This window comes from Pelobates fuscus, chromosome 1 (assembly GCF_036172605.1).
Source record: "Pelobates fuscus isolate aPelFus1 chromosome 1, aPelFus1.pri, whole genome shotgun sequence".
Taxonomy (NCBI): Eukaryota; Metazoa; Chordata; class Amphibia; order Anura; family Pelobatidae; genus Pelobates; species Pelobates fuscus.
Window position 1 is genome coordinate 216925730 of NC_086317.1, and position 144179 is coordinate 217069908.

The 144179-nt window shown below is 41.8% G+C and overlaps 1 protein-coding gene and 1 long non-coding RNA gene across 2 annotated transcripts; both read right to left on the reverse strand.

Annotated features, from left to right (window-relative positions):
* Nucleotides 1–5301: 5301 nt before the first annotated feature.
* On the reverse strand, nt 5302–8630 carry LOC134591746 (uncharacterized). Its single transcript, XR_010088480.1, has 2 exons — nt 6380–8630; nt 5302–6345 (listed from the first exon to the last, which is right to left on the reverse strand). It is a non-coding gene; the product is annotated as an uncharacterized LOC134591746 (long non-coding RNA).
* Nucleotides 8631–9288: 658 nt separating this feature from the next.
* COL8A2 (collagen type VIII alpha 2 chain) lies at nt 9289–103465 on the reverse strand. Its single transcript, XM_063454698.1, has 3 exons — nt 103404–103465; nt 28960–29134; nt 9289–12689 (listed from the first exon to the last, which is right to left on the reverse strand). The coding sequence occupies exons 2-3, from the start codon at nt 29120–29122 to the stop codon at nt 10765–10767; spliced, it is 2088 nt and encodes a 695-aa protein (XP_063310768.1). The 5' UTR covers nt 29123–29134; nt 103404–103465; the 3' UTR covers nt 9289–10764.
* Nucleotides 103466–144179: the final 40714 nt, after the last annotated feature.

Sequence of the window (144179 nt, forward strand, 5' to 3'; positions counted from 1 at the left end):
GTCTTCGGGTCTCCCCACACCCTCAGAGTCCCCCTCCCGCCAGGCTCTAGGGGGAGGAAGGGGTTAAACGCTTACCTTTCTCTGGGGACTCTCCTCCCTCTTTTCCAACGTCATCCGCCAAAGGCGCATGAGCGGCAAGAGCCGCACGCGCATTCAATCAGTCCATAGTAAAGTATTTCTCAATGCTTTCCTATGGACGTCAGTGTCTTCTCACTGTGATTTTCACAGTGAGAATGGCGGAAGCGCCTCTAGCGGCTGTCATTGAGACAGCCACTAGAGGCTGTATTAATCCTATTGTAAACACAGCAGTTTCTCTGAAACTGCTATGTTTACAGCTGCAGGGTTAACCCTAGATGGACCTGGCACCCAGGCCACTTCATTGAGCTGAAGTGGTCTGGGTGCCTATAGTGGTCCTTTAAGGGGCAAACCGTCATTACTGTCCATTCTGTTTTATATTATGCCTCATATTAATATAAAAAGAAATTCAATAAATCATTATTTAAAAAAAAGTCACATTACTAAAAAACCATAACCAAAAAAAGTCACATTACTAAAAAAACATAAGGGAAAATGTATGTGATGTATGTATATTACTTACCGTAATTTTCTTTTCCTGGTCATAGGCAATGGCAGCACAACAATGGGTAGCTCCTCCCTATCCCAAATTAGACAGGAACTAATTAAAAGAAATGTAAAAGAACCACCTCCTATCCCCTCCTCCCTCAGTCTTGTTACTAGCAATATCCTAGGATGGGACCTTTGTGCTGCCATGGCCTATGACCAAGAAAAAAGAATTATGGTAAGTATGGATACATTTTCCCTTTTCCAGGCCATATCCAAAGCAGCACAACAATGGGTAATACCCAAGCAATAACCAAGGGAAGGAAGAAGAAATAAAGAAACTCAAGCAGGCACAGACTCCGGAATATGGAATGCAAAGTGTATTGGTACCACAAACCAAGTGATAAACATCCAAACTTCCGGAATCAAGGAGTTCATACAGAAAGGACACTCTTAGCAAATTGGTCCAAATGACAGGCTCTGACATCTATTTGGTAATGTCTGATGAAAGTATTAGCTGAGGACCAAGTGGCAGCTTTACAAATCAAATCAGGAGATACATTGTCAGAGAAGCTCAAGAGGAGGAAAGGGATCTTGTGGAATGGGCTTTGGGTCTGTCAGGGACTGGAGCCTTCGAGGCCTGATACGCTTGGATGATCGCTGCTACAATCCATCTGCTAATGTAGATTTGGGAGCCTGACTGCCCTTTCTACATCCATTATGAAGAACAAAGAGACCTGGAGATGAACGCCAAGAAGCGGTCCTATCAACATAGATCCTGAGGCATCTCACCATATCCAATAAGGAAAGATCTCAGTCTTCTCCATTTACTTGTGAATCCGGATGCAGAGCTGGGAAAATAATTTCCTCATTAATATGAAATGCCGCGGTGACCTTCGGCCTAAATTCTGGGATACTATGAAGAACGACCCACGAAGAGTTCCAAGAGATTGGAAGGCAAGTTGTCTGTTGGAAACTTCCATTCCTCTTGCGTGAAGTTGTGTTGACAATGGGCTCACTATCCATGAAATTTCACCCAGAGGGAAGCCCTTGGCTAAGGAGACTCCGTTCAGCCACCAAAGCAGTGAATTGTGAACTGATAACGGAGTCTTGATGGGTTGGAGCAGACTCTTCGAAGAGAATTGTAGGAGGATATTTGCTTGAAAGCTCCTCATTCTCCACAAAATTAGAAAAATATTTCAGGGTTTCGAGAACTGCAAAGAGTTCCAAGAGATTGGAAGACAAGTTGTCCATTGGAAACTTCCATTCCTCTTGCATGAAGTTGTGGTGACAAAAGGGCTCACTATCCATGAAATGTCACCCAGAGGGAAGCCCTTGGTTAAGGAGACTCCGTTCAGCCACCAAATCAGTAAATTTTGAACTGATAACGGAGTCTTGATGGGTTGGAGCAGACTCTTCAAAGAGAATTGGAGGAGGATATTTGCTTGAAAGCTCCTCATTCTCCACTGCGCCCACCTTGTTAGTCCTATCGTGGAGAACATGGAACCCAGTAAACTCATAACCTTCTTTGCCGAAGTCACCTTGGATGGCAACATCTCCAAAACCTGTTTCCGTATTCTCAGGATCCTCTCTTGGGAGTTGAACCGTTCCTGAGGATGTGTTGAACAGAGCACCCAGGTATGTCATGGACTGACTCGGGCAAAGATGGCTCTTTTTGACATTGATCCTCCATCTGTGATGTTGCAGGAACTGAAGGCAGATTATAGCGTGGGAGGACAAAGTGTCCTTGTCGTCTGCCAAACTCAGGATGTCGTCCAGATAATGGAAGATGGATATGCCCTGTTTTCGCAGCTGTATAAATGAGAACAAGTATTTTCGTGAAGGTCCTTGGAGCCGTGCTGAGACCAAAGGACAGGGCTCTGAATTGGAAATTACCCTCTCCCACTCAAACTTTCTGATGCGTCAGGGCAATAGGGATGTGGAAATAGACATCCAATAAGTCTATTGACAACATCCACTGATTGAGAAAGACAGCCTTCATGATAGATTGTAGGGACTCCATTTTGAACCTGCGGATGTGTAGGTGTCGATTCAGTCTGTGTAAATCTAGAATGGGTCTCCATCCTCCTGAGGATTTCTTGGTTAGAAACAGGTGAGAATAGAAGTTGTAAGTCCTTTCTGACGCCGGGACCTTCACTATGACCCCTTCTTTTTGTAGTGATGAAATGAAGACCTGGAGGGCAAGTCTTTTCACCTCGTCTCCCGGCCACTTTGTGATTTGGAAGGATCTGAAAGGTGGTTTTCTGCAAAATTCTAGAAAATATCCTCTCTGGATGATATCTAGAACCCAATTGTCATTTATGGATTCCTCCCAAGCCATACGGAATTGGAGCATGCAGGCTCCAACACCACCAAACCGGGAGATGAACCCGTCACAAATTCCTGGAGTTCTTGGAGGATGCGGACCCTCGGAACTTGCCTCCCCTAGTGCCAGGCTGACCACTCCTCTAGGACTGATTTCTTCCATATTCCCTACCTGGTCTGTAGGATCTGCTATCTCGAAATGGATAATAGTCCCTTTTGCCACAAAAGGGTCCTTTGGGCCTGTGGTCTTGAGGCAGAAATGCCCTTTTACATCGGCGGCTCCTTTAACACAGTCATCCAGATTCTTGCCGAATAACATGTCGCCATGAAATTGAAGGGAGCACAAGCTGTCTTTGGAGGAAGCATCAGCAGACCACGATCTAAGCCATAGTGCTCTCCTAGCAGAAACTGAGAGAGACATATTTCTGGCTAAGGACCTCACCATGTCCACTACAGCCTCAGACGAGAAGTCAACAGCCAATTTCATATGTTTCAAGCTGCCCAGTATGGAGGGACGGCTCCTGCCATCTTAACGTCCTCCTCCAAATTCTCCATCTATACCTTTAGCGCCCTGGATACTGACATAATGGCCACTGCTGGGTGCAGGCCAGTACCTGAAGCCACATATGCTTTTCAAAGACTGAAATCCATCTTTCTATCCATTGAGTTTTGGAAGGACCCTGTATCATCAAAAGGTAAAGTGGTACGTTTGGCAAATCTAACCATGGCCGCATCAACCTTCGGGATGGAGTCCCATATTTTGGCATCTGTGCTTTCAAACGGATAGAGTCGGGAAAATTTTCCTTTTGCAGAGGATTTCCTGTCCGCTCTGGGCCATTCCTCTTCAATTAGGTCTTTTATAGTATCATGGACTGGGAAAGTAGCCTTCTTTCTCCTGAGGTCAGAGAAGTAGCGACTGGAGGTGGAAGGTTCCTTCTTAGAATATCCCTTCAAACTGAGAGTCTGGGGACTCTAGATATCAAGTGATCAACCTCTGCAGGTTCCAGAAAGTCTGAAACTGGGAGCACATCATCCTCTGAAGAAGAACCTAGGTCTCTCGGGGGTTCCATATCCATACATTCCACATCAGAGACATCTGAAGAACACTCTGAAGGTTCCGAACACCTCGGCCTTTTGCGGGGCTTTACAACTTCCTTAATACCCAGAGCGACTGCTTGTGTAGTATATTGCATTATGTCAGGTGCAGGTTGGATGGAAGACTGCCTTTGAGATAGGCCTGCTGCCACTGATAGGCAAGATGAACAGAGGTGTCTCCCCTCCAGGGGTCTGTCATTACAGGATTCACATTGTGTCCTTCTAGGCAACTTCCCTTTGGACAAACCTGAAGTTCTAGTACCTCTAGAACTGTAGAAATACAGAAATGTAACAGTGTATTAATGATTCGCACTCTTTTAAGTACCAGCACCTAAATAAAGGGGAAAAGAACATGGCTTATCTAGATGCCTTAGGATGTGACCTTTTGTGTCGTGAGGAAGAATCAAAGTTCAAGGAATTAGAATCTTCCCTATCCATCTGCAGAACAGAAAGCCAAGGAAAGAATCACAAAGTGAAACTTTAAGAAGGGAAAAAAGTAATTTACCTTAAATAAAGTGAAGACAAAGTGAAGGGGATAGGAGGTGGTACTTATACATTTCTTTTAATTAGTTCCTGTCTAATTAGTTCCTGTCCAATTGTTGTGCTGCCATGGATATGGCCAGGAAATATATTTTCTATTTAATATGCATTTTTGTGGGTTGATCATTTTTTGAGTGTTTAGCTTTTCAATATAGGAAAGAAAGGTTGTTTTTTTTCACTTAGAAAGGTTAATATATTTAAGCAAAGTCACTACTTCAGGCATATTATTAAACCAGCATCCTTTAACCTTATCTGAACATTTTCTGGTGGCTGACCAATAGCTGTATTGTGATTGGCTACATGCTATTTTTAGCCTATGAAAACCAAATTTTGATTTACATTTCAGAAATCTGAAATCTGGTAGGGTTTTGTTTTCCTAATGTGCAGCTTTTCTACCAGAAGCAAAAGCTATAGCAAATAAGTCTAATAACTTACACATGCATGTCTGCATTCGATACGATTATGTATAAAGATTTCCTTTTTCATATATACGAACTATCCATTATTTAAAATCCTATACTGCATAGTGGGTGATATCACATCAAGCATTAAAATGGCCCATAATCGGAGGACGCACCAGGATTTATTTCATGTTGTACTCCAAAAAGATATTTTAGGTAATGAATGGTAAGTGAAATGCTTAAGTATATACACTGTTGTAATTAATAGATGCATAGAACAGCAAGCCTCAGCAGCCTGACATTTCATACTGAGCTAAGGAACAGCTGCATCCTTCTCTCATGCACACCTTCATTCACACAAATGAAACCGCAGACCGGACAGAGTTCAGATATTTTATTAGGAAACTGTCTCTGTGTTATGCAGTCAGCAAAAACATAGGCAGTCAGCTCTGGCTGAACAGGATAAAAACACTTAATCGTGTATCAGCCACCCACAAACTGGGGCCCAAATAGTGTGCAGAACAGGGTTAAATCTTGTTTCATTGTGACACAAAATAAACTCTGGAACTCCTCAAAGTGTCTCCTAGACTCAATGATGTCATTAGTTTGCGTAGGGAGGGAGGGAGGAATCACACATGTCTTGAAAAACCCCCACATATTGTTGATTTTTTTTTTTTAAACAGATTCAAGTAATATATTACCTGTTTGATTAATGATTTCCTCATAGTTGCTTTGCAAGTGAAAGGCAAAATTAACAAAATGGCTGTAACAAGTCTTTTAGAAGACATGTTATATATAAAGAAAATGTGCAAAATCTCAAAACCATGTGCAAATATATAATGTATACAAGAACTACGCTATCAGGGTTATTCACTAAAGTGAAAATTGCCAGGGATTTGAAGTGTATTCAAAATTAATTTTCAAATTTGAAGCCAAAGTAGCCAAACTGGAAACAAACTGGAAGTCAGCTATGTTGACCATAAATGTGAAATTTACTTTGAATTCCTGACAATTTTCACTTTAGAGATAGTGCATATCCCTTGATTATTCTAGCATGTATGATCTTTTTCCCTGTAATGCAGATAAGGAGTCAGATTCACATTAATACGTATGCAAATTTAGCCCTGAAATTTGAAAACTATAATTTATAACTAGCCCAATTTGAACACCATTATTTATAGATATGGGGGAGTGCTTTCCATAATTTCAGCAAAAGTGGAAACAAATATTCATCCTTTGAATATTGTCTGCTTAAAGCCCTTGATTTCTGTATCTTCTTTAAATGAGATAGGTCTAATAATGTAATAGGAAACTCCTCATAAAACTATTAGAAGAACCTGCAAGCAAATAAGAATTAAATACAAAAAATTATCCAAGCACTCCAGTCCATGTCTTGAAGTGAAGTGGATGTAATGAGCCCATTCTAGTTATATAGGTTTCGATGAACCCTAAATTACTTTTTTTCAATGCTGCAGACAATATGGGTATTAATAGTTTTTCTAGCTGCTATTGGGTTATTTTAATGTAAGTTAAAGGGTTGTATCATGTATGATAGCATAGTTTGACTAATGGAAATGTCATTGCTAGGTAGAAACATAGAATGTGACGGCAGATAAGAATCGTTTGGCCCATCTAGTCTGCCCAATTTTCTAAATACTTTCATTACTCACAGGCCTTATCTTAAGTCTAGGATAGCCATATGCCTATCCCACGCATGCTTAAACTCCCTCACTGTGTTAACCTCTACCTCTTCAGCTGGAAAACCATTTCATGCATCCACTACCCTCTCTGTAAAGTAATACTTCCTGAAATTATTTTTATAGCTTTGCGCCTCTAATTTAAGACTATGTCATCTTGTGGTGGTAGTTTTTCTTCTTTTAAATATAGTCTCCTCCTTTAGATTTATTGTTTTTTTTTACCCAGCTTGTCACAGTTTAATATCTAGAAGAAACGTTCTCGATACCGCACTCATCTAGCAGCTCAGATGCTCCGTAACCAGGGCTGGCTAAGTCCCCATTCCAGACATGTAAAAAAAATTAATGGTCCATAGCAAAAAATAGCAGCTTTTTTGGGTCAAAAGCTGCTATTTGTTTTGCTATTTAGGAGTGCCCCTTCTCAGAGTCCTCATGTTCTTTGTTCATGAAATACGTTTTTGTTAAAGCTGATCTTTTTATTCCAAAACTGATCACTAATTTACTAATCAAAACTGTCAATATTAAGTGGATGTTTGAATGAAACTGTACATCACACCAGTTCAAAGAAAATTATAGGTTTAAAACATGTGTCAACTTTTGTGTGACAGCACCCGCTGTGGACACAAGGCAAATACTGAATTAATTCATCTAAGATGACTTTTTGAAATGAGTGTACTAGTAATTATAACATAATTTTATCTGCAATACATTTTAATATAAAAAAATAAAAAATAAAATGTATGTTGGTGTCTTGAAATAAGTACTCTATATTATTTTTAATTATTTATTTTAAAATGACTTAAAGGGACAATATATCAGGTCCTTTAACCCTACAAAGGCAATTATTGCAGTTTTAAAGAAATTGCAATAATTACCTTTGAGGGTTTACTGCAACAAAACAAGTTTGTTTTCCCGGCACTATAGTTTCCATTTAACTAAAAAATACTTTTGGTAAAATCCCCCCCCCCCCAAAATGTCTTTATTTATTTCAAGTTTGACTTATTCATTGAGTGTTTTGGAATGTAATGTCAGATTTAGGACACTGTTTCTGCACACTATCTAGTAAATACTGTAAGCACCAGCCACAAATAGGGCATTTAATATCCATTGCTGCTTGGAAAAAAAAAAACACAAATCCAAAATAAAACAGTAACAAAGTTCTTCTCCTGCTCCGTGGAACTCAATAACAATAATTCAAGCATTATCAATACAAAAAAAAAAATATCTGTTAATATTAGCAGGACCAAACAGGAAGGATATCTTAACAAACATAAAATGCTGTTTGAGATTAATATTGCACTATATGTATACATTAAATTGGTAAGTAGGCATAGCACCATTGCAAACAATTTCAATAAAAGATTACACCAAACTGTGATACAGAAACAATTAAAGATCCCCTTGTCATATATCCCACCCCAGTACATATTACAAATAAAAATGTCATATTTATTAAAAACATAAGCATTGTATAATAGCAGTATCTAAGATGAGTCAAGTCATAAAATGTCAAAACCCCTAATATAATCAGTGTTTTGAGGACACCCTTGTATCACATTTTTGGTTTCTATATGGTGGATGATATACCATGGGTGTTTAGAAAGTCTGTTTCTTCTCATGTAAATCTACATTGCTGTTGTTAGTGCATGGGACACAATGGCTTGTTCACCTTAAAACACACCGCTTACCATTAGTGTAAAATTTATACAAAAATACTCTCAAGCATTTGTCTCGATTTTACCATGTTTGTAGATAAAAAGAAGGAAAATTAAAGCAAACTTTCAGATACCATAGAAAAAAAGAAAGAGATTCGGGTCAGTGCATTTGGATAAGGCAGTCATTTAGGGTAAACAAAATATAGGGTAATTTACTTAGCTGTTGTATGTTTTATTTGGTTTCTGTTGTATGAACGATTGTTTTCACTTTTTTGTTTGAATCAGTTTCAGAAAATTTTATTAAATTGAAGCCGGCATAAAAAAACAAAACATAGAAAACAAACAAACCAAAAAAACTATTAAATAATAACAATAATAATAATAATAATAATAATAAAAAAAAACTATACTAATGGGAATAGACTAAATCTTTTATGATACAAAAAAAAGTATATTAATAATTGTAAAAATGAATTTGGAGTAAAATCATTGCTGTTCCATCTACCTATTAAATGTAATTACTATGTAGTTCTTTAATAAGAAATTGAACCAGTATATAAAGAGAAACTGGGTTCAAATACACAAAGTGCAATAAAAATAAAATCATAACTACTTTTAGGAGCTGGGTGAAACACATTTCCCTTGCACTGGATCTCTTGAAAAGTTCCTGTGCAGGTATGTGTTGAGATATTACTTGAAGTGAAGACAGCAATTGTATAAACGTGTCAGAATTTAGTTCGAATTTCAAATGTTTTATTTACTGTGCTAATAGGGACATCCATACAGATATAACTCTATATGCTAAAAACTGGTTTGTAGGAAATATGTATTTAGCAATGGTTTCCTATTCATAATAATTGAGTATTCTCTTTACTTAAAGAGACACTGCAGGCAGGGGTAACCTATCCTAGTTAGTTTAGCACATTAAGTGACAAAGGAATATAGCATGCAAATATAAAATGTAATTTTTAAAAAAAGCTAAAATTTCCAAATGACCATTATTTGGAGCAAATTCTCACGAACTGCTCCTTCTGCAATGGCATTAGCCAAAGCCAATAAATGGTTTCAGGATATTCATATACTCTAAATTCCTGCTGGTCAGTTATCTGTTGAAACCGTTGCAGACATCGATGGACCTGGTTACCTGGCTGAAGGTAATTCCATTTATGAAAAAAAAACTATTTTGATTACAGATTGCACCATTTTGCTCTTTCCATTATTAATTAATGGACCTGATGCTGCTGTATATCTCTCAATACAACGCCAGCGTTATAAGTTTTCAATAACTGCCAGCACAGAATATGTTTCCTGGTAATGTACAGCTGTATTTGTTTAATGTTTTACAAATGCCATATATTTAACATACTTGCCAACTTTGGGTCTTTTTGGCCTGGGTCTAGTAGTGGGCAGGCCAGAAAGTGGATGACAATGAGGTCTTGACCTGCCCATGAAAATGTTGGATTCTATAATAAAGGGACGACAGCTTAACTGGGTGGCTAAATCAAAGCAGTGACACCTTTCTATCTAAGGTCCAATTTAATAGTAGAAGTGTTGGGCCGATGCCACAAGGTGGGACTCGATTCAATACCTCTCTATTGGGACAGTTAGCAACTATGTATATATGAAAGATGGCAAAAAAATCTCGATACTCAGGTGCCTGAAGTGTCCCTTTGATATATTTTTTTCTAAAAACCACAACACCCCAAAAAAAGGAAGACTTGACTGGCTTCAGGTTCCTTTTCAAGCTGTATAATTTTTTTTCTGTATTATCCAAATTAACACGCTTTACCGAATATTATTTCCTTGAACTTACTAGGGAGACTAAAAGGTTTATAGAAAAACAGTGGGTTGTCATGAGATAAGGAGTTAAAATATAATTTTGACCTTCATTTTGTAAATCAGTTTTTAACTCAACATAACTCGCACTGTAAATTGAATAAACTCTTAAATGAAGAAAAAGAAGTCACAAAAAAGTAAAATAAAATCCTATGCCTTTTTTCTGATAAGCATATGTCAAATTAGAAACCATTTTAAACTTACAACATCCTCGTTACACATAGTGTAGGTGCAGTGTTTTTAAACTAAAATACTAAAAGTAGCAACATGGCAGATACAGATAAATTACTAAAAAAAAAAAAAAAAAAAAAAAACACAAAAAACAAACCGAGGAACACTTGAAGAATCAGGTTAGGAACAAACTGAAACATTTTAAGTTTAATGACACAGTCATTTTGCCACCAGCTTGCACTGTTGTTTCATTTGCCACTAGGTAATAATGTGACATTCTGCAAAACCGTGTTGAGAAAAAAAGTTCCTGGGAATGTATTTTTCCTTCTTCACAACATTTTCTCAACAGGAAAAAATATATTCCTGTTTTCTCTGTGCTTTTCTTCCCCAGTAGATATAGAAGCATATATAGATTTTTTTAAATTTGTTTTGCATGTTATTTTTAAGAGAGTTTATGACTAAAGGTGGATAATGTATTTTGTGTCATTATGTAGGACAAAGGAGGAAGCCAGAGAAAGAAGAGTGAATATATTCTGTTGAATATAATCCATTTGCTTGGTCTGATGGCATCTGAACCCAAACTTGGTCATTTTCTTTAAGTTCTAGTACTGCACTTCCAGAAGCTTGGTCCATGTATCCTTTTTTGTACTCATCGTAAGTATAGGTAGCAGGTACATTGTTCTTGTATAAGGCAACCCAGATGTTGGTGCCTTTGATGTGGACATGATAAGCAAAGTAGTAGACACCTGGTACCGAACAAGTGAATATCCCAGTTAATGGATTATAGCCATTGTGGCCATTATATAAAGTCCTGTCAAATTTAATAGGCATACCAGAAGGTGGGAATGGTGTGGTGAGGATGGCAGTAAATGCTGGAGCAATTTTGGCAGATAGTTCTCCAGTTCCATACTGTGGTTTTCCAGGTTTCTCATTTCCCAAGACTGTGGCACCTTCCACTCCCCCATCTGGCAAATGGAGACCAGCAATGCCACCCTCACTGTAGAGACCTGGTGGTCCTGGTGGGCCAGGTGGACCTGGTGGACCTTGTTGACCATTTAAACCAGGGAGGCCTGGAACACCTGGAGGTCCAATAGGCCCTGTAAGTCCAGGTTCTCCAATTATACCATTGCCAGGAGCTCCTGGAACACCAGGCTCCCCTTTCAATCCTGGTAGACCCTGGGGTCCAATAGGACCAGATGACCCTTGTAATCCTGGAATTCCTGCTGGACCACGTGGGCCTGGTTGCCCTGGCATCCCACCTTCCCCTTTTGACCCAATGATCCCTGCTTGCCCAGGCAACCCTGGGAGTCCTATTAACCCTGGCTCACCTTTGGGTCCAGTTGGTCCTTGCAAACCATAAGGACCTGGAAGTCCCCTCTCACCTGGAAACCCTGGCTTTCCTGCAAACCCATTTGGACCCTGTTTCCCTGGAATTCCTGGTAAACCAGGAGGCCCACTTAGTCCTATATCTCCTTTTAAGCCTGGCAGACCTGTTTTCCCTGGTAATCCCATTGACCCAGGAAGTCCTGGAGGTCCAATAACACCCTGTGGCCCCTGATCACCAGGTTTCCCATCTAAACCTGGCTCTCCTATGTCTCCTATTCCACCTTGAATTCCAGGGAGACCACGATCACCTTTTAAACCTGGAAGACCTGGTTTTCCATACCCCGGTGGCCCAGGAACCCCTGGTAAGCCTCTTACACCTGGCTCCCCTTTTGAACCTAGTGGGCCCTGTGGACCTGGTAATCCATCTAAACCTGGTTTACCAATCCCATCTAAACCTGGTTTTCCTGGGGGGCCCTGCGGGCCTGGGAGACCTACAACTCCTGGTACCCCTGGTGGACCTACATCTCCTTTATCTCCTGGTCCTCCAGGTAGTCCATTAAGGCCTGCCTTCCCAATACCATTAGGCCCAGGTGGTCCCATTGGGCCAGGTGGCCCTCCTTGTCCTCGGGTTCCAGGAAGCCCTGGTTTTCCAATACCAGCATCTCCTTTCACACCTTTTTCTCCTCTGAATCCTGGTTCACCCTTAGGTCCAGGCTCACCCCTTAGACCTGGTTGTCCTGGTGCACCTTGCACACCTGGTTTTCCATTGGATGAAAGGCCTGAGGGTCCAGGAATACCTGGAGGACCAGGCATTCCACGAGCCCCTTGGTCACCCCTCATTCCAGGTTCCCCTTTGGCCCCAGGAAATCCCTTGGGTCCTCCTTTGCCAGGCATTCCTGGTAAGCCTGGTTTGCCTATACCATTAAATCCAGGTGGACCAATAGGGCCTGGCTGCCCTTGTAATCCAGGTTTTCCTATGCCTGGTTTTCCAGGTTGTCCAGGTGGTCCTGGTGGCCCTCTGGGACCAGGATTGCCAGCAGGTCCAGGTTCTCCTTTAAGATGCATTGGCACAACTGGAGGCATGTCTGTAAGTACAAGATAGAATAATGGTTATCATGAGGATGGATCATACACACTATAAGGTTTATGCATTTACATGAAATTCCTTTTTTCTTTTTCATACAACGTAAAATAAATGTGTACTCATTGTGGAATAGGTCTTGATTTAATAGGATTTTTACATTATTCAATAGTGCTAGACTTTAATGGTGACTTCTGTAGGTAAATACTTTATAAAAATTTTCTAACAGTATTAAATAATTTGGAAAGATTATACAATTGAGGCCTAAGATGCAAGGGTTATTTTAAAAACTACTGTAACAGAATCTCTATCTGTATCTATTACTGTCTTTGAAGTCCTCCTCTACTTCCATTGGTGTATTCTAAAATTTAAAATGTAACCTACATAATTTGCATGTTTGTATACAAATACAGTCAGTATGCTAAATGTTTGATAAATGTATTCGATTAATTAAACTCCTCCCAATCCATTAGAGTAATAATATTGTTTTGTGTATTATGTTATCCTATGTTGTTATATTTGATATATTATTTGATTGTGACTAGAGTTGAGCGAACCCGAACTGAAAAGTTTGGGTTCGTACCGAACATTACGTTTTTTGGACCCCGGACCCGAACACGGACATACGACTGAATGTTCGGGTTGGAGTTTGGTGTTCGGCCTTTTAATGACGCATTTTGAAAGGCTGCAGGGCAGCCAATCAACAAGCGTTTGACTTGTGTGCCCTTAGAAGCCATCACAGCCATGCCTACTAATGGCCTACTAATGGCATGGTTCTGATTGGCCAGTGCCGCTCAGGGGTGGGGGCCAGGGGAGAGGACAGTAGGCCCCCCCCTTATTGTTATTTAGGGCCCTCACCCGCTGCGCAGGGGTGGGGGCCGGGGGGAGGACATTAGGTCCCCCCCCCATTTTTATTTATGGCCCCCACCCACCGCTCAGGGGTGGGGGCCGGGGAGAGGACATTAGGTCCCCCCACCCCCCCAATGTTTATTTATGGCAAGAAAGCATTGTGTGGTAGTTCCATTAGGAACTGTGTTTCCTCTCAGGTTCTCGTAGGTTTTCCAGAAGAAGAGCATTAGGACCTGCTTTCTGGTTGCACTATTTCCTGGTACAGGGGACCTGTAAGCAAAGAGTAATGCCAGAGTTACTGTGTCTTTGTAAAGGCAGTATTTGGAGAAATTCAAGTAGAGGGTTCCAACCCTTCCAGGAAGACGGAGAGGGCAGAGGGACCGAGTGCTGCCTGGAAGATGGCGAGGGCTGAGGGAATGACTCCTGCCTGAAAGACGTGGTGGTTCCTGGGGCCCCTTAAGAAGGGATAGACGATTTAGTAAGACAGGTCTGGATTCCAAACTAGGGTTCAGTCTGCCTTGTTCCTGTTACACCTGTATATGCATACGGATTATTATTAAGCAATAGATTTGCTTGAGTAGACTTGTGATGTTATATATGTATTCAGGTTTCAAAACTTTTCTGCCAAACAAAGGTTCTACTTTAGACAGGGCAATTGAGAGACAGCTTCAATTAATTAATTAATTTGGGATAGTAAACACACCACTAATTTGTGGGCATTGATTTTTCATTGGAATTGTACTAGTAAGATATCCAGGGCCGGACTGGCCTACCGGGATACCGGGAAAATTTCCCGGTAGGCCGCCAGCCCTGGGGCCGCTTTGACATGTGGCTGCCTTTAAGACCTGTAAAAAAAAAAATTCTGCTATCCTATGCGGCTGCGCACCCGCGGCCGCAGCCACAACTGAGCCGGCGGCCGCTGCTGCTTACTGTGAGATACTTCCTGTTAGCCGCCGGATGTGAGCGTCAAATTACGACATGACGTCACATCCGGCGGCTGCGCGGCGGCGGCTCTACAGAAACTGTCCTGCCTCGCGGTCTTTCTTCCCTGAGCTGTTTGAAGTGGAACTTGTAAAGGTAAGAATAAAGGGGCTTGGGGGACCTATTGTTTGTATTATGTATTGAGGAGGGGGGTCATTAATGTATTGGAGAGAGGGGGGGAGGGGAGGGCGGTAATTAATGTATTGGAGAGGGGGGGAGGGGGGTCATTAATGTCTTGGAGAGGGGAGGGGGGGTCATTAATGTATTGGAGAGGGGAGGGGGGTCATTAATGTATTGGAGAGGGGAGGGGGGTCATTAATGTATTGGAGAGGGGAGGGGGGGTCATTAATGTATTGGAGAGGGGAGGGGGGTCATTAATGTATTGGAGAGGAGAGGGGGGTCATTAATGTATTGGGGAGGGGGGGTCATTAATGTATTGGGGAGGGGGGGTCATTCATGTATGGGGAGGGGAGGGGGGTCATTCATGTATGGGGAGGGGAGGGGGGTCATTCATGTATGGGGGAGGGGAGGGGGGGGTCATTCATGTATGGGGGAGGGGAGGGGGGGTCATTCATGTATGGGGGAGGGGAGGGGGGGGGTCATTCATGTATGGGGGAGGGGAGGGGGGGTCATTCATGTATGGGGAGGGGAGGGGGGTCATTAATGTATTGGGAGGGGAGGGGGGGTCATTAATGTATTGGGGAGGGGGGGTCATTCATGTATGGGGGAGGGGGGTCATTCATGTATGGGGGAGGGTAGGGGGGGTCATTCATGTATGGGGGAGGGGAGGGGGGTCATTCATGTATGGGGGAGGGGGGTCATTAATGTATTGGGAGGGGAGTCATTCATGTATGGGGAGGGGAGGGGGGTCATTCATGTATGGGGGAGGGGAGGGGGGTCATTAATGTATTGGGGAGGGGAGGGGGGTCATTAATGTATTGGGGAGGGGAGGGGGGGTCATTAATGTATTGGAGAGGGGAGGGGAGGGTCATTAATGTATGGGAGAGGGGAGGGGGGGTCATTAATGTATGGGAGAGGGGGGGTCATTAATGTATGGGAGAGGGGAGGGGGGTCATTAATGTATGGGAGAGGGGAGGGGGGTCATTAATGTATGGGAGAGGGGAGGGGGGTCATTAATGTATGGGAGAGGGGGGGTCATTAATGTATGGGAGAGGGGTGGGGGGTCATTAATGTATGGGAGAGGGGAGGGGGGTCATTAATGTATGGGAGAGGGGAGGGGGGTCATTAATGTATGGGAGAGGGGAGGGGGTCATTAATGTATGGGAGAGGGGAGGGGGGGTCATTAATGTATGGGAGAGGGGAGGGGGGGTCATTAATGTATGGAGAGGGGAGGGGGGTCATTAATGTATGGGGGGGGGTCAGCTGTGTATTAGATAGGGGGGACGGGAAAGATCTAACTAGGGAATGTGAGATGAGGCAATGATTATATTTGTGACATTTATATTTGTGGCCCAATGAATATTATATATATGTGTGTGTGTAGAAGGAAATGTAAATAGCTACAGGGGTGAGGGAATTATATTTGTGATATATTTATTAGGAACTGTGGAGGGGAGGGGGCTGGATGAGAGCATTAAATATTATAGCATTAAATATTATATTTATGGGGTAGGAACTGTATTATATATTTTTGGTTTAGTGCAGCGGTAGGTAACCTTCGACACTCCCTTTGTTTTTTTACTACATCTCCATTTAGGCTTGCAAAGCATCATGGGAGGTGTAGTCCACAACATCTGGAGTGGCAAAGGATGTCTACTCCTGGTTTAGAGCATAGGTGTATAACCATTTGGCTTCCCCAGGCCAAAATAACCCCTTAAACTCTTAAAGGATCACTAGTGTCAGGAAAACAAAGCGGTTTTCCTGACACTTTAGTGCCCTGAGGGTGCCCACACCCTATAGGTCCCCCTCCCGTGGCGCTGAAGGGCTTAACATCCCTTCAGTTACTTACCTTAATCCAGCGCCAGGCTCCCTCTGCGCTGGTGACCTCTCCTCCCTGTCTGACGTCAGCTCCCCCGTCCGACGTCACTGGAGCTGAATGCGCATGGCCGCGCGCGCATTCAAAGTGTCCATAGGAAAGCATTTCTCAATGCTTTCCTATGGACACTCTGCGCGATGGAGGCGAAATGTGCCTCCAGCGTCGCAGATGCGCCTCTAGTGTCTGTCCGGAAGACAGCCACTAGAGGCTGGATTAACCGCAAATGTAAACGTAGCAGTTTCTCTGAAACTGCTATGTTTACATGTGAAGGGTTAAAACCTGAGGGACATTGCACCCAGGCCACTTCATTGAGCTAAAGTGGTCTGGGTGACTATAGTGTCCCTTTAACGCTGTTACGGCGTTATATGCCGTCGCATTTTAATGGGCTGTTAAGCTGAATTCTGATGACTCCGCAATGCTATGGGGCTGGTATGTAATTTTTTCCAGGGCTGGTTTTCATACCCAGTCCGGCCCTGAAGATATCCTCACTAAAGTGAGTGGGGACACAACTCAGAAAAGCTCTAATGCAAATAAGAAGAAAGTTAAACCATCTGATCAAAAAGGAAACTCTCAGAATCTTTTCATCCAGTGTTATTAAAGGCTTACTAGACTCTGCGCAACATTTTGCTTACTAAGCCAGAGAATATACATGTCTGTATTATGTTTTTCGGGTACTGTATATCTAGTTAGTTTGTATGATACTTAGAAGATATATGCAAGTTCTTAGTATGTTGCAGTAACTCTGCGAACAAACAATACTGGAAAATATACTGGATGGGTAAATGCAAAAATGCACGAGTGCAGCTATATTTTAGACAGTGGTATTTCTCCCTGATACAATGGGGCCCCTAAATACCATAACCAGAGTGTATTGGGCTTGGAACACTTCTTGACAACTGTGATATGTTGCCAAATGTTAGGGTGTTGCAGAGTTAATCGTCTTGTGGTTTCATGTGAGCATAATTTGTAGAAATTGATAGCGGCTGATATATGATATCCTTGTATTTCACTGTTTCTCAAAGTTATCCAAAGTATTGGATAATGTGCAAAACATTTGATCATTAATCACTGCTTAACAGTTTCCATAATGCATTTGGGCTAATCAAAGAAGTCTTTTATTTTAATTCTGAGCAAGATGAATATTTAAGGTTAGCTCTGTTAGATGTGTTTTCCGAGATTTAACCCTCAATATATGAGGGATTATATGTGTTGATCTATGTAAATTATTTCTTTGAAAAACATATCCGTTTTTTTTTTTCATAACACGTTTACACCTGCAGAATTTCATACACAGTTTTGAAACATTAGAATTTAAATATTTTATCTTTTTGCGAGAAATTGCTATTCAGTGACCTATGGTAAAGTCTAGCCTTGGATCTGATGATTAAAGGGACACTCTTCCTCTGTAAACTCACATGTAACAAATTACTCATTACCCTTTTTCCTAACTGAGGTCCCTTTTATATATGAATAATACTTTGAATTTTGTACAGTCCTGTTATTAACATGTCACAAAAGAGGCCTACTATTATTTTAAATATGCGAGTTACTCACTAAAACGCTGTGTCCAACAAATATTTGAACAGCAGATAAATTTAAGTTAGCTATTTGTCTCATAGATTAATTAATTAAATAATGCATTGTGATATCTTTGAAAATAACTACCTATTTTCAGTGAGTATTACACTCTTTAATACACAATATGTAAAACAATAATTTATGTATTGGGTTTTTAATTAATTAATTTATTGTTTATATACATCCAAGAGTGATTTATTTGTGTGTAGTATCAGCTCAAATGTTTACAAGTTTAATTCACAAGATATATGAAGGGTAAATATTAGGATTTACTGGAAGCTAAAATATAATTAAAATTACTAAAATCAGCTACAAACTTAAAATATTTCATATGGAAAACGAATTCACAAATATTTAAAAGCGATAACCTGCTGCATAAGATTTGTGCGTGTACGCAGAACTCTGTGTGTCACAGCAATCTTTATAGTTTTATATATTCGGTATTGGCCGAATTGAGATTAAGCAGAATTTTGACTAATAGCCTGTTCAGCCGAAGTCTGCATCTTCAAAGCGTCATGCAGATGTAAGGCAAAAGAGTAGCACAATGCCTGAGTATGTTCAGATACTTTGGTATTTGGTCTTCTGCCAATAAAGGAATTGGGAGGAAGTTTTTTTTTCTTTTTTTTTAAGCAAGGGAAATAAGCGGCCTACCAAATCTCCTGTTCAATCAATAGGTGAAAACGATAATTGATGGCAAAGGGACAGCCAAGAGACAGATGGAAGAAAAAAAGGAGGAGCAATTAAAAAAAATATATATATATATATATATATATACTTCCAAGAAGAAGTCCAGATAGTTTTGATTTCAGTTATTGCCTGATTTTACCCTTGCCTGCCTGTGAGTGTCATTGATACAAGTGTTACTGTCCTAGCAAGGTAGGTACAGAGTAACCTAAACCTAATCAGTAAAACTTCAAGGTAAAACCTACCTTGCAATGACAGTTTTACTTTGAGTAGGAGATAAATAGCCAAGGTCATTGAACCTAGTCTGAGACTGGTTATGTCACTTCTGTGCCTAGTCAGTCACTTTGATTTGGAGATAGATATATCCTGTTTAATGCATTGATACTAGTGTGATACTGATGGTTAGGTTACTGCTGTGCAGTGGCAGTGCAACTTATACTAAGCTTTATTCACTGATTTTGAGTTTGACAAGTCTTTTTTGTTAACTGTAGATGTAGAAAGAAAATACATTTCTTGTGTATTCAGTTAAAAACAAAAGTGTTATTTATGACTTTATTTTTATATATACTGATTGTTGTAAACATAATTTGATATCAAAACCACCTTCAGGTAGTGACAAGGCATTTAATGCAAATTAACTTTTGTTACTACAGTAGTAAAATCAGATTGTGTCAGTATGTGTGCTTTTGGAAGTTGGCTTGCACAGTTCTCTACTTTCAAAGATTTGGGCTCCTAAAAAGACAGATCAATGCTGAAAATCGGATTCTAAGTTTTAAAATATGGCACCAAACAGCCCCAAACTGGTGGTGGATATTTATTCATAGTTTGATAACTGTTTTGCAATTTGTTTAGGCAGAATCATTGAAAAACTAGGTTTTATATGGCTGTGTTAAAAAATCTCCAGGTTGATTATGTTGCTCTTCTTCTTTAAAGTTGTCAACTCACTATAAGTTATTGTTTAGAAAATGGTCTAGCATGGGCAGCAAGCCCTTCTCCAGGAATGTATATACATATCGATTCACTTGGTGGTTTTGACTTCTTAAAAAGTGTTTAAATAAAAGTAAGCTATAAAAAGTTGCTTGAACTTTTTCTCAAGTCAGGTGCATGACACCTTCCTATGGTCTTACAAGGGCTCAATTTTATTAGTACCGTTGTCTACTAGTATCATGGAAAATGAACTTGAAATGCTATTTACTAGCTTGCGTGCATGTGCCATGATGCTTGGACAGCCTACAGGAGCAAAAATAGGATACAACCGAAATTGCAAAAACAGTAGGTATTTAGCAGAGCGAGTTGCCCATTTAAAAAAATAAAATTAAAAAAAATTGTGAGGAAATACTATAATAAGTGGGAAAAGGCATAACATCTCATTAATCATACAACTCCCACAATTAGGCTATCTCTGTGATATGCTCAGCTCTCCATACTACATGAGTTAAATTCTGGGGGAATCTTAAAACTTCACCAGCCAACACTGATATATAAATAAAATGTAAAAATAAATATATGTTTAATGCATATGAGGCAATGGAATAGAAAAATCAAGTAAAAAAAAATGTCACATTTTAACATTAAATATGGGTTTACAATTAATTTTGAACCTAATTACACATTCAAAATTAGATCTGATATGTGATGCTTTGCTAAGATTTATATGGAATTGAATTTTTCAGCACAGGCTAAAGTAAATATTGCAAAATATTTTGCATTTCTGTACACATTAGCAGTGTGTATATAAATTGGTAATTAAGAAGTTAAGCCAGTCATTACAATTAATGTTCTGTTAAAAATGTATACATACTATACACACTCATGCTTAGAGTCGGCTTTCATTATCCTACTACCAGTAATTTGGATAAAAAATGGACTGTAAGCTCTGGGTCTAATATCAGACACATGCTCTGCTACTCATCAGACTTCTGCTCCAAGGCAATGTCTGATAGACATGTTTGCATTTTAGATCCCCATAAAAGGGTAACTGCCTTTCGCCACTTTAAATTCTCATTTATTTTCCAAATAAACATCACTCCACGCATTCACATATGTGAAGGATTTACATTTAATTGCAAAATGTAATTTGATTTAGGACGGGCTGGGCTGCAGTTTTTCATTCCCATACTGTATTTAAAAAAAATACAAAAACAGCCATATTTCACCCTGGAAGTATTTGTACAGACAGATATGATGGGAAAGAAACATGATATAAATTCAGTTATATGAGCTGCTATTCTCTAATTTTTCAGATTCCACTCCCCTCCATTATTTGCAGATTATGAGCATTTACCAGATGCTCGAAAAAGTGGAATTTCCTCTTTGTTTTTCTTTCTTACAAAAAGGAAATTCAGGAAATATATATATTTAGCATAAAAAAACACAGCCACCTACTCTTTCTAAGAATGTTTTATGTCTCTCTTCACATGAAAGGGTTAATTATGTTGCCAAAACTTTCAGCTCCCCATGACAATAAAAAATAATTTAAGCCTGTGTGTATGGGTATTGCTATTGGTGCAGATATTTATTTTCATATCTCACATTGCAAAAATATATGTCTTCTCTTGGGACATAGAAATGAAATTTCTACTTCAACTCCATGTACTGATTTATTACACCTACAAACATTTAGCAATACTGAGTTTTGTAAAGGTAGCCTCTTAAATAACCCTCTATGACCATTACGTTGCACGCACGTTTTGGGGTCAACGGCCACATACAGCCAATTACAGCTTCAAGAGGGTTTGCCTTTTGATCAGTGCTCTGTCCTGGGTTCCCTGTGATGGTTATCGGAGAGTGCGTTCCTGATCATGTTTTTTGTTTTTTGACTTTGGCTCTGTTTTTACTTCCCTGATTTCTGGTATCCTTGACTTTTGGCTTTTCATAATCGTTGTGTCTCATTCTGTGCCATGACCTCGGCAAGTATTTTGACTATTCTCAGATACGTTAAGTCCGACCATTCTAAGGTCTGGTTAGATGTTATCCTAAGTCATAGGTGTGATACTATTTATGCTTGCTGGATCAACAGTAATCCTGACATTACAACATCACCACGTGCATTCAGTTATACGAAATGGTGGCCACCCAGGGGAAGCATTCATGAATTACTTCCCTTGCGGTTTCGCACTTAAGTTGCTGATGTAAATGTTCTAATCGGGTACAGAGGTGGTCCTCGTTGGGGAGACGAATGAAGGAGGTTCGTATGCAATAACTCCCAAACGGAAAAAAGGAAAAGCATGCGAAATAGGGCAAAACCTATGAAATTGGTGGTAGGTTCCACCACAAGCTTTATGTGTGTGATAAAAGTTAAATTAAAAGAGCAGGAGATTAACACTTCTAAACTGTGCGCCCTATGATGTCAGATCAGCCAGATGAGGTGTGGCTAGTGTTGCCTAAACTCAAACAAAAGTGATGTAATTCCTAAATGCAGATGCAGTGACACTGCAGTGACATGAACTACTTTGGTAAGCTACAGATTTTCTGGTACTTAGAGTGTCCTATAATGTTATTTCAAGAGGTTATCCAGCAGTTGACAGGAGACATAAATGTAAATTGAGGACACATGCAGAATGTAGTATAGCAAAGAACCATTACACAACTATCCATGTCCTAGCTTGACAGGGATTTCATAGAGTATTATACTCTGTTCTGTGTGTATGGGTCAGTCAATGTGCGGTGGATCAATCTGTGTGTGTATGGGTGTGTGGGGGGGTCAGTCTGTGTGTGTGTGAGGATCAAGCTGTGTGTGCGGGAGATGGGGTTCAGTCTGTATGTGGGGGTGGGAGGTTCAGTCTGTGTGTGTGGGGGTCAGTTTGTGTGTATACGTCATTCTGTGTGGGCTGGGTCAGTCTGTGTGTGTGTATGGGTCAGTCTGTGCATTGGTCAGTCTGTGTGGGGTGGGTCAGTCTGTGTATGGTGGCGGTCAGTCTGTGTATGTATGGGTCAGTCTGTGTGGGGGAGCAGTTTGTGTGTGTGTGTATGGGTCAGTCTGTGTGTGAGGGTATGGGTCTGTCTGAGTATGTGTATGGGTCAGTCTGTGGGTTTGTATGGGTCAGTCTGTGTAAGTGCTTGAGCTCCAAGAGAGATACCTCTAATCTCGTGACCTCCCCTGTACCCGATGGATAGGCAGTCTTCTCAACCACCCCCTCCGTGCAAGGTAAGATGAGGGAAAGGGGAATATTCTTTTTTTTGTAAACAATTATAAAAGTAAAAATTGTAAAGCTCTTCCCTATTCCACTCTCTACACCCCATTAACACAGTACACCCTCAAAGACAGTGGACCCCCCACATACAAGTACACTAACACAGAGTACACCTTTGCATACACACACAGTGCACCCCTCACACACACATCATCTCTTCACTCACATACACACTTCTTCCCCACATACCTTCACCACCACACACACATACATACATATATGTATGTATTTTACACACAAAATCTCATATATATATACACTCACAATGCAGCCCCTAGATGCACACGCACACACTTTACAGGCCCTTTCAGCACACACACACACACACACACATATATATTTTCTCACACACTGACAAATTGCTATTTTTATTTTAATGTAAATGCACCTAGCCTTTTCCCTAGTGTCCAGTGTGTCTCATCTCAGTCTTCCTGCAGTTTCTCTCTGCTTCTCTGCATGCTCCGTGTAGTGATGCTGGGGCCAGAGTGACATCATGTCACTAAACAGCGTACATGGGAGCAGAGAGGAACTGCAGGAAGGTTATTTCTCCCTCATGCGCCGCCTCCATGCTACCCACGGCGTTGGGAATTTGTTAAAGGACCACTATAGTGCCCTGAGGGTGCCCCCACCCTCAGGGCCCCCCTCCCGCCGGGCTCAAGGGGGTGGAAGGGGTTACATTTACCTCTTTTTCCAGCGCCGGGCGGGGGACTCTCCTCCTCCTCTCCTCCTCGTCATCGGCTGAATGCACATGCGCAGCACGAGCCTCGCGCGCATTCAGCCTAATAATGCTTTCCTATGGACACTGGCGTCTTCTCACTGTGAAAATAACAGTGAGAAGCGCGGAAGCGCCTCTAGCGGCTGTCAATGAGACAGTCACTAGAGGCTGGCTTAACCCTGAAACTGCTATGTTTATAGAAGAAAGGGTTAATCCTAACTGGACCTGGCACCCAGACCACTTCATTAAGCTGAAGTGGTCTGGGTGCCTATAGTGGTCCTTTAAGCCCTGTGGATGTATGTATGTGTGTGTATACATATATATATATATATATATATGTATACACACATAGTTAATACAGCTAAACACAAATACACACACCAGTCAAGCCATAAGACTTACTTTTCCCACAAAAATCTCACTTTAACAGTGCTCTCACTACTGCAAGGGATTCTGGGTAGTCGTATGCAAATTAGCTAAACAAAGAACCACATTTTTGCCTCATAATTCCACTTGATACATGGATTACTTGGAGTATGTGTCCGCTGTATATAACAGCTTTGAAACACAACTCACTTTTTTCCCCACCACAACTCTTTAGTATGTACTTTACAAGTAACGCCAAGTCTCCATAGCAAGCCAGTTTCAGGGGACTGAAACATTGATTTCCTGATCACCCTGGAAATTCAATAAAGACTGAGTTGTGTCTGAGGACTGTGAGTGCAGCCCCACCTTTTGTTTATTTTATATATCTACTAGTGCTTCAGGGACTGGCACCCGGCTAATTTAACTACTGTTGAGCTAGAGTGCAAGGAATTTTCGTTTACATATATATATACATACATACATAGAGACAGAGAGAGATTTAAACTATTTTATAGATATAAATCATTATCACTACAAGCTATAGCTGAGAGGAATACCAAAAATCTAATTTATGAGGATACCATAAGGATAGGGAACTGTAAGAATACTATGAGGAACTGATGGTTTGCATCTTTCTCAAAAGGGAACAAATGTTCTCAGTGAGCAGTTCAGAGGTTTTGCTAGGATGTATTTAAGCTAGGAGGGGGTGGGGGGCAAAAGGGTGATAAAACAAAGCAATTCTATTGCCCCCCAAAACAAGTACTGAAGTTGCCTATAGCAAGTGTGTTTAAAAACGATAAGCTTAGAGTCATGTCTAAAAAATCTCGCAGTTAAGGGAATAAGATCCATGAACTCGTGGCAATAATGGCAACTGAGAATGTAGAATTAGTCGCTGTTACTGAGACATGGTATAATGAGAAAAATGACTGGGACATAGCAATACCAGAGTACTCTTTACATAGAAAAGACAGGGAAAGCAAGACATGGGAGGGGTGGCCCTGTATGTGAAGGATAGCATAAAATATAGTCTAATAAAAGTTAGTGAGGCGAACATAGAGTCCGTTTGGGTTACATTAGAATTTGGTAATCACACAGTAACTCGTGTAGGTGTGATTTATAGGCCCCCAGGACAAATAGAAGAGTTAGATAATCTACAAGTTGAGGAAATAGCTAAAATGACAATGACGGGGGAAGTTATCATCATGGGTGACTTTAATCTTCCCAATGTGAACTTGAAAACCAAAATAGCTGCTAGTGCCAGGAGCACACATATTTTAAACTGGGATCCCCTACTGGGATTGTCTCTAAAACAAGTCTAAAACAAGTCATTGAGGAGCCAACTCGCAAAGAGGCCATACTAGATTTAGTGTTAACAAATGGAGATTTGGTATCAGGTATTACTGTAGGTGAAAGTTTAGGACAAGCAGTCTAGCCTATCAGACAGCATTACTGTTTAGCAGCACACTCAGTATGTTTTGGGGGGCTACCTAAAGCAAATACAACCTGTTATGCAGCATCACAGCCTGGTGACACTCCCAGTAAGGTTACAGTACTGACTAAAGTAGATTTACCATGTTCAGCAACACTATCCCTCACTACTAATCTACCTACCAGTCGTTTATATGACAACTGTGACAGGTCAATGTAGCCTGAAATATTCAGTCTGTTTATTCAATGTCAAATTAGTGTAGTGCTAAATGTAGGGGACTTGCTAAATAATATATGTACATCTTTGCGACCTCGCAACTACGCTTCCCTACTGATGTATCTTGAGTTTACCTCTATACCCAAGCCTGTTAACGCTTTCCTGTTTCTCTTCTTTTTTTTTTTTTTTGCTTATCATAATTCTAGATTGTTAAACTCTATGTGAGAATATGTCATACTGCCAACTAGACTTGTAACTGTAGCCTGTGATATGCACTAAAACAAAAAAAGAGATGTTTTTCTTGCACAGAGCATTATCTGACCAATCTTGATACCAAACCGAAATGCTTTGACATATTGTTATGCCTTCTCTGTACAACGCTATCATCTCAATAAACGAAAGATTGACAATAATTGCAGTCAAAAGATCAAAATGTTTTTTTTAAATAATGGCATTTATTACTTAACCCCTTAAGGACCAAACTTCTGGAATAAAAGGGAATCATGACGTGTCACACACGTCATGTGTACTTAAGGGGTTAAATATGCAATTTAAAATTTGACCTAAAAAAAAAACACCAATTATTTTTGAAGGGGCTAAAAATCTGGGACAACAATTAGAAAAAAGGTTAAGACAGGTATCAAAGGCGCAGAGAGGAACTGCAGGAAGGTTAATTCTCCCTCATGCGCCGACTCCATGCTCCCCGCGGCAGCTATCTTTAATGTTTCCTGCATGGCTTAGCAGAGGGCTTACAAATGCAAGGAGCCAGGACAAAATGTCTAGTCGCCATGGCGACCTGTCACCTGTAATTTGTTAAAGGACCACTATAGTGCCCTGAGGGTGCCCCCACCCTCAGGGCCCCCCTCCCGCCGGGCTCTAGGAGGTGGAAGGGGTTACATTTACCTCTTTTTCCAGCGTCGAGCGGGGGACTTTCCTCCTCCTCCTCGTCATCGGCAGAATGCGCATGCGCGGCATGCGCGTGCATTCAGCCAGTCCATAGGAAAGCATTCTCAATGCTTTCCTATGGACTCTGGCGTCTTCTCACTGGGGTTAGGTCAAGCATGGGTTAAGTCAGGAATCCAAGGCAGGACCAGACAGGCAAGGGTTAGGTCAGGAATCCAAGGTGGCATCAGACAGGGTTAAGTCCTTGGAAATTACGGGCAGGGGAGGTTTGTAACGTCTAGGGAGCTCACAAGACATCTGAGCAAATAACCTAGGGTGACCTGGGCTTAACTATGGGAGAAAAAGGGGAAGACCAACCATGAGGAGGGGCTAGGGCAGGCAAAGGCAGCCTTCGGCACTTCAGATGTTTTGGACTACACCTCCCATTAAGCTTTGTCAGCATTATGGGTGATGTAGTCCACAACATCTGGAGTGCCAAATGGTGTCTATCCCTGGTCTAGGGGCTTATTTAAGTAGATGGCTCCCCTCAGAGAGTAGGCGCCTACGTCCCCTTTATGGGTGGACGCTGAGACAGATTGCCAGCTCATCTTGCTGTTCCACATGCTGCTCCCATATATACGAAGTTGGATCCCCCAGGGTTCTGACATCCTAAGGGGATCCTGGAGTAGTCTGGGGAACATCAAACATGGAACTATTCAAAATGCTCGCCGGAGGGGAGGCGGGCTGGAGGACAGACAAGTCACCAGACAAGAGGAAGAGACATCTTGTGGCTCCTGCATCTTCTCTACCTATATATCTGTGCCTTTATATATATATCACATACAAATAAGCCCTGTATATTATTTCCTCATTACTGGTGTAATGCCATTTCAGTACGTATTATGGCCGGGTTACTGGCAAACACAAATACGTTTACTATGTACTATTTCCGCGTAGCATTTACGTGCCACAGAAAAATGACCCAGTAGAAATGTGCAGCACATAACTCTCTATCTTTAAGTGAGAGATTAGTGTATTTTGTCAGATTACATTAGATAAAGTGATGGCACCGACATATAAAGGGTGTGTGTTTTTTTTTATACAGGAAATAATTCTAGCAGCATGAGGTGAAAAGCCAGCAAAAACAATCTTATCTTTGAGATTAAAAATGTTCAGCTTAAAAGCTATTATATGCCAACTATAAAATATTGTTTATATAGGACTAAACAAGTGGAATCACTAGCTCCCTTTGCAGATGCTGCCTACTAAATTCAGCTTACGGTGTTTCTGACATCATATTTTGCAAAGAATATATTTGGTTTTTAAAGAGAATAGCTCTGTGTGTCTCATTGAGATTCATTCCTAAAGCATAAAATACAGAACTTCTCTAATATTACAAATGACTCTTCAAAATATTTTGTAACCCATTAAACAGGCAACATCGTTTTTTTTTGTTTTTTTTTTACTTTTCGTCACTTTGTTGCCCTCTAGTGGCATTTCTAGAACATGACATTTATGTAGTGGTTAAGCAGTTTGCTGAGCAATAGATTATGTCTTCATTATACTGTTGAGTTGAAAACAGAATTACGAAATTTATAATAACTTAATTTAAGTTTTTGATGCACATTTCAATAAATATGCCTTTGGTATATTTCTGCAAAATTAATCTACAAAAAATGTGAAAAATATTTTAATAAAGAATGTTTTTTTGCTTCTTTAAAATTATTGCAAACATAAATGATTCAAACGTTACATTCGCTACTACAAATGTAAAACTAGGCAAACATTTAATATGAAATGCACTCCGACTGATTTATTTTCTTAAAAGCAGTAAATTGAACAAAAATAAATAAATAATACATTTGACGTGTATGTGTTTCCTGCAAATACTTACACTTTGGAGCTTCTGCAGTGAGCTCTCACTAAACACTAAAATAGACTATATGATATTCAATTAACTTTGTATAGCGCTCATATTAGAAGTGCTTTAATGGTACATCAATGGTTCCTGGGTAAGGTAGTTTAAAAACTCACTTTATACTGTAGAACTTCAATAGCTGAACTGCAACTCTCAGAAAAGTCATGAATTGTGTATAACGACATATAACATTGTATATATACCTTTGTAACAGAAATAGAAACACTGCATGTTGGAAGGGAGGAGTAGAGTGAGTGGGCTTATTGGGCAAAGGAACTGTTAGAAACAATTAAATAATATTAACTAATTGTATCTTCACTTATAGTGTTTGAAGTACACTTTCAATGAACAAGGCAATCACATTTCACTAATTTACTGAACACAGCACTATATTTACAATTTTCAATGATCACAGTCAGTATCTTAATTGTAATAATATTGGTCTAGCTTACAAAAATTTATCTTACCTAAATATTGACCTTTCCCCTCTCTAAAAGGTGGGCCTAACGGTCCTTTAACCATTGGATTCATGTACTTCATTTGAGGATATGCTGCTCCTGCAGGTCCACCACCAGATACAGATCCTACTGCAACCACCAAAAGTAATAAAGTGCCTCTGCTGAGGAGCATGTTGACTTCACTCTGTAAAAAGAATGTAAACACTTGGCCTTAGAAAATACAACTGGTAAGCTATAAAACACAGTGTAGAGGCTCTATAATATATAGGCATTGTTTACATGAAAATGCCTGCAGGGACATGCTATAGTCACCAGAACACCTACAATAAGCTGTACTTGTTGTGGCGACGATAGTGCCCCTTTTAAGATGACCTTCTAAATAGAAATGGTTTTTAACAACAGATAAAAGGGACACAAAAGCACAAACAATATTCTTGATTGTATTACCTGTGTGGGACTGTAATGTGGATATATCAAGCTTGAACAGTCCAGAACCTTAGTAACTACCACCTTGCCTGGAAGCACATACAATAGTGTATAAAAAAGTTCTAGTTCTAGGAACTACCTATGCCTCGTTTCCACTGAGCGGATCGGTTCGGGTTGGTACAGTTTGGAAGGTTTAGAATGGACCAGCCCATTCTGGTGAGCGTTTCCACTGCAAGTCAGACCTTCAGGGCCATACGAGGTTTAGAAAAAATGCTCTTCCTGTCCACCAATCAACGGATGGTATAGTAGCTCCGCCCTAACCGAACCGTTCCATTTTCTATGGCCCTACATCTGAAGCAGGACCCTGAATGGATTGGTACGGTTCGCTTGTATGGACAACTTTCATAATGGAAACACCCAAAATAGCAAACCGTACCGTACCGAACCGAACCGATCCGCTCAGTGGAAACGAGGCAATAGTAACACATTTTTTTACATGTACAGTTGAGGATGTTTGTATTATGCCACCCCTCTTTGATGCTATTCATATTTAGGTTTTTCTTATAGTATTATGCAGGGTTATTTACTAAGGTAAAATTTGACATTTGAAAAGTGAATTTCAAATTTAAGGAGTAGCTGAGCTCAAAGCATAGCTAGCTATGCTTGTTCCAGTTTGGCTGTCCCTTCCTAATAAATTCTCGATACAAAACCATTCAAAAATACCAATGTGTATACATATTCCACTACTTGTCAGCATACTTCAATGAGCATGTCTATAATCTAATTCTCCATAATAAAGATGTCTATGGATATAACTTAAATAACATACATTTTGTGTCACTCACAAAGTAAAACCAGACCTAAACATACCTAAATATTTTGTTATTTCTTTTAAAATACAACATTTCCTTAATAATAGTATTCCTTATAATATCAATGTAATAGTTTTAGTGCATAGATCCTGTCCCTGCTGTCTGGCAAACGTAAAATTGTCGTTAATGAGAAAAGGCAGTGTTTAAAGGACCACTATGAATGAAGTGGTCTGAGTGCCAGGTCCCTCTAAGTTTAACCCTGCAGCTGAAAACATAGCAGTTTCAGAGAAATTGCTATGTTTCACTGAGGGTTAATCCAGCCTCTAGTGGCTATCTCACTGACAGCTGCTAGAGGCGCTTCCGTGATTCTCACTGTGAAAATCACAGTGAGAAGACGCTGGACATCCATAGGAAAGCATTGAGTAATGGAGTAAGGGAGGAGAGGTCACCAGCGCCGAGGGAGGCCGGCGCTGGATAAAGGTAAGTGGCTGAAGGGTTTTAACCCTTCAACTCAGCGGGAGGGGGCCCTGAGGGTGGGGTGGACCTAATGAGTTTGTTTTCCTGGCACTATAGTGCTTCTTTAAGGTTTGCAGTTAGAATTCCTGACGTGTCTGTCAAACAGACAGCCACTATATGCACTTTCTCATCAAGATTTTCAATAGGTAAAAGTCTTCCTGTTCAGTGTTGCTTTTCATAGAGTAACATATTAGTCAAGAGGAGGAGAAGCTGTAGAGTCAAGTTTAACTTTTTAACAGCTTGGCTCAATAATCTAACAAAAAAAAACAGAGCAACACTCAGTCTAACATTATAATATGTGTATTTATGTACATTAGAGTGATCCATTAAGTTATTATAGATTTGATTAATACACCTGTGAGCATCGATTATAACATCCGATCAAGTACAATGTAATAAACAAAGGCCCTCAATTTACAGATTATATGAAAAAGAGAGCGAGAGAGAGAGAGAGAGAGAACAAAGGAAAGATTCCCCACTGAACAATAAAATACATCTCCAAAGGCTGAAAAAAGTCAAGGTAGATTAAAACAAAGACGTAACCAAATAATAAGCATCCACATATTGCATCTAAAGAGGCTCAGTTTTATGTAACATCAAATACATTTGATTATCCATAGTAGTAAGTTGGTCCATCTGAAGGAAGTTTTTTTTTTTTTTTTTTCAATCTTTCTTTTATTGAGACAATGCGTAATACATTACAGAATGCAAAAAAAAAAAAAAGTAAAGGAGTTAATGCAGATGGCATGATGTGAAACATACAGCTAACTTATATACTCCTGGATAGTCTGTCTCATTTTCTTTTTATGTAAATTAAACATGCAAGTCTAATTAGGAACAACAAGCTATACCATATAGCAATGTTCAACAATTAACAGGTAATTCAGCGCAGTTTAGAATGTAAAATAAAAGATTGAAACTGACACAGTACCAGGTAAATTAAAAAGTAGGCTATGCGACATGCATGCTCCATGTACTGTGAATGGTTATTATAATGCACTTTGTGGATTGATACATGCATGGTATGCATTATATAATGGTAGGGTATTATAGAAATGCTATGCATTATAGAAAAAGAATAGTTAAATAAGGTTAATAACCATGTTAAGGAAACCACCAGCCCCCGGGGCAAGTCAGAATAAGAATATTTTTTCCAAAAAAAGGTGCGTGTCAGCAAAGTGAGAGCATAGTAGGGGATACTAATTCGGACAGTTCAGGTAGGGTCAAGTTCAAGTATACGTAAGCTCTTGGCTGGGAACGTTTTCTGGTAAGTACGGTGGACCGGAGAATCAATAGTCAGCCGATACCCATGCTAGATTGGAAGACACCTAGAGCCAGGAATATCCACAAGAGGACAGTGAGTTGCGGGTGTATGGAGGCTGCCCTCCAGCCCCAGGCCGGTATGAAGGCCAGCACCTGCTGTCTACAGACTTGGTAACTCGTTAAGGCCAGGTCTCCCCTCTGTTGCCTGAAGGCTGAAGTTTGCTGCGTGTTGTGGCCGTGGGAGAGCAGCCGTCTCACCCACGGCGTCCATGCTTGTCACGCTTCAGACTAGGCCGCACAGCCGGGCTGCGGTTTCTTTGGGTGGAATTTCAATATTCGGGTACCACTTTGTGCCCCCTCGGATGCAGGTCAGCCCTCTGGTCTGGAAAAGTTGTACCCGTCAAGGTGCATCTCATTTAGTGTGTGCCCATTGCTACCAGAGCTATTAGCAAGTGCGTCTAGCCATCTTGGCTATCAGCCCACCCCCCCAGGTTTAAATTTTCGTATTACTTGGGGAAAGAGATTCAAACGGCCAAACATCTCTTCCCGGCTAGATTAATATTAACAAACAACTAATTTACCAATTTAGTTAGGGTATCGAGTGGTTTGGAGTTGGACAATAAACAGAAACTGAATTCTGGTTTTAGAAACCTCTAGAATGCTGAACTGCTAACTGCTAACTTCCAATAAGGGTCAAGTTTCAGAAAAAATACCACATGTGGATGTGCAATCCCAGATGACCTCAATTGTGCCAGCATAAATCAGTGGTGCTAGAACCCACATGATATAGATGAGTGTATTAAGGTTTTAACTGTTTAACTGTAATGCAAGTTGTAACTCGGGAACTTTTCACCTAAAAAGGTTTCTTTACTGATATATACATGAGGTTCTCCCCAATCATAGTTTGAAGTAATGACATTGTGAAAAGCTGAAATGTAACATTTGGTTCCAAACTGTTTAAACCAGATTAATGGGGGCCGGGCTTGACTGCCATGCAGAGTGGAAGCATGGTGCCACAACTTTCCTGAGGCATTTAAGCTTTTTTCAAAGTTAGACTGCGTAGACTGACTCCCTTGTCAACCCAGAGTCCCTATCTTGTAAGGGATAAGCTGGTGATCACGGAGACACCACTCAAGTAACCTGCAGTATGGACCAAGGGTGCCAACTTCTGCATCCCACCCAAACCATTATCTTAAAGCGGCACGGTCACTCCCTCTTGAAAAATGTGTATTATGTATTGAGTGAAGAAAGAAAGTAATTCCTCCTTACGACATACCCAGTTTTCATGATAGAGTTTCAGCTAATGCTGGCAAACAATCACTGCCCAGTCTCCCTACTAGCAAAAGCGGGTAGTGATTGGTTGAGAGCATCGACTGACATTCTTAGTCTAGCAACGATTGGTATGATGTAAGCTTACCATATAGTCACTGGAAGCTGTAAACTGGTTATGGTCCCTACAGAGTCAATATAATGAAATATATCAGAAGTGTAAATATTGTTGTTACATGTAAAGGTAATGGTTGGTGCACTAACCATATGTGATACAACAGCTGCTTTTCAGAACACAACGCTTGACTTCAAATATTTTTGAACAGACTACAGGTTTAAAATAACAATGTGAATCCTTAAAAAAAACATTGATGCTAAATTTATTCCTCTTCAAAACATTTGGCAGATTCTAAAGTGTATTTCTCCTTGCCTCATATCACCCACTTGGTTTAACTTCTAAAGTGAGTGGGCCTGTATTCAAGCAAGACTCACCCTACACGTGTCTTGGCACCTGACTTACCCTGCATAGCTCGGTCACAGTTTTACCCTTTTCGTCAGTCAATGTGACAATTATTATATTAAAGATGTTTTCTCTAGTTTTAAAATCCTAAGGCTTTCAGGCTAAAATCCCTAAATCCATCTTGCTTAAATTTGAGAATAAATGGCAACTAGAAACTGTAGATGTGGTTAAACAGCCTTTGCAGTACAGCTGGGAGGAGGTGTAAAAATGCAAGTGTGCTTTTAATGCTTATTATTGTATGTTTTTTTTAAATGCATGTTCTGATTGAAATATTACTTTTGGAAAATGTCTGTGTTAAGTGTGGGGAGCCAAGGTTGGCAATTGTTTAAATACCAGTAGTAGGAGGAGGTTGAATATGTACTTTTAAAACTATTTAACTGAAAAAATACAGAGAACTATAAATAAAAATATAGGAAGTCAAATAAACACCTTTCTCTAGATAGATCTTTACTATTTAGGTATGGAAGACCTGACCTTTTGAAATGACTAAAGGAACACTATAGCTAATACAAATCTGTAAAATATGTATTCCTAACGTTATAGTTGTCCTGTCCTTACTGGTATTAGCCTCACCCCATTTGGTACAGAAAGAGTTAAAAGACCCTTTTTTACTTATCTTGATCCAGTGCCGAGGCTCCCTGTTGAGCTCTCCTCCCCCCAGTGATGCCATGGAGGAGGAATGGCCTCCTACAGGATGGTCTAATCTAATGTTCCTGATAAAGGAGCACTGGGCACCTAATGCGCATGCACGACGAGTGCCGCAAGCATATTCAAACATTCCCATAGGAAAGTATTGAATAAATTCTTTCCTATGAGGCTTCTGTGTCATGTGACCGAGTTTTACCTGGTCAGTGTAGCAGAATCATCTTTAGTGGATGTCACATCGAAAGCCACTAGAGGTGGACTTATAGGAACACCATATTGCCAGGAATACAAAGTGCCTGTGTGGCTGTTTAGGTCCCCAACCCTCCACAGATTGCTTTGAAAAGTTAATTTAACTTTTTTCCGCGTCAGTCTCACCACTGCTGGCCCAGCCTCCTTATAAATTTTGATGATCTCAGCCAATCCAATGTTTTCCCATAGGAAAGCAAATCGCATAGTATTAAGTAGTGAAACTGCAGGGGCATGATCTATACGACAAACTGCTTCATTAAGCTAAATTTGTTTTGATGACTATTATATCCCTTTAGGCAGTATTACCATATCCACCATGTTTTCAGGGACACATATAATTTTGTCATATATATGAAAACTCATGAAAAGGGTTGTCCTGCAGTATGTACAATGCCTATTCTGCAGGATTCTCCATCGCCTAATTACTTAATGTTTTTCACCTTCTTCTGAATTCTACATATTACAGGGAAAGCCAATCATGTGCTGCTCATCAATATGTATTTGTCATTTAAGAATACCTGGACTTCTTATTTTTCCTATTTCTGTTTTAAATTTGATTTCTATCTATCTCCATCCCCCACAGTATTACTGCTTAAGTGATGACTACTGCACCCTCCATCCTTAACTCTTGTTTAGTTAAATGTTTGTTTTGCTAGTGTTAGTTCTCGCACTCTAAGCCTTGTTAATTTATGATGTTCCATATTTATGACTTTTACCTATCTGATCTCTGACATTCCCTCATATCCTTAAATTTAAATCCCTTTCATCTGATTTGTCCTTGATTTGTTTTAACACCTCAATGCTTCCTCCCCCCATAATCTGTCTTATCTAACCCTAGATTCTCTTATAGCCTGGGTCCCATACAGCATTGAAACAGCTACACTCTGTACTCACAGTACCTAACCCTGCAGTATTTGCCCTACACAGAGGTAGCATTTCTGGATGATAATTTCCGACCCATCCTACCCAGGGTACTCATTACATTTATAGATAGCTCAAATTACCTGGATTTCCTGACAAACCAATCATGTCCACCAAGCCATCCACACCTAAATAGCTTAATTCACACAAGGAATACCTTTTTAAACCTTAACCCTCCTAACCTCACCTACAATTTTCACAGCACAATTCTCCATGTCCTAACACAGCACCTATTTTCCTAATAATGTTCTCCCTTCTATTTTTCACTTTCTCTCTCACTTCCCTCATTATTAAAATCTTTTACTTACCTGTTGACATCATCTTCATTGTTCCCTCTCTACTTCCCTCATCTTCATGCACTTTACTCATATTTATCCAGCCTTTCTCCACAAACCCCTCCTAAATCCCCTAAATACAAGCTCTCATCCCAAACATTAAAATCTTACTCCCAGTATTTAGAAAATTGGGCAGACTAGATGGGCCGAATGGTTCTTATCTGCCGTCACATTCTATGTTTCTATGCTTCACCTTCTCTTCCTTTCCATCCTACTGCTCCTAGCAGCTGGTGATGTCTCTCCAAAACCTGGTCCCTCCTCTGCTAAGCCACCTGGTGCTAACACCAGAAACCACAACAATCTCATATCCATTCCATGTAACTCTCACTATAATTCCTCCTTTAAACTGCCCTCTGGAATGCACGCTCTGTGTGCACCACCGTTAAATCAACTTCCATCCATGACCTATTTATCTCACACTCCCTAAACCTATTTGCATTAACGGAAACATGTCTCTCTCCCTCTGATACTGCTACCCCTGCCTCACTATCCTTTGGTGGTCTTCACTTTACCCACAACCCAAGACAAGCTAAAAGTTAAGGTGGCGTGTAGGATTTCTGCTTTCACCCCACTGCTCCTTTAAAACTCTGACCACCCCCCCTTCCCTCTTTCCCATTTTTAAAATTCATTCGATTTGCCTTTTCAAACCCTTCTCTGATAACATGCCGTTATTTATCGTCACCCTGGTTACCTTCTCCTCTTCCTTAACCACTTTGCTGCCTGGCTACCCTACTTCTCTCTTCTCTGGGACTTCAATATTCCCATTACACCTTTGACCTCAGCAGCCTCTAAACTACTCGGGCTATCACAGTGGGCTAATTCTCCCATGTAGCTGGCAATACCATCAACCTAATTTTCTCTTATGCATGTATAGTATCTAAATATCTGCAACACTCCATTTCCTCTCTTTGATCACCACCTCTTATTGTTTGCTCTTGAGTACCCACTCAACCAACAACCTCAGCCTAAACCCCCTCAACTCAGGAGGAACCTAATTCTATTGACCTCCAGCAGCTGTCAGCTGATATTGATTCACAACTGCTATCTATCCCTTCTCTCTCCTGTCTCTCATTGGCCATCTCCACATATAGCACTACCCTCACCTCTGCCTTGAATGCTGCAGCCCCGCTCCAAACATGCACCTTGAGGAGGACACGAACCCCAACCGTGGCATACTAAATCAACACCCGACCTGCAAAGTTGCTCCAGTTCTGCTCTCTCTCTTCTGGCATTGTCCCTGCTGACCTTAAACATGCTACTGTAGTGCTGTAGTGACTCGTCCTCGTCCTCTAACTATCGTCCCATATCCCTGCTTCCTTTTTCCTCAAAGCTTCTGGAAAGGCTTATATTTGCCCGTGTATCTCACTTCCTTTATTCCAACTCTCTCCCTGACCCTCTTAAATCGCCCTCTCCACTCTACTGAGACTGCTCTTATCAAAGTTACTAACAACCTAATCACAGCTAAATCCAAAGGCCACTACTCCATACTAATTCTTCTTGACCTCTCTGCTGCCTTTGACACCATTAATCATGCTCTCCTTCAAACTCTTCAATCACTCTGCCTCTGTGACTTTGTCTTTTCGTGGTTTTCCTCTTACCTCTCCCAATGCTCATTCATTGTCTCCTTTTCTAATGATACCTCCTCCCCTCGTCCTGTCTCGGTTGGAGTCTCCCAAGACTCTGTCCTCGGTCCCCTTCTATTTTCTCTTTATACTGCCTCTCTTGGCAAACGTATTACCTCATTTGGATTCCACTACCACCTGTACGCTGATGACACGCAGATATATCTCTCCTCCCCGGACCTCTCCCCTGCCATCCTTCAATGTGTCACTGCTTGCCTTTCTTCCAGATTTACTGGATGTCCTCCCGCTTTCTGAAACGCAATCTCTCTAAAACTGAGCTCCTTGTCTTTCCTCCTCCTAATACTGATCCTCCTCTTTCTCTCTCCCTTCAAGTTAGTGGTATCCACATACGTCCATCCTTGCAAGCGCAGTGTCTTGGTGTCATAATTGATTCTGGCCTCACCTTTGAGCCTCAATTCCAGTATGTCGCCAAATCCTAGAGATACCATCTTAAAAACATAGCCCGCTTTCGCCCCTTACTTACACAAGATGCTACCAAGGAGCTCTAGTAATTTCTCGCATGGCTTTTTTTTTTTGTAAATCTGTTTTATTAAGGTTTCGTGAGGTTAGGAGCAGTATTCAACAATACAAACATTGTCAGTAGTAAGGACTCGCAGGTCCTAATTGCTCATAACAGAATAAGGTCACTTACATAGTCAGTGTAGCGGTCATTGTACAGGGCTATACCGGACCTGAAGAGACCGGGTATTTCAAACAAATGCACAACAGCAAACAGCACATTGCATGATACAGTACTACCCTTCTCCACATGTGTATAGCTATAGGCCATCCCTTAGAGCATTATGTGTCGTGAGTGTATCCTGCAAACCACGGCGCTTCGTGTGGGGTATTTTAAGAGGTGTTACTCGCATGGATTATTGTAACCCTCCACTGATTGGTCTTCCCAAAAGCCATATTGTCTGTAATGAATCCAGACTGATTTTTCACTCTAGTCGGCCCTCTTACACCTCATCCATCTGTCAATCCTTACATTGGCTTCCTGTATCCTATAGGAGTAAATTCAAAGTGCTAACCCATACCTATAAAGCACTGACAAATTCTAGCCCCTCTTATATCCCTTCACAGATCCATAGGTATGCCCCTTCTCTGTCTCTCCACTTTGCCCGTGACCTTCTCCTGTCAGCCGCTCGCACCCGTACGACCAACTCACGCTTGCAGGACTTCTTGCAGGCGGCCCCCTTCCTATGGAATAGCCTGCCTACTGCCATCAGACTCTCCCCTAGTCTTCAATCGTTTAAGAAGTGCCTTAAAACCCATCTCTTTAGGAAAGCTTATGGCCTCCCAGAGTAACCTCTACCTTACACATCTGTCTCTTGATCTCTACTATAGGGCAGCACTTTACTCTCTCCTCCAGCTCTGCTTCACTCCCACCTTATTTGATTGATATTTCCTGTCCTAATGTGTTTTATACCCCACCTCCTATAGACTGTACGCTCATTTGAGCAGGGCCCTCTTCAACCTATTGTTCCTGTAAGTTTTCTTGTAATTGTCCTATAGTTACATCCCCCCTCTCGTAAAGCACTACGGAATCTGTTGGCGCTATATAAATGGCGATAATAATAATAATAAGTGTCCCTAAAAACATGGAGGATATGGTAATCCTACCTTCAAGGATGTTTTAAAATAAATTAACTCGGCAAAGAATTGGGCTAAATACTAAAATCAATGCTTACTATATGAATTCCAAATTGGTTAAGGACGTGACCTTGTCTTTTGATATGAAGAACATATGGTTCTTAATTAAATATACAGCTCTAACACTAAAATGATAGTGCTAAACACTAGAGACGGAACCCAAACACTGACCAGTTAACTGCCTGCTCTAAAAGTAAAGCATGTCAGCCAAGTTTATTGGGTTCTTCTGTTCTTTCCAGCTAACAAGACTGGACACCCTCCAGTTTCTACTAACTCAAATATTTATGTACCCACTGTTGGGGTTTATACAGCTGCCAAATCTCCAACACCTCAATGCCTGAAATGAAAAAATAAAGCCAACAAGCACAAGAAACAAATGTGTTTAGTAGAAATGTACAGGTATAACTTCCCACCCATACTCAAAATTGCTTCAATCACATCACTGCCGTCAAGTACAATTGCTTTAACACCTTTTCGATCCACTGTTTGCCCTCCTTTGTCCCCCTCCTCAGCAGCAAAGTAGTTCATGTTTTTCTTTTCAGGGTAGAGGACCCCAGCAATTAAATGATTCTGCGTCAATATTTCCCTGAAATTGGAATCCACTAGAGATATATTGATGGGGTGGGGTGGGGTGGGATGGGGTGGGGTGGGGGTTGTGGGAGAAGTTCTCAATATCTGAAAATGAAAAATATTATTTTACTGTCAAAGAGAGTCTGGGGGTTTAAATGTTAGCAAGTTGTTTAACAAAGGGGTGACAGCAGACAAGTTGAAGTTAAACATTTGTCAAACATAATCACGTATATAAATAAGCACATATGCACATGAAGGAAAGTTTGTCTCCACTGAAAACAGCTAATTACTGTGTTGAAAATAGTATTTTAGATCGCTTTCACCCACCGAGAGCCACAAACTCTCTAGCTGGTCCTTTCATAGTAATATTGTTAAAGTGAATGTAAACACTGCTTTCTATAATCATGTATTTCAGATGTGTAAAAATACACATACAAAACCAAGATGTGGTACAAAAATTGCAAAGTTAAAGTGATTCATACACAAACTGTCAATACTACAGGGCATAGACGGTTCTCTAATTAAGCCCCTCCACCCCACATACCCCTGTCACAGCCCCTCTACACCCTGTCACAGCCCCTCCACCCCCCCACCCTGCCACAGCCCCTCCACCCCACTTACCCCTGTCACAGCCCCACCACCCCCTCTACACCCTGTCACAGCCATTTAACCGCCCTCTACACCCTGTCACAGCCATTTAACCGCCCTCTACACCCTATCCTGTCACAGACCCTCAAGCCCCTCTACCCCCGGTCACAGCCCCTCCTATCCTATTACAGTCCCCCCCCCTACCATGTCACAGCCCCTCCACTCCACCCCCCTATCCTGTCACAGACCCTCAAGCCCCCCTACCCCCGGTCACAGCCCCTCCTATCCTGTTACAGTCCCCCCCCTACCATGTCACAGCCCCTCTCACCACATCACAGTACCCTCCACCCTCTTACAGCCACCCCATCCTCTCACCCCCACCCTGTCACTGCCCCCTAACCTATTAGAGTCACCCCCTAGCCTCTCAAGCCCCCCTAACCTGTCACAGCCCCCCTAACCTGTCATAGCCCGCCGCCCTGTTACAGCCCCTTCACCCTCTCACAGCCCCCTCACCCTCTCATAGCCCCCCACTATCCCTCATCCTGCTACAGCACCCCTACCATGTAACAGCCACCCATATCCTGTCATAGCCCTTCTACCTTGTCACAGCCCCCACACCCTGCCATCCCACACCCACCTTGTCACAGCCCCTGACAAAGCACGGTCCTGGTGTCCAGTTCCATCTTGCATTTTGAAATCTGCATGACAAAATGCATGACTGTCCAAGCATATTTGTGATTGTTGTCACCTATTGTTGTGGCCAAAAGCAGTGCTGTTCCAATAAATTGTAGGTGAATTACTGATTGTAATTTATGCAACTGAAATGTATTCTAGAACAAGATCAACATATTTTACATTTGTACACTGATTTTTAAACACATTTATTGTACTTTTAAGACTTATTATGATGAGTATTATTACTTTGGAGCTGTGTTATACAAAGAGGGACTAAGAAATTTGAGCTCAAAGAAGGGGCTGTCCCTCCTAAATAATGACACATGGGGTACCTCCCACTACTTCCAGCACTGCTCATCCACGACTATCTGAGTTTGGCCAACTTTCTAGGCCCATTTATTTCACACTGATAAAAAGCTTATTTTGTGGAGTGCAATAAGTACAATAGCAGGTGGGAATAACAGGTGCCTCTAACTTAGAGTGGAGGTAAAATATGGATGGACTAGCATAAAGGCTGGACTGGGAAAAATCATCAAAGGTAAGTAGGACTGAAAAAAAAAGAGGTGCACAAGCATTGCAAAGAAGTAAGCATGAAAAGGAACTAGTTTGGGGAGGGCGAAAAAAAGGGAAGGATGTGCTAAAGGGATATTGGCAAAAGGAAGGGCATAGATAGAAGAAAAATAACGTATGAGCTTGCTTAACATGAAAGTGTGTTTTCATAAACAAATCTGTGTATAAATGTTTAAAAATACCTGTGAATGCACTCTATCTCAATGTTATATACAGTCATGGGTAAAAAAAAATATAGTCTCTAAATTCAGTGATTTTACATATCAGTAATATAAGGCAGACTACTGCTCCCTGCCTCCTTACTGCCTCCTTGCTGAAGCAGCAAGCAGGCGGGGAGCAGTAATCTGCCTGCAGCTCCTCTCTGCTCCCTTGCGCGCTGCTAAATTATGCCGGTAGCCGAAATATAACATCACTTCAGGCCATGGCATCACTACAGAGAGCGTGAGGGAGGAGAAAGGAGCTGGAGGAGGATTACGGCACCCTCGGACAAAGGAAGATTAGAGAGCAGCCACATTGAAGCCCAGGGAAATATCCACTCAGCTCTCCCAAAGGTAGGGAGACTGGGTGAATTTCAATTACAATAAAAATGTCAGTTTGTGAGAAAATGTGTGTGTCTCTGTCAGTGTGCGCGCGTGCCAGTGTGTGTGAGTCTGTCAGAGAGTGTGCGTGTCTGTTTAGGTACCTGCCCCCTCCAATCGCACAAGATGCGATTGTGCCACTGGCACAGTTTACTCCTTTACTTTACTATCCTCCCACTGGTGTCCAGATTCTGGGATGGCAGATGTTGGGCAGAATGGAACTACAAGCCCAAAAAGCCCTTCTCTGAGAAGAACGGAGGGTGTGCACAGAGTGTTACACACTGTGCAATTTTGAATTTACATATTTATAATTAAAGGGACACTATAGTCACCAGAACAACTACAGCTTAATGTAGTTGTTCTGATGAGTATAATAGCTCCCTTCAGGCATTTTCATGTAAACACTGCCTTTTCAGAGAAAAGGCAGTGTTTACATTGCCCCTAGGGACAGTGGCTTCCTGGCTCAGGACTGCACAGTAAGCAGCCCTGCCATTCAACGTCCCCACGCTCTGCATGGAGACGCTGAATTTTGATTTAAAACATTGGTTAGATGCATCTCTATGAGGAGGTCCTGATGGGCCAAAATGGCATTTGGCCCCACCCTGTGCCGATTTTAGCCAACCAATCTTTTCGTTTTGGGAAAGCATTGGATTGGCTAAAATATGCCCATTTCGATGATGTCACAAAGGGGGTGGAGCCAGTGTCGGCAGACCCGCGTGGCGCTGGAAATAAGGCGAGTTTTAAACTTTTTTAGGGTGGCTAAGGGGGGGCAAGCCACCTAAATGGTGGGTTTAGCACTATAGGGTCAAGTATACATGTTTGTGTTCCTGACCCTATAGTGATTCTTTAATACAAATAATACACAACTTTTCTGTTTAAGTTAGTGACTGTCACATTTCTAATTTCTTCAAAGAGCACTAAACAACGACTGTGTGTTTTTTACTGTAACTCCTGCAGTGCTTGGTTAAATATGTACAGTTCAGCCTCCAGAATAAGGTCACCAACTGTCCAAGTTATTTTCTATAGTGAGAAAGCCTAAAAGGCTGATGATGTGGTGTGTGGGGATTTACACTGAATGCGTATTTTTTTCTTCTTTGCATTTTTTTTGCAGAATTATCTATATATTACAAAATGGGAATCACTAACACAAGGATTATTATTCACCCCACCCCCTCTTCCAGCAATGTGTTTCTCCATTCCAGTGTTCTGTTTGGTAGTTTTAGCAAAGGAAGCGTCTGGCAGCTCTTATCATCATCTATCCTTTTACTAATTTGGCACACATATTTTTACCCTGTAGAATGGTTCAACAAAATGAATAGGGTTAAAAGGATGAGTCTACTCAGCCTGTTCCTTTGAGCTTTCCTTAATGCCAGTCAAGTGTGCAATTTGCTGAGCAGGCCATATTGTGTCAAGTCTCAGGTGTTTTGTAATCAGTTTGATGTAATGAAAGAAAATTCTTCTGACTCATTCATGCCCACTGGAGGAAGCAGCAATCAACTCAATTCAAATAAAATAACAACAGAGATAGACATTAAAGCTATTAAACCCCAGGATTACAGAACATCAAAATTAAGACTCAAAATCAAAGTTGTCACTTGACAACATCCATTTCTAACTTTGGTTGTCTCTCTTAATTACAATGTATCTGATCTGTTTATGCTCACAAAGGAAATAGCATATCTATATATATTTTCAGCATTCTGCCAAGCATGCAGAGAGCTGTAATTACAAAATCATTGCAATTATTATTACCTTACACAGACCACCCCCTTGAAGAGCCACTTACTGGCAAAACGCATGTTAGGGCTCAGTTACATACCCTGCTTTTGAATTAGCCCCTTATTTTAACCGTGCTCTGATATCTTTGTATTTTGTTCCGATATTACTTTTATTTGAGGAGACTAGCAGGTTTGGGTATCGTGGTTCACTAAATAGCTCTGGCTGCAAGCTACTGACACGATCGTGTGCCCGGCCCAACACTGCTGTATGGCTTCATATTCTTTTCAGTCCAGGCTTTACTCTTATTGACAGGCAACTAGACTAGATGTGAATTTACCATATTTAGGTGCCTTCGAAGGCACAGATTTTCTTATGACTTCAGGGACTTCTGTCTAGTTTAGCCTATGGGATTGTATAAGTGTCGGCTCACAAAGACTGTATTCGATGGTGTTTATGACCAGATTATTTAAAGGGACATTGTAGGCACCCAGACCACTTCAGCTCATTGAAGTGGTCTGGGTGCTGTGACCCATTTGCACTTAGTGCTGCAATGTAACATATTGCAGTTCCAGAGAAGCCAGACAGTTACTGGGGGCGCTTCTTGAACCCAAATGGATTTTTGGTCCATTATCTGACGCTGGACGTCCCCATAGGAAAGCATTAAATCATGATTTCCTATGGGGAGGTCTAATGCGTGCATGCCCATTGCTGCGCATGGTTATTAGGGCTCCCCTGCCAGCTGCTCAGCTGGCGGGGAGGAGCGTGGGCGGAGCCTGACCCAGTGCCAAGGGACATTGGGGCTGGATTCAGGTAAGTGGCTGAAGGGGTTTTAATCCCTTCAACTCTGCAGGTAGGGGGTGAAAGGGGGGGGGGGGGAGAACCTATAAACCCTATAGTGGCAGGAAAACGGCTTTATTTTCCTGGCACTTTAGGATCCCCTTAAGACATAATCTGTATGATTTTTTAGCAAACGATGCGAGTGACCGTTTAGGCAATATTCCCCATTGCCCTCGCTTTCACCCTATATGACTTGGTTTGGTTGAGTGATTGTTGCAACAACACCTCCATCACTGCTTAACTTGTACATACTCTCCATTGGGGCTTATGTGGACACTGATACATTGTTGCAACCTCGCACAACTCTCTAGAAACATCTATTGATGATTATATCTAGTGGTTTTCCCTTTTTTTAATACTATTATAGTATGCTTACCACTACTTGTATATTTAACACCACCATATACTAAATCCAATTGACTGAGCAACTTTTTCATACTACATATAAATATTTTTTTCAATCCCTTTTTTGTTTTTTTGTTTTTTTATACTATTATTCATGTACCTAATAAATCTTACGTTTTAAAAATGACCTTCATCCTCTAACAAGTTCATGTTCTCTCTCTCTATTACATTTATTATCATGGTTACCCCCTTGTTTCTGTGCTGGATCTCTTCTCACAAACAAGCGTCCAACTTCTTTTTTGTGATTGTTGTTTTTGAGCACTTGTCAGAATGTGAACCGGTTACATTATTTACATTGGGGCCACCATGGCAGTCATGGCTACAACACTGCACTGCAGTGAATCCTGGAGTGTTCTTTTAAAGGCACATTATTGCGTTAGGAACACAAACTGTAGAACTTCCTGGTTCTATAGTCTCAATGTCCCTAGTATGATTTAGACCCCCCTGAGTGTACTGTAAAATATCAAATAAACTATTTTACTTACCTTTCTCCAGCACCAAGTCTCCCTAGGCACTAACGCCAGCTCCTCCTAGTGCAACTGCACTCTAGAGAGATTGCCTCCATGGTGATGGTCCCACAAAATGGCCTTGTCGAGGAACAGTGAGGACCACAGGTGCATGCACAACTCTCGCCGCGATCCGCCAGTCACAGCTTGTCACACAGCTTGTGTGTGACAAGCTGTGAAAGGCACTGCACAGGGGCATGTGACATCACGGTATACCTCGGTCCAAGCTCTTTCATCCAGAGGGCTTGAGGGCATAATTTCTAAGTCTTCAAACTGTTAAAATATTAAATACTAGATGCTAAGACATAGGGGGGATATACTTAAGGCACTACAACAACTTCAAAAACATTGCTATTATAGTGCCTACAGCGTTACTTTAACTCTGTAGATCTGACTGTCACTCAGTGCTTGTCTAATTCATAAAGAGAAAACAGAGTTACATTCAACCAACATATGCAATTCATGAGACCTAAATAATTTACTACCCAAAAAAAGCATTGGTTAACACGACACTCCAACACAATCTATGCAATGAACACATCTTAAGTTCCCTGTATAGATTGAATTGCAAGTAGCTACCTATCTTCCGTAATACGTGAGTGATGATTAACATTGGTATTGCAGTTGTCTGTGAACAATATTTGGCATTTTGGTGAAACATACTTTAAATGGGAACTATATGTTGTGTTGGCCTTTTTTACGAGATGATTTGTTTCCTTTTAAATTTATATGAAACATTTAGCAAATTACACCATAGTACAAAAATGAAAACAAGAAATAGAAAACTTACTTTCTCCACATGTCTGCACCTTGCATTCAGCATAGAGAAAACACAGAAAGGAAAAAGCTGATAACAATCACTTATAGTGAGTCAAGCCTGCCCAGTTGCAGGATACAGAGGTCTGGATTTCTGCATTTTATCTTCTGTACTTCACAAATACATGTGCATAGGTAGAGGGTAACTGAGTATAGAAACATAGAAACATAGAATGTGACGGCAGATAAGAACCATTCGGCCCATCTAGTCTGCCCAGTTTTCTAAATACTTTCATTAGTCCCTGGCCTTATCTTATAGTTAGGATAGCCTTATGCCTATCCCACGCATGCTTAAACTCCTTTACTGTGTTAACCTCTACCACTTCAGCTGGAAGGCTATTCCATGCATCCACTACCCTCTCAGTAAAGTAATACTTCCTGATATTATTTTTAAACCTTTGTCCCTCTAATTTTAGACTATGTCCTCTGGTTGTGGTAGTTTTTCTTCTTTTAAATATAGTCTCCTCCTTTACTGTGTTGATTCCCTTTATGTATTTAAATGTTTCTATCATATCCCCCCATCTCGTCTTTCCTCCAAGCTATACATGTTAAGATCCTTTAACCTTTCCTGGTAAGTTTTATCCTGCAATCCATGAACCAGTTTAGTAGCCCTTCTTTGAACTCTCTCTAAGGTATCAATATCCTTCTGAAGATATGGTCTCCAGTACTGTGTACAGTACTCCAAGTGAGGTCTCACCAGTGTTCTGTACAATGGCATGAGCACTTCCCTCTTTCTACTGCTAATACCTCTCCCTATACAACCAAGCATTCTGCTAGCATTTCCTGCTGCTCTATTACATTGTCTGCCTACCTTTAAGTCATCAGAAATAATCACCCCTAAATCCCTTTCCTCAGATGTTGAGGTTAGGACTCTATCAAATATTCTGTACTCTGCCCTTGGGTTTTTACGTCCAAGATGCATTATCTTGCACTTATCCACATTAAATGTCAGTTGCCACAACTCTGACCATTTTTCTAGTTTACCTAAATCATTTTCCATTTGGCTTATCCCTCCTGGAACATCAACCCTGTTACATATCTTAGTATCATCCGCAAAAAGACACACCTTACCATCAAGACCTTCTGCAATATCACTAATAAAAAAGAGAATGGGTCCAAGTACATGTCACGTTCTGTTCCTGGTTGCGGATCATTCTGGTAATGGCTTCTGGTATCCAGTACTCCTTTTGCTATTCTTGTTTAATATTTCTTGGTTTTTGGTTTTCTATTCTGTGTCTGGTTTTCTTTATGCTGGGATTTCTGGGTTCATTCCTATAGTTCGTCCCTGGATTTCCCAGTCTCCAGGTTTCCTTTAAATGTTTGTTTTATGTGCCACACCCTTATGTTTCCAGCTTTCATTATGTGTTGGAGTTCCTGCAGGCAGCGGCTCAAAGCTTCTGTCTTTTCTTGCAGGTAAGTGCTATATATGTGTTCTTAATCTGTGGTTGTTTTAGCATACATTAGGCAGTGTAGGACCTGCCAGATATGGGGTACATTGGCGTTGTTGGCAGGCTTATGCAATGTATGATCATATAGTGTGACTAAACCCCCATGATTTCCATATGTAGTACTTAGTTATTTCTCCTCTTGTTTTGCCTATGTTTTCTTGTCGTGTCTTAGTTTGTATATACCTGTCCATGTTTAGTCATGTCCAGTCATGCCCATGTTTAGTTAATGTTCCCTTATGTATTGTGTCATGTTCTGGGTTTAGCTTCCTATCCTTCTCTGGTTCTGGGTTCTACTAGTTATGTCTTGTTTTCATGTTTGGTGCCTGTTCTAGCTTTGTCTTGTTTCTAGTACTGGATACACCCTTGCTGCAGAGCCTCCCTATACAGCTCCTGGGAGGTCTGCTTATTTCCTAGCTCCTAGTTCCTTGGATCCGCAAAAGCTGAATCAGGGTTCTGGTTGTGGCTGCACAAACGCTGGTGCTCAACACCAGGGGGCGTGCGGTTACCCTGCACCAGACCCTGCTAATCCACCTCCACGCTGAAGACTCCCACTTCATCAGGCATTATGGGTCCCGGTCCATGCCCCGCCACCTGGACACTGTGTCTGGGTTCCGGGCACCGGACTACCACCCTGACATATGGCCGTAAGTACAATGGAGTTCGTGGAGTGGACCCTGCAGCTTTCCTGATCTGTTCTATCTGTGTCATGTCTTGCCTGGATTTCGCAGCATCAAGAGTACCTGTATCCGCAGTGGTTGTCTTGCCCTGCTTGCCTGGCCTGACTGTATCGTGTTCAGTCTGGATTATGCAGCATTCAAGGGTACCTGTATCTGCAGGTTTCATCTTGTTCTGCTTTTGTTCCTGTTTTTCCGGCATGCAAGAGATTCTGTATCTGGACCAGTCTGCTGGAGATGACTTCCTCATTCCTGTTTTCTGTTTTGGAGGGGGTCGATCTGCTAAGCTGTTCGTTGGTCGATTCTGGTGTTCTCTTGTGATGCCTCGTTCCTGTTTGCTGACATACTCCTTTTCTGGTGGTGATCTTCATTCATTGCTGGAGGCTCTTTTGCAGGAGGCCTTTCCGGTGGGGGATGCTTGCCTCCGTGGAAGTCAAGAGGACTTCGTTGCAGTATCCGCTCACCATTCCTGGTCTCTGCCTGAGAGCTGTTGGGAGCATCCGGACATTCCTTTCTGGTGGTTCCTATGCAGGAGACCTTTTGGTTGGGGGATCCTTGCCTTCGTGGAAGTCAAGAGGACTTCGTTGCAGGATCCGCTTTTGTTCTTGGTCTCTGCCTGGGAGCTGTTTGGAGCGTCCGGAGTTCGCTCCTTAAGAGGGGAGTTATGTCACGTTCTGTTCCTGGTTGCGGATCATTCTGGTAATGGCTTCTGGTATCCAGTACTCCTTTTGCTATTCTTGTTTAATATTTCTTGGTTTTTGGTTTTCTATTCTGTGTCTGGTTTTCTTTATGCTGGGATTTCTGGGTTCATTCCTATAGTTCGTCCCTGGATTTCCCAGTCTCCAGGTTTCCTTTAAATGTTTGTTTTATGTGCCACACCCTTATGTTTCCAGCTTTCATTATGTGTTGGAGTTCCTGCAGGCAGCGGCTCAAAGCTTCTGTCTTTTCTTGCAGGTAAGTGCTATATATGTGTTCTTAATCTGTGGTTGTTTTAGCATACATTAGGCAGTGTAGGACCTGCCAGATATGGGGTACATTGGCGTTGTTGGCAGGCTTATGCAATGTATGATCATATAGTGTGACTAAACCCCCATGATTTCCATATGTAGTACTTAGTTATTTCTCCTCTTGTTTTGCCTATGTTTTCTTGTCGTGTCTTAGTTTGTATATACCTGTCCATGTTTAGTCATGTCCAGTCATGCCCATGTTTAGTTAATGTTCCCTTATGTATTGTGTCATGTTCTGGGTTTAGCTTCCTATCCTTCTCTGGTTCTGGGTTCTACTAGTTATGTCTTGTTTTCATGTTTGGTGCCTGTTCTAGCTTTGTCTTGTTTCTAGTACTGGATACACCCTTGCTGCAGAGCCTCCCTATACAGCTCCTGGGAGGTCTGCTTATTTCCTAGCTCCTAGTTCCTTGGATCCGCAAAAGCTGAATCAGGGTTCTGGTTGTGGCTGCACAAACGCTGGTGCTCAACACCAGGGGGCGTGCGGTTACCCTGCACCAGACCCTGCTAATCCACCTCCACGCTGAAGACTCCCACTTCATCAGGCATTATGGGTCCCGGTCCATGCCCCGCCACCTGGACACTGTGTCTGGGTTCCGGGCACCGGACTACCACCCTGACAGTACAGATCCCTGAGGTACCCCACTGGTGACAAGCCCAAGCTTCGAATATACTCCATTGACTACAACCCTCTGTTGCCTGTTGCTCAGCCACTGCCTTACCCATTCAACAATATTGGAATCCAAACTCAAAGATTGTAGTTTATTGATAAGCCTTCTATGTGCAACAGTGTCAAAAGCCTTACTGAAATCTAGGTAAGCAATGTCTACTGCACCACCCTGATCTATAATTTTAGTTACCCAATCAAAAAAATCAATAAGATTAGTTTGGCATGATCTCCCTGAAGTAAACCCATGTTTTTAGATGTTCAACAATCCTATCCTTTAACATGGTTTCCATCACTTTCCCCACTACTGAAGTAAGGCTTACTGGCCTATAGTTGCCTGACTCCTCCCTATTACCTTTCTTGTGAATGGGCACAACATTCGCTAACTTCCAATCTTCTGGGACTACTCCTGTTATCAAGGATTGGGTAAATAAATCTGTTAATGGTTTTGCTAGTACACCACTAAGCTCTTTTAATAGCTTTGGGTGTATTCCATCAGGTCCCATTGACTTATTTGTCTTTACTTTTGACAGTTGAAATAGAACCTCTTCCTCTGTAAACTCACGTGTAATAAATGACTCATTTATCCTTTTTCTTAACTGAGGTCCCTTTCCTTCATTTTCATCTGTGTATGGGTATAAACCTTCACCATTAATAAACCACCCCACCTCTTATTTCCCAAATTAACCACAACAAACTTGCTTTGGATTAAAAAAAGGGGACACAGCTTTATTAAAATATAAATACCGTATATACTCGAGTATAAGTCGACCCGAATATAAGTCGAGACCCCTAATTTTACCCCCAAAAACTGGGAAACCTGGGAAATGCAGCAGCTACTAGTAAATTTCTAAATAAAATTATATCCCCCCAAAATTATATTAATTGAATATTTATTTACAGTGTGTGTATATAATGCAGTGTGTGTGTCTATATAATGCAGTGTGTGTGTTTGTATGAGTGCAGTGTGCTTGTGTGTATTTCTGATGACTTAAAGGTAGGCAGACAATGTAATAGAGCAGCAGGAAATGCTAGCAGAATGCTGGGTTGTATAGGGAGAGGTATTAGCAGTAGAAAGAGGGAAGTGCTCATGCCATTGTACAGAACACTGGTGAGACCTCACTTGGAGTACTGTACACAGTACTGGAGACCAAACTGGTTCATGGATTGCAGGATAAAACTTACTAGGAAAGGTTAAAGGATCTGAACATGTATAGCTTAGAGGAAAGACGAGACAGGGGGGATATGATAGAAACATTTAAATACATAAAGGGAATCAACACAGTAAAGGAGGAGACTATATTTAAAATAAGAAAAACTACCACAACAAGAGGACATAGTCTTAAATTAGAGGGACAAAGGTTTAATAATAATATCAGGAAGTATTACTTTACTGAGAGGGTAGTGAATGCATGGAATAGCCTTCCAGCTGAAGTGGTAGAGGTTAACACAGTAAAGGAGTTTAAGCATGCGTGGGATAGGCATAAGGCTATCCTAACTATAAGATAAGGCCAGGGACTAATGAAAGTATTTAGAAAACTGGGCAGACTAGATGGGCCGAATGGTTCTTATCTGCCGTCACATTCTATGTTTCTGTGTTAATGCAGAGTGTGTTTGTGTGTGTGATGCAGAGTGTGTTTGTGTGTGTGATGCAGAGCCTTGATGGGGGGTGGGCATTTTTATTATTTTTTTTTAGTTATTATTTTAATATTAAATTATTATTTTTTTAATATATTTTATTTTTATATTATTATTATAATAATTTTTTTAAATATTATTAATATATAATTTTTATTTTATTTAAAATTTTATTTATATTTTTTTCACCCCCCCCCCCCCCCTGCTTGTTAGCTGGCCAGGGAGGGGGGCTCTCATTCCCTGGTGGTCCAGTGGATGGGCTGTGCAGGAGGGGGGCTGGCAGGAAGCTGTTACTTACCTTCACAGCAGCTCCTGTCAGCTCCCTTCTCTCTCCTCCGGTCGGCTCCTACTGTAACTCTTGCGGCCGCGCGGAGCGTTGCCACGGTAACACGTGGCAACGCTCTGACCCCGCCGCTCTCGCGAGACTTGTAGAGGGAGCTGACCGGAGGAGAGAGAAGGGAGCTGACAGGAGCTGCTGTGAAGGCAAGTAACAGCTCGCTGCCAGCCCCCAACAGGACCGCCGTGCTTGTAATGAGCCCGGTGGTCCTTGTCTATATTATTGCAATGTAAGTTGCCAAATACAGACATTAACTCGAGTATAAGACGAGTGGGTGTTTTTCAGCACAAAAAATGTGCTGAAAAACTTGTCTTATACTCAAGTATATATGGTATATAAATCTTTAAACTTCAACTTTATAACGTAAAACACTATATAGATAATTACTCAGTAAATAGATACGTCACTGAGTACCACCTTGCCAACCAAACATAACTTAGGACACCTGCTCCTCCCCCTTTTTAAATGCTACTCTCCTTGCTCCATCCTTATTTCCTCATATTTTCCTCATATTTTCCTTTTGTTTTAAAATTCTTTATTTCAGTATTCCTTATTTGTTCTTCTAGGATAGTAATATAGGGCATCAAATCAATACTTTATGCTTAATGGGGAAATGTCACATCCCATAATGTTTAATATTCTATTTATTTATCCCTATATTTGAAGTTATAAATGTTGCCTTATTGTAACAGATTAACCACACCATAACGCAACTGGTGACCCTCCGGAGTCAGAGCCCAGCCTTCACAACATGGCGTACACCCCGGCTCCACTTCGGATCCTATCTCAGAATTGTAGGGGCTTAAACATCCCAGAAAGGCGCTCATATATTTTGCGGGATCTTAAACGACAACATATCTCCATAGCATTACTGCAAGAAACACACTTTAGGGAAGATGCGGCACCGACTCTGAAAGACAAACACTACTCTATAAACTATTTCAGTAACCACCCGGATGCCCGCAGGGCAGGAGTGGCGATTCTGCTGGCAGCGAACATGCAGTTCAAAATGTCGGACACCATGGCAGACCCAGACAGCAGGTACCTGTTTGTGAAAGGGGAAGTGTCACAGCGCATGTACACATTCACATCGATATATGCACTGAATTTCAGGAAAGCCCACTTCCTACACAGGACGCTACACCTCCTATTGGGCTTCACGGAAGGAGCACTGGGGACTTTAATGTACCACTCAACCCCATCTTGGACTCTTCTACTCGCAAAACTAGCGTACCCCAAACGGCCATTCGCAGTATACGAATATCCCTCAGTAACTTGCGATTAGTAGACACCTGGAGAGCATTGCACCCTGAAGGAAGGGACTTCACATACAATTCGGCACTCCATTGCAGATACTCCCGCATAGATTACATTTTTATTCAACAGGAGAAAGCGGACATAACGTCGAGCCCATGGGTCCTCAGAGGTAAAGAGGGACATAGAAAGATACCTTCAATGGTTCAAACCGGAGATGATTTTACCGGCTGAGGTGGAACGTTTAGAAGCCCTCATCTCAGAAGACGAAGTGCAGTCAGAGATAAACTCTTCAAAGAACGGGAAAGCACTGGGTCCGGATGGACTATCGGCAGGATATTATAAAAAATTCAGAAATATCTTAGTTCCCAAACGAACAAAAGCGCTAAATGAGCTGACAACAAGGTCTTCTCTACATCGACAATCACAGTGCTCCCAAAACCGGGAAAAAGCCTGCAGAGCTGCAGGAGTTACTGTCCGATATCTCTGCTTAACGCAGACATAAAGATACTGTCCAAGATCCTGGCACTACGAATGCAGCCGTATACGCCAAAATAAGTACACCCAGACCAAGCTGTATTCATTCCAGGGAGGGAGGCGAGAGACTGCACACTGAGAATGTTCTCTATTCAATACACGGCCAGACAAGAGGGTAGAAGTCTTCTCATGCTCTCCACAAACGCGGAGAGAGCCTTTGACCGGGTAGACTGGAACTTCATGATGGCAACCCTTCGAAAAGTGTGATCTGCCCAGCTGGATCGGAGCGCTCTACCATAATCCAAATGCGAGTGTGAGGGTCAACAGAGCACTCACGGACTGCTTCCAAATACACAATGGCACCAGGCAGGGGTGCCCTCTCTCGCCTCTGCTGTTCGCTCTAACCACTATATGGAAAGCACCATCGGTCAAAGGGTTTCTATATAAGAGCATGGAGCAAAAGATATCTGCATACGCAGATGATATGCTGTTCTACGTGGAATAACCCCAAACCACTCTACCGAATGTGCTTCTGTACTCAATGAAACTACCCATCTCACGATACAAAAATTGATTCTGCAACATCTGATCAACGCAGCCAAATCATTGGTGCCGGCCCTCTGGAAACAGACAAATACACCCAACAACGACTCAGTGGCTGCTGAGGGTGGAGGAAATCCATGTTGCCGAGGCGAAGCAAGCAGAACTGTTAAATCAAAGCGACAAACATACTGAACGATGGCGCCTGTGGTATATGTATCTAGCAAGCACAAGATAGGGCATTGGAGGGGGAGATGCCAACTGAGGCAGGTTGGGGGGACTCGTGCAAGCTGGCTTGCCACCTTTCCTCCTCTGGGGCCCTCTTCTCTCTCTGCATCCGTCCACTCAACCTCCTAACTCCATCATACTACTCTTTCTTGCCTTCCTTGTGTTCCTCCTTGGCTATACTTTCTTTTTCCCTGATCCAGACAGATCCCTTCCCTCCTTCCTAACTAAATTACTAATCATGGCACAGTGGGAAGAAAAAAAAATCCATTATGGGTGCAGGGGTTACCCCCTGAGATGGAGCACATTGGTGTAACAACCCACATAATGACCTACATGCCGGACAACAGCCTCATCACCAACTACCAAATTCGCTCCACACAACCGACTCTGACCATACTAGCACAGTATCAGGTAAAGCTACAACACATACAACATATCCATACTTTTACACCAAGAGAGTGCTCAATCACCCTTTAGTAAGGAAGTAGCTGGCATAGGACATGACCACTTAATGAATGACACAAACGAACGCTGAGCAAACATACTTTTATATGTCGCTATGCACCTGCCGCTATGCATACTGCCTAGAGACTCTGCATGGTCCACTTCAGCATTTATACACTTCAGCATTCATACTCAGGGGACCGGTGAGCCCCCATTTACATTTATTCATAACTGTTTGGCAGTGGAAAAGCGCAATGTTATTGATTGGCATATAGCGCCTGGAAAAATAAAAAAATTAAGGAGCCACACGAAAAATTACTGTTTCCCAATCTGTTTGCAAAATTTATGCCATATCCCCTTCGAGGGAAAATTGTTTTGTTTATTTGATGACCTTAATAAAAACAGATTTACATAAATGTTGCCTTATCTGCCACTGAACATAGAGGAGAAATCAAATGTTTCTATTCTGGTCATTATTTGCATTGTGTGTGCTGGCTGTGCCTGAAGTGAATTAGATTGTGCTATCACATGCCTATTCCTCAATATACATTTTAAAAGGTTGACACTGGTTCTAGCACATGTTCAATGTGATAGTTACACTTCAATATACAAAACATACAAATTATTATGTAGTCAGGTTTTGAAACATTCAAATAGGAATAGGGATGGTGGAGAAAGGAAATCCAACATACATTCAAACTTCTGAAACGTTTCAAGTAAGTATTCTCTATACTACATACACCTTTATTTGGTGTGTGATATTTCCAGTCTGTACAATACAATACATCCTTGGAATATGCTATATTCCAGTTAAACACAATTCTTTCTTTGTATTATATTCTAGAAATTCCTAGACAACATTTTCACTTGTTCTAAATGTAACAGGTTTTGGCTTCAACTCATATTGTAATCTGCTTTCTTAGATTGTAAATGTTTCAGTGGCACATAGTTCTTGAACGTTACCATTTTATACAATGGCAAATGTTACCTGAAATCATGTATAACTGTGCAATAGTTTGCCTTGTAGAAATGAGTTTTTTGGATTTGCATGCCTCTCTTGTCCTTTCCAAAGGTGATTGGAACATGTCGTTTGCATAGTTAGAATTTCTGCATCAAGTAAGCTCAAGTTGGAATCTGCTGTATTCAAGCCTTGGGTCAAGCAAAGCACTAATGAGGAGCACGTGTCCTGAATGACCTTGCATAAAGGTACTTGGCATGATTTCATGCCCCTGGCGATTAAGTCGGGAATTAATGTCATTCTGGCCACTTAAAGACTTGAGCAGTCAATGGCAACAGACAAATGCTGACCTTATAAAAAAAAAAATTCTAATCCTTAGCTACAGATGATAGGCCTGTAGATGTATAGCTTTAGAGGCATAACTAGAAACCACCGGGCTCCAGTGCAACAATTGCCCTGCTCCTACCCCCTCAGCCCCTCCAAGTGTCTCATTCTCCTCCAGCTCCTCTATGTGTCTCATTGCCCCCAGACCCTCCATATGTCTAATTCCCCGTAGATCATCCATGTGTCTCATACCCCCAGCCACTCCACATGTCTCATCCTCCCCCCAGTTCCTTAATGTATCTTATTAACCCCCCATCCACCCAATGTTTCTCCCCCCCCCCCCTTTCTCCTGTACCTGCTCACATCCAAGTAGTGTGACCGAGCGGACCACTATCAGACAGGAAGTGCACGCTGCTCTCAGTGCAATGACTGGCAGGAGGAAGCACTGTTATGCTGGCCCACCGGAAAATTTCCAGGTATCCTGGTGAGCCAGTCCGGCCAAGTGCAACAGCAGGGGTTGACAGGGCTGGATGTCATGGGCCTGGTGGTCCTGGGGGGCCCGGACTGCTCTGGGAGTCCTTGGCCCCACATGCACACATATATACAATGACCCATATATATATATATATATATATATATATATATGTGCATTTTTGGGCCCTGGCTACCTGTACACCGCAGGGGGACCCAGCACAGTCCATCCTCAATGCCCAGCAGCTCTGCTCTAAGTCTTGCGAGCCACGTTGTCATGGTAACCCGTGGCAATGCTCTGACGACCTCGGCCCCCGCAAGACCATGGCAACGCGCTGCGTGGCTCGCAGGACTTAGAGCAGAGCAGCTGGGAAGTGAGGATGGATTTTATTAAAGACACGGAGGCTCCTATTATGCATATCTCTTTCTTTATTTCCTCAGCAGCAAAGATAGAGGAATATAAATATTATCAAAAATGAAAGAAAAACTGTACAGGCATAACAGGTAGCCAATCACATAACAGAGGAAGTAGCTATATAAGTCCTGTGTCTCCCACAATCCCCCTCTTTCTTTGCTGCTTCCTCAGACAGCTAAGTATTTTACTTGAGCTCTCCTACTCATTGCATTTTTGTTTACTTGTGCTTCATGTTTTGATTATGCTTTGTTTCATTATTGTTGTTTTTATTCATTGTTGATAACTATCTGGTACCTACATCGTTGGTGTATTTGGGGGTTCCCCTGGGGGCTTTGCCCGCCGCGGGCTGCTTTTCCCCTCCTACCGTCCCTGTTTGCCGCTTCTCGGCGCTATCTCAGCCGCGTGGCCCTTCTCTGTGACCGCGGCTGAGTGTGCTCGTTTTTTCCACTCTCGCGGGCTGCCCACGCGGGTAGGTGCACGCGCCCCTTCCCCCGCCTGGAGCCGGTCCACGTGCACACTCTGACACGTGCGGCGGCCATTTTGGGCGGTCATTCATATCACCCTGTTCTGCCGTGCGGTCGGTCCCTTTGCTCCGGGTCCCCTTGCTACACCAACGATCAGGTTTAGCTTTTTTTTTCTGTTCTGCTGGGTTAATCAACCCATTTCTAGTATTTTCGTTTTGCTTCTATTGTGCCTCATTATGCAGGATAGCAAGGATACTGACCCCTCTGGGGATCCCCTCTGGGGATTTCCCAATAGATAATCCTGAGGGTGCTATGGCCTCTCAGGAACTCCAGGCCTTATTAGAAGCTACTATGGCTTCCTCCCTTCAAAAGGCTATTGCCTCCGCTATGGGGACTGTCTCATCCTCTTTTGCCCAGGCACTTCAGTCTGTGTTTTTGCCTTCCATGGCTGCCCCTAACTCCCTGGGTGTGGGGTTCCCTTCCCCTGCCCAAACTGTGCCGGGTGCCCGTAAGGCGAAGGCAAAGTCTAGACATATCGGATCCCACTCCTCGATGCAGGCTTTGCCTGCCATGATTGACACGCCTCTGGCGGTCGCAGATAGCGCGCATCCCACGCGCACAAGAGCCCCTGGCCGGGCTAAAAAGGCTAGATTGTGGAAACGGGCTAGAGCCCTGGATGATGGGTCGGATACCGACCGGAGTGTGGACAATGATTCCGATATTATGGAATATGACTCCTATGGGGAGGACGAGTCAGGCGAGGATCAACCCCTTACGGGTGTAACCCCTTCTGGGTCCTCTGCCGTTCCCCGTGGAAAAGTGCCAGACCCCGCTGGGGATAATGATAAAGGGCTTTTAGACCCACAGGGTAACCCCCTGTTTGACCCGGACGACCTGCGTCACCCGCGGTCTGCTGAATGGGTCCCTCCGGACCATATCGCCCAGTATGTGGCTAAGAGAATTCGCACGCCTCTGTCCAAGGAAGGCCGCAATAAATTGCGTGCCGAATGCCCACGACCTTCCCTCCCTGGCGCTGCCTGTAAGACCCCAGACGTTGACCCTCAAATTGCCCAATTTCTAAATAAGTCTGGGTGGAAGCCTAAAAAGGGTCTTGATCACTCCCTGAAAGGGTGCCAGGATAAAATTCTGGATACGCTGGGCCCCCTGTCTAAGCTGTACGAGCTCCTTGAGGCCGCTCGTAATGGTGACTCAGTTCTGGATATGGATGTGGCCATCGGGTGGGTCCAGCGAGCTATATGCCTTGTGGGGAATGCCAACACGGCTATGTCCTCCGAGAGACGCAAGGCTATTCTTTTGAAAATAGACCCTAAGTTGGCTGCTATGACCGTAGCTGAGCCTGACTCAGCCGATGAGGGGATGTTGTTCGGCACATCCTTTGTGAAGGACATGGGGTCCTATGTCAAAACCTTTACGGCTATCGACAAGGCACAGGCAAATATGAAGCGCGTCTTCGCGCCCAAGGTTTTCGGTGGGGCCGGGCGTAGCAGGAACCGTCCACCCGGCCGTGGTTTCCGAGGCTCATTCCGTGCCAACAGAGGTTCCTTTTTCCCCTCTCGAGGGTTCCAGGACCCGAAAACGCCTCCTTTCTTCCCGGCTAGAGGGAGATCGTGGGGCTCTAGATACCCCCGTGGTGGGTCTTCGGGCAGACGCCCTTATGGTGAGTACCCCTTCTTCCCTTCTCGATCAGGTTCGGGTGGCGGGGAGGCTAGCCTTATTCTACCCAAGGTGGGCAGTTATAACCTCAGATGCTTGGGTTCTGCAATGCGTAAAGGGTTACCAACTAGATTTTGTCTCCCTGCCTGTTCAAACGTATACCCCCAGGGAATTGTCCCTCCCACAGGAGCAGGACGCGATGATCTCCGCGGAAGTCGCGGAGATGTTCTCGAAGGGCGCCATCGAAGAATTGCCGTTCGCCACTCCAGGCTTTACGAGCAATCTCTTCCTTGTACCCAAGAAAGGGGGCGGTGTCCGCCCAGTGATAAACCTTCGCCCTCTCAACGCCTTCCTACGCTACCAGCATTTCCAGATGGAAGGCATTCATTGTCTCAGAGACCTTCTGAGACAGTCGGATTGGATGGCCAAATTGGACCTGAAGGATGCGTACTTCACGGTTCCAATAGCGATGGAGTCCAGGGACTACTTGCACTTCACCTGGCACGGACGGCGTTGGCGTTTTACATGCCTTCCGTTCGGTCTCTCCTCGGCCCCTTGGTGTTTCACCAAGGTTATGAAGCCGGTGGTGTCGTTCCTCCGTACCCGAGGGGTTCGACTGATTATTTACCTGGACGACATCCTAATCATGTCCCAGTCGTTGGAATGCCTGAAGTTGCATTTAGACTGGACGATCAACCTCTTACAGAACCTAGGTTTTCTGGTCAACTGGGACAAGTCGGTCCTGAAACCCGCCCAGTCTATGGAGTTTTTGGGGTTCCAGGTGGATTCCGTACGGCAGTTCCTGTACTTGCCAGAATCCAAGATAAAAGCCATCCAGAAGGAGCTCCGTCGAGCTCTTCGTGCTTCGGACTTGTCAGTCCGGCAGTTGGCGAGGATCATCGGCCTGCTGGCCTCCTCCATTCAGGCGATATTCCCAGGCCCCTTGCATTACCGGGCTCTCCAGCGGCTCAAGGGGTCACACCTACGTTCGGGTCGATCGTACGAATCCCGAATTTGTCTGGACGAGGAATCCAGAGACGAGCTGGTATGGTGGTTGGCACACATGGAAGCCTGGAACGGAAAAGCAATTTTCGGTTCCGTTCCGGACGTGATCATAGAATCAGATGCCAGCTTGCACGGCTGGGGGGCTCGTTGTGGCGACATTTCCACGGGGGGCAGATGGTCCGACGCAGAGAAGTCGTTACACATCAACTGCCTAGAACTTCTGGCGGGGGCCTTTGCGATTCGCAGCCTTACCCCTGGAAGGGCGAACTGTTGTGTTCTCCTCAAGTTGGACAACGTATCGGCGGTCCGATACATAAATCACCTGGGCGGCACCAAGTCCAAGATGTTGGCTCTACTGGCGAAGGACTTTTGGCAATTCTGCCTTCTAAACAACGTTTCGGTGACGGCGGAACATATTCCGGGTCTGGACAATTCAGGTGCGGATTGGAACTCCAGACATTTGAGAGACTCGGGAGACTGGCGTTTGCACGCCTCGGTCTTCCAAGGCTTAACCAGGCTGTGGGGTCGGTTCGAGATGGACCTGTTCGCATCTCGACTGAACACTCAGTTGCCGAAGTTCTACAGTTGGAGACCGGACCCGGCGGCAGTGGCGACGGATGCCTTTCTTCAAGAATGGCCTCCAGGCCACCTGTATGCTTTTCCCCCATTCAACATGATCGCTCGTACGATCTCGAAGCTGGTTCGTCACGACTGTTGTCTGGCTCTGATCACCCCTCTGTGGAGATCCCGTCCGTGGTTCCCTCGTTTGATGGAGTTGTCCATAGACTTCCCTCGTCTGTTGCCGAACTTTCAGAACCTCCTTCTGGATCCGGATGGGAACTCGCACGAATTGGTGCTCCAGCACCAGTTGCCCCTAGTAGCATGGTTCCTTTCAGGGGACGCTGGCTTGTCCCTGACGTTCCGCAGTCAACTCTCTTGCTCCTCGATAACGCCTGGGCTCCGGGCACGCGATCAGCTTACCGAGCTGCATGGAAGTCTTGGTCTGATTGGTGCGTGGAACGGGCAGTGGATCCCGTATCTGCCCCTCTCCATTTGATCCTGGGGTTTCTCACAGCCCTGTTCGACTCAGGCAAGGCGTACAGGACTATCAATGTTTTTCGATCGGCCATATCGGCCGGTCATGGTGGTTTGGAAGGTTTACCCGTCGGCAAACATCCTTTTGTATGCCGTCTTCTCAAGGGTATTCGCTTCGTCCGTCCGCCTAGGTCGCGGTTTTCGACATTTTGGGACGTCAACATTATGTTGCGGTTCCTGTCGGAGTGGTACCCTAACCAGGACTTGACTCTTAAACAACTATCCTCCAAGATGGTTATGCTGTTTTGCCTGGTCTCTTGTAAGAGAGTCTCCGATGTTAGGGCTCTTGATTGGGGTGCCTTTGTGTTTACGCCGGATTGCGTTACTTTCACCATATCTAGGAGAACTAAGTCGGCGTCTAAATCCTTCGTATATCCTAGATTCCCGTTATGTCCGGCACTCTGTCCGGTGGATTGTTTGAAGACCTATCTAGAGGCTACACGTACGTTGCGTTCACCTGAACGCCATCCCCTATTTATTTCGTTTAAGGCTCCTCATCGCCCAGTATCGACTCCGACGCTAGCGCGTTGGATTCGTTGGCTTTTATCCCTAGCGGGTATAGACACGTCTGTCTTTACGCCTCATTCTGTACGGGGTGCTATGGCTTCGAAGGCATCCACAGTTGGTTGCCGCCTGGAGGACATCATGCGCGCAGCGGACTGGTCCCGAGAGTCGACCTTCAGAGACTTCTATTTCAGACCAATTGAACACGTCGCATCTCAAGTGATAGCACAGCTTTGAACTTGCATAATAGGAGCCTCCGTGTCTTTAATAAAATTCCCAGATTTTACTAGTAACATGACGTAAAGTCATGATTTTATTAAAGACACGGAGGCGAGTATTATTCCCTCCCACCCTCCCGGTGTGGATTTGGGATTAGAGATGCTTCGATGCTATACAAGTATGTTGTCAATTAGGTCTGTATTGAGTTCATGTTTTGTATCGTGTAGTTTTTATCATGCTTAGATGATTTGACAGTTTTATATTGATTTCTAATCTTATATATTTTTCTATTTCAGAATCCTGTTTCATGTAGATCCCTCACGTTTATGTTTGGTAAGTCTACAGTTTTGAGTTTGGAAATTACCATATTTCTCTATCTTTTTTAGCTTGAAGTTATCGTTTTGTTTCCCGTTTCCTGTTTGGATCGAGTGGGACATCGTTTATCTTACCTGGTCTTCGGTTTCGCAAGAAAGAGGGGGATTGTGGGAGACACAGGACTTATATAGCTACTTCCTCTGTTATGTGATTGGCTACCTGTTATGCCTGTACAGTTTTTCTTTCATTTTTGATAATATTTATATTCCTCTATCTTTGCTGCTGAGGAAATAAAGAAAGAGATATGCATAATACTCGCCTCCGTGTCTTTAATAAAATCATGACTTTACGTCATGTTACTAGTAAAATCTGGGAATTGTGCTGGGCCCCCCTGCAATGTACAGGTAGCTAGCCAGGGGCCTGCAGCATGCCATTGCAGCATGCCAATGTGATCTCACCCCTCCCTGGCCACAGGTAAGATGCAGGGAGGGGAGGAATGAAATAAAATGTATTACAATTAATGGGAAAAAAATCTCCTCCTCCACAGTATTGAGCCCTCACTACATTTTAAACACACACTCTGCATTAACTAAACACACACACTACATCCTTACACACACACTCTGCATTAACTAAACACACGCTATATCCTTACACACACACTCTGCATTAACTAAACACATGCTACATCCTTACACACACACACTCTGCATTAACTAAACACATGCTACATCCTTGCACACACACACACACACACACGCACACACTCTTCATTAACTAAACACCCACTCTATCCTTACACACAAACACACACACACACTTTGCATTAACTAAACACACGCTACATCCTTACACACACGCACACACACACTGAATTAATTAAACACACGCTACATGCTTACACACACACATTCTGCAGTCAGTAAACCACACAACATCCTTACACAAACACACATTTTGTGTAAGGATGTAGTTTGTGTAGTGACTGCCGAGTGTGTGTTTGTGTCAGGATGTAGTGTGTGTAGTGACTGCAAACACACACACTCTGCTTTCACTACGCAAACTACATCCTTATACAAATGCACACTCAGCATTCATTACACACACTTCATCCTTACACAAACATACACTCTGCATTCACTACACGCACTACATCCACTACACAAACACACTCTCTGCAATCACTATACACACACTACATGCACTACTCAAACACACAATCTGCAATCACTATACACACACTACATCCTTACACAAACACACACTCTGCAGTCACTATACACACACACTACATCCTTGCACAAACATACACTTTGCATTCACTAAACACACACTACATCCTTACACCAACTCTGCATTCACTATACACACTACATCCTTGCACAAACACACACTCTGCATTCAGTATATACACACTACATCCACTACACAAATACACACTCTGCATTCAGTATAGACACGCTATATCCTTACACAAACACACACTGCATTCACTATACAAACACTAAATCCACTACACAAAGACACACTCTGCATTCACTATACACACACTACATCCACTACACAAAGATACACTAAGCATTTACTATACACACACTACATTCACTACACACACTGCATCCACTACACAAACACACCATCTGCATTCACTATAGAGACACTACATCCACTACACAATGTGCATCCACTATACACTCTGCATCCATGACACACACACACCTCATCCATTTTACATATTCTACATCCACTATACACACACCACATTCAGTACACACACACTTCGTCCTTCTGGACAGACTTGGGGGCAGGCCTTGTGCGCTGACTCAGGAGTTGGCCCCAGGGGCCAAGAACTTAAGCTGTGTGGCAGCTTCTGATGGCAGCCTTGCAAGCAGACACACACATACCGGCACAAATACATACATGTAGACACACACATACACACACAGTCACAGACACACACATACATATAAACACACATATACATACATACATACAGACACACATACACACACAGTGACCCATACATACAGACATACACACACACACAAAGACACACACATACATACAAACACACACACACACATGCATACAGACATTCAAACACACGCACATACATATAGAGACACATACATACAGACACACACACATACACACAGAGACACACACACAGACACACAGACACACACATATACAGACACACACACACACACAGCGACACATACATACATGCACACACACACATACACACAGCGACACATACATACATACATACACACACACACAGACACACACAGCGACACATACATACATAAACACAAACAAACATACACACATACACATACATACAGCCACACACACATGCAAAATGTCACCCTTTTAGGTGCAGGAGGGTGACTTTCCCTGGGGTCCAGTGGTTCAGGCTGATGGGAGACAGAGTAACCACTCTGACTCCCTCCTCTCTTCCTCCCACGTGACTTTCTCTGCTTACTCGGAGGAAATGACCATCATCAGAAGAGCCTGGTTGTGCTGTTAATGTGCCACAGCGCTGACCGGGTCCCCTGGAAATGAATTCCACCAGGTGGCCCTAACAGCATGGGCCAACCGATGGGCCCCTTAACGCGCGGCCCCCTGGAATGACGGGCCCAGTCGCAGCTGTGACCCCTTCGACCATGTTAGTTCCGCCACTGCTTGCAGAAATTATTGTAAATGTTTCAGTGCCACAGAGTAATAAAGATAATAAAACGTACCTTATTTCCAGCGTCCGCCTGGCTGACATCATCAGAATTTATGAGATTGGCTGAAAAAGGGAAGGAGGCGGGACGGGGCCACACGCGGGCTTGGCCAATCATCACCTCCTCATCCATTTAATCAATGTTTTTCTATGAGGACAATTCAGCCTCTCCATGAAGATGTTGAAAGGTAGACCTCTAGTGGCCATATAAGGAGCTGCCACTGGAGGTGTCCCTAGGGGGAAATGGAAACATTGTCTTCTCTCTGAAATAGCAGTGTTTGGATGAAAAAGCCTGAAGGGAATTATTATACTCACCAGAACAACTACATTAAGCTGTGACTATAGTGTCCCTCTAAATATATTATTGGTGTTTGGTCATATAAGCTGTGCTTCTTATTAAAAAAAGGCTAATGATGACTGCCCTATTAGTCCATGGATGAGCAAATAGATGCACTAAAAGTATGTAATAGCTTATGTATGAATTACAAAATTATATTCACATATTATTTTATACAATACATGTAATCTTAATTTTAAACAATAATAACCAAGTTATGACAGTTATCCTTTAACTGCTGACTGCATCGTTCCAGTCTGTTTTGAACTTTTTATTTTTTACTTAAAAAAAGAGATCAGTCTTTTTCGGGCAATATCTAAATATATCTAAATTCTAAGCAAGTCAAGTTTTATTCTTGCAATATATATTTATAATTATTTAAACTGAGACAGCATATTCAATGGGTGAGCAAGACAAACACAATCAATAATCCAAATTTGACTTATATGAATAATGAATATTGCATTTCAGCTATTTGTTTAGAATTTCATGTTTCAAATCATCCCATGTCACTGTTTAGTAAATAAACCCCTATCTAGTATAGCCAAGCTCAGTAAAATCTTACTCCCCCCTCCTTAATATCAGTTGGTTTAGTAAGTGGGCTATCACTATGACTGAACCTTGGAATCTCTTAAAATTGGGCTAAGGGGAAAACTGAGATGTAGGCAGCATGTAAAAAGGTTTCAGTGCCTTTATTAGAAAAGTGCTCTATATTCTATATTTATATTTTAACCTTAATCCAGGATATACCCTACATATTGCATCACTTTTACATTAAATAAAAAAAGTTGGCATTGTTGGTTTCTTTAACCCCTTAAGGACCAAACTTCTGGAATAAAAGGGAATTATGACGTGTCACACACGTCATGTGTCCTTAAGGGGTTAAAACAGCCAATGCCAAAATATACAAATAAATTACATTTACAATAAGGTTTAGCTATAATAATGTAATAGAGTGCTTCAGTTCTATATCAGTCATTTTACTAAATGCTTGGTTTCAGACCTGACTTTTTAATCTCATGCCCTGGTGCATCCTTGAAATTTTCAGGCTTGGTTGATTAATGCATTGAAAGAGCTCATTTTGGAGGATCAATTGCATATGAGGTGCGTGACAATAGTTAAGAACCTCTGTCTGAGTTTTGTGCTGTTATCCCACAAGGCACTGGGACCAGCCATGTAGTCATTACTTCTGCCCAATGCCGCACAACTGGCCCATACCCAACTTGAGAGGGGTTAATAAAGAGCTAGGAAAAGTAACCGCAGGATGAAAAAAACATCTGCAAAAGCAGAGCCGCAGACAAACCACTCGGAGGTCTGAGCAGCCACAAAAATGCACAGGCCCAGTGCTTGCTTTATATCTGCTCAACCACTATGGATAGGTCAGAAGTGATAGAAGGGCTAAACCACACATGCCAGACTCAGATGCATTGGCTTTTGTGAGACTGATCTGGGGACCAGGGCGATCATTTAGGGAGCTGATGACTCATTTGAATGGAAATGAATTAACAGTAAATTCATAAAAAATACTCAAAATGAATTGACACACTCACAAAATATGCAATTTCTTTCCAGGAAACATACAGCATTTATGTTAATTACAATACACAGGTATTTGATTACACCGTATACTATACTGTGCTATGCCCACCACTATGTCAAAGTACCCCGATATTGGAGGGGCTCAAATGTTAACATTGGAAATGTGTATCTACATATAAGCGATGTCCTACATGCAATTCCTTCCTACAATGATCAGGTAATACATAATAGAGGGTTCACATCTTTGGCAGAACTAAGACATACAGTCAAGAGAAAAAGAAAGTGGATCCTCACTTGAATTCTATGGATTTATATATCTGGACATGATAGCAATCATCTGTTCCTTTGCAGGTCTTAAAATTAGGTAAATACAATATCAGATGACATATTACACCATGTCATGATTTATTTAACAAAAATAAAGCAAACATGGAGTACCCGTGTGTGAAAAACAACTACACCCTTACTGCTTCCGTAGGAATATAGAAACTAAGTAGCAGACATGTGCTGCTAATCAAATTCTCTTGATTAATTGATCATCAGTGATTGTGACCACCTCTATAAAAGCCAATGTTTTTGCAGTTTTCTGGTCTGAAGCATTCGGACCAAAAGGAAAGACATCAGCAATGATCTTAGAGAAACAATTTTTGATGCCTATCAAAGTGGGAAGCTATATAAGACAATTTCCAAACAATTTAAACATAGAAACATAGAATGTGACAACAGATAAGAACCATTCGGCCCATTTAGTCTGCCCAATTTTCTAAATACTTTCATTAGTCCCTGGCCTTATCTTATAGTTAGGATAGCCTTATGCCTATCCCACGCATGCTTAAACTCATTTACTGTGTTAACCTCTACCACTTCAGCTGGAAGGCTATTCCATGCATCCACTACCCTCTCAGTAAAGTAATACTTCCTGATATTATTTTTAAACCTTTGTCCCTCTAATTTAAGACTATGTCCTCTTGTTGTGGTAGTTTTTCTTATTTTAAATATAGTCTCCTCCTTTACTGTGTTGATTCCCTTTATGTATTTAAATGTTTCTATACCCCCCCTGTTTCGTCTTTCCTCCAAGCTATACATGTTAAGATCCTTTAACCTTTCCTGGTAAGTTTTATCCTGCAATCCATGAACCAGTTTAGTAGCCCTTCTCTGAACTCTTTCTAAGGTATCAATATCCTTCTAAAGATACGGTCTCCAGTACTGCGTACAATACTCCAAGTGAGGTCTCACCAGTGTTCTGTACAATGGCATGAGCACTTCCCTCTTTTTACTGCTAATGTCCATCACTTATTTGTTTAAAAGTGAAAACATTCAAGACAGTTGCCAATTTTCCCAGGAGTGGACGTCAGACTGTGCAAGGCTCAGAGTAATTGCAAAACAAGATATTACATCTCAGAATCTACAGGCCTCACATAGCATTTTGAATGTTAACGTTCATGACAATGCAATTAGAAAAAGACTGAACAAGTCCAGTTTGCTTAGTAGGGTTGCCAGAAGAAAGTCTCTTTTCTGTAAAAATAACACGGCACGGTTCAGGTTTGCAAACCGCAACACTTCTGGAACAGGGTCCTTTGGACAAACAAGACTAAAGTGGAGAAGTTTGGCCATAATGTGCAGTGCAGCGTTTGGCGAAAAGCAAACACAGTATATTAACACAAACACCTCATACCAACTGTCAAGCATGGTGGTGGAGGAGTGATGATTTGGACTTATCTTGCAGCCACGGGAGCTGGGAACCTTGCTAGTATTTTAGAGTCAAATGTGAGGCCATCTGTCCGACAGCTAAAGCTTGGCCGAAAATTGGTCATGCAACAGGAGAATAATCCCAAGCACATCAGCAAATCTACAACAGAATGACTGAAAAAGCAAAGTATCAAGGTGTTGCAATTGTCAAAGTCCAGACCTTAACCCAATTGAAATGCTGTGGCAGAGCCTTAAGAGATCTGTGCATAAACAAATGCCAACAAACTTCAATGAACTGAAGCAACGTTGTAGAGAAGAGTGGTCCAAAATTCCTCCACAATGATGTGAGAGACTGATAAAGTCATACAGAAAACAATGACTTCAAGTTATTGCTGCTAAAGCTGGTTCTACAAGCTATTGAATCATGAGGTGTACTTAGTTTTTCACACATGGCGTCTCCATTTTGGTTTTATTTTTGTTAAATAAATCATGACAATCAGTGTAATATGTCATGTGTTTTTGTTCAACTGAGGTTATATATATTTTTTTTTTATATATTTTGAGGTTATATGCTAAGGAACATTTCATTGATATGTCCTGGTATGTAAAATCATAAAAGAGGGAGTACTTTCTTTTTCCCATGACTGTACAGGCCCCAGTAAATAAGGATTAGTGGGAGTTACAAGCCTGAGCAGCAGCTGTAAAATGTTAATCATGGCAACTTATATAGTGGCTGCTCTAGACTGTAACTCCAACAAATCTCAGCCAGCATTGGGGCATCAATCCCCTGTACAATAAAATAATTTACTTAAAGGACCACTCTAGGCACCCAGACCACTTCAGCTTAATGAGGTGGTCTGGGTGCCAGGTCCTTCTAGGGTTAACCCATTTTTTCATAAACATAGCAGTTTCAGAGAAACTGCTATGTTTATGAATGGGTTAAGCCTTCCCCCTATGTCCTCTAGTGGCTGTCTCATTGACAGCCGCTAGAGGCGCTTGCGTGCTTCTCACTGTGATTTTCACAGTGAGAGCACGCCAGCGTCCATAGGAAAGCATTGTGAATGCTTTCCTATGTGACCGGCTGAATGCGCGCGCAGCTCTTGCCGCGCGTGCGCATTCAGCCGACGGGGAGGAGAAGAGGAGGATCGGAGGAGGAGAGCAGGAGGAGATCTCTCCGCCCAGCGCTGGAAAAAGGTACGTTTTTACCCCTTTCCCCTTTCCAGAGCCGGGCGGGAGGGGGTCCCTGAGGGTGGGGGCACCCTCAGGGCACTCTAGTGCCAGGAAAACGAGTATGCTTTCCTGGCACTAGAGTGGTCCTTTAACTGCTACAGTACACTAAACACTAATCCTGCATTTCAAATGGACAGAGAAGGACACTTTAATTTTAGTGGTAGTTTTAGCAGGATGTACATTAGGCCTTTTCCATAGGAAAGCATTGAATCAATGATTTCCTATGATGATTTGCAAGACACTGGACGTCCTTATGCAAAGCTAAACAACATGAAACTGCAGGAAGCACCTCTGGATGTCTGGTAGAGGCAGTCTGGTAGAGTCTGGTAGAGGCAGCCACTAGAGGCAGTCTTAACCCTTTTCATTGCAGTTTCTCTAAAACTAGAATGTTTTACGTTGCAGGGTTAAGGGGATAGGGACACTGCAATCAGACCACATAAACCCTTCTAACTATCGTCCCATGTCCCTGCTCCCTTTTTCCTCAAAGCTTCTGGAAAGACTTGTCTTTACCCGTCTGACTTGCTTCCTCAATTCCAACTCTCTCATTGACCCTCTTCAGTCTGGCTTCTGCCCCCTCCACTCTACCGAGACTACTCTTATTAAACTCACTAACAACCTAATCGCAGCTAAATCCAAAGGGCACTACTCCATACTAATTCTTCTTGACCTCTCTGCTGATTTTGATACTGTTGATCATGCTCTTCTTCTCCAAACTCTTCAATCACTTGATATCTGTGACACTGTCCTCTCGTGGTTTTCCTCCTATCTCTCCCAACACTCATGCAGTGTCTCCTTTTCTAATGATACTTCCTGCCTTAGTCCTGTCTCTGTTGGTCCCCTTCTATTTTCTCTTTATACTGCCTCTCTTGGCAAACTTATTACCTCATTTGGATTCCAATACACTCCTGTATGCTGATGACCCTTAGATATATCTCTCCTCCCCGGACCTCTCCCCTGCCGTCCTGCAACGTGTCACTGCTTGCCTTTCTTCCATCTCTGATTGGATGTCCTCCCACTTTTTGAAACTCAATCTCTCTAAAACTGAACTCCTTGTCTTTCCTCCTAATAATACTGATCCCCCTCTTTCACTCTCCCTTCAAGTGAGTGGTACCCACATCAGTCCATCCTTGCAAGTGCGCTGTCTTGGCGTTATACTTGATTCTGGCCTCACATTTGAGCCTCACATCCAGTCTGTTACCAAATCCTGTAGATTCCACCTTAAAAACATAGTCCGCATCCGCCCCTTTCTTACAGAAGATGCTAACTAAAGAGTTTGTCCATGCTCTAGTAATCTCTTGCATGGATTATTGTAACTCTCTCTTAATGGGTCTTCCCACAAGTCGTATTGCCCCGGTACAGTATGTAATGAATGCTGCAGCTAGACTGATTTTCCTCTCACACCTCTCCCCTCTGTCAGTCCTTACATTGGCTTCCTGTATCCTATAGGAGTCAATTCAAGGTACTAATCCACACCTATAAAGCACTGACCAATTCAAGCCCCTTCACTGATTCGCAGGTATGCCCCTTCTCTGTCTCTCCACTCTGCCCGTGACCTTCTCCTGTCCGCTGCTTGTACCCGTACGACCAACTCACGCTTGCAGGTCTTTTCGCAGGTGGCACCTTTCCTTTGGAATATCCTGCCTACAACCATCAAGCTCTCCCCTAGTCTTCAATCATTTAAGAAGTGCCTCAAAACCCATCTCTTTAGGAAAGCTTATGGCCTCCCAGAGTAACCTCTACCTCATATACCTGTCCCTTGCTCTCTCCTAAAAGGCAGCACTCTATTCTCTTTTCCAGTTCTGCTTAACTTCACCTTGTTTGATTGCTACCTCCTGTCCAGTTGTGTTTTACGCCTCACTTTCTATAGACTGTAAGCTCATTTAAGGAGGGCCCTCTTCAACCTATTGTTCCTGTAAACTTTTGTAATCAGTCAGATTTGTAAAGCGCTGCGGAATATGCTGGCGCTATAAAAATACCAATAATAATAATAATAATAATAATAGTCTGAGTATCTATAGTGTTCCTTTAATGACACATTGCTGTTAGTATTATTACTGTGGTGCTCTATTGTACATTCAGACACACCAATACTATGTAGCTCCTAGAAAATAGGGACATGAGAAAAGAAAAGAGAGACAAAATGGATTTGGGCCTAAAATGTAGAATGTACCTACTAAACAGGGATATTTGGGAGTTATAATTAAACCCTTTACTTCGCTAGCACTAAATATTAACCCCTAACAGTGACTATATATATATATATATATATATATAGTTTTGAGTTTACAATTAGCGTGTGTTAAGAACCTCAGTGGTTATGGTACTGAGTTCTTCTATTCCTTTACCAATAACTGAGCATAAGTTATTGTAGTTGCAGTAAGGTTGTAGAGGAATAGTGTAGATGAATGCAGCTTCCAAGACGAATCTTCCCAGCAAATAAAAGGTTACCCAAGCATGAGCCTACACTTCATGAAGGGTACAACAGGAATAATGTTTTATTGATGCCACACTGGCTTTTATGGAAATCCTCGTGCAAGAGGACCTCCCACAATAAACAAAAGGAACAACCAATCATAAGACAGAATTGCAGTAAAACCCTCCCTTCCTCTGCCTGGGAGATAAGGAGATACTTTAAGGAATAACCCAATTACCTCCAGGTAGAGGACACACAATTTCCCCAAAACTTGGAACACCCCTTTATACACAAGGTATCCACACAAATGACATGTCCCCTGATAAGGGCCAGATTAAGAGTCCAGTGGGCCTGGTGCTGACAATTATGATGAGCGTAATTACAGAATCTTATCGACCAAAAACGCTAAAAACACTACCAAGTGTCATGTATCTGATAGAGATGGTGCTGGAGAGAAAGAAAACAGCAGCTATAAGAAAACACATACCCTATACTAATCTCCCTCTAATTTATGTTTTCATCTTTCAAGTAAATCCATTCCCCCTAACAGCAGTGTCCAGTGAAGCAGGAAGTCAATGGGCACGGTAAAAGGGTGTGCCACTGACACAAATTACGTAACCTGCAAAAAGGGCCAAACATGCCCAAAAAGAGCGCATGTCTGCCCAAATAATTGGAAGGCCAACCTGGCATGAATGCATGTCAGGCTGCCTGTCAATCGAGCAAGCTGGCCAACTAAGGGCGTACTATGCAGACAGCAGCCTGAGCTTGACATAAATGCGTCTAACGATGCGCTCGCTCAACGCTTTCTAAGGACTGTCCCCTAGCACTCGCTAGTCCACTTACCTTCTTACTAGCAGGCAGAAGCTCCTGGTATATAGTCTGGGACAGAGAAAAGCTGTATTTAGTGAGTGTAGAAAAAAGGGAACATGCCACAGTGTTAGAGAGACCAAAGTCAGCATTACCTCAGCTATATTCATTGTCAGCCAGTCCACACTAGTTTTGTTCCCATACATCCCTCTCAAGTTTCCATACTTAAGCAAGAGTATGTGAAAAGTAGTTAGGGTTGCCACCTTTCTTGGAAAAACATACCGGCCTTACTAATTTGCATAATTAATTATGTATGGGTGCCATCACATTATGTAAATCACAAGGAGTGACATAAGAGAAAATGTTGTAAAATAACAAAAAAAACTACCTGGTCTGATTCTGCTGTATGGATTGCTCCCAGTGCCTCAGGTGTCCCACTGTCCCAGTGTCTCCCAGTGCCCTCATGACTCAGTGTCCCCATGTGTCGATTACCCTAGATCTCAGTGTCCCTATGTATCACAGTGTCTTAATGCCCCATGTCTCACAGTGTCTCCAAGTGTCCCCTAGTGTCATGTCCCCAGGTCTCCCAGGGTCTCCCCATGTTCCTAGAACACTAGGAACATGGGGAGACCTGGGGACACGGGGAGACCTGGGGACACGGAGACACCAGGGACACTTGGAGACTAGGGGACACTGGCTGGGACACCTGTGGACACTGCAAAAATAGGGGACACTTGAAGACATGGGGACACAGACACCAGGGGCACAGACACTAGAGACACTGGCTGGGGGACATAGGGACATTTAGACATGGGGGCACTGGGAGACATGGGGACACTGAGACACGAGGGCCATAGACACTAGAGACACTGGATGGGAGACATGGGACATTGAGACACTTGGGGCACTGGGAGACATGTGGGCACTAGGAGACTTTGGGACACTGAGACACTGGGAGACTAGAGGGCACTGGGAGATATGGGGAGACTGAAACACCATGGACACTGGCTGAAAACATGAGGTCACTGGGAGACATAGGGAAAATGTGTCCCCATGTGTCTCAGTGTCTCCAAGTGTCTGTGTCATAATGTCTCCCAATGTCCCTTAGTGTCTCAGTGTCCCCATGTCTCCCAGTGTCTCCAAGTGTCTGTGTCATAATGTCTCCCAATATCCCTTAGTGTCTAAGTGCCCCCAGGTCTCCTTGAAGCCTTCCCACCAGCCCTCACTTCTGTGAGCTGTAGGCTGTCTCTGCAGGGTGGGAGTTGCTGTCTGGACTCTCTGTAGCTGCTCTCCTGTGGATCAGTGAGTAGAGATAGGCAGGGAGGGATATGCTGGAACTTCCTATCCCTAACTCTCTCCGCACACAGTGACCCCTACTGGCCAGTGCGGGTATTGCATCGTAATCTCTGTTTATACTGAGAAAAATACCAGCATTTGTATTGCCAGTATGACTGCAATATTGGCAACGATATTGCAGCCTCAAATACTGGCTGTGCCAATAAAATAAAAGCCAGATGGAACACACTAAGAGTAGTGTGTACATTTTTTTTTAAATCAATGGGCCTATTCCATGGGCCTGGGCCTGCAGCTGCAGCTCCATCAGCCCCTTTGTTAATCCAGCCCTTGCCCCTGATAGCCCCGATCTGGGAGACCAACATATTAAAATCGGTTCAGGGGTTCTCAAAAAGTGTGGAAGTTTTAGTTCAGAGACCGCACACGAGGCTCCTGCCCAAAACAGTTCCACAAATTCAGTGTGTGCGGTCGGTCAATTCAGAAAACAGCATAAAAACGAACAAAAGCACGAATGGAGGCTCCTGGCTCATAGGAGCGATTGTTCCCCGTGTTCGTTTGAATCAAATTACCGAATGGCGCTCTCCTAGCTGTTCGACAACAAAAGGAAGCAGGCGTTTGTATGTTTCAGCGGTGTTCGGTAAGTCGAGTGTACGATTTTTGTTCCAGACACTCGACGACCAAGTCTCGCTGCCTCCTTTTGTGCAAACAAGATGGCCGCCGTTTTCTCTTCCACATGCCATTCGGCTTTACGTACGGCGGCCGCCCAGAGAGCGCTTAATAGACGGTTCCTATGAAGATAATGAGCCAGGAGGGTGGTCGGTGTTCGGTAGACACCAACCAATAAATCCCAAAATAACGAAATACAGCAGAAAGTCACGAGTAAAGAAGAAAATACCGAAAATAAGTCTATTTTCTTCACAGCGTGTATATATATATTCTGAATATTTGTATGATACTAGCCAATTCATTCATTTGGGCCCAAACTTGGTTCTTTAAGCTAAAGGAACACACCACATGCCAAAATAAGTTAGGGTCAATACATAGGTTAAGGTAGTTATAGGTTCCCTGTTTCATAGTGTCTCTATGCAAACAGATGTTTAAACTGCATCAATTTGCAAAATCTCTAAGCCTGCCCACTTTGGTTCCTTTCTCCTCAGCCCATATTACTATTTGTGCATGGATAGTCAGCACCTTTGGAGAACACTGTACACAGCCACAGTCACAAAACTATGAACCATGGGGTGTCAATGTAATGCTTGTCCCACTTATCTGAGCTAATGAGTGGAACTGTACGTAGTGTTTGGCATAAGATCTGATCATTGGTGGAACTTCTTCCTGGTCTAGGCAAAGCTCACACCTGTCACTTTACTTAGTTATTTTGTAAATAATCTTGATAATCTTTAGGGTATAACATGCACACCATTATGATGGAAATATCAAACATAAAAACCAGAGTAAACTTTAAAAAACGAAAGAATTGCAAGATAATAAGGCTGGCGTGCTTTAAACTATATTGCATGTTTTACTGTGAGCATTCATGTTTTACAATCTCCCATTTCCTTATGGATCCATTACAATTTAAATCACCCTAACATTCTATGTTTTTTTTTTCACGGAATAGTTTCAGAGTTATTTGACTTAAAGGTTGTAGATTATTTAACCTCAGAACCTGGTCAAAATGTTTAAAATACAGCTTTGGTTTTAAACATGCCAGTCAACAGTAAAATGCAACTCCCTTTATCTTTACATACATGTTAAAAATATTTTGAATTCATTGCAATCTGTCATCATTCTGCACAGTTAGTAAGTTTTTAAAAATCTGCAGCTATACATTTTCTCCTCTTTGGTTAGCTCAATTTAAATTTAGGGAATTTGAACGTTCTGCCAGATTTATAGAACATTATCAGAGTTTCCTCTATTCCCCTCTTAAAACGAAATCAGCAGTTTTATAAGGATGCTAGGTTGCAACTTCGTGGATATCAGACAGGCAATATGGTTCTCCTCCTGACTGCTTTGTACCCCAGCACAAAATAGCAATCATATGCTCTTTTCCTAACTGTAGTAAATAACCTTGTATATGTTGTGCAGCAAGTTTAGAAACACTAAGATGTTTTTTTCTGGTGGGAGGGGGTAAACAAAAAATATGGGGGAAAAAAGTAGGTTGATATATTCAGCTTGTGTGTGTCAAAATACCTTGTGAACACCTGGTGGACCTGTGTCTTGGTCATGGGCGCATCATGGTTCATTGATGCACATCAGGAGCAAAGGCTAACCTGGTCTGGCCTTGCCTGATCACACGGAGCTGAAATTGCTGAAAAACGTAATGCCAGCCATGATAGAAGGTGTCAAAATAAACAGAGTTCCTATGATGACCCATGTCCACTGCCCAAAACGCCTTCACTGGTGGGCATCAGAACTGGACCATGTAGGAATGGTAAACGGCTGCCTGGTCTCAAATCACGTTTTCTTACCATACTAGCCCCAAAAGGCGAAATTTTAATTCTTAATGTGCTACAGTTCTAGGGATGATGCATGCACAGATGAGTGAAACACGGTGCTACTAAGAACCAGTTGTAATGCATGAGGTAAAAATAATTATTAATTTAAGCATTTACTAACAATTTAGCTTTATACAGCTTAAATTATTAAGAAATTATAATTTAATTATTAAGAAATACATACCTATGTATTAATGTTACATCTCTCCCTAGCAGGTAGCAGTTCCTAATTGTTTATGTACACCATTTCATTTAGGTTAAGAAAAATCATAATGAGGGTAAGCGCTAATATGCCACAGGAAATATAATATGAAGAGAGTGTAGGCACATGTCTCCTTACTTTATTGTATTCTTATGTAATTATGTATCCTTTTAACATGTTTTGTGATGACATCATTTTGGCGGGATTTTTCAAAATTGCATTTTAATTATTGTTTCCTATATAAACCCATGTCTGTCAGGTCTATGCCCTTATTGTACACCAGTTTTTACTTGAAGAAGCCTGCATAGGCGTAACGCATCTAGCAACTTTTTACTCTGTTCAAATAAAGGAATTTTGTGGCTTCACACTATAGCTGCCATATTCCTTTTTTCTTTTATAATTTTATTATAAAACCTGACCTGACATCACCATTTTTTATTGTTCCCAAAAAGCATAAATAATCCTTAGGTGGGGATTATACTACCCATACGCTACACACCGAGCAGTGAGTACTGTAAGTACATTTCATACTTTTATTTCTTCACGTAAAGATACAGTGAGCACTATATTCTATTATCCCTTTTCTTTTGGGTGTACTACTCTGCCATTTTTGGTAACCTGAAGAACTCTGTATTCCTGTAAACCTGAGGAACCCTGCATATCCTGTATATCCTTGAGTGGGGATTATTCCACTTCACGCGTTCCATACCAGAGCTGGATTTAAGCTCTGGATATTGTGAGTAGTTCCATATTATATTTTAGATACCCAGTGTTTTTATATACTATACCATTGGAGACCCTTTTCTTCTCTTTCCTCTCCACATATCCCATTGGAACACAAGCCTCTACTCATGACTACCCATCCCATTTGTTGCCCTTAAAAAGAACTTCTCCTATTGTTGGTGGATTACCTTGTCTGGAACAGTGCTAAATTACCTGGACTATTATATATTATCTTATTTTTATTTTATTTATTTTATATTTTTACATATATACTCTTATAATTAATTTACATATTTAAAACAATCATCTTACAATAATATTATTCTTAACACCATTTCATTTAAATTAATCTTAATGCTTTTTTCTGCTTTGTAAATTCTTAACACTCTAGAAAACAACATTATAAAAAAGCAAGGCAGCACATGCTGTTAATTATGAAGTGGTGAATAGGTATTAAGTATTGCTGTATAAAGCTATTATTTTTCATAGAATATAAAACAAGTAAGATATGAATCAATCTGTGCAGATCCAAGAGATTAAGCATGAAGGCAGAGCAAGATATGGCTGTCCTGCTGTTTTGGTATGCTGAGGTTTGGCACAATACATGTTTGTGGGTAAACCCCTTTGATCCTCTACAACGCAGAAGCAGAAATGCAGAGGGTTTAAAATAGTAAAAGTTTTTTTTTACTAGGATCATCAGAAAAATGTAAATCAGTTGAAACAAAAAATGTAAAATGAATTTTACCAGGAGAAAGAACCACAAGCTAACCATGCACAGAAAGCAATGGTCATATCTCTAAAACGATGTGCCAATAGTACTGCCTTATAAGATACCTATTAGAGAATGTAGGGTGTGATAAAGTTTAGGGCTGATTGACTGCCAACCACCACACCAAAATCTAATTCCTAGTATATCCATATACGCCTGGGTGGAGGAAGTGATATTTTACTTAACAGCAACAAGAAACATTTAAACCCCTCCACCCTCTATTTTTTTAACAGTTAGATTGAGCATAATTTTAGAGAAATCACTTGACACTTTAAATTCATTGATATAGTGAAAGAATTCCTGCATTGCAATTTTATTTCAATTTTACTTAAAAATGGTATGATCAAAATGTTGTGTTTAGGGGGCGTGGCCAAGCAACGGAGCGAGCAAGACGTGTCTGTGTGGAGCTCCTACTCAAAACGCACAAAACTAGCTGAAAAGCCACAAAATTACGGTACAAAGCCCTCCAAATCGAGGAACAAATAGAGCTGAACACCCCACAGAGAGATGGGGCGAAGAAGTAAGAAGCTCGCCTGCACAGAGGGCTCTCACCAACCCGACATCAGGCGATCCTTTGACAGGTCGCAGCACCCTCCGCAGCCAAAGATGGCGCCGGACAGGCCTAGCAGCGCCAGTGAGTCGGATGCGTCCAGCGAAGACGAAGACCCCCAAACCGAGCAGCCTACAACCGCAGTGTACAGACAAGGGGACTCCGACTCCGATGATTCGCCCTCTACGAAAGGCGACATCAAAAGACTACTACTGGACCTGCGGGAGGTTTGGAAATCAGACCTCGCTGGGGTACAAGCAGAGGTGGCAAACATCACCACGCGCCTGGGGGCCGTAGAAACACGAGAAACTAACAGAGACTCGGTACTTACAGAGACCACAACAAGGATGGAGGCCCTGTCACAACAACTCCAGAGCCTATCCCGCACTGTCACAGCGATCGAAACGCGCCATCGGAAGAGAAATGTGCGCATCAGGGGAGCCCCTGAAGAGGTAGGCCCCGAAGCACTACTAGAGTACGCAAATAAAATTGCAGAGTTAATGGGAGCCAGGCGAGTGGGAGAGGCACGGCCGATAACTGCAGCTTTCAGGATCAGAAAGGCCCCAACAGCCCCAGCAGACGCCTCTAGAGACATCATTGCCATCACTAGGGACGTTTCTGTCAAGGCAGCGCTCATGGCCCACTCCCGAAAATCGCCTACCACCGCTGTGGATAACTACAGTATCAGAGTTTTCGACGACCTCCCCTTCACAACCCTGATGGAAAGACGTAAACTTATCCCAATCACAAGCCAGTTAAGAGATAGCGGTATCCGCTACCGTTGGGGAGCAACAGGTACACTGGTCGTACCCTACAAAGACACTGTATTGTCGCTATCACCGGAGGAAGACCCCACAAGATTCCTGAGGGACTTACAACAACTGAAGGCATCACTTCTGACCCAGGGCAATAAAAGGCCCAAGGACGCGTCAGGCGGGGAAGAAGAGCAAGACAACGGCTCCAGAGCAGAGACAAAAAGGGGTAAACCACGCCAGCAACATCCCTCACCGCACTGAGGGGGAGAGACAGAATCAGCTACCTACCCCTCTCCAGGGGTCTGATGGCAGCAGAAAGCTACATGCACTCACACCGACCTCATTGCCATCGGAAAGGTTTTACTCTCACATTGTGCCTTCAAGGTTATATCGCAGGACATGTATAACGGAGAGGCTCTTCTTAAGCCTTTCCCCATTGGTAACCACTGTTTGTCTCGTATGGACTTAATGTTAATAGTTTCTTTACTAATACCGTGATTTTTTTTTTTTTTTTCTTGCTTCATACACTGGCATGTTTTTGTTTAATAGCATGAGTAGCTGGCACCGCATGGCGGGCAACCCTATGTCCTGTGACGCTCAGAGATGCACTCAGAGGGTAGCATAGACATTGGGGCCACAACTTATAGTCTGAAACACAGGGGCTCCCACCGACCTAGCGGCAGGCTAACTGACAGGCCACGACCTGATGCTAGACAGAGGACACAGAGTACACGACTGACAGAAGGTACTCACACACGTAAGACACGGGGACAGATATGAGGGGAAGCCTTGACTAAACGGCCATCCCGTTACCCTCCATGTCAGAGACTCAAGCGCCAAAAGCCAATCACTATAGGACACGGCGTCCCCCAGCAGAAGCAATGTAAGCCCCTTATGTAGTGTATATAACCACAGGACACACGACGCCAACCGACCCCAGGGCGAATACATGAGTCATAAGCGACAGCCATAAATGTATAAAACTGCCACTTCTTCCAGTGCCTCACCGCACGATTGGTCCCCCTACGATAACACCATATACCCCAGCTTATACAAACCGCACACCATAGTTAAGTATCAGGTTAAGCTTGTCTCAATCGTACCCCATTCACAAGCTCGCCTATAGGCCACGACGTAAACACGAGTATGCATCCGGTGAACTTAACCAGCCTGTCTCTGGATTGCTGCTGTTTGGTGGAAGCACAGTGAGTTTAATTACTATACCAAAGGTAGCATTTGAACATGCACAATTAGACCACCTCATTGACGTGATTCAACCATCGACTGATACACTGAAATGCGAACTAACTGCCTGCGCGTTGTGGGATATGATGAGTCAGAGAGGCTTTTAATGTTCGGGATACACACCCCACACTTAAGCACAAGCTAGGCGATGCTATATTAAAGGTCAGAAGCAAAAGCGACAAAGCATATTATGATTTTTAACCTCAGACTACTGTCACCAAGCGACAGAATTCATTATGACCATCCAGCAAATACCTAACCTATTTTATAAATGTTAAACTATGTGCACACCTTATCAATGATTTATAATTGTTATTTTACCTTATGTCAAATACCAGAGCTTACAACACCAAGGTTATAACTCAAATGTTATACTATTATCTATTATCTATGATGAAGCCTGTTTCTTTAAAAAAAAAGTGCAATCGTCACTCATGCCATGACACTGTACATTATTGTTTGACCTTGTTAAGCTCGTAGATGCTGTTGTGGCACTACCAGCCTGTATGTTATCTCTTTATTGCACACCAAAATAAAGAATTTAAAAAAAAAAAAAAAAAAAAATGTTGTGTTTATAGTGCCAAAGTTCAGTCATTTGAAAGCTATTCACTAAACATTTTTTTTTCAATTTGAATTTTATTGAAAGTTTTATCGTGAAACATCTGTACTATAATCTGCGTAGTAAAATTATACACTGACGTATTAACACTGTTGATGACTGTATAGGATATAAATAACAGTTGTCTATACAATCATTGTTATTTTGAGTATGAAACGTTATTACACAAGGAAACAATATGTATGGGCGATGCAGAACAAGGGATATCATAAATGCAGTAGAACTCGTTAGTACACGGCCAAGGACAGATTTGCGTCTGCGTTTCCTGCTATCACCATTACTGAGCTTTACATGTTGGGGCAACTGTGGTTTAAGGAGGTTTAACAGGCTTTCATAGCTCGCGGTGTAGTGGCGGCTTGGTTCGACTCGAGTCCCGTTATGTGAGTCTCTGAATTTTGAGGTGCCCGACCGAGTGCCAGGGTTTGTTTGTACTGGTGTCCTTGTCTCTCTGTGGGGGCGGTGCCTTTTTGTTTGGAGATTTGACCTTCTGTTGGGACCCAACGGTGTTGCTGGTTGCGGGCTCTCGTCATTCTTGGGTGTCTCTAAGGGTGTCTCTGTGGTGGCTGCTCTTGTGCGGGTCATGAGCCCGAGTTTCTGCAGCAGTGGCTCTGGATCCTCTGTTGATGTCAGCATTGCTGGCATGTCTCCACTGGTCACCACCAGGGATCCCCCTAGTCCCCAGCGGTACCGTATGGAGTGATCTCTGAGCTTTCTGGCAGTGGGAGCTAGCTTCCTCCTTTCCGCTAGGGCAGAGAATGGTATGTCCGCATAGATGGAGACCGCCTGGCCCTTGTATTGTATCGTTCCCCGTTCTCTGGAGCACTTCATAACCGCCGCCTTCACTGCAATGTCCCGGGTTATGGCTATTACGTCTCTGGGCGTGTCGCTTGGAGACGCAGCTGATTTCATCACTCTGAATGCGGAGGTGATTGTGTGTTGGGGAGGTGGCTCTATTAGGTCTCTCATAAAGGTGAGTATCGTTTCGTCAGGTACTTGTTCTGAGATTCCCCTGAGATGCAGATTTTTTTGTCTGTGGCTTGTTTCCAGGGTGGTCACTGCTTGGGTCAGTTGTTGGACCTGGGAGGAGAGGCTGTCCAGTCTGGTGTCGGTGGTTTGTCTCTGGAGGCCTCCCTACCTTCCATCTCCTGCACCCTGTGACAGATCTCCCCTATTTCAGCTTGGGCTGATTGGAGGTCTTCATTCCATACCATCCGGAGGGTGGAGGGTGTTTCATCCTCATCAGTGTCCGACCGCTCAGACTCGGCACCTGAGCGGGGAGAGCTCAGCAGTTCTTCCTCCTCCTGGGAGGCCTCTGATGGCTCAGGCGAACCCTGCTCCTCCGGCGCCATTTTGATCTGGTGCTGTGCCATAACCTCTTTGTGCCATTTTAGTGGCTTTTTTTTCACTTCTTTCAAACGGAGCTCAAGGGAGACACATCTGCTTGCAAGCGCTGTAGGCCACTCCCCCCCACAAAACATTATTTTAATGTTATTAGTCTAGGAGTGAGCAGTGCCAGGGTTAACATAAGGACAAGTTACCCCCTAATCCAATGTCACATACAGGATTAGGGGATGTTCGAAATTGTTTATGGCATTGGTTTCCAACCTACACTTAAGGCACAAGTGTATGAAATGTGTCTGTATCCCTATAGGAGCAGAATTGGAAAATTCTCTTGGACCTTTGGTGTGCCTTTAGGAGTCATTTTGGAGCCACTGTCTTACATGGTATACATGTATTCTTAGAGAATAATGGGACATTTTCACAACTGTATTTTAATAGAAATATCAACTGACACAATAATGCTCTTGTCACTGTTCATACCATGATCAAGTTAAGAAGTAGCCTTCTAAACATTGGGTACTAAACCAATCCCATTGGACTGTAGGTAAACCAAATATATGGAATATATTATATGGAAAATCTTTAACTTTAATGGCCTTACTTTTTGGTTATGAGAGTTAAAAAAACAACAAAAACCACATCACATAACAAGAGTGATCCACCTAAAATTGGATGCAGGCAAGGTTGTTGTTACACCTTTAATCTCTGTATAACTTACATCACATTATATATTGGGTGTGGGCAATACATATATATTTTGTAGTCAGCTTACTAAACAGCAGAAACAATCTATGAAGCACATTTATTCAGTTACCCTCTGGAAAAAATGCAAATCTGTACTTTTTATTTGCAGAGTGACTTCCAAACATATCTCACCACTTGCAGTATACCTTCCAGCATGTTAAATGGTCAAATAAATGGTAGTTTTCATTTTAGGGCGTGTGGATGGATTTGTGTCCAGAAGCAGGGCTGTTCCAGGTCATTTTAAAAGACTTCATAACATTTGACCATTTATATAACCGACAATGTAATTGTCAAATGATGGAAATGTACAGACAGATGGACTTGGTTCATGCATGGAGGCTTTGGAGGTAAACTCATTTCCTGGAGTAAAAGCTGCGTTTGCATAGAGAAAAAAAAACACATGCTATGAGCAGAGTCGGATTACTCATGAGGTGACCAAGGCGACCTAAGGTCTGGGTTCTATAAAAAATGCTTCCCTGATGGACCATGGTTCAGCCACAACCCCTTTGCGGTTCTGGCGCTCTGTGAGGGAGTCAGAGCACAGGCGCTGAGTTTTCCTGCCTGCGTTCTGCTGTCATCACAGAGCGCTGGCCCAGAAGGCCTATGGCTGCAGCCCACTGGACCACCAGGGTATTGACCAGCAGCCCACTGGACCACATGGGGAAGTAGTATTGCCACCTTCCAGCACAGGAGGAATGCAGGAGGGAGAGCAAATATTTATATATATACATATATATATATTTTTGTTAAAAAATATATATTTTTGTTAAAAAGTAAGTCATTACTATGTAGGGATTCACAAATTGAAGATACCACACTCACACTTAGGAATCCAGGTGCTTATCAGGCCCAGGGTTAGCAAAACCCAGTTTAGTAGATAAGGCTGTCCATTCTGCAGCAATCCTGAGTGCCTCTACCTAATTTATTTTAATTACAGCCTCCCAACATACTTTCACTCCCTCACACACACCCAATCCCCATACACTGTCACTGCACAACCTCGTCACACTAACCACTCCTCAACCCTGTCACAATCACTCCCCTTCTCTCACACTCACTACCCAAGCTTGTTACACTCACCAGCCTTCCACACTAACCCTGTAACACCCCTTAACCCTGTCACACTCACTACCACTTACTCTGCCACAGTCACCCCTACTCACTCTATCACAGTCATTTCCTGAAGATAACAGTTAACATCATATACAGTGAGTCTCCTCCTATACATGAAACACAGTCTGCTCAGGCCCATACACAGGTAAATAATGCCAGAGACACAGACACACTCAGTAATAAATGCACACTCACAGGCACATGCACAGATAATGCTAGACACACTTAACTCCCCATACAGCTTTCAGCCTCCTCTGCATGCACAACACTCATCCACTACGCACACTTTTACTCTCAAACACACACCATTCACTGTAACTAATTTGGCACCCTGCCTAGAGCACTGGCTAACCTCAAAGGAACACTATAGGCACCCAGACCGCTTCAGCTTAGGGAAGTGTTCTCTGTGCAGTATCCCAGGTCCCTTAACCCTGCAATGGTTATTGTTGCAGTTTCTGATAAACTGCAATAAATACCTGCCATGGTTAACTCCATCTCTAGAGGGACTTCCAGGTGGTTTGGTGACTTTTAGCCGCCTAACTGATGCTGGGCGTCCTCATGCTATGCATGACCAAATCCAGTGTCACCAAAAACCCCATAGAAAAGCATTATGTAATGCTTTCCTATGGGGAAGTCCTAATGTAAGCGCAGCGCTCAACACGCATGCGTATTGCGCATTAGGTCAACCCAGTGCAGACGTCGGCGGGGAGGAGCGGAGATGGAGCCAGAACCAGCGCTGAGGGACATCGGCGCTGGAGTCAGGTAAGTGATAGAAGGCAACTAAACAAATATGTTGCCCATGAGATCCCATTATTAATTTACTCTCTTATTTGCACCTTCTACATGTACAATGTTTGGGAAATTTAAAAATATGTATGTCCACTTGTTCTTAATATTTATCAGCCCCCAATATCAACCATCTCTTATGCATGGGAATAATCCGCCAGGTAGGGCCCAGAAAATTGCATCCTAACTATTCCTCTCCCTTGTGTGTGTGGTGCGGTGTAAAAAACAACCAACTGAAGAGGAGGTTGGTGGCTGGCTTTTACCCTTTCCTTCAATTCCTGTCCTGTGAGTTGTAGGATAATATTATGACAGGACCAGAGACCTTAAAACACCTAGCCCTATCCATAATCCATGGGGGATGCTTAGCCCCTAATCCTAATACCCAGAAGGTGCCCTATCCCTCTGGTTCTAGTAAAGACCCTATTTCACTACCACGAAACAGGACCAAGGAAAGACTAATGCTAAAGATTCCAAAGTCCGTAGTCACCAACCTTGATCTAAACCCCCCCCCCCCAATTAATCCTTCTTATCTCTCATAAATATTAAGGAGGTGGTAAATTATGTTGAATAGTTAAATACATTTAAAAAAAATAAATTGCTAATCTATAGATATCTTTATCAATTTTAAAATTTTGCCCAATATATTAATCGGCCTTAAAATTTTAATATCTCAATACAGCCATTGAAATAATAAATAAACAAAAGAAAAAACACTGGAAAAATATACCAAGAACCCCCCCACCCCCTCCACCAGAGAAATACAGACACTCTAGTAGTGAGGTAGGCAAATATAAATTAACCAATCTTTTGGAACTGTACTTGCCATGGTGATTTGGTGATCTGCTCCCATAAGGCCTGCCTAGTCATGTGTGTTATAAGTGCAAGAGTTTTCTATGTTTCTATCTGTATTTAAAAGAAGAAAAACTACCTCAACAAGAGGACATAGTCTTAAATTAGAGGGGCAAAGGTTTAGAAAATTGGGCAGACTACATGGGCCAAATAGTTATATGAGTTGTTTTTTTTCGAATGCCCAGTTAACATGACTAGAGAACCTACACTATTTTAATTAAATGGTCTGGGTGCCATGGCCCTCTAATTCTAACCCTGCAACTGAAAACATTGTCGTTTTACAGGAATACAATCCATTGCAGAGTCTAAATGCCTCTAGCTGGCGAATAGTTCCCGGCGAACATAGCGTGTTTGCGTTCGCCACGGACGGCGAACATATGCGATGTTCGGTCCGCCCCCTATTCGTCATCATTGAGTAAACTTTGACCCTGTACCTAACAGTCAGCAGACACATTCCAGCAAATCAGCAGCAGACCCTCCCTCCCAGACCCTCCCACCTCCTAGACAGCATACAATTTAGATTAATTCTGAAGCTGCATTCATTTTATTTTTATTTGTTTTGTATTATTTTTTGTTTGTGTTTATTATACATTATCCTCCATAGCCAGTAACCTGTGTTTATTATACATTATCCCCCATAGCCAGTAACCTGTGTTTATTATACATTATCCTCCCATAGCCAGTAACCTTTGTTTATTATACATTATCCTCCCATAGCCAGTAACCTTTGTTTATTATACATTATCCTCCCATAGCCAGTAACCTGTGTTTATTATACATTATCCCCCCACAACCAGTAACCTGTGTTTATTTTACATTATCCCCCCACAACCAGTAACCTATGTTTTGTATACATTATCCCCCCATAGCCAGTAACCTGTGTTTATTATACATCATTCTCCCCATAGCCAGTAACCTGTGTTTATTATACATTATCCTCCCATGGACCATGGACCTAGGCAGCATGATGTCTTAGGCCAGCCCAGAGAGTGAGTGAATAATATAATATATATGTTCAGAAACATATTAGTAATATATGTAAATCGGGTTCATGCAAAGAGGGTGAAAAGGTATTAAAGAAAAGCACACGTATTGCATCAAATTTACAAAGCCAAACTTTTAAAAGCTTTCCTCATTTCTTTCTCGGGATGAGGAATATATCGGTTGTAGACTGAGGATTTCCATCTGCTCAATCTTTTAATAATATGCACTGGAGTGTCAGTGTTGAAGGAGACCGAAGCTGCCCTTATTCTAAATGAAAGACCCGAGACATGGATACAACCCAATCTTAGGAGTAGTGTTCTGATGCTGAAGATGAATTTAGCCGTAGTCAGAGGGATTCAGTGAGAGTAGTGGTGAAATGTGTGTAGCATGACTGAGTGTGGGTAAGTAAGAGTCAAGTATTTTAACTAGGCACTAGTTCTAGGTGGGATAAAGTGGTATAGCGGATGGATGAGTAGTTTGGTTCGTTTTAGAGGTTTGTAGAGAAAGTATATAGTGATCATAATTTTTAGCGATATCCAATATTTTTAAGGTGGTCCCAGTGCCACCACTCATATCTGGTGTCACAATAGCTTGCATTTTAAAAAAAAACAACAACTTTTTTGACTGTAATATAATAGCAGTCAGTTTCCTTCACACCAGTGCAACTCATATCTGGTGTAACAGTAGTGTACATTAAAAAAATATATAGAAATTTGACTGTGAAATAATAGCAGTCAGTTTCCTTCACACGAGTGCGTTTCAGGGCCTGCCAGGGCACAGTGTCACACCAGTGCAACTCATATCTGGTGTAACAGTAGTGTACATTTAAAAAAAAAAACAATACAGGGGGCTTGTTGTCACCTTTCGGGGACCCTTGGTGTTGTACGTGGCTGGGTGGAGGAAGAGACCTTCAATGACATCAGTGAGGACAAGGAACAAGACATGGCTAGCTTGGTATCCAACCTTGTGCAAATGTGGAGTTTGCGGTTGTGCAAATGGACTGTTTGCGGTTGTTTGCGGTGCGTTAAAAGGGGAGTTTGGTCTGTCACTGTGAAGCGGGCGTAACCCTTACACTACCTGATCGATACAACATCATACCTGTTGTTTTAAAGCACGTTATTTCAAACAATTTAGGAATGTTAGGTGATTTATGCCCTTTATGGATTAAAATCAGACTCTGCATCAACTATGTAATTTTCCATGGGAGTTTTGCCATGGATCCCCCTCCGGCATGCCACAGTCCAGGTGTTAGTCCCCTTGAAACAACTTTTCCATCACTATTGTGGCCAGAAAGCCCTGTGGGTTTTAAAATTCGCCTGCCTATTGAAGTCTATGGCGGTTCGCCCGTTCGCGAACATTTGAGGAAGTTCGCATTCGCTGTTTGCGAACGGAAAATTTTATGTTCGCAACATCACTACCTCTAGTGGCTCTAGGTGCTTCCAACAAAACAGGCTTGTAGAACTTATTATTTTAAAGTGCCAGGGCACTCTTGGAATTACATTGTTGTGGTTATAGTGCTTGGGAAATTTCAGATGTTGTAGAGTACATCTCCCATGATGCTTTGCCAGCAGTATGGCTGTAAGAGGATTATGGGAGATGTAGTTCACAACATCTGGAGTGCTGAAGGTTGTCTACTCCTGCACTAGACCAAGGGTATATATCTGGATATTTTAGGTAAGAAACCTACAATGACATCTATTAAATAGGCAATTGCATATCCTAAAATTCTAAGTGCCAGTCATTCTCACGGTAATTCTATGTTTTCTTTGTCACAAACCCCAGAGCCAAACTTATACCTCAGGGATCTGAAGATAGAACTAATGCTATGTAAGTGGGCACATACAGATATTTCTGTTTGTTCACACTTGGCATATCAGGCATCCGCAAAACTATACTACAGACATGTATCAAGTGGATATTGCAACATATATATATAAAAAAATATCTTGTGCATATATACACTGGACATGTTAACACATATAAACCATGTCCCTATGCAACACAGGCATAAACATCACATGTGCTCATCACTAAGTACATGTATATTTTTGTGTGCATTTTAGTATGTGTGAGTTTGGGTATGTTAGATGGTGTAAATGCAGCTGCATAATTTGGGGTATTAATATGTTTCCCTGTCAAAATCTAGGTAGCTTGCAGTGGTTAAAGTTCTGATCAAGTATAAACTGTGCAGACTGCTGTATGATTCTGTTTATATGAGCCATTGGTATACTTGGAAAGCATGTAAACGTATCAGTAAGTAAAGTAAGTCCATAGTATCGGTTAAAAGGAAACACAAGTATGATTAACAGAAAACTTTAAAATAATTCCACACATATTAACTCCTGATTTAAAAAAAAAAAAAAAAAAAAAACAAGCAAGAAATAATACTACTACACCTTTTTTATTTTAAATTCTTTATTTTTCAGTGCAGGGTTAGGTGTACATGCTTAAATAAACATTGTAAAAGATAAGGCAGTATAAAGCGCAGTGATATGACATACGATATCAGGAAAAATTGTTTTTTATATATAGAAATGACATGGTGGATCTGAATGTGTCTAACAATTATCCAAACGATATGATTAAAACAAAGTTGAATCTAGTGACAACATAAACGTCAATTTATGATAATGTGTCCACCAGGAGAATTATTTTTTTGGTCAGGTTAGGTGTCTGGCGGGATATAAAAACAAAATGAGGTAAAGATAGGCATGCTTCAGTATATGTGGGGAGGCGGCTTGGGCCTGTCAGAAGTCTGCGGGGAGCCGCTGCATCCCAGGAGCCGGCGAGGGCATCCCTCCAGCCCCGCGCTTTCGTTGAGGCACGCTTCTCATGCCGGAGGTCTCTCCTCGCTTATGAGTGACGGAGGGGCTGATGGTGTGCTGCTGCTGGCGTGCGGACCTCCGCTTTCGTGGGCGATGCTGCCAGGGTTTGCACCCACGTGGCCTTCAAGCCGGGTGGGCCATGAAGAGGAGTATGGGTAGGTCGTACCTTTGTTAGGCTTGAGGGTGCCCCCCTCTTCATCCTGTGTTCTCGGCTCTGCTCGCTCTTGGATGGTGGAGATTGTAGTTTTGCCTGAGGTGCTCGCTGCCGCTCCCCTAGCTTGATCCAGAATCGGGCAAAAATTGCATCTAGATGCTGCTGGACGTCGCTGTAAGCCTCTACCTCAGATAGATGACTTTTCTCGCATGGTGGGCTTGCTGCCACCATTTTAGATGTGCCATGTGCCCCATTGCTGTGGTTCATCAGGCTGCAGGTTCGGTCTGTGTCGGCTGCTCTAGAGGCCCAGTGTGGACCGAGATGACCCCCATCAGTCCGGTTGGGGTGGGGGGGGGGAGCCCCAAGGGATCCATACTCAGGTCAGTCAGCATGGAGAACGGCCGTCTCTCCACAGCTCGATCTCCGGTAGGCCTCAGGTTTGTAGTGCAGGGTCCCGGTGGGTTACACTTGGTTTCAATGTCTGGAGGTTCACACGGGTGTCCCCGTCTTAATAGTTCCACTTCAGTGTGCGTCTGTGCTGGTTCGCTGGGGTTTTACCCCTGATATGTGTAGGTTTGAGCAGGAGCTAAAGCTCGGCACAACCGCTCAGCCTTGAAGCTAGGCTCTGCCCCCCAATACTACACTTTTAAATGAACTCCTTGAGTTATTGTGAAACAGTTAAATTATACAGAGGACATGCATTCAACTATTTATGGCACATAGCATGCCAGATAGAGAATTATTATTGAGCACTCTGTTTACAGTGATGAGAAGGTGGAATGATGCATGCATGTGAACCAGGTTCTTAAACCAGGATAGTGCAATAGAAAAGTACTGAATAGTCAAGGGAATCAAGCAACCCTTTAATTTTATATATATAATATTGTGAAAGCTCAAGATAATGGGAATTGCCTGTTAAAATGTGTCCACTTCAAGTAAACAGTATGCAATCTTACCATTCAATTAGGCACCCAGTATAAGGACAGTATTACAAGTGCAATGTTTAATGGATTTTATATAAAACACTAATTTTAAATAATCTGATAATCCAGCTTTTGAAACAAAGAATAATATTGTGCAAAACACACACATGCGCAGTTTATTTAAAAGTGCCATATATTTAACAGCTCGCCCCAAAGGTGCACCATACACAGTAGATCAGTGAATCTGTGTACAGGCATTTCCCGCTTTACGTACTCCCGCTTTACATACTCCCGCCTTTACGAACGCTCCACGGATCCGCCGCCATTTTATTTTGCCGCCATTTTGTGGCGTGGATGCAGACCGAGGAGCAGAGTTTGTGGCCAGGAGAAGAGAAAGGTAAGTAACAATGATGGCGATTGGTAGGAGGGGAATGCTGTGCTGATCTGCTCCCCTCCTGCTGCTGTTGTAGCGTGGCCGAGCGGACTACAGACCGGGTACTGTACCATGGTGAACATGTACAGGACAGGAGGGTGGGAGAGACACCTGAAAGGAGGGGACGCACATGGACAAGTACAGAAGGGGAGGGGGGAGAGACACATTGGCAGGTATAGGAAGGGAGGGAGGAGAGACACATTGACAGGTGCAATAAGGGAGGATAGACACATGGACAGGGAGGGAAGGGGGGATATGGGACACATGGATGTGGCTAGGAGGGGAAATGGGACACATGGATGGGGCTGGGAGGGGAAATGGGACACATGGATGGGGCTGGGAGGGGAAATGGGACACATGGATGGGGCTGGGAGGAGGAATGGGAAATGTGGAGGGGCTTTGGGGGGATGAGACACCTGGAGGGGCTAGGAGGGGGCAATGAGACACTGAGAGGGGGAATCAGACACCTAGAAGGGCTGGGGGGGGGTAATGAGACACTAGGAGGGGGAATGAGACACCTAGAAAGGCTGGGAGGGGGTAATGAGACACTTGGGGAGGCTGGGAGGGGGGATGAGACACCTGGAGGGCCTGGGAGGGGGTAATGAGAAACCTGGAAAGGCTGGTAGGGGGTAATGAGACAACTGGAAGGGGGTAACGAGACACCTGAAGGGGTTGGCATGGGGTAATGACACACTGGGAGGGGGAATGAGACACATGGAGCATCTTAAACGAACCAGAAACAAGTGCAGTGCTACATTCAACAAGTGCAACATGTGGTTGGAGGAAGGAGGAGGAAGATAACTGATGATGATTTGATGAAGATTTCAATATAGTATGTCTTCTTTTAATGTTCTTACAACATATATGTATTTGCTATGCTTTCATCTTGTAGTTGTACTTCATAATTAAGGTTTTCAATGGAAAAATGTGTTGGTCAGGAACGGAACCCATGTTTATTACATTGCAGTCTATGGGAAATTAGTTCTCACTTTATGAACTCTCACTTTATGAACTAGGCTTCGGAACCAATTAGTTCGTAAAGTCGGGAACTACCTGTATTTCACATAGCATTGAGCAGACCTCTTCGAGGAATCTCTTTCTGTGTGATTGATATATTCTACTGTGTCATTTGTAGCTGTTCATTTTAAAGATGCAGGTCAAATATATAGTCACACTTTTACTTCCTGTAGTGTCAGGCAATTTTGTACCCTTTTCCCCATCAGCTTTAGCTAAATTAAAGCAAGATTCTGGCTTGTCCTATCTTTTGTTCCATTGATTTTGCTGCAGCTTTGATATTTTATATCAAAACAGCAGCAATGTGACTGCATCGCACGTGACTTCATGTTTTTTTTTTTTTATAATCACTGGCTGAAATCTTTCGGAAGAAGAACTGCATGAGTAGAAAGAGGTTAAAAAGTACAAAACTTCCCAATAAACGGTAATGTGTATATATATATATATCTACCAGCCTGCTCCTGTTCCAAAGCTTGCAGAATATATACATTACCGTTTATTGGGAAGTTTTGTACTTTTTAACCTCTTTCTACACATGCAGTTCTTCTTCCGAAAGACTATATATATAGCTACCAGCCTGCTCCTGTTCCAAAGCTTGCAGAAAATCTTGTTTATTCCTTTCTAATAGGCGCCTCCTGTTTCAGATTTGCTGTGTGTTTAGATATACGTCTCTCTGCCTGCCAAGATTCCTAGGCAGATATATCCGTAGAAATGTAGACCATTTTCTCAAGCAAATTCAAAGAAAACAAACAGCAGGCCAAGGTCTGATATGAAATAGTTTGAAAATTAGAAAAAGCTGCCTCGGAACTCCGTTTATATTCAAATAACATTCTGGGGGGACGATGTGGTCTCCTGGGCTCTTGGTAGATATGAGCTGTAATAGGGGAGAGGCTGTCTTGCTGGTAGGGGTATGAGGAGAGAACTGTCTAAAAGCAGCAAAAAACAAATATACAGGATCATACAATAAACCATATTGATACAAACAAACAGACAGAAAAAACATATACAGACTTAAAATATTATAACATTCAGCCAAAAAATATTTTACAGTCAACCTGCTAAGAAAGTCTGGGAAAGCCTGATTTATCAAACAGGTATTTGTCCAGGGACCACCATCAAACAGGGCTTTTCTGGCACATTTCCCAACATTTATAATAGCATGAGATGTTACAATCTGTTTAGAGGTGTGTGATACTTTGTAGATGTGACAACTTTCCAGGTGATACTAAATCTAGTTTTTAAAGGGTCATATCTGTATAATTTGAATGAGAATGCCTCTGTAAGAGCACACTAATTTAAGACGGTTTTGTTCTATCTTTAGTTTTTATAAATTAGAATAATTATTCATAACAATAAAAATATTTTATTTAATTCTGTGGATATTCAATGCTAAACACATATTTTTTTCCATATTTATCATTTAGCAAAGATAGAAAGAACTTTGGAATACATAGAGAAAACATATTGTGGAATGAAATAAAAATACAGGCATATGTGCTTCAAGATCCAGATTACAGGTGCGTGTTTATGGCCAGGGACAGAACTCAAGATGTACAGATTTTTTTTGCACATAGAATGTCTAGCTGTCTATAAGCTGTGGCTATTCAATGCTTTAAGTGTCATGCTGTCCCTTTAATATTTTTGTCTGCAGCTCCTCCTATTTGCAACTCCTATTACTAACTTTATTTTTGTATTATTATATTAGTGCTCTATTGTTGCAAGAAAAGATTTAATGTCCCAGAAACACAAATAATCTGACTAACCCTGCGTCACATGTCTTTAATTCTGTTCTCCTTTCTTTCTGTCCCATATAATCCTTATTTCCCTATGACATGTTTGCTGATCACATGTAGGATAATCCCATCTTTGAACTGTATACACTGAAAGATCCTAGTGAGTTTAGAACATAATCTTCTTCTTTGTTATGCTGAACACAAAATATAATTTGCACTATATGCCATGGTTTATTATGTGCCACTCTAACTAATACCATATATCTAGCTGTGCAATTATTTTGCAATTAGTTTTTATTTGTATAAATGATAAAACTAAATAAGTTTCCATTCATCTAGTATTAACAATCAGTCTGTTGCAGCAGAACATGAACATTGGTACCATATAGGTATTTATAAAAAATAATAATGTTAGCACTATTCTCCACCAGGAATTATAGGGAATTGACTAGGGAAATTCAAATGTTATGTGAAAATAACTAGATTGCTAAACTTAGAATCTTAGAATCTAAGCTTCGAATCTGCAACATCCTAGTCATGTCTTCATAATTCTCAGTTTAGGAAACATAGCGCATCGTTTTCTTTTTTCACTATGCTGGATAGTAAGGATGTAAGTATGAATTGTTACAGGCAGGGCCGGTGGAAGAATTTTCGCCTACACAGGCAAAGATGCATTTTACCCCTCTCCCCCTTAAAAAAACGCATCTTCACCTGTGTCTTGTAACCCCCCTTTTGATTTTTCTTACCCTCTTTAGTGTGTTTTATCCCCCTTTACTATGTCTTACACCCTTTGCGTATGTGTGTCCCCATTCTTTTTGCATGTCTCTTTCTTCCCCCGCAGCCCCTTTCTGTGGCTTTCTCCCCTTAGCACATTTTGTGTATTTTTCCATGCGATATAGACATAGATATATAGCAACAAACAACCATAAAGGGACTCCGTCACAGAGATATGCAGGCACACAACCAAACAAATACAGGCACACAGCCATACAATCTACACATACAGGTACAATGTCATATAAACTCAGACATACAGAAACACACAGAGACATTCAGGCACTGTCATAGAGACACAGGCATAAAAAACAATACATACACAGGCTTATAGCCATACAAATACAGGCAAAGAGAGCAAGGGCGGATCCGGAGCCTAATCTCGGGAATGGTACTGGTAGTGGGTTGTAGTGGCTGTAATTGAAAAGATAGGGGATGTAGTAGGAGGTTATGGGCTGTAGTAGGGTGATGGCTACAATTTGGGAAAGGGGCTGTGGTGTGGGTGATGTGGGTTGCAATTAGGGGAGAGGGGCTGTAGTGGGGATGTGATGGGGTTGTAGTGAGGGGGCATGGGGTGGGGGGCATGGGGCTGAGAGGGGGAGCAGTGGCTGAGAGGGGGGCACAGGGACTGAGAGGGGGTACAGGAGCTGGGAAGGGGCTGAGGAGGTGGTTAAACAATGAGGAGGTGGTTAAACAATAATAATTAAAGTGTATTCCAACCCTCCCTGAGGCTTACTTTGGCCCAGGGAGGGGTGGAACAGGATCTGGAGCCTGGAGTCAGTGAATTCGGCCGGCTTCTCCTGATGATGTCAAGAGGAGGGGGCATGACTTACACTGCACTTCTCATAGACTCCCCAGCGGTCCTGGGGCACTGTGAATCTTTATTCCTTTTCTGATCTGCATGTATTGCTCAAATGTTAAACACGACGTATGCTAATAAGCTAGGCTAGATAATAGAGAGGTGCAAGTATTGCCAAACTGTATTGTGAACAGTTGTACATGTTACTACAGTGCAGAGGTGGGACTGTCTGGGCTCAGCCCAGAAAGTCCCCCTCAGATGAAGACCGATCACTGGCAGGGGAAAGGCGGCAATCGGTAAGTACATGGGGAGGGAGTGGGAGGGAGTGTAGAGGGTTCATTTTTTAATTTAATTATTTTTTAATTATTTTTTTTTTTTTTACTGTTACTGAGTGCCTCGACCCCTCAAGGCACTCAGTACAGGCAGAGCATCGAAAGCCTGTCTGATGGCTTCCGATGCTCTGCCCAGAAAGTCCCCCTCAGATTAAGACCGATCACTGGCAGGGGAAAGGCGGCAATCGGAAAGTACATGGGGAGGGAGTGGGAGGGAGGGTAGAGGGTTCATTTTTTAATTTAATTTTTGTTAATTATTATTAACAAACAGCCAGACACAAAGATATATGTTAAAACACGACAAATTAAACAAGCAAAAAAAAAAAAAAATATATATAACCAAAAAAAAAAACACCCCATGACTATTGAAGGCATACATATGCTGGCAATATATTGTAATATAGACACTATGTAGAATTAAACACCGAAGGTTTCCACAAAGAAAGTGCAGTGTTCCATTGAAAACCATCATACACATATATATATTGCAATCGCGCTACATTTGTCCACTGCCAACCGCTATCTGATGGAATTCGCACCAAGAATTTCCATGGTATAGCTGTTATATTGATAAACATAAAAAAAAAAAAAAAAAATAATTTAGACTACAAATAAATTACATTCTCTGAGACTCGATATGGGGGAAGCACAATCCGTTATCATATATTCTGTTTATTTGTCCAGGGTGACCATAGTTTGGCCACATCTCTAGTACCAAAAAAGGGGTTTGATTCCATCCTGTACTGATAATCTATTTGCTCCATAATATTATGCCATATTAATGGGATAGAGGATTTCCAGGCCCTAGCTATACATATTTTAATGGCAAAAAATATATGGGTCAAAAGATATTTTTGATATTTATCTTGCGAAGGGAAACCAATATTAAAGAGAAAGAGTTGAGGGCTAATTTCTTTTATCTCCCTAAAAATAGAATTAATAAAGCCAAGCATTTGAATTTTTATATTATTAAGACCCCGACACTCCCACCATATGTGATATATAGTACCCTCCTCGTTTCCACATCTCCAACAGTTCCTAGAATATACAGATGATATTTTATATAATCTAGCCGGTACCATGTACCACCTATATATTATCTTTAAGTGTGTTTCATAGAGAGAGACGCTATGTATACAACGCTTAACTAGGAGTGTAGCATTGGTCCATTCCAAAAGTGGAAAGGATTCCCCAATATCTTGTTCCCATTTAACAAAAGAGGTAGCATGAGAATCTTGTTCCATTGATTCTAGCAATTTAGTAAATCTAGAGATCCCTCCCTTCTTTTTATATAATACAATAAGGGGATTAACATTGTGGTCCTTAAGTATGGTCCTAGATAATAGAAAATTCTTAATCCTTAGATATTGAAAGAGATCTCTAGGGGGAAGATTATACTTTTCTTGCAATTGTGTAAATGGGATGGGTTTAAGTCCATCCCACAAATCCGAGATCTTCACTATACCTAGGTGTGTCCAAGATTGGACATTTATATTATCCATTGTATATTGTAGGACCACTAATGGAACCCTATATAATAATTTATCTTCTAGCTTCAATTTTTTATTTAGGATTTTGGAGGTATTGATCATATCTACCAATATACGATTCGAAAGATACTTGGTATCCAGATCACCCAAATTCAACATACCCATCCAAAAGAGAACGAACAGTTTATATCTAGGGCTATCCTCCTGTTCTAAAGTAAGCCACGATTTATATCCCTGTTCCATGTCTAGCCACTGTAAAAGATGAGTCGTCATACATGCTTCATGGATTTTATCTACATCTGGAAATGCTATTCCTCCCTTCTGATAGCTCCTTCGAAGAGTGTCAAAAGCTATCCTAGGTGGTTTATTTGCCCAAATACATTTGGAAATCATGATTTGAAAACGATTAAGGATACCTTTCCCCAGTCTATAAGGAATTGCCCTAAGATAATAAACGAGTTTAGGTATCAGGAATGCCTTGATCATATTTAATCTTCCTATCCATGAGGACTCAATCTTCCTCCATTTGTCTACCAATTGTTGCAAATCTCTTAGTAATTTATCGTAATTTGTTTGTATCGTCCTCTCTATATCAAAAGATATTTTAATCCCCAAATAACCAATAGTGTCTTTTGCCCATAAGATTTGGAAATGTGCAGTCAGATGATCTTTCTGAGCCTCAGATAAAAAAGAGGCTAAGATTTGAGTTTTTTTCATATTGACCTTATAGTTTGAGAAACTACTATAGATGGATATAACATCCAATACCGATGGAATTGAGACCATCGGATCCGTCAAGGTAAGGAGTACATCATCTGCAAAAAGGGAAACCTTGGTTTCCCCATTAAGAGACTTAACCCCCCTTATATTATTATCCTGTCTGATCAAGGTGGCCAAGGGTTCAATTGTAAGAATATATAGCAGGGGAGCCAAAGGGCAACCCTGTCTAGTACCATTTTTGACCTCAAAATGGTCAGACTCAACGAAAGAATTAATTATTTTAGCTGTAGAGCTCCTATATAACAACATAGTTTTTTGTCTAAACTGACCCTCTAAGCCGAATTGGCCCATGACAGAGTCGAGGAATCTCCAATTGACTCTGTCAAAGGCCTTCTCAGCATCGAGGGCCATAATGACAGATCCCCATTTATGCTCATTTATTCTATGTATTAAATTAAATATTCTATGTGTATTATCTGTAGTACCTCTCCCTCGCACAAATCCAGACTGATCAACATCAATCAGTTCTCCAATTACCTCTTTAAATCGATTGGACAAGATTTGAGAGAATAACTTTATATCCAAATTAATAAGAGATATAGGTCTATAGTTAGTAATAAGTGTTGGGTCTTTCCCTACTTTGGGTATGGGAATAATTGAAGCCAATAACATCTCATTTGGGAAGGGGGTATCCGCGGACACCTTCGAGAACATCTCTAAAAGGGTAGGGGAAATGAGTCTAGAAAAGGTTTTATAAAACATTGTTGAAAAGCCATCTGGGCCTGGGGCCTTGTTCAATTTTAACTTACCTATTGCTTCGGTTATTTCTGATATTGAAAATGGGGCATTCAGCATTTCCAACTTCCTATGGTTAATTTTTGGTAATCTAAGACTACTCAGAAATGTATCCATTTCCTCTCTGCTCTTCCCTACCTCCTCCAGGTTATATAAGGATTTGTAAAATTCCGCAAATGCATTTACAATATCCTTTGGTGACACTAAATGTTTATCACCTAAGACAATTTTTTTTATAGATTTATCTTTGAGGTTATTTTTAATTTTATTAGAAAGGTCTTTGTTTATTTTGTTATTGTTATGGTACCATCTTTGTTTAAGGAATAGTATATTTTTATTGACCATATCGTAAATTCTCTTTAATAGTTTCCCTTAATTTTATTCTTAACTCTTGCAGAGATTCTGCCTTCTTCCTTTTAGATTCAGAGCCAAGTTTAATCAATAGTCCCCTTATATAGCTTTTAAGGGTACACCATACCATAGCCGTAGAAACTTCCCCATTATCGTTGGTAATCAAAAAGTTTTCAATTTCGGATGACAAAAGGTCAATGTTGCACTCTGATTTCAAGAGGCTTTCGTTAAGTCTCCACCTTGTCCTTGGTCTAAGACCACCTTTTAGCTTAACCTTAATGAATACTGGTGCATGATCTGATACAACTATGGATCCAATATTGGATTTAATAATAGAACTTAGAAACCCGGCTTTCACCAGAAACATATCAATTCGAGAATAGGTCTGATGGACATTCGAAAAAAAGGTATAGTCTCTCTCACTAGGATTCAAAGTCCTCCAACAGTCAAATAGAGAGTTCCTCTCTAGAAATTTAGAAAGATCTGAAACATAGGTATTTACAGATTTATAATCTCTAACATTTTTATGGCTTTTATCCCGTGCTGGGTCCAATACACAATTGAAGTCTCTCCCAATTATGATGTTACCACATGCTAGTTCATCAACCTTTTCCATAAGTTTATCCAAAAAGTCCCCTGGGCACGAATTTGGTGCGTAAATATTAACCAAAGTATATATAATACCATTAATTTTTGCAATGAGTATTACGTATCTTCCCATTGAATCCCCAGTTAGATGTATCATTTCAAAATTAATTCTGCTAGAGATTATGATAGCCGTGCCTCTTTTTTTTTTTTCCCCCTCCATATTAGAAGAAAATATCAACGGGAATTTCTTAAACTTCCAGAGTCTCTCTGGGGGATTAATCCAGTGTGTCTCCTGAATAAAAGCAATGTCAATATCGTTTTCATTTAGAAATTTATAGACCGCTCCCCTTTTCTGTGGTGAATTCAAACCCTGGACATTCCATGATATCACATTAAGTGCCATCATAACGCCTATTGTCCTGGTTACCCCCCAAATCGAGTCTCAGAAAAGAAAAAAGGAAAAAACAAAAACAAAAGAGAAAACAAAAACAAAAAAAATACAAATTTACAATATAAAGTACAAAAAACATAAAAAATACTTCAAGAGAGGGAACAAACCCCCTCTTGGTAATCCAGTGGGGAAACGTATATATATATAGATACATACATATATAAGAAGCCCCCTGAACAAGACCTGCCTATAATTGCAGGAATAGAGACCCTAGCGAGAGGAGGAAGGCCTCCAAACTCTTCAGAGACCAGACGGCATTCTGAGTTTCTAGCCCAAAATCGATCTATGTCAATCCACAATACTGTCAACTTTGACTAGAATGCATGACCACCCTAACCCCTAAAGCCATAACCCAATATATTACTAATCTGACACTACTTGTTGTATTTTACAGCTATCCATTATAATAAAACTAATTTCCCTCTCCTCTCCCTTCCCTCAGTCATTGTAATGCCAAGATATAATATGGAATATGAAACGTATATCGTGAAAGAAGCAAGATAAGGAGACCTGTATATTTATATCTACCTGAACCAGACCTGCCTATAGATGTAGAAGAAAAATAAAATAAAAAATAAACACACTGACAAGAAATGGAAATTCTCCAGACCTCATCAAAACCCAAACAGTATTCCAAATATCCACCCTTTATTTAACACTATAACCTTCAATGGATCAGTTAGTTTTGTCTGGGATAATGGATCGCGTTGGTTAAAAAAAAAATAAAAAAAAAAATATTCCAATAGTTACTATTCTAATTCTGTTCAGCATATTTCTCCAACTCTTAAATCTGATAATACAAGTCCTTCCTCTCCTTTCCCCTCCCTTAGTCATTCTGTCTACCTATTTCCTTGATATATATATATACATAGTCCGACTACCCCTATCTATTGTGATCTAGATCAGCTTTACCTCTTATATATTGTCTTACTATTATTCCTTTTCTGATCTGCATGTATTGCTCAAATGTTAAACACGACGTATGCTAATAAGCTAGGCTAGATAATAGAGAGGTGCAAGTATTGCCAAACTGTATTGTGAACAGTTGTACATGTTACTACAGTGCAGAGGTGGGACTGTCTGGGCTCAGCCCAGAAAGTCCCCCTCAGATGAAGACCGATCACTGGCAGGGGAAAGGCGGCAATCGGTAAGTACATGGGGAGGGAGTGGGAGGGAGGGTAGAGGGTTCATTTTTTAATTTAATTATTTTTTAATTATTTTTTTTTTTTACTGTTACTGAGTGCCTCGACCCCTCAAGGCACTCAGTACAGGCAGAGCATCGAAAGCCTGCCTGATGGCTTCCGATGCTCTGCTCTACACTGCCGGGCGCCACGTGCGTCAACCCGGAAGTGATCGCTCGATATTGAGGAATTGTGTAATACCCTTAGAGCGACTGGTGTATAGATCATGACCCTACAGGCTCACTGCCCAATTCTCCTGCATTTGCAAGTTCTGTTTAACACAGGGATCATAATATACTCAAAACATTTACAATCTATAAAAACATACATGAAAACAGTCATAAAAAATATATACCATTATTAAATTATTAAATACTGCATATTTTAGATTTATACTACAAAAATAATTACAGTAATGTTGTGCTACAAAGAGTTCCAAGTCTGGAGTATTTTCTTCCATTTATATGGAATATCCCTATTGTATATCATTATGGATACTGCTGGACTGCATGTCCAAAATGTGTACAACAAACTGGTGTCAAATCACATTTACTTCCCTAAGGGGTATAACTGTGTTGCTGTGCCAATGTTAGCATACAAACTTTGTTATACAAACAGTAAGACAGATAAATAGATAGCTAGGCATGGCCATTTCAAACATTGCACATCTCAAATTCCTTGCATTTAATAGTACTGCATTGTGCTATCCTAGTGTTGGTTAGATGGTTAATTAGAGGAGCATAAATGACCTCCACATATTCATGAACCTCTGGCTATTATATTTGTACATAATAATCACATAATTTAACGTGTCCATCATTCTATCAGCAGTTTACAGGTTTGATCCAATCTAAATAGTTTTTATTAATTGGATTGGTGTATGTTGATTAATTTATGAATATGTATTGTGATATAATACTGTGGAATGTATCATGAAATAACAAACATATACTATTTATTTATATATTGTTATCCAACAATATTTCAGTAGGAATGGGAGAAGTGTTTTTTTGGTCCTACCTGGTATTGTCCCTCTCTAATATGCTGCACTTCTTTTCTGAAAACTGGGCGAAGCAGATCTGTGAGTTTAAGAAAAATTGGTTAACAACCATTGTAAAGCAGATTTACTATACAAAGATAAAAGCCGCCATATTTCAAATGTTCTGGTCCACCAGAAGAAATTATTAAAGTCCCAACCCAATGCTCTGTAAAATGAAATCTAACACATTAAGCCTTTCCTCCCACTTGTGCTAACCTTCAACCTGTGAAGAAACACAATTCTGAGACTCCAACCATTACTTAAGCCTCGCATAGGATTGTATATTTGTGAGGCCATTGTTTGTTCCGCATTGCACATATACCTATTACTTGTGGTACAGTGGCTACATTCTAGAATGATGGGAGGGTGTTGAAGTAGGTTTCTGCAGGCCTTCATTTCAAATTGTAATAACAATGTTAAAGTGCCTGGTTTAGATAGTTCTACAAGCCTGGCAGGGTCATAACCAGGGCCGTCTTTCCACAAGGGCACGCTGGGCAGTTGCATTCGATTGGGGAGAGAGGGCAGGAGGACCTGGAGGAAGAGAGGAGGGATCTGGGAAGCAGAATGTGTGGAGGGTTGCCGCGCGTTACCATGGCATCGCTCCACACAGCATTCTGTGCGGGAGGACAGGAGACAGCCTGCAGCCAGACGAGTTGTAGGCTACACAGAACTCACCACCACCTGACCACCAGGGCAGACTGTGTTCCCCCTCCTTCACTAAAGGTAAGAAGAAGGGGGGGGGGGGGTGAAGAGTTTATTAATGTAGAGCAGTATTGAAAAAACAAAAACACACATTTGCTACCTGCACCCTCAAACTCTTCAACACACACACACAGCACCCCCCACACACACCGCACTCCTCACACAGCACCCCCCCCCCACATACAGTACCTCTCACACACACAGAACCCACACACAGCACCCCTCACTCACACAGCACCTCTCCCACACACACACACACACATACAGCACCCCTTAGACACACACAGCGCACCCCTCAGATACACAAACACACAGCACCCCTCACAGACACAGCACCCCTCACACACACACACACACTGCACCTCTCAATGCAATGTGTGTGTATTCAGCAGTCTGTATATATTCATCAGTCTGTGTGTGTGTGTGTGTGTGTGTGTATTCAGCAGTCTGTGTGTGTGTTTGTGTATTCAGGAGACTGTGTATGCATTCAGCGGACTGTGTGTGTATGTATTCAGCATTCTGTCTGTGTGTACTCAGCTTTCTGTCTGTGTGTGAATTCAGCAGTCTGTATGTATGTATTCAGCAGTCTGTGTGTTTGTGTATTCAGCAAACTGTGTGCATGAATTAAGCGTATTGTGTGTATGTATTCAGCAGACTGTGTGTATGTATTCAGCAGACTGTGTGTATGTATTCAGCAGTCTGTCTGTGTGTATTTAGCAGTCTGTATGTGTGTGTATTTAGCAATCTCTGTGTGTGTGTGCATTTAGCAGTCTGTGTGTGTGTGTGTGTGTTTTCACACATTTGCTACCTGCACCCCTCAAACTCTGCAACACACACAACACCCCCCACCCCACATACAGCACCCATCACACACACACACACACACACACACAGCACCTCTTGCACACATAGCACCTCTCTCACAAACACACACACAGCTCCTCTCACACACACAGCACCACTTACACACACAGCACCATTTACACACATAGCACCTCTTACACACATAGCACCTCTTACACACATAGCACCTCTCTCACAAACACACACACAGCACCCCTCAGACACACACAGCGCACCCCTCAGATACACAAGCACACAAAGCACCTCTCAAAAACACACACATAGCACTCCTCACACACACAGCACCCCTCACACACACAGCACCCGTACACACAAACACATACACTGCACCTCTCAATGCAGTATGTGTGTATGTGTATTCAGCAATCTGTATATACTCAGTCTGTGTGTGTGTGTGTGTGTATATTCAGCAGTCTGTGTGTGTGTTTGTGTGTGTATTCAGCAGACTGTATATGTATTCAGCGGACTGTGTGTGTATGTATTCAGCATTCTGTCTGAGTGTACTCAGCATTCGGTCTGTGTGTGCATATAGCAGTCTGTCTATATGTATTCAGCAGTCTGTGTATGTGTATTCAGCAAACTGTGTGCATGTATTCAGCGGAATGTGCATATTTATTCAGCAGACTGTGTGTATGTATTCAACATTCTGTCTGTGTGTATTTAGCAGTCTGTATGTGTGTGTATTTAGCAGTCTCCGGGTGTGTGTGTATTTAGCAGTCTGTGTGTGTGTGTATTCAGCAGTCTGTGTATGTGTATTCAGCAGTCTGCCCGTGTGTGTATTCAGCAGTCTGCCCGTGTGTGTATTCAGCAGTCTGCGTGTGTGTATTCAGCAGTCTGCCCGTGTGTGTATTCAGCAGTCTGCGTGTGTGTATTCAGCAGTCTGTCTGTGTGTAGTTAGCAGTCTGTGTGTATATTCAGCAGTCTGTCTGTGTGTATTATTCAGCAGTCTGTGTGTTTGAATATGTTTGTGTGTGTATGTATTCAGCGTATTGTGTGCATGTATTCAGCAGTCTGTGTGTTCATTCAGCAGTATGTGTGCGTGTGTATTTAGCAGTCTGTGTGTGTGTGTATTAAGCAGTCTGTGTGCGTGTGTATTCAGCAGTCGGTGTGTGAATGTATGCAGCAGTCGGTGTGTGTGTGAATGTGTTCAGCAGTCTGTGACTGTATTCAGCAGTCTGTGTGTATGTAATGTATGTATATATTGCATTTGTTGGAGGTACTAATAAATATAAGTTTAATTTTATCTATAATTTTAATTTTTATTCCTCTGAGTTGTGTGTAGGCAGGGCCCCAGTGCACTGCTTTGTCCAGGGGCTTTTAATATTGTTAAGATGGCACTGGTCATAACAACGTTTATTTAAAGGCTGGAATTTTTATTCACCATTGGCTAGCAGTGATTAAAAATTATGAACCCTGATTACAGTATTTAAAATTACATTTGCACCTCTGCAGCAAGTTAAGGGAAGTCGTTTTCTTTTTCCACCCTTCTGTTCCTGCAAATTCAATCTCAATTTAATATTTCTAGGTAAGCTTTTCAAATTATTACAATCTGTTAGAAAATATTTTTAAATGACATATCTGCTTCTGTATATAAATTATTTGAAAGGTTTTTCTAACAGTTTGCAATCATCTGACAAGCTATCCGAAATAACTCAATTGAGGACTTACCTTCAGCATTTAAAAAAAAATAAAACACTATATCGTAAATTTTAAATTCTGTGAAAACTCTATAGAATCAGTGACTGTTATTTTTTCATTTTGAAATGCTCTCTCATGTTAGAAAAACATGTGTCCCTTAAATATTTTGCTTAGAAGCATTTTTCATCAGTCTGATTCTCAGTGGTGCATGTCAAGAAGTCTCCGTTGTCATTATTCATAACACGGTCTTGTAACAGGGTAACTAATTCTACATACTAAGGCTCAGGGCATGTTGATGCATTTTACACAGGTTTATAAAATTGAAAAAAAAAACACACACTGAGCACTCTTTTTCCTTTACCTCATTTTTCTTATTTTCCAATTTCCTAAGTGTGGACCTGAACACACTTCTTCTCCTTAAAAGGATACTGTAGTGCCAGGAATACAGCTTTGCCTCCCCCTCCGTCCCGCACCTCCTCCCTTACTGGTAAATAAAGTGTTAAAAACCCTTTGTTTACTTACCTTTTCCCTCTTTACCTTGTCCCTCTGCGCTTGGACGTCGCTCCGAGCCCTCCTCCGTCCGCGATGAGCTGGGTCTAATTCGCATGCGCAGCATTTTGCATTAGACTTCCCCATAGGAAAGCACTGAATTAATGATTTCCTTTGGGGAAAAATCTGACAATGGAGGTCCTCATGCAGAGCGTTTCAATTTAGGAAGCCATCTAATGGCTGTCTGGTAGACAGCCACAGAGGGCAGACTTAGAGCTGCACTGTAAACATTTCAGTTTCTATGGAACTGCAATGTTTTACATTGCAACACTAGGTGCAAAAGGGACACTGCACCCAGACCAATTCAATGAGCTGAAGTGGTCTGGGTGTCTACAGTGTCCCTTTAATCTGCTCCATTTAACTTACTTTAACCTCTGTCCTTTCCTAATCTTCTTTCTTCTCTTCTCTTTGTATATAGTTCTGACCTTACTATAACCACACCTTGCTATTCTTTTTCTGTCCCTTTTTCCCATCCCTATCCCATCTACTTAACATGTATTTGGGCATAGGGGACAGTTTAGCACAATAATCTTATTGCGTGTTTTACATAACATTGCCTTCAACCTCACACTCAGCTCCATAGCAGGCTGCAGAAGCCAGTGCCATGCCTCAACCTCCCCTTTCCTGATATTTTTGTCATGTTTATCCACTTTTTTAGCCCAGTTATTATCTTGAACTTCATGTGCTTTTACGTCTGGTAATTTTTGCTTGTGGTTCTTATGTGATCAATGTAACTTGCAATCCTGTTGTGTCTCACTATAGTTGTATTACCTCTCCAGGTTGGATTTCACAGTTCTTCCCTTCTTATGCTACATGTGTAATTAAGTTTGAAACATTTTGTTGTTACCTGTATTGGCAAAAGTCTAAATAAAGATTTAAAAACTATATACATAAGCAAGAAAACTGCGACATCCTCTTAATGTCTGTACTGGCTTTAAATGTCTGTACTGCCCCCCTTCCTCACGCCCCCCCATTCCTTCAGTGACTTACCTGAATCCAACGCCGATGTCCGTCGCTCTTCCTAGTGATATCGGCGGGGGAGACCTAATGCGCATGAGCAATGGCCACGCACACATTAGGATTTCCCGATTGGGAAATACTTTAAATACTTTCCTTTATGGAAAAATCTGACGCTGGAAGTCCTCATGCAGAGAGTGAGGACGTCTAGCGTCACATAACGGACTAAATGTACGTTTCGATTCTGGACGTCCCTCTAATGGCTGTCTGCTAGACAGCCACTAGAGGAGGAGTTAACCCTCAGAGGTAATTATTGCAGTTTCTCAGAAACTACAATAATTACCACTGTAGGGTTAAGGGACATATGACATTGCACCCAGACCACTTCAATGAGCTGAAGTGGTCTGGTTGCCTACAGTGTCCCTTTAACTATTACAAATAGATACAGACAAATAGCGGTTTCTTATTTATTCCAATATATTGTAATAAAAACAATCTTGTTTTAGAAGAAAATTGTTTTTACTAAAATTCCCATTAAACTTGTTGAAGATAAAATGCCTCATAGCGAATCAACAACGCAAGTGCTACAGTTGCCTCAACTGATTGGCAGACAGAGACACTAAAAAACAATGAAAGAGGAATATTTGTATCTAAGGCCTAAAAGCCCTCCAACGTAATAATGTGTCTGACCACATAATCTACAGTACTAAGCTTTAAGATTTTACAATGAAAAGGATATCACATCTCAGTGCAGTAACATTCCTTTTTGGTAAGAGTCCTAAAGACTAGCTTCATAGACAAAGCACAAAAACACGGAAATACATTCGCAGCCCTTGATGTGTCGAGAAGAGACCACAACACACAGTTAAGTAAGGCTGGAAAATTCTGGAATTTCAATCAGCATGTAAAAAAAGAGAAAAAAAAATAAAAAAAAATTGAGGTCTTTGCCTTTTTCTATTTTCCCTCAGCTTGTGGAAAGACGCATCATTTGCCAAAACCTATACAGTGTTCTTTTTGGAACTCTTTTTTTAAGGACAAAAAAACCCCATAAAAATAGAAAACTTTGGTCTTTTCCAGAGCCCACGTTTTTAGCAGTGAAGCGGTTTCCTTGTCAGAAGCAAAGACATGGGAAATTATCCCAGTTCGGAAATGCCTTTGTAATTATTTCTTCTACAAAGCTGCACATTTAAAAAGAAAAGTAATTTGAATAGTCATTATGCATTGAATTTATTTAAGAAAGTAAAAAAAAAATCTGGTTATTCACTAAACTTGCAATTGTGGAGACTTGACTAGGGGAAAAATAGTAAAACAAAAAATGGTCCAACTCTGTTATATTTCCTGTTCGTCTTCTTGCCTAAAATGTGCATTTTTTTGTCACCTCTCTGCAAATGGCAGCACAGTGAATAATCTCATAGGTATATGTGGATTTTTTGGATATGTTGCCATATTAGCATACATGACGTGCCACCATTGTGGATTGTGCTACTGGGGAATGAGAGGTCTAGCTGAAAATACATTTTAAATAGACACTGTCATCATTTGTTATTTCTTAAAATAAAAGATTACATAAACGTGGTAAAGTTTATGTGTGTGCCAATTTGTAATACACACAAATCTACGTAATAACTTCCTAACCTAGCCTAGTTGTATGGGGACAGATACGTTTTGTTTTTTTTTGCAAATCTTTACTTAGTTTGTCCAATTAAAATTGGAAACACAGCTTTATCCAATTAAAATTGAAAACACAGCTTATCCGATGAAAATTATGCTGGTAATCAAAAGTTTGTTTTTATAAAAGCCCAATTTATGAGCATGCGCAGGACATCTCAAAAATGCAGTATGGGACAGTTTCAAAGCATAATATATCTCTGCTCTCCCCACACCTAAAGCCTAGCCCTTTGATTATACCTTTAAATTAGGTTAGGTTAGGTTGCAAGTGCTGAGGAAGCTTAACCTAGCTCTAACAGACGGATTGCTGTCCAATGTGTGACAGATAATATAATGAGTACCACTTTCAAATTCTCTGAGCTGCAGGCCTGGACGTTAGGTGCCAGTAGAGCCTATTATTTGTCAAACCACTCAAAAACTGTATAGGCAAAAAAGATACCACCCAAAGACTTGTATCACCATAACCACTGCAACTAGTTTTAATGAATATAGTGCCTAAAGTTCCCAAGTAAGCTTACTCATCCTCACTCTTATTAGTTCTTATTTGAGTTCTTATTTTACTATGTAATGCATTTTTGTATTTCTATACCTTGCATCATGTGTATTGATGTAACTTTGAGTTGAAGGTCATTGGGAGCAGATCAGATACATCAGTCCCACTGTAGTAACGCAGACATTCTACGAGAAACATCCTGCTTCCATGACTGTAGAGCTTTAATTTACATTTGTGTATGTTATATGTACCAAGAGCTACTAAATCTGGCATAAGAACCTAAACATGAGTCCCAGCATGACATGGCAGCCAGACCTAGACATAGCGAATGTTCGATTCCCAGTGGTGCTGCAAGTATAACCCTCGGTTTATGAACCACCCTGTATAGGTATTTAATCCCAATCTAAGGGAGTTCTTATAAACCAGTGCTGCATATATTAAGATGAGGCATGAGCTTTGGCTCAATATCTGTGATGTGAGATACTGCATTTCAAATCAGCCATACAACACATCTTAAGAGGAGATTTTATCTCGGGGACTGTGCATATATAACCACTTGCATATTGACTTACGCTTGGTTTTATGATAGATGCCTGCTTTTTCATTTTTATGGACAACAAGCCAGCTGGGATCCTGGTAGGTAGGTGTTTTTAATAATGTATTTAGTAACAAATCCAGCTTAAGTTAACCGTGGCTCACATTGGTTAAAAAAACATTGCTGAAGATACTTATTTAAGTATTCAAGGAGATGAGGGCTGTGTTTTCCAAATAGTTCTGATTACTTAAATTGGGTGCAACTTTCCATAATTCAAATATAAGTTGGCCTCATTTCCCTTATAATTAAAACCCTGTCTTCTATTCAGCACTGAACTGGAACCCATATCATATCCGCACACATAATGAAACCAAGAGGGAATTCCAATCAGTTCTCTAATAGATGGATAGATTCTCTGAATATTTTCAGACAACACAACAAGAGTAAGATTTATGGATTGTCTGCTGGCACAGAAAGGATCAAAAAGCTCTAATGTTTGCCAGGAACTTATTACATTGAATAATTATAAACATTTTAAAAATGCTTGTGGATAGACATAGAGGGATTATTTGACCTGATGGCTTTGAGCACTTTTCATTGAAGGTCTCATTATAAATGAAAGGAACACTATAGTGTCAAGAATACAAACATGTATTCCTGAAACTATAGTCCTGGTATGACTGTTTATGTCCCCGGCTCTACTCCGATTGCACTGAAAAGATGTATTACTCCCCTTTTCTCCATCGCCATTGCTGAATCAATGCACATCTATGGACGCAGAGCACAGAGACACTGAAAAAAGGTTCAGTGTTATAGGAAGCCTCTAGAGGCCTTCCTTTACATTGTTTACATTAAAAAGCCTGCAGTACCAGGCTATAGACACCAGAACCACTACATAAAGCACTATAATCTCCAAATATTTGTATATTCTTTAAAATGTCTACAAAAATGAGATATTAGGAAATACTGGCCAAACGATTACTGAAAAACATAAACCCAGCATGATCAGTTGATATTTATTTTAACACCAACCCTGTTTTTCAAGAAAGTCTTAGAGCTGAAGAAAGGTGTTTGCCATTCTATTCTATATTCTAAGTACATTAAGCAATATATACATCACATTGTTTAACATTCCATTCCATTATCATGGGAATTCAACTGGTGTCAAGATTAACACATCAGCTATTACCTGAATTTGTGCATGGTAATTATAAGCTTGAGTATGTTTCTTTCTTAGCCATTACACAATCCCTTACTCTTTTTGGAAGGTACTTAACTAGATGTTGAGGATCACTCCTGCATGATTTTCTTCCATTTATCCATAAGAGCTTAATGAGGTCAAGCATTCATATTAGATGATTAGGCCAGACATAATTATGTGCTTCTCATTTGTGGTAAAGGGAGAATGTCCTGTACTCAAGATAATGTCTAACTATATACAGAACAGTGTTTATCAAGAATGGCTTAGAAGTACCTTACTAGGTTTAACTTGAACTACTATATGGAACTCCAAGTAAGAGCTAGTTATTGTATGCTGTACCATTAGTAGTATTTTCTGTGATCCTACCAAATTCAGGGTCATCTATAGCACTTCCACATGACGACATATGATTTTTTGTGAAAAACCCTACCAGAATAAAAGTTTATGTCCACCCAACTTACTGCCCAACACATCAGCAGCAAACATCCACATGGTATTGACCTCAGTAATGTTCGACTAATTAATGAGGAACATAACAAACAAATAAATAAAGGGCTTATTAAGTCACCTGTATGTAAGCTCTATATAATTTGTCTTTGCTTTGGTTCCAATACAATTGTACCATGTCTCACAGCCATAGTAACTGAATGGTTTTGCTATGTTATTTTTTTTTTTTCCTTATCAGTTTGCCTCACTCAATTGTGACTGTCATTTGAGGACACTGTACTTCATTATATATTGTCATACTACATCAAACTGGATCTTTTAACTTTGGTTTTCTGATCTATTTGATCGTAGACATGTCAGCTTTATTCTATCTTGTTCTGCATAGCACGTTTTTGTACTTGGTTCAAACTCTGAGTGGCTGATGGATCTTTTTCTGATAGATCTATTTCTGGATATGTTTTGATCATTACATCCATGATATGCTTATTATAGAAGCTCCAAAAGCAATGAATGCCTTTCATTGTTCAACAAATCCAGAACTATTGCGGTTTGAGGTAATAAAGGTAACACATAAAAACAATAGAAGATGGCTACGGTATGTGTCAGTTACGTTTTCCAACACCAATGCCTATAGCCAAGATGCACTAGACATGCAGCAATTAAGTTAAAACCAACCAATACATATTTTTTTTGTAAAATAAGTTTAAAATTCCAGTTCATGCCAGACCATTTATCTTACTTATATTTTAAAGTGTATATTATTATTTTGTGGTTCACTACCTATCAAAATAAGGAGCACATATATGCCTAGATGCCCACTACTTCAACCTTATCCTTATTTACCAAAACTCATGTTTGCAATTATAATCTGAAAAAGAATACCCTGAAATGAAATTGTTCAGTACGTAGTAAAAGAAAGGCTGTGCATAAATTACAATTAATAAAAATAACAACTGTTCATATTTATATTTTTATTCATGTTTACAAACTGTAAATCACAGGCTACACAGCAAAAAATATGGCTTCCCGACTTTTAAAGGAAAAATATGATTTTTTTAATTAGATTAGCAAAGAATGTTATTAAAGGAGTAATGGAGAACGGGTACAGATGATATAAATGTAATGAATGAAATTTGAATTCTGCAATGCAGAATCTAAGGGAAACAAGCATACTTCCCAATAATCCCAGATTTAGCAGGACATTCCTGATGTGAGTAGAGAATTCTGCTATCCCAGGTTTTGTCTCCATTGTTCCTCAATAAAGTCATTACAAGAGTGCTTCAACAGCACTTTGAGCATGTGTTCTCCAGAATGGAGCAGGCATGTACCTTTTCATGCATCAATCAAACGACTTGCAGTTGTACACTCATTGCAGGAATTTGTACCCCATTCTCCTGGTGAATGAAAACCATTCACCTTAATACTAAAAACTGGGTTATAGTGTTCCATTGAAGAAGATGAATGCTTTAGTTAATAAACTCCATTCACAGCTCTGTATAATTAATGAACACAATAAAACAATACACTGCCAAAAAACATTTTGTCTAGGAAATGACACCATGTAACAGAGTTCACTGGAGTCAAACGTAATGGTATAAATGTCAAAAGCAGAGTTTTCTCCGTTTATGCGCAATTAAATCAGTAGGCAGACAGACAGATGGCTGGTGCAGGAAAATGAGAAAAATTGCAGGCCTAGTCTACAAAGAAGAACTACTAAGTCCAATTAAATACCGCAGTGCTCAGCACTGTGGCACGTCTCTAAAAATCGAATGCTCCAGACATCACGTAAGTTAAATATTGGCTTTATTTCTACATAATAACACAATATGACAGGTAGACATGGGGGAGATAGAAAAATAATCTGCCTTATGCATATCAGGCTATAAACCGTTAGTCATAAGTTTGGCTGCAGAACATAAGGTGAATTCTTTGCATTTCTCCCCAGCATTTGCTTGCCATATCTTTCCATTTTGTTGATATCATTTTTAACCTACATCCTGGCTTGAGTATTTGGTACATGAAGAAGTACTGCTGTGCTGCATTTTTTTTCATTGGTAGATTGCTAAGAATGTTGTGACGAACGCCCTTTGGTCTGGTCGTTCGCCACAAGCTCCTGTAGGAGCCTGCTAGCCAGCCTCCTGCCCCAGGACTATGGGCTATGGAACCGGCTCATAAAAAGACTTGGTTTGTGGGATTTATTTGTTCTGTTCAGAAACCGAACCAACTCACGAACTGCTGACCACCTCTGTACTTGTTAACCCCTGTTAATCTCTCCTGACACTTCTATCATTGTGGGTTCTAATTGTGCTGTTGGGTGTTCACAAGAATGCAAACACTGCTGAACTTTGACGAACGCCTGCTTCTTCCCCACAAATGTCAGGAGAGCGCCGTTCGGTAGGGTTGTTCGTATGAACCTGACGAACAAACGCTACCAACAAGCCAGAGGGTGCGTTCGGTATTTCTTTCGCATACAAATCCCGAAGTTGACCGGCAAAAGCACCAAACACCCTGGAACTGTTTTGGACATAGGACCATGTGTGCGCCCAGACAGAAATTTACCATGGTGCCGTTTTAGCTGTGTTCCTGGGATCTGAACGCTTTTCAGATATGTTGGGCGCTCAGATACAGGCTATCCGGGGATATATAGACTGTGGGGGGTCCTATATGGAAAATCTGTATTTTGATGTGTTTTTCCTATTTTATGCACTGCACTTTGGGGATATTTTGTGAGTGTGTTTATGGGAGTGTTCTGGGCGGGCTTGCTGTGACTCTAAAATGTATAAAAGCAGGCCATCTGGCCAGATTAAAGCATTCCAGTTTGTACTTCCAGGACTATGTGTCGTCTAGTCACTGGGAAGGGAAAGGACTAATCACTGTTCCAGCTTGGAGGATTCAGCAGCGAAAGTCCTTGTGTGTCGTCCAGTCCCTGGGAGTGGATAGAGCTAGTCCCCTATTTGGTACCAGGACCCCAGTCAAGCCACGGCGATTGGGGGCAGAAGCGCTGAGGTTTTTCCCCTATTCCAGCTAGGAAGCGGTCCTTTGGCGGAGGTATTCAGCTGGGGTACAGGGAGCTCCGTTACAAATGTAATTTTCCAAGTACTCTTTTCAAGTCCTCTCAAGTCTCACCCTTGGAAGCAAAGAAAATCTCAGCCCCAGAGCTCTACTTTCTTCCTTGAATCAAGATTCTAAAACCTAGAAAAAAGTATGAATGACCATGCTACATTTTAATCTTTGACTTCAGGCCCATAAACCTTCAGATTCCTGAAAGAGCTTCACTAGGAGAAGAAGAGTCAGACTGTTTGAGTAAGGACTGATTTTGGGTCACTTTCCTTGCGTATAAGATGCCACACTCCTTGTATTAGTTATAGTCTTCTGTGATTCTCTCTAATGCTCATGTGGGCAAGTACTATCCTTTAGGACAGGGATGGGGAACCTTTGGCCCTCCAGATATTTTGGACTACATCTCCCATAATGCTCTTACAGCCATAATTCTGCAAAGCATCAAGGGAGATGTAGTCCACAACATCCAGAGGGCCAAAGGTTCTCCATCCCTGCTCTAGGAGATAATAAACTGTACATTTAAAATTACTGCTGGATAACTGGTTACTTGAACCTAAAATGTGCAAAAAATGAATTCACTTTGTTTGAGAACTCTTGATGAACCAAAGTGGCTTTATTTTCATACTATCATGCATACCACTACAGAGCCAATATCAGGCACCTTGTGCCACTTACTGCACATTGAAATTGCCAACGAATGGGGTGCGTGGCTTGAACATTGAGCTGTTTGGTGGCTTGATTCTGTGGCTCTACTCCAGAGTCCTCCTGCAACAAAGGCCAGCTAGTTGGCTACAAAAACAAAACAAAAAAGGAAGCAAAAGTCAAAGGAGGCGTCGGTGGCGGCCCTTTTCGCTCCGGCTGGCAGGCTGCAACAGGACTCCCAAGATGGCGCCCGTGATGGAGAACATTCCTCCACAGCCGGGGATCACGGCCTAGACGACTCATTCCTGCAGTCAGGGGACTCGGAGTGGTTCCTAAAGCACATTGGCGACCTCAAGACTTACCTCACCCAGGTGATCTCCGAAAGCACCAGGGAGATTAAGGCAGAGGTCCGAGCGATGGGACAGCAAACCGCTGAGCTGGAAGAGAGTGTGGAGACTGTGGTAACGACTTGCAACCACCTGGCTGACTGCTCCCTAGACCTCAGAAGTTGAATCTCAGAATTGGAGGTCACGGTGGAGGACCTCTCAAACCGGTCCCTTCGAAACAATCTCCGCTTGTGGGGTGCACCGGAGGGTGCCGGTGACAGAGACCTAAAGGAGCTACTGGGCCCTTTGACCCCCGACCTTGGCGATGCCAGATGGGAGATTGACAGAGTCCACAGAGCGCTGCGGCCCCGGCGGAGTGAGGACGAACAGTCAAGGGACGTCATCCGGAGGTTCCACTACTTTGAAACTAAAGCTGCAGTCTTGCGGGGAGCGACACACTCTGAGCTACGCATACAAGACTGAGTGGTAAAACTATACCCAGACATCTGCCCTATTAGCCTGCAGAGACGTAGGGACTGGCGGATTTACTCAGAAAGAACAAGATATAGCTTGGGGTCACCCCTTCAAAATCATGGCCTGCGACGGAGGGAAGATGGTAGTAATGCTGCTCACAACACTGCTTTTCAAGTTCCTGGAATCACTGCACATCCAACCGCCGGAGGGTTTCAAGCTCCCAGACCTCAAGGCCTACACCATCCAACATCTACCCAGAGAATGGCTCCAGGTGGGAGAAGATGCTGCTGTGGAAGGCTGAGCCAGCTGGACATACCTTTGAAAAGCTAAGTGAACTTTAATCTGATGGTGGGGAGAACTTTTTCCTGATGGCCCAGACGGGGCTTTGGGTGGGCTGAGGACCCAGGGGGTGGAGATAGCTGGCCTTCCCATGTGTCCCCACTAGCGGTACAGTCCCTCTGCCCGTGTGGGTCCACCATAGTGGCCCGTATCCAAATCACAGGGGCTCGATAGGTCCGACTCTCCTACCCTGTGGCCCAACCTCAGACACTAAAAAATGTCTGAATAACCCCTGAAAGCAGAGGCTCCTACTTAGAGAAGTGAAAAGGCAAAAGGCCGATATAGCCTTTATACAAGAAACACATATAAGACATCCCACCTAAAACTGACAGACGATGTCTTTGACAAGGGCTACCTCTCTGGCTCCTTACGAAAACAAAACGGTGTAGCGATTCTGCTGCAAAAAAAACTTGCCCTCTAGTGGTGTCTAATTGTATTTATGGACAGGAAGGAAGATATATTCTCCTCTCCGACACACTTGCTAGCCGCATGTACCATCTCCTTAACATTTATGCACCGAACCAATACGACTCTATTTTTTGGGTCACTCCTCCATTTGATACAGGCTAGGACACACGACTTCCTCCTTATGGGTGGGGATTTTAATGCAGCACCATGTCCTAGGATCGACAGGAGGACCATACCAGGACTCCAATGTTTACATGGGCTGGGGGGGGTTCAGGACAAGTTATTGCATGGATTTTTGCTGAAATCAGGACTATTGGACACCTGGAGACTCCAGCACCGCGGAACCCGCGACTATACATTTTATTCTGCACCCCACGACAGCTATTCCCATATTGACATGTTCCTAGTAAACCATCTCCTGATGCGATCGGTGCAGTCCTCAGACATTGGATGGATTACTTGGTCTGATCACACGGACATTCAATCTCTTTGACGGCTATGGACATCTCCTCCCATTGGGTGTGGAGACTGAACGCTGCCCTTCTAAGAGATAGCTAGACAGTAGATGAATCCTCTAAGACACTTACAACATTTTTCTCAGAAAACATATCCCCCTGAAGTAGCTATGCCGATGGTGTGGTCGGCCCACAAGGCCGTCAAGCGTGTGCACTTTATAAAAATCGCAACACATAAGAAATGCCTTAAAACACAAAATTTTGAGAATTACAGGGAACCCTATGTCGACTGGAAAATGCCCACAAGACAGCTCCCTCTCCTGACATTCTAGCTCCACTCAGCGCTACCAGACACTCACTCAAAGATACCCTCCTAGAGGATGTAGCCCAACAACTTCTCTGGTCCAAGCGCCCTTTTTTATGAAAAGAGTGACAGGATGGACTCCCTCCTAGTGAGGGAACTGAAACCCAGACCGCGCCGAGAACCTATCGCGGCAATCAAGACCATGCAAGGGCACATAGCCACGACCCCTAAGGAGATTCACCTAGACTTCCAGAACTATTATGCTAGTCTCAATAATCACTCCCTCACTAAAACTCATGGACTAAAGAGTTGACTTAGAGGCCCACCTGACATCCCTGAGGCTCCCAGCGCTCACAGAGAGCGTAAAACTCATCCTAGAGTCTGACTTTACCCCTGGCGAGATCCAGACAGCGATAGTCACCCAAGGTACTGCAAAACGTTTAGTGAAATATTGGTCCCACACCCTTTAACATGGTGAAGGGAGGCACCCCTTTCACTGACGACACCAAGCTAGCCAATATCACGCTAATACCCAAAGAGGGTAAACCATCTGATGAAGTGGGTAACTACCGAACAATATCACTTATAAATAAAGATGCAAAACTGTTTGCAGCCGTACTGGCAGAGAGACTGAACCCACTGATGTGGAGCCTGGTCCACCCCAACCAAGTCCGCTTAATAAAAGGAAGGCAGCGCTTTGAAAATACTAGAAGGGCGTCGGACTTGCTGTGGTGGGCGGCGGGGTCAGGAACGCCTTCTCTGGCCCTCTCCCTTGACGCAGAGAAGATATTTGACCATGTGTTGTGGCCATACCTGTTCAGACTCTTGGAACACTGGGGGTTCCAGGATGGGTTCATCAGGGTCATTAGGGTGCTATACACAACTCCCAAGGCACAGATTCTAGTGTCTGGGGCAATCCCAACTCCGTTCAGCTTATCTAATGGGAACAGGCATGGTTGCCCCCTCTCTTCCTTGCTTTTTGCGCTGTCACTAGAGCCACTACTCCACCTCATCAGAGAACATACAGACATCAAAGGCATTCCTGTAGCAAAAACTCCTTACACAGTTTCCACCTATGCGGACAACGTACTTCTCACACTGACATAGCCGGAAAGCTCGCTCCCTCTGCTGATAGACCTGCTAGGATGCTTCTGGGCCATCTCGGGCTACAAGGTCATTTTAGAAACGTCCTGTGTTATGTCGTTTCACATGGGGGCCCAGAAGGTGGTGCTGCTACAGACCCGATATGGGCTACGGGTCCAAGGCATACAATTGTATGCCAACCAGACTGGGACCTCTAAACTATGACTCTATCATACGCATTCTCCAGACCAACTTAGAAAGGTGGACCTCCAAGCCCATTTCCTGGATAGGCAGAATCTATACGATAAAAATGAACGTGCTGCCCCGCTTACTTTTCTACATCCAATTAAATAGGGGTGAATAAACAGCACAGGCCCCTGCCTAGAACAGATCCATTACGCTCTGGCACAGAATAAAAAATAAATTGGTCCTGATCTCCAACCCATCTCCTATGACCTCCTTCCTTAGGAACAGAGCCGTTCCACCTGGCATGCACACTAGAGATTTTGCTGGCCAGGAAAGGGAAGGTCTCCAGAGATTTAAACACTTGTATACAAATCACTTGTTTGTTTCCTCCGACAAACTCTCATTGCGCTATCCCCTGGCTCCCAAGGATTTTTTTAGATACATGCAATTACGATACTGGAATAAAGCAGAGTGCAGGAGGCGACAGAGAGGCCCCTGACCTTTTTTGATACTCTGTGTGACAGAGAAACGGCAAACAAGGGGCTGATTACTATCATATACAACTGAATGAGTTCAGAATCCACTGACTGGGACCACCTGGCCTACACGGACTGGTGGGAGGCTAAGTTGGGTGAGGTGCAGGAGAGCAGGGTATGGCAGGATATATGGGAAGCGGCTAATAAGGTCTCAATTAGCGTGAGACTCCAAAAACAATCCATTAAGAATAATGAGGTGGTACATCCCACCAGCCAAGCTACCCCGAATGGGGAAAGGGTCAACCGACTTGTGCTGGTGGGGCTGTGGTGAGAGGGGTACATATGCACACATGTGGTGGGCCTGCCCACTGCTACAACCACTTTGGAGAGAGGTTACATAGTTGCATAGCTGAAAAGAGACTTGCGTCCATCAAGTTCAGCCTTCCTCACATATGTTTTTTGCTGTTGAAGAAGGCACAAAACCTAGTCTGAAGAGAATCCAATTTTGTAACAAACCAGGAAAAAATTCCTTCTTGACCCCAAAATAGCAGTCAGATGTCTCCTTGGATCAAGCAGCTATTACCCCACTATTTAGTAATTATATCCCTGTATGTTGTGTTTTTTGCAAGTATTTATCCAATTGCAGTTTAAACATCGGTATGGACTCTAATAAAACCATCTTTTCAGGCAGAGAATTCCATATCCTTATTATTCTTACTGTAAAAAAAAACCTTTTCTTTGCCTTAGATGAAATCTCCTTTCTTCCAGCCTAAATGTGTGACCTTGTGTCCGATGTATAGCTCTTTTTATGAATAGATTTCCAGATAATGGTTTGTACTAGACCCGAATATATTTGTATAATGTTATCATATCCCAACCGTTTTTCCAAACTAAAGAGATTTACATTTTTTAACCTTTCTTTGTAACTAAAATTATCAATTTCTTTGATCAATTTTGTAGCTCGTCTCTGCACTTTTTCTAGTGCAATGATATCCTTCTTTGGAACAGCATATTCGAGGTGTGGTCTTACCAGCAATTTATAAAGAGGCAAAATTATATTTTCATCCCGAGAATTTATGCCCCTATTTATACATGACAAAACCTTACTGGTCTCAGCAACTGCTGGCATTTCATTTTGCTGCCTAATTTGTTGTCTATAACAATTTCCAAATCCTTCCCATGTGTTGTTATCCCTAATTCACTACCTAATTCACTACCATTTAGGGTGTAAGTTGCTTGTGCATTCTTGACCCCGAAGTGCATAACTTTGCTTTTCTCTACATTAAATTTAATCTGCAATTTTAGTGCCCAGTCCCCCAATCTATTCAAATCCCTTTCAGCAAAACAATATCCTGCTCACATTTTATTACTTTACAAAGTTTTGTATCATCTGCAAACACTGAAACATGGCTTTCAATGCCTATTTCAAGATCATTTATAAATATGTTAAATAGAAGCGGTCACAAAACAGAACCCTGAGGGAAACTACTTACCACTTTTGTCCAGCCAGGAAATGTACCATTAATGACAACTCGTACTCTATCCTTAAGCCAATGTTCTACCCAAGAACAAGAATATTCATCTAGACCAATTTCTTTTAGTTTGAAGACTAACCTCTAACCTATTGTAAGGAACTGTATCAAATGCCTTGGCAAAATCCAAGTAGATCACATCCACTGCAACACCCCGATCTATAATTCTACTTACTTCTTTGTAGAATGCAATTAGGTGCAAACTGACAAGAAACAATGCTCTCCTTGGCATCTGGAAAATGCAGAATTTACACTTCCAAAAAAATCAATGTCAATTTCATCCAATCTGACAGTAATTGGCTGAGAGTGCTGTTAGTGAGTTAGTCCTGTTCTTTCATTTTCCAGGTTAGAATAATGGACACAGATATTGTGGAATTCCGCACTAACAATGCAGCCAAGGAAGGGATGGTCTCTATGATGCTATGGAGAGACCTGTTTTGTTTTTTTCAAAACTGCTTATAAATGGCATGACAGTTTGCAGAGACTGTAGGTAACATGACCACTGCACTGAACTGTAGAGTTTGTTGCTTTGGGTTTTGCTTTAACACATCAGGATTATTACTATGGGTCCAACAAGTTTCCCTTAAATACATAATTGTAGTGAAATTTTGCATAAGCATCTACTTAAAATGACTTTTTATTGGGGGGCGGAGCCGAGCAAGCAAGCCGGCTGGTCGCACTTCGCATGGGCTCCGGCTTTCTGTGCTTAATAACGTTACCTTATCGAGACACAGCGACGAGAGAGGCGGGCAACCACAACTATTGGTCTCACACAATGCTGGTGCACTCAACAATACCCGTATCAAACCCCGGGAAAAGCTACAGCTGGCTTGGGCCTACCGGAGGAGGTGAGGGGGAAGGACAGCCGCCTTCCCGCCCGACTCAAAGGCCCCCAAGCATACGAAAATCGCTTCCCCCCCCCCTATGGACCGGTGGGGGTCATCCCGGTCCCTGCCTGAAGGGAGACCCCACGCGCCGCACCAAATATCGGTTCCTGTCAGCCCTCCAAGCAACGCGGTGGTGAGGGCCCCCAAGATGGCGGCACTGCCAGAACCACATATTCGAGACCAACGAAAACCAGATCCAACCCCAGGCACCAATGACACTGCTGATGACCCCATTGATGTGCTGTTCGAACGCTTCTGGGCGAAGTGGCTACCGCGATTGCAAGCAGGGACAGTCCAATCCACACCGTCCCCACAGGAGAAAGTCTATGGCGGGAGGAAAATGGGGCCTCCACCTCAGGGCACAAAGAAATGGACAAAAGCGATACCCCACAAAAGAGACCCTCCCGGGCTGGGAGCAACCTGGGGCATACCCCGCAAGCGCCGACCACACCGGCGGAAAGATACCACCCGAAGGCACATGCAAAGCTCTGCAACTCTCCGCCATTTCCCGACAGGGACGACCATGGGCCGCTACGGATCCCAGGTCAGTGGCAAGAGGGCGCTAGCTCCAACACAGTCCCGGGGCAGAGGGGACCACCCATCACCACAACGCCATATGACCCCATACAAGTACCGGCACCCGTCCCAGATAAGAGGTTCAGGGGTTCGTCACGCCAGCACAACGCCGGGGCCACAACAAGAGGGGAGCAACACTGCTGCTTCAAATGGTCCCAAGGGCCGAGCTCACCTACCAAGCCTGTACCCAAGCAGTGGAAATGAGGCAGAAGATCCTAAACGGGACTGCAACATACCGCCAAGGACTCTCCAGGATAACAGGCAGCACCCAGAGGGGATTGGTTAAGCACTGGCAATGGCTCTGGGTCTGTCAGGCACACATTGTTTGAGCAGGACTTTCCCACCTTACCACTCGACACAAGCACTGCTCCCTGCTTACCTGCCAACCGTAACGTACCACCCTTTGAACTACTATTATCTCACCCCCTTGATGAAGAGGCAGTAATAGCGGTTCTATGACTGACCACGCGAAGTGGAATAGCATGTCATTGTTATTACTAATGTTGGAACCAATATATGTTTTGCATGTTATGGCTAACGAGCTACCGCATACACACCTGTCACACACAAAGCAAGCCAACTAATGTTAACCCAGAAAGCACTGCGACACCCATTATGTCACATATACCTGCATTCTGTTACACCAACTAGCGACTCTGCCATTCTCTGAAGAAGGTTGGAACAATCCTGTCTCTTGTTTTGGTAGCCGAGGTTACACATAGTTGCACATATCCAAACCTATTTACACTAGGTCCACAGAGGTACAACTATTGCTAAAGTCTTACGCTTACTCACTCAAGCATACACGCAAATGTGTCCCATTACACATGCACTCAAACCCTTTCAAGTTGTTCTTAATCTAACAGTGTGTAGTAACAGTCAGTTACATTTTGCTAGCATGATTTATTTTTTGCCTGATCCTCATAAGTTTTACTCCTAATGCTCAGACTCAACTGTATAGCATGTTTAGTTTTGTTATCGCCCGCTATGCCTGTATTGCTATGTATGCCGAAAATACTCATATTTTACCTACGCCATATGTATTAGCATGCTATGACTACCAGCTCTATAGCCCGCTATGTAGTCTACACACACTGGTCTACTACTATACCTAGCATGCTACTCTTACCCTAATTAAGCTGTCATGAAAAGAGTAGCCGTAAGGCACTGACAAATCAACGGTATAGCTATGCATGTGTTATAAGCTTACTTCATGTTACCATCACTGGGCTATGATGCCCTAGTTAATCTAAAACTACTGTGGTTTCACCCTCGTTAAACAACAAAATTTAAAAATGAGGCATCTAAATCCCAGAAATGTGTTGCATTAATGCTATCGATGTATTGATCCCATGATGTACCTATGCATACGTTTCCCCTGCTCTACCTTCTGTACCCCATCTCATATGCCTTAAATAAAAGAAAGAATTCAAAAAAAATAAAATGACTTTTTATTGGAGCATTAACAATTTATTACAAGTGTCCAAAGGCAATTATTTGGCAATATGCATATTCTTTACTCTGTTTGTTTTAAGCAGGTCTGAGGCAGCTGTGGGCTCTAGGGAATTTTTCAAATGTTGTTAGTGTGGAGTGGAATAAACCACAGCTCCTTAACTATTTTGAGAAGAAAATTATAAACAGGTTTTTCTCTGTCCAGCAAATAGCAACCAATGTCCACTGTCCCTCTTAGCAGCTTTAGATCCTGCTTCGTTGATATAGGGACAAAACCATCATTCAGTTTAGTAGCCTCACAAAAAAGACCATTATCTATCAAGAAGCAGCATTATACATTAATAACCCAGTTTTGGTTCAATTAACCCTTCCTATCCTTGCCCCTCACTCCAAATTAGAAATTAGAAACTAAAGCTAAAATGTATCGCCGTTCCATCACCGTGGCCAAATTTTCCGGCAAAATGATCCTCCCTTGTTGACATCACTCTTCCTCGCTGTTCGGCACAGAAGGAGCGTCCGTGCCACCATTGCATGCCTGTAGCCAGCATACTGTGTGTGTTAACAGACATCCAGTTTGCACAGAACTGATATAAGCCAGCCCGGAACTTTTGTTCAGGGTCCGCTAATGATGTCTCAATTGCGCTGCCAGTGAGTTACACCTCCAGCAGCAAAAGGGCTAAACTCTGTATGTGCAGCTTTCCAAAGTGAATTGCTGGCCATACTGACTCCAAGAACCATGCCTACTTGAAATCACTGGAGTAGTCATGGTGCTTGGATTAGCCATTACTCTTACTCTTGTTCCGTGCTGGCTAATGATACCCCAATGACACTGCCCCAAATACTAGGACCAGTAGTTCAAAATATGTTAATTTGCATTTGACTCTCTAAAATTTAAAGGTTTCAGGGTCAGTAATGCTTTACTATATATTGTTTACATATAAAATAATGCAATATCTTCTAGGTCTCTGAAAAGTGCATTCTGTTTTCCTTTAGAGTTAGTGTCAGGAGAGACTTATTAGGGAGTTTCCCTTCAATTTTTTGTGATTGGATGAGTGTCAGACAATACCATCGTGTAACCCCTAGATAAAACAAGCTACTAGACTAGACAGACTACTATAAGTGTACCTGTCATAAAAAAGTAGCATGGTTCATATTGAACTATGCCTCAAGGACCCCCGAACTGTCCAGGATTTAGGGATTACCCTGCTGTGCCTAATGTGTTTTTAGAGGGGGGGGGACAAACACTTTAGATGAAACAGGGTAATCCCTAAATCCTGGACCAGTAGGGGGTCCTTGAGGACTGGGTTGAGAACCCCTGCTTTAGATTCACTTCTATCTTTCATGAGAACGAGATATGATAGTATGAATAGTACAACTGCATACTACATCTAGTGAGTTTCTTCCCTAAAACAATATTATCCACTAACACAGAATCCCGTTGACCTAACTGATCTATTAAACTAGTCTATATTTATTTTCCCAGATGAAGTTTTTTTCTAAAGCTGCTTCCATTCCCTCTCACGTAAAGGAACACACCAAGCACCATCACCACTATAGGTAGTTGTAGTTGCTACTGGTGCCAAAAGTGCCCTGGTGCCCTCCTAATGTAATCTGTCAAATTGTTCTAGAATGTTTAACTCCACTAAGCTAAGCAAGTCAATGCAGGGCCGCATTCTGAGCGTCAGTTAGTGACCATCTCCTGTATCAGCCATACTTCGGCTGAGCAGAGATATCTGGCTTCTCCTGTGCTCTGAGACAATCTTTTCCTTATGGCAGATTCACAAGAACTGGCAATGCAGGTTATGCCTGCAACAATTATAAAAATATTCTTCCATTGCTGTAATGTCTAATTGTGGATATGTTGAGGCAAAAAATATATTTATTTTGTAACCCAGTTCCATGATCAGCAGTCATGTGTTTTCAGAGACCTTCCTTAATCTCTATTGATCGGGGCATAATCCCAGTACTGACCACTCAGTGCTGGTCAGTCTGACTTAGATGACCTCCTTAAAATGGCTGATTTTAATAGAGGTTTACTTACTGTCTATAGCAAAGCACAATTATGCATATATATATATATATATATACAGTATATACCATATACACAGAAAAAAAAATTACTGTCATGATTCCCTATTTCTACAACAGTTGTTTGTTATTGTTGTACTTTGGGTGGTATTTCTCGTTAAACAATTCCTTGCAGTCGTTTTTTGGTATCTGAGAGGTTAAGCATACACTACCATAAAAAGGACATCTTCCAAATGTAAACCACAAACTTTAGATATATTTTCTCTTGATTACTCTTTTTGGGAGCCATTTTATCCAGGCGTTTAATATGCTTAAAACACTCTTATATCCAAACCACAGGCTCCTAGGTTCTGCGAATCAGAGGTGAAAAGTTACATACAAAAATCTCTTTAACTACTTCAGCGTACTTAATATTGTCCTTTCCAGAGAATTTAGGGAGAGAAATTGAGATGCAGATCATATTTGCCTGTGGGCAGTTTAAATGACTTTGCCTTTCAGACAATAACATGATGTTTAAATGAATAGATTGGACACAATTTACAAGTAAACCCCATAGTGCTAGCTGAGTATTCTGGAGCCAATATATCACAGCCAAGTGCAAAGTAGAAATCAAGACTTTGACACCAAATGGGTCAATGACCCCAAATCGCATATGGTATCATATACTCTCTGGCTTGCCAAGAGAAATTTCTGCTACAATTGCAAGTTTAGTACTGTTGACTGAGAGGTTACCATGGAGTTCCTTATACGTGTGGAAGCAGTAAAGTTTGGTGTATGACAGACATTCATGAGACATTAGGAGTACATTGCCAGATCAGTCTTTACCTAGGGCTCAGTTCCACATCCTTTACATTTACATTGTGTCGGGAAGAAAGCATTAATTTAGCTCAAATTACAACATAAAACATTTTTTTTTCTATATAATTTCAGGATCATTTCAGTGAGTAGGAGAACAAATTAAAACATCTTTAGAATTATAGTTCGCTTGCAGTTACTTCTCTGTTAGACACAATACAGTAAGTAATTTAACAAAAAAGTTGGATAAAATGTAGTCTGTATTTCTCCTCATAGCATACCACTGTAACAAATACATTGGAAATGTTTATTCTACCAAAACCAATAGCATTTGAACCAAAACCACTGCTTGTACATATGTGTTAAATATTCTCCTACATAAAAAGTGACACTGTGACAGCTAATGTCAAAATAAAAGAGGCACATTAAGAGCTAGGGCTAGGATCGTGTTTGTATTCAGCAGAGGAAAAACTGAATCACTTCTGTGCAGCTTTAAAGGGTTGCCCAGTGCCCACTGTGGTGGTTATGATGCCAGGAGTACTCTGGTTCCCTAGTAATGCCAGGAGTACTTACCAGTTCCCTAGTAATGGGGCAAACCATCTAGCAGTGGTTTATTCCATTATCTGGGTCCCCACAGGATTCTGATGCTCCTTTGTGGTCCAATGACATGTTTCCAGATTCTGCAAACTGCTCTCAGTCAGTTACTCTGTGCAACGAAAGGTTCACAAAATTTAGATCAGCCAGCCTGGAATTCTAGTTCCGCGCTGGATCATGGCCAGGGCCAGATAAAGAGCCCAGTGGGCCTGGTGCTGACAATTATGAGGGGCCTAATTATAGAATCTTATCGACTAAAAACACTAAAACAGTCATACCTATCAAGCGTTATGTATCTGGTGGAGATGGTGCCAGAGGGAAACTCATAGGATGCAGCTATAAGAAAACGCAGATTCTCTTAAAATATGCTAATCTCTCTCTAATTAATGCTTCCATCTTTCAAGTACATCCATTCCCCTTAACAGAAGTGTCCAGTGAAGCAGGAAGTCAATGGGTGGTGTAAAAGGGTGGGCCACTGACACGAATCACGTGACTAGAACTGCCAAAAGGAGCAAAAATGACCAAAAAGGGGGCATGTCTGCCCAAAGAATTGGCAGGCCAGCCTAGCACCAGTGTCCCTATGTATCACAGTGTCAGGGAACCCTTGTCACCCTGTCCACTAGTCTCCCAGTGTCGGTGTCCTCATTGCTCCCAGTGTCCCCATGTCTCAGTGTGTCCTGTGTCACTAGGATACTAAGGGACACTGAGAGACATGGGGATACAGTGAGACATGGGGACACTGAGACACTTGGGGACACTGGGAGACATGGAGACGCAGACACTAGGGACACAGTGACATGGGGACACAGACATTTGGGGACACTAAGACACATGGGAACACAAACACTGGGAGACTAGATGACACTAGGGACACTGGCTGGGAGGCATGGGGACACAGACACTTGGGAACACTGGGAGACAGGGGGACACTGAAGCATTTGGGGACACTGGGAGACATGGGGACACTACAGATACTGAGAGACATGGGGAAACTGAGACACTAGGGACACTTGCTGGGAGACATGTGGACATTGGGAGACATGGGGACACTGGGAGCCATGGGTGCACTGGGAGCCATGGGGACACTGAGAAACTAGGGACCCTGGCTGGGAGACATGGATACACTGGAAGACATGGAGGCACTGTGTCATTAGTGTCTCCGTGTCCCAATGTGTCTCTCAATGTCCCTATGTCTCACAGTGCCCCCTAGTGTCTCCGTGTCCCCAGGTCTGCTGTCTGAACTCTCTGTGCTGTGTAGCTGCTCCCCCGCGGATCAGTGAGTAGAGAGAGGCAGGGGGGGATATGCTGTAACTTCCTATCCCTGCCTCTCTCCACACACACTGACCCCTATTGGCCGGCGCTGGTATTGCAGAGTAATCTCTGTTTATACTGAGAAAAATATCTGCATTTGTATTGCGATATAATTGCAATACTGGCACGGCCAGGCAGCCTCAAATACCATCTGGGCCAGTAAAATACCTGTCAGGAGGAAAACCTAAGAGTAGGGTGTAAAAAAAAAAAAGTAAAAAACATTTTTTTAATTTTTTTTTTTTTTACATTTTTGTAATTTTTTTTTAAATGGGCCTATTCCATGGGCCAGGGCCTGGAGCTGCAGCTCCATCAGCCCCTATGTTAATCCGGCCCTGATCATGGCATCCCTATGACAATGCTACTAGAGGTGAGTTACACTTATAGGCAGCTAAGGGGTACAACTTTTGTACATACAGTGTTATACAGACTCCAAAGAACAATGACCACTTCAAATCACTTAAGTAGTCATGGTGCTTGGTGCTTTTTTTAAAGTTCTTACATCACTGGGATTTTCAAGAAGTGCTAACAACATGAACACCAAATACAACAGATAGAATAAGTGCAACAAGAAGGCTGGTTCACCACAGCTACTGGATTTAATGAGGTATATGCGTTTCGGGTGATAACCACTTATCAGTGTAAGGCAATTTGGTAGTACTCTGGTGCACCACCATTCTTGTTGTGTTTGTTCTATTTTTATTGCCTTTTGGTGTTCAAAATAAATGAAAAATTAACATATATTTAATGTTCACAGAAGTGGATCTTTTTGCATGCAAATAAGGACATAAGCAATATAGTTGTTTACTAATAAATTATGAAACGGGTGTGAACCATCTAAAGGTATTTTTGGCCTGGCGCACCCACTACTTTATTCAGCCAATAAAGGAAACTCATCACCTATAACAAAAATCTCCATTTAATATTATATTTAGGCCTTACAGAAACACACAGACTCTGTAACCAATCCTAGAACAGAGCCTGTGAAAAGAAACAAAAATATGCTTCTCTGTTTTGACCTCACTCCCCATTTGTAACACCATAAGTATAGTGTAGCATGTCATTTAAATGTTTTCTGGATTCTAAGACTAATATAAATTGTTAGAAATCTACAACATCAAATTATAAAATGGAAACAACTAGAACCCTCTTGGATTGGAAGAATAAACATGGTTAATGCATTCTTGATACCGAAACTCCTATATTTATTCAGGGCAATTCCATTTAGAACTAAGGTAGAAATGCTTAACCGGTTTCAACGTTTATTTTCCAGCTATATGGGCCAATAAACTTCCTAGGATTACATTTGAAGTTCTGCGTAGAAGCTACCCGAAAGGGGGTATAGCTTTCCCGGATGTATCTAAGATACATGAAGCCTGTAAAGCTTCCCAGCTTATAATGGGGATGAATACAGATCATGATATCTCACCATGGTTTAATACAGAACAAGAAAATAGTCCCAGGTATAAACTGCCTATTATTGTATGGATGGGCCTATTAAACTTAGTGACACTGGAGACATTTTTTTTTCTAATAATATTTTAATTGATATGGTTACAACTTCAAAAATACTTATGAGGAAACTAAACTTGAAAGATAAAATATTTTACGATACTTCATTAGAAGTTTTACGTTATATATTGATAGATTTAGATATTAAACCCTGGTACCAACTAGGGATAAGTAAGATTTCAGATATATGTGAGGGACATAAATTGACTACATTCAATGAATTACAATCAAAGTATAACATACCTATAAGTGATATATTTAAATATTTAAGACTAAAGAACTTCTTAATGTCTAAATTAATATGATAAGAACATTATATAACCTTTCAAATTGCCAATAGTCAAAAAAAAGGGAGCATCGCAAGATTTTCTAGACTACTCGACTTATTGGATCAGGATTTTCAAATCCCTTCCTTTAATAAATGGGAAATCGATATTGGCAAAGCTCTACCCTTCATAGAGTGGACTAGAGGTACCCAATTAGTCAAGCAATCTATTCATAATGTATCACTAATAGAAACTCATTTCAAACTAATTTATAGATGGTATCTAGTCCCAGTTAGATTATATAAAATCGATCCTATCCATAGTAAAATATGTTGGAGATGTGGACTAGAAGATGGTACTATATACCATATTTGGTGGGAATGCTCTAGACTAAACAATTTAAAACTACAGATGTCTGAATTGGTAAAATCTATATGTTATGATATAAATGAAATCAGTCCACAAATGTTTTTATTTAATATCGGCCTTCCTACACAGGATAACAACCTAAGCAGACTTTTGACCCACATTTTTTTTTTGCTGTCAAAATCAACATCGCTAGATGTTGGAAATCCCCTATACCTCCTGATTGGGTAGAAATTTTGGCTCAAATTGAATTTCAGCATAAAATGGAGATGAGCTATTTTTTTAATTCACTCCCCAGGAAAAATGAAAAAAATTGGTCTCCCTGGACTTCCAAATAGCCTAGTAGTATTTAATTATATCTCTGGAATGTTCTCCCCTCTCCTTAAAATCAGCCAGAATTTGAATTTTTGTATCTGTGTTTTGTAAATATGGGGTGTCTCTTTTTTTTTTTCTTTCTGTTTTTTTTTTGTTTTGTTTTTGTGTTTATAAGTAAATTTAAATATTTGTACTTTCCCATATAAGTATATGATAGGTAGTAATTTATTGATCATTTCTTATGTAGATATATATATATATATATGATGTTTATACCTATTGTTACATTTTTGATACATTTGGATTGATATGGGACAAGCAAGAGTGTTTTTCTTATGTACTTGTTGAAAATTATATTGAATAAATAAGATAAATATAAAAAAAAAGAAAATGCTTATCGCGTGTACTATTCTTTACAGTTTTCCTGCGATTTTATCATAGCAAACATTGTAAAGTAGAGGCAGGTGCTGGTCCGACTTCCCTTCTGTTATTCTCATGTATTTACTAAACCCATTACTACCTCTACTATGGGTCTATGACATTCTAGTTCTAATTCTTAATTAGTTCAGCAACTAACTAGATATATTTCATCTATTTCTTTTATGCTTCTCTTATATGTTTCTTATGATCTCTCAGACAAATCAATCTTTACAGCCACATCACAGGGTTGGTCAACTACATAGTGTTCCAGTGGATTGTATGCCTTAGAACCTAAGCATTCAGTTATAGCAGCTGCCACAGGATATATTTGCATGTATTCAACCTAATTAACTTAATAAAAAAAAATATTTTAGAAATAGAGGTCCACCCTATGTTGTGACGCCTGTGGACCTCTGTTTCTAAGTTGTTTCTGATGGGCAGCGGACCCCTTCCACAGTACGTTTACCTGTACAATCCCTTGACTTTATATAAAATATATTTTAGTTATGAAGAACGGATAGAAACTTTGCAATTGGTTGCACTAGAAAAACATTACATTTCCGATTTGCTACTGTATGGGGAAAATGACTTGCCATTTTGAAAAATGATCATTTTGTTAAAAGCACTTATAGTAGGGTGTTTTTTCCCCCTAATGGTTAAACAGGAACAATGAAGGCAATGAAGGTTGTACAAGATGGACAGAACAAATTACTAGATAAAATGTAACCTAGCACTTGAGGGTGTTGTAATGGGACATCTGCATGTGGGTGAGTGTTTGGGTAAAGGAATGTATTGAGTGCATTACTAAGGTTATGAAAATATATGTAAGTAGAAGGACTAGAGCTATTTTACTTATATTTCTTTCTTTTTTTAACTAAAATTATGAAATTATGTTTCACGTCTCTGTCTGCCTCCCTGCAATTCCCTTTATAAATGCATTTTTAAGTTTTGTCGACATCAGTTTTCAAATTAAATATGTTGTTAGTAAGTCTTTAACTGCAATCCTAATAATATTGTCTATAGGGTAAATGCCATTAGCATTTTGCCTATGTATTTTCCCATTAAAACATTTCACAATTGTGTAAAAAAGCAGCATTACACTGATAAAATACATTATCTGCCTTGTGCGTTACTTGTTACATTGCAGAACTCCCTTTCTGGACCAGGCCTCATGCTCTTCCCTGGCCCCTCTCTCTTCTGTGTGCATGGTGGTTTGTATGGCTGGAATAGGGAGACTGCCACACCACCACATAATATTTTAAATGTGTAGTGCTGCACACAATCCCTATGGATTGAAAGGAACTTCCAAGAGGAAGTTGGGTTTGCAATCTGTATATCACTGTGCAGTTAAATCTTGTCCATTGCTTTTGCATTACTCCTGCCTGATATTCCACTGCTGAGCATTACTGCTCTTCAACTTAAGTACTGCAGAACCCTACATAACGCCAAGTTGGAGAACTGATGTTTTCCTCACTGCATTCTGCCTGTCCTATTCAGATATATCATTGATCCTGGTCTGTTATTTACTCCAAATGTTGCCAGTCTTTGTGATCTGCTCCTAAATCTGCCCCTGCGTCACAGCAAATACCCATTGGCTGTTACTCATGCTGTGGGTAAGTCAGTCATCAGCAAAGTCCCAGAAGACACAATTGCTATAAGTTTCAACTGCATATGAAGGGCATTGCTAATTTCAAGCTTAAGAAAGACTGTCTTCAAAATGTTTTGTTTCGTCTTTAATATACTGTCATACCTGGTGTGTAGTCCTGTTTTTATTAATTTTCTTATGAACCAATGGTTTTGAACGCAAAAGTTGCCTGGGACGCACTCAAACACTGAGAGGCCTTGCTCAATTAACCACCAATCCCACAACCATTCTACATGCTAACCTAATAGGGTTATTCACTAAACACTGTATTCTGTCTGGATAGGCAAAAATCTGGAAATATGACTGAATTAAGACTACAATGGCAATTCTAATATTTAATAAAGTCAAATATGGTCAGGATTTGGGTCTTCCCAAGCGAGTCTGCAGCAATTACAGATAGATTTGGTGTCCTGATTAAAACCAGCGCTTTCGAATCCGAATGGGAATGGACTGACTGCAACCTGACCTCACCCTTGGCCAGCAGGTATGGGAAATATCTTTTTTTAAAAGATAAGGGAGGATATCTTAATGTCCCCACATGCGGTCAGCAGGTAGGGGCTATTATAATATAAAGTGGTATAAACCACAAGGTTTCCCTACCTGGACTGTCCATGGTGAGGGCCTTAATTGTAATATTAAAGTTGGAGGACCTAGTGTTGTGGCTCTGAATAAAGAAGCAATGTGGAGAATGGACATGTCAATGCCCCCCGCCAATTGCTAGCATGTCCTTTCCCTTTCTCCCCCAGACGGTTAAAAGTCCCCAATCAGCTAGTAACCTCCATTGAAATTATTTAAATAGTTAACCATACCTACACATAAAAATGAGGGGGCAATAAAACTAATACCAGCAGAAACAAATATCCTTAACATCAAAAGTCTTCTATTTCTGATAGTGAGACTACCCTCAAGACTTGGCTGTCAGAGTGAGTAATTGGTAGTCTTACAAACCAACCAGAGTGCTTTTACTGATATTGCATAGCGTCGGAAACTTTCCCAGGAGATATAATAGCTGATATAGCATAGGAATGCTGTTATAAGTGCTTTCTCCACTATGAAAGCTCAGTATGCAGAGAGCCCTGCATGGCAAAGATGAATTAATTTTATTGCATTGCAGTTTTGCAAATTTCTGTCATTTTCTCATGCGATTTTTAAAAATATTTATTTTTATTAGTTGCGTCAGGAATTTTGGATTTTGATTTAGCTTTTTTGAGGCTGAAGAAATGAAGAGGCCTTTTGATGGTACCAGTAAGTCTTTTTTTAATTATTTTTTTTTTTACAGGTATTCATTTCATTGCACCCTCCCCCCATCTCCCCCACTGTTACAATGAGGAGGTTAGGTTTAATTAATTTTAATAAGGGGCTGCAAGGGATGTGGATATCTCTAGCTATGGTGGGCATGGGGGTGGGGAAACCCTAGTCCCAGGGTGGGCATACCAGTTGTTATATTATTTACAGCCCCCACGCACCGCCCATGGGTGAGGACTGGGTGGAAGGTACTAGGTCCTCCCCACTTTAATAATATAGTTATGGCCACCACCTATGAATTGTAAAATCCAGGTATTGTTGAATAGTGTAAAAAATGTGCAGTTTTGCGGTTTGAACGGCCCCTTATGCAGTCAGGTAGTTTTACACCATTCAGTAGGGGCTCATTAGGACATTAGTAACCTTTTAAATACTATTAAACATTGCTATTCTTCTAATGAAATGTGAAGGAGATGTGATCAATGAGGGTTCGGCCTACTATTTTTATGAATTATATATAGTCCATCATGCTGACAAGTTGTTCACAGCATAATGAAATTCAAACATTAGAAGGTAGCATCGAAAGTGTTAACCTTAACCGTGAGCAAAGGCTGATCAATTATTGTTAGATGTTTTTTTCCTTTTGGCTTTAGTTGAGACTGGTGCTTTCTGGTTTGAATTAAAAGAAAACAGCAGCAAAATGAAGCTTTATTGTAGCTCTAAAAGAACCAGCTGGGTAAAGGCCAACAAAAACAACTGGTTACTTCTGTAAAAAAAAAAAAAAAAAAAAATTAATAAAAATAAAAATCCTCCACATTTACTGTAAAATCTTTGTGTGGGTGTGTGTGCATGTGCTTGTATGTACACATATCTATGCTATATACCTTTGTATAGCTATACATAAACGATGTCAGAAAAACAGGAAAACAGGAGAGTAACTGGCTATTTTTATTTCAGGTTTACTGTTTAATTTAGGAAATGGAATCATTACCATTTTCTGAAGAAACAACGTCTGGGTAAAAAATATGCCTAATCGTATGCTACAATCTTCTCAATGGACAGAGCCAGCATTATCATAAGATGAAGGTTAATCCAGAATTAATGCAATATGTTATCCTGAATTAATGCAACCCCATATGAAATTATTTCATTTACATACTTCAGTCAGCTGGTTCAATAGCACAGACTCCAGTATTAGCAAGCCATTTTGCAACCAAACCAGTGTTTAGGTCTGACTGTAAGTGTTGAGTGTTTGACAGTGAACACTCATAAGCTTCACCCTGTTCTAACTGCAGTGTGCCCATAAAAGAATGGAGAACCCTAACTAAACATCTTACCTAGGACCCAGTGGAGTCATACTAATACTGAGTCATATCAGGAAGCTGAGAAATAAATGTTTTTAATAAGTCAGGAAGCTTCCTATACTCCTTTTTTTGTTGATAAGGTTTCTATTGTTTGAGGGATTTTCTATTAGTGGTGATCGAGATGTTCCACTTGAAGTGCTCCTGGCATATTCTGTGAGATGCTCATTGAAAGAGAAGCAGCATTTTCTCATTTACACTGAAAGAAGAGAATTTACACTGTGTAAATCCCTGCAGTTAATAAATGAGCTCCTGTCTCCCATTCCTTCTACCAAAAAAAGCCTTCATGTTGACAGATTTTATATTTTATATTTTTTTTTACAACAAGTAACGTATGTCACATAGAATATGCCAAACGAATGAAGATTTTTACTTATACACTGGTCAGCTGTAACATTAACACCACCTGCTTTATATTGTGTGGATCCCCCTATTGCAGCCAAAACAGTTCTGACGTATCAAGACATTGACTCCATAAGACCTATGAATCTGTCTTGTGGTATCTGGCACGAAGACATTAGCAGCAGGTCCTTTAAGTCCTGCAAGTTGCAAGGTGGGGTCTCCATAGAATCAGCTTTGTTATTTTGGCACTTCTCACAGATGCTTAATCCGCTTGAGATCTAAGGGAATTTGGAGGCCAAGGCAACACCTTGAACTCTTTGTCATGTTCCTCAAACCATTCCTAAAAATGTGTTGCAGTGTGTCAGAGTGCACTGCCTTGCTGGCAGAGGCTACTGCCATGAGGGAATATCACTGTCATAAAGGGGTGTACGTAGTCAGGGCCGGCGCCACTGTTTGGTGGATGGCAGCTGCCTGCTCTGCCGATAAATGCCGGGGGGAAGGCAGGCAAGTGTGGGCGGCGAGAGAGGCTGTTCGTTCAGCTTCTCACTCCTTTCTCGCATACCCTCTGTAATGCCTGAATATGAAGTCATTCCGGCCACCGCATACTAAACAGCGGGCGGGAGGAGTGAGGAGCTGCCCCAAACTGGACACCAGGGAGAGGAGAGGACCCACACTAGTGCGTGAGTGTGTGTCAGTAAGTGAGTGTGTGTCTGTCAGTGAGTGAGTGTGTGGGTATGTCTGTCAGTGAGTGAGTGTGTGTCTGTCGGTGAGTGAGTGTGTGTCTGTCGGTGAGTCTGTCAGTGTGTGTGCGTCTGTTAGTGTGTGTGCGTCTGTTAGTGTGTGTGCGTCTGTTAGTGTGTGTGCGTGTATTTGTGTGTGTGTCATTTATCACAGCGATAAATTATGTATTTAATGTAAAATGTATGCATTAGGCAGTATGTGTGCATGGATGTATGTATTAGGCAGTATGTGTGTATGGATGTAGGTTTTAGGTAGTATGTGTCTATGGATGCATGTATTACCCAGACTTAACTGGAAACAAAATTGTAAATTTAGGCCAAAATAGCTAATCTAGAAGAATTCTCTTATTCGGCTACAGTCACAGTTTTTGCTTAAACTTTGTAATTTGGTTTTCAACTCACTTGAATTCAGAGTTTAGTGAATAAACCTCTGTGAGAATGTAGTTGCATTCATGAGGGGGTGGCAAAATGGATCTTTGCCTAGGGCGGCAGAAATCCTTGCACCGGCACTGTACATAGTCAGCAACAATTTCTAGGTAGGTATACGTGTCAAAGTAACATCCACCTAAATTTTTTGCCAGCAGAAAATTGCCCAGAGCATAAAATTTCCTCAGCCGGTCTGCCTTTTTCCCCTAGTGCACCCTGTTGCCATCTCTTTCCCAGGTAAACAATGCACACACACATCTGGCCAATAACCTGATCTAAAAGAAAACTGGATTCATCAGACCAGGAAACCTTCTTCCATTGCTCCAAGGTCGCGTTCTAACACTCACATCCCAAATGAATGCTCTTTCGGCTGTAGACAGGATATATCATGGGCACTCTGACTGGTCCGTGTGATGCACTGTGTGTTCTGACACATTTCTATCATGGCCAGCATTATGGTTTTCAGTACAGTAGCTGTTTTGTGTGATTGGACCAGACAGGATAGCGTCCTCCCGCCCCCATGTGCATCAGTGAGCCTTAGGTGCCCATGAACCTAACGCTGGTTCACCAGTTCTCCTTCCTTGCACCACTTTTGATAGGTACTAACCACTGCATACAGGGAAAACCCCACAAGACTTGCTGTTTTGGAGAAGCATCACTATTTGACTCTTGTCAAAGTCACTCAGATATTCTCACTTGCCCATTTCACCGGCTTCTAACAATATAATCAATGTTATTCAATTCACCTGTCATTGGTTTTACTGTTGTGGTTGATCATTGTATACAGCATGTGTATAGAAGTTTGATATAAAATTCTCCTTTATTTATTTAAATAATATAGGAATGGACAGAGGAATCACAGATAACTGGACTATCAGAGACAAGAAAGACATAGGCAAGGATTACTTTCTGAATCTAGGATACTAGGAGTCCTTTTTTGTATTGAGCACCATTACATTAAGCTAAGTTTTCTATTTTTTTATTTTATTGTTTAGAACATATAACTAGTTATATTATACCCCTTCATTGCAAGAATCAAACCATGGCCACAGGGTGTTGCTCTTCCCTACTACTCCCACTTAGTGCTCCAGTGGGCACTTTCCTGTCAGCACTTCTATGGAACACGGGTTTCCATACTGATGGCTACCTAGTCAGTTCTGTGTGAGGTCTGGATGTAGAGTTTATTCTCTGGTGCTATAATTGCTAGAGAGCAGAGTCCTGTATTGGTATCCCTGTCTTGGCTGATAAGTGTGCTGGAAAAGCTGTTAGATTTCACACCTTATTTACATGTGTATTGTTACACTATTTTCAGTAGCTACCATTTTTGTCACTTGCCCCATAAAACTATAACCTTTCAATGAAGGCTAACACTGACTCCAGTCTTTTCAACAATTTTGTTTCTTATGTATCCATGTTCTATTCAATTCCATTCCATATTTCATGGAATGGAATACTGGATGATAGGCATAAGAAGTAATAACGTGGTAGGGCGAGATGCAGATGGGGGAATGTCAACCACCCACTCTACACCCTAATACCATGTTAAGAATGTGCCATATCCACTATTACTTGACCTGTGATGGGACTGGATTGTAAGCCAGCCTTCTCTGTCTGCTGACGATCTCTGCTTCTTCTGAAGATCTTCTGCTGCCACCCGTTTTGCTTAGGAAGTGTCAGCAGTGAGAACATAGTAAGCATTGAGAACCACTTCATCCTGCGCAACCGCCTGTAAATTCTCATGTCTGATTATAAATGTCAAGTCATATCTCTGGTGTCTTTTTTATGTTATTATTTAGCTGCAGAGGAGCACTGGACAGCACGAGAAGAAAAATGAATCACAATATTAAAGGGACACTATAGGCATGCAGAACACTCCAACTCATTGCAGTGTCCCTGCATGGTTAACATTGCAGCACTAAGTCTGCCTCCAGTGGCTGTCTAATGCGCTCCCTGACTGTTTGGTCTAGTAACTGACACTGGACGTCTTCACTCTCTTCATGAAGACATCCAGCATCGGCTATTTCACCAAAGGAAAGCATAAGGGCCTCCACGTCAGTGACATCGGAGGAGGTGGAGCCGCAACCTAGTGCCGAAGGATATCGGCGCTGTGATGAAGGAGGTAAATATTATTTTATTTATTTATTCACCTCTGTGGGGAAGCGGGAGCGTGGGAGGAAGGAGGCAGAGGGATCTATAGTGCCAGGAATACATCTTTGTATTCCTGACACTATAGTATCCCTTTAAAATCTGAGAGTGCAGCACAACTGTGTAATACATTGTGACATTTTCACACTTCATTATCACTCTCAATGGACAGGATAATTGTAACACGGTGTTCACTCCTATAGAGATATAATATACAATTGTTTTCTGGAATAAAAGGGTAAAACCCTGTAAAAGCTCATTACAAGGTAGGGTCAGTACACTTTTTAACATACCCTATTATTTTTTTGGTTATCACAGATATTGGTTAGGAATTATTTTACCTCTTCAAAAACCTCCTTCTTGCCCTCTTCCGGGTGCTGATCGATCTTTCCCTCAATTCTGCTCTTCTCATTCGTCTTTCTGAATCTGCCAGACCATAGCAGGTTTAAGCACAGGTACTGGAATAAATTAAAAAGAATGGTCAGGTATCTCAAAGTGAGATTTATTCACTTGCTACATTGAAGCACAGAGAGAAATATACTATATATTCAAGTGCAGGGATTTTCACCACAAAGTCTCAAATGCAATAAAGAAAAAAGGTATAATGCAGGTTCACCTCGTCACTTCACCAAAATTAACCTAGCAATGTTAAAGGGACACTTAAGACACCTAAAGAACTTTAGCTTGCTGTGATGCTGTGTGGAGTGTGTCCTATTTTTTCATTTTGCAAATTGAGCAAATTTCAAGACACGTTGGCATTTTCATAAATTAACCTTGTTACTGTCAGGGTACCTGAGGCCTCTACCTCTAAGGGAGGTAGAGACTTGGTGGTTTATCCGTCCAGGCGAGCTGTTTCCTCCGTTCCTCGCGGTTCATCCAGCCACTTAAACACCGGCCGCGAGTAATCCACATCCTTTTCTAGCAGGACGCTCAATACGTGACGTCATGACGCTATCACGAGCGACCTGTCACTCAAGTGTCCGATATCCAATCGGCACTTGTCAGAGGCGTGCTTACCATCCGGAGCCAGGGTATTTAAGCTTACTTCTCCCTTCAGCTCATTGCCCTGTCGTGGTTCTAGCTTGTCTAGTCACTCAGTGCTCTGGTATTCTAGTTTGCTCTATTTGGTTTTGACTCGGCTTGTTGTACTTCCCTGCTTCTCTGTTCTCCCTTGACCCGGCTTGTCTCTCGCTTATCTGTCTTCCCGTTCCCTCGACCTCGGCTTGTCTCTGACTATTCTCTATTACTCTCGGTACGTTAGTCCGGCCATTCTAAGGCCCGGTATACGTACCTTTCCACTCTTTGTACTCTGCGTGTTGGATCCCTGTCCCGATCCTGACATTACGACAGGGCCAATGGATCCTGCAGGTACAAACAGTCAGCTTGGTTCTTCTGATCCCAGGTTTGACGCCATGGAGCATAGGATGGATCAGATGGCTCTAGCACTACAGGCACTTTTGTCTCGTGCTAGTAACCCACCTGAGGAGACACGTACTCCTTCTATTTCTCCTGCAGTCTCAGGTCTAGAGGTAGCCACTGTAGGTGCTTCTTCCCGTATTACCCCACCAGTACGTTATGGCGGGTCACCGGAGAAGTGCCGTGGTTTTCTGAACCAGATTAGCATCCATTTCGAATTACAACCCCGCTCTTATCCTACAGATAGAGCGAAGGTTGGATTTGTTATTACTTTACTCATTGAGAAAGCTCTGAGATGGGCCAATCCTTTATGGGAGAATGATAATCCACTAGTCTATAATTATAATGCCTTTGTAGCTGCGTTTAGAAGAACTTTTGACCCTCCTGGTAGAAAGGTCAATGCAGCTAGATTACTGTTGCGCCTTAGACAGGACAATCGAACACTTGTGGACTATGCACTAGAGTTCAGATCCTTGGCGGCAGAAGTTAAGTGGAACGAACAGGCTTATATAGATGTGTTTCTGAATGGGTTATCAGATGTAATTCTTGACGAGGTCGCTACTAGAGAACTCCCTGAGAATTTGGAGGATTTAATTTCTTTTATATCTCGTATTGATGAACGCATAAGAGAGAGGCAGAACACTCGAGATAGGACCCGTAGACCCTCCTTTAAACTAGCGCCTACCTTTCAAAATTCTGAGTTCGAGGACTTACGTATTTCTGAACCTATGCAGATAGGCAGTACTCATCTCACAGAGAGAGAGAGACAGTACAGAAGAAGGGAGGGTTTATGTATGTATTGTGGAGTCAGAGGACATTTACGCCTAAATTGTCCTAATCGTTCGGGAAACGCTCGCACCTAAGTTTCTCTAGAGGACAGGCCTTGGGTGTTTCTACTTTGTCCTCTATTCACAACTACAAAGAGTTCAGGCTTCTGTTACCCGTTTCTTTGAGGTGGGAGAAGGGAGTAGTAAAGACTATGGCACTAATCGATTCTGGAGCTGCTGAGAGCTTTATAGATCAGGGTTTTGTTGCCAAGCATGCTATCCCATCCCAGTTAAAAGAGACACCACTGGCTGTTGAGGCCATCGATGGTAGACCGTTACTTGAGCCTGTTATTTTCCATGAGACCATACCGATTAACTTAACTGTTGGCATCCTACATAAAGAGGATATATCCCTAATGCTCATTTCTTCTCCGTCTATTCCCATAGTCCTGGGGTACTCCTGGTTGAGGAGACACAACCCTATTATTAATTGGGAGTCAGGGGAGATAGTTTCGTGGGGAAAGAATTGTCAAGAAAAATGCTTGCGGAAGGTCTTACCTCTCGGATTAACTAACACATCGACTACCTCTGACAATCCTACAGAGACACAAATTCCGTCTCAGTATCTAGATTTAAAGGCAGTATTTGACAAAAAGAAAGCCGATACCTTACCCCCACACAGGTCCTTTGATTGCAAAATTAACCTACTCCCTGGTACCATGCCCCCCAGAGGTCATGTATACCCATTATCTACAAAAGAGAACTCAGTTCTAGAGGAGTATATTCACGAGAATTTAGACAAGGGATTCATCAGGAGGTCCTCCTCCCCTGCCGGGGCTGGATTTTTTTTTGTTAAAAAGAAAGATGGTTCTTTGAGACCTTGTATTGATTATCGAGGCTTGAATAAGATAACCATTAAAAATGCCTACCCGATTCCCTTGATCACCGAACTCTTCGATCGTTTGAAGGGCTCTACAATTTTCACCAAGTTAGACCTCAGAGGGGCATATAACTTGGTGAGAATCCAGCAGGGACATGAGTGGATGACGGCATTCAATACTCGATATGGTCACTATGAATATACTGTTATGCCTTTTGGGTTATGCAATGCGCCAGCTGTATTCCAGGATCTGATAAATGAGGTTCTTAGGGAATTTCAGCAAGATTGCGTCATTGTATACCTAGATGATATACTCATTCATTCTAGTGAGATTGAGACTCATCACAAGCAAGTCAGGAGGGTTTTGCACAAGCTTCTCCAGCATGGCTTGTACTGCAAGTTGGAGAAATGTAGCTTTGATCAAACCCAGGTAACCTTTCTCGGCTATGTGATCTCTGGGGAGGGATTTAAGATGGATCCGGATAAGCTCCAATCCATTCTAGAGTGGCCTTTACCCAAAGGTCTTAAAGCCGTACAGAGATTTATTGGTTTTTCTAATTATTACAGGCACTTTATTAAGGGCTATTCTTCCATTATCGCACCTATCACTAATATGACCAAACAGGGGGCTGATACTAAGAATTGGACTACTGAAGCTCTCCTTGCGTTCAAAACTCTCAAGGAGCTTTTCGCTTCCGCTCCAATTTTAGTTCACCCCGACACTTCTCTGCCTTTTCTACTTGAGGTAGACGCATCAGAGACTGGTTTAGGTGCTGTCCTATCTCAAAGGTTGGGGGTTGATAAACCATTACATCCATGTGGATTTTTCTCTAAAAAATTGACCGGTACTGAAAGCAGATATGACATTGGTGACAGAGAATTGCTAGCGGTTATCAAGGCTTTGAAAGAGTGGAGACATTTATTGGAAGGTACAT

Bases quoted from the DNA above. Each gene is read 5' to 3' on its own strand.
- COL8A2 (XM_063454698.1), bottom strand. From the start codon at position 29,122: ATGCTCCTCAGCAGAGGCACTTTATTACTTTTGGTGGTTGCAGTAGGA. The intron at 12,690-28,959 runs GTAAGATAAATT...TTGTACTTACAG, and splicing joins GGGGAAAGGTCAATATTTAG to ACATGCCTCCAGTTGTGCCA.